The 144,179-nt window shown below is 34.0% G+C and overlaps 1 protein-coding gene across 1 annotated transcript; it reads left to right on the top strand.

Annotated features, from left to right (window-relative positions):
- Positions 1 to 71,566: 71,566 nt before the first annotated feature.
- On the top strand, positions 71,567 to 114,106 carry LOC137925583 (KH domain-containing, RNA-binding, signal transduction-associated protein 2-like). Its single transcript, XM_068769045.1, has 11 exons — positions 71,567 to 71,730; positions 88,838 to 88,864; positions 97,899 to 97,996; positions 98,802 to 98,918; positions 100,426 to 100,572; positions 102,367 to 102,516; positions 104,757 to 104,894; positions 108,035 to 108,128; positions 108,893 to 108,997; positions 110,897 to 111,050; positions 113,696 to 114,106. Exons 1-11 carry the CDS (start codon positions 71,619 to 71,621, stop codon positions 113,766 to 113,768), a joined length of 1,215 nt encoding a protein of 404 aa, XP_068625146.1. The 5' UTR covers positions 71,567 to 71,618; the 3' UTR covers positions 113,769 to 114,106.
- Positions 114,107 to 144,179: the final 30,073 nt, after the last annotated feature.

Below are 144,179 nucleotides of genomic sequence, written 5' to 3'. Positions count from 1 at the left end.
ACAACTTTGTACGTAGTATTAACATCTTTATTCCCCATTACATGTCCAAAGTAATATGGTATTTCTTCTACATATAGAAGAAGCAATGTGACTAGTAATATATACATCTATGTATATATATACACACACACATATATATATATACGTACATATATATATATGTATATATATATATATATATATATATATATATATATATATATATATATGTGTATCTGTGGGTGTGTGTGTATGGAAGTAGGCTGAATAATATGTTAACTTTGCTTTTTTTTTAATTTAAAGGTTCCTTTATGACAGATGGAAAAGATTCTCAAAAAAATATAAATATAAAAACTCAAATTCTTTGAATAACAATTAATAAACTAATGATTACTTACCCATAACATACTTATATATATAGATATACATATATATAAATATATATTTATATATATATTTATATAAATACCAGGGTGAATCAAAAAGTTCTTAGAATTGCATATATATGAAACCTTTTTGGATCAAGTTCGATATTCAAATTAAAGAGTGTCTATCACACTATATTTATGCAGACTGTCACTTGTTTTTGTCAGTTCGTTCGCATGTAATAAATTTTTTTGTGCAACGAGTTGCTAAAAAGTCAAAATTATGGATAAAAGTGAGTTACGTGCGGTGATAAAATATCTCAGTTTGAAAAAAATGTCTATGAAGGAAATTTTTTTGGACATTCAGCAGACATTAGGGGGTGATGCTGTACCTTATTCTACGGTTGCGTACTGGGTGGCTGAATTTAAAAGATGTAGATCAAGCTGTAAAGATGACTCGCGATCTGGGCAGCCTTCAACCTCCGTTACAGAAGAAAATGTCAAAAAGGTTGAGAATCTGGTTTTGGAAGACAGAAGAATGACTATAAAACATATAGCTGAGATCCTAAAGATATCTTTTGGTAGCGTTCAATCCATTTTAATTGATTCACTGGGGTTCAAAAAAGTGTCTGCAAGATGGGTGCCACGAATGTTAACCGACGAAAACAAAAAGCGACGTTTGGAAATTTTCAAGCGTAATCTCGAAATGTTCCAGCGTGATTCGGATAATTTTTGCCGTCGTCTTGTCACCATGGATTAAACGTGGGTCCACCATTTTGATCCTGAAACTAAAAGACAAAGCATGTCTTGGAAACGACCATCCTCTCCATCCATTAAGAAATTCCGAGTTGCTCCTACCGCTGGCAAAGTTATGGCCTCTGTGTTCTGGGATAGTGAAGGAATCCTTTTTATTGATTACATGCCAAAAGGCCAGCCGATTACTGGACTCTATTATACAAATTTAATCCCGAAAGTGCGTGAAGCGATTAAAGAAAAACGTCGTGGAAAACTGTTGTTGGGCGTGTTGTTCCTTCAAGATAACGCTCCTGCTCATCGATCGGAAGTTGCGCTCAACGCAATCCGCTGTGCTGGCTTCAATCTCCTTGACCACCCACCATATTCTCCGGACTTAGCCCCAACTGATTTTCACTTAATTCCAAAATTAAAAGAGGAAATTCGTGGAACAAAATTTCACGATAATGACGCGGTTATAGCTGCCGTAGAGGACTATTAGAAAATAATTTTTTTTTCACAAGGAATAAGGAAGTTAGAAACGCGTTATTCTAAATGCATTGCATTGGAGGGAGATTATGTAGAAAAATAAAATATTATTATTTAAATCTTTGCATTTTTTAATATTGATTCCAAGAATTTTTTGATTCACCCTCGTATATATGTATATATGTGTGTTTAAAGATAATAATTGTGTTGTCTGAATATTAATTATCTTTAATGTATATTGTTTAATTATCTGTGGTGGTCAAACGTAAAAAATGTAAGAGAGCTGTCAGAAATGTAATAAACAAAATTGAATGTTGTTTCTTTACAGATAAAGAAACTCAATTGCGTTTTTTATACCATAAATAAATAAGTTTATAAATAAATATATATACATGTAACATTCAAGTATATATATATATATACATATATATATGTACACATGTATCGTCAAAATATCTTTTTGTTCCTACATAATACTATATATTTTCATACTAGTTATATTATGTCCAGATATGGCTGATCTACTGATTAAATGACAATGACAGATGATTTTACTTCACATATATGTAAACATAAATAAACGTATATGTTTTACTGTATAATCATAACCAATATATAGCAACGAGATGTTTTCGAGTTGTAAAAGATATACTTGAACTCCTATTTCGCACAATCGCAATTGATAATGTATCGGTGTCAGTGGTATAGGTTAGTTGCAAGGAACTTAATGGAAACCAATTGAATTTCGCATCGGCCAACGGTCAGAGAGCTAATATAGCGGCCCGGTGTCGACTTTCTACTTAAATGAACTTTGAACAAAGTACCGATGAGTTTTCTACTTTTTATCTTTTTTAAAAGCTCTGTGAAGAACACGATTACATTTTTATAATCATACCAGGTCTTTTAGACTTTGTACTATCAGTCAAGTCGAGTATCATAACAATTTCAAACGTATACTGCTGAATATAGGCGTCTTCCACAGCTTTCTACTTTTTATAAGCTCTTTATTACAGGAACACAATTACATTTTTATAATAATACCAGGTCTTTGAGACTTTGTATTGTCAGTCGAAATACAATCAGAATCATAACCATTTCAAACGTATACTGGTGAATATAGACGTCTCCCACAGCATTCTACTTTTTATAAGCTCTTTATAACAGGAACCCGATTACATTTTTATTATCATACTAGGTCTTTTAGACTTTGTACTGTCAGTCAAAATACAATCAATGTCATAATAATTTCAGACGTGACACGTATACTGTGGAATAAAAACCTCTCTCATAGCTCTCTACTTTTTATCCTTTTTATAAGCTATATCAAGACCACGATTACATGTTCAGTAAGAAAAGGACCAATATTTAGCCACTTCCGCACATGCAATGGTAGTCGTGCAACAAAGTGCACTGCCCGCCAGCCTGTTGATAAATACGGCAAATAATGCGAATTACGCAACTGCCACTGTTAAAGCACTCAACACGTGTTTCACCCCTCCACGGGGCATCTTCAGGAGTTATGTTACACCGATTATTGCCAAACATAGAGATATTCATAATCATACGAGACCATATAGACTTTGTGCTGCCAGTTTCATTACAATCAAGATCATAACCATTTCAGACGTAATACGTATACTGCTATATAAAGGCCTTTATCATAGCTTTCTGCTTTTTATCTTTTTTATAAGCTATAGCAAGAACATACATGTTTGTCGTGTTTGGCACTAATCGGTGTAACATAACTCCTGAAGTTGCCCCGTGGAGGGGTGAAACACGTGTTGAGTAATTTGGCGGTGGCGGTTGTGTGATTCGCATTGTTTGCCGCATACGCATTTATCAGCGGGCTGGCGGGCGGTGCACTTTGTTGCACGACTACCACTGCATGTGCGGAAGTGGGATATTGGTCCTTTTCTTACTTAAGATGGACTTACGCAAGGTAACGCTTGATTCCATTAAATAATCAATAACAGTTCTTTTAAAAGTTTCAATGTTGAATAAACTAATTTTATCTTTTTTTGAATTGATTAAATACCGTCTGACTATGTTGGAAGGTCTACACTGCGCATGCTGGTTCATGGTGTCCTCTCCATTAGGCTCAGGTGCCATAATGATGTGGTATTTTAAAAATATTAATTCAAAATCAAACAACGCAAGGTATAGACCTTCTTTACAGATCGCTTCAATTACTTTGAGTGCCCACAAATAACGATTTCCCGTGACTTTCTCTATGTCGTTGGTCCACCAAGAAAAAGAGATATCAATACCGCGGCTACCGACAATCGCCATTCAAAAATCATTCCGTCGACCATCGCTTGCACTGACGATGTGCCTATCTAACTGCCACTTTAGAAGAGCAATTCTTCAAGCTACGAGCGATCTCGGTTCTTCTGCCTTCAAGCATAGCTCTCCATTGCACTCCTGATGAACTTGACTCTATTAATTAGGCTTATCGTAAACGATCGAGTCTCATATATATATAATTCATCACCATCAGCAAACACTGATCAAAGATTATCGTGTTCGATGTAAATCCATCATAAGTATGGTCAGATATTTCATCAGAAAACCAAGTTTTATTTATTTTTATTTTATTTAATATTCTTTATTGTACACAATAAGATACATTTAATAAGTTTTACAATTATATACAGAAAAGTACAATGGGCGGTCTTATCACACAAGGCAATCTCTTACAGACAACCATAGTAAGGAAAAGATAATACGAGTAGTACTTATAAAGGGTAGTTCACGTGTACAAAAAAATACATATTCACAAACAAATGAACATAAACATACATAGACATACATACTTAAACATACACACATACGTATATAACATAAATACTTATAATAAAAAGTTTTAATACATATTATAAATATAATAAATTTAAATAAAATAATAAATAAAAACATCTAACTGATTACAGACTACAGGTTTTAGTGATGTATTTTTAAAAAAAATTATCACATGATATAGTAGACACGCTGTTGTAATTTTGTTATAAATAAACTAAGTTTACATTCGCGATTGTAATAAACATTATCTATGGCTATCTGGAATCTGCAGCTATAAGAAAAACGCTGTATGTTATTGTAACGCTAATAAATCAGATCGCTTTATGTTAGGCATCTGGCAAAGTGCGAGAGATCATTTGATGAAATTTTTAAAATATAATACAATGCTTATGCAACTTTGAACGGATCTTGAGTATATTTATAGATTAATATCCTGTTGTACGCGTGGTGTTATTTAGTCTATCACACGTGTGTAATAGACAACTATTGTTTATGTCGAAGTGTGTTATAAAAGGAACCTGTCTGCATTTGATTGCAAATCCACTTGGTGTCTTATATTATTATTAAGATATATATTCCACAGAAATTTTTTGTTCACGTTTTGACATGTTACATTACCTAAAATATTCTATGTTCTTCTTAAACTAAAGCTTATGTTTTTTAAGTAAGAAAAGGACGAATATTTAGCCACTTAAACACAGAGTGAGGTGACTCTGTGTTTGGCACTAATCGGTGTAACATAACTCCTGAAGATGCCCCGTGGAGGGATGAAACACGAGTTGAGTGAATTAACGGTGGTAGTTGTGTAATTCGCATTGTTTGCCGCACACGCATTTATTAGCGGGCTGGCGGGCGATGCACTTTGTTGCATGACTACCACTGCATGTGCGGAAGTGGCTAAATATTGGTCCTTTTCTTACATAAGATGGACTTCCGCAAGGTAACGCCTGATTCCATTAAATGTTTAATATTTTTTGTTTATAGAATGCCCTAAAAATGTGAAGGTTTTAATATTACGTTTCGTGCGATCACTTCCTTGTTCCTACTCCATATTGGCATCCTCAGGTTGTGCGCCAGTATCTGTGCGGCGCTTACCGTATTAACATTGATGAATCTCGCGATCGCATCTTGAGTCCCGTCCGTGTGATACACGCACGTGTGTGACGTGATATTGCTACCGCCGCACGGACACTGTTATACAGACCAGTGTCTGTTGTTTGACGAACAATGATGACCGCCTCGCTCTTTAGCCGCTGATCCTCGTGGGTGATGAACACCCTTGAACCTCCCTCTGTACCGTAGCTTTGACTAATGAGATGTTGTTTATAGTCCTGGGTATGTATCAGGTACAGGGTGTTTCTCTGTTTCGGGATATTCTCCCTAGAGTAAGGGCGCCTGACTTAGTGCATCATTTCCATGAACATACACCTCTCTTATAGCGAACATTACCATATTTTAACTATCACGCAACAAAGTACAGTTTATGTCACTATTTGTTATTTATCTCATCGTATATATATATATATATATATATATATATATATCGAATGGCGACCGCAAATCAATAGACACAGCATGAATAGGCTTCCTAATAGGTGGGACATAATTGCTATATCCTAGAAGAGCAAGACCGGTCTTTGTAGAGATGTTAATGGTTGGCCTTTGCCATGCAGCGAGCATCTATCAGCACAAAAGAAGAAAAAGCCAACAATAAAGAATATAATTACTTATTTATTTCTAATAGATCTGTACGTATCACCTAAAATATAGATGCAATATATTTATTTATTTAATATTCTTTATTGTACACGTTAAGATACATTTAATAAGTTTTACAATAATCACACAAGGCAATCTCTTACAGACAACCATAGTATGGAAAAGGTAAAAGTACTAATAAAGGGTAATTTACGTGTACAAAAAATACATATTTACAAACAAATGAACATAAATATACATAAACATACATAGACATACATACTTAAACATACACACATACGTATATAACATATATACTTATGATAAATAAGGTTTAATACATATAAGAAACAAGAACAAAAAGAAATGAATTAAGAGATAGCTAATTATAGGTCTAGTAAAAGGTTCTTAACCATTTTCTTGAAAATAGGTAGTACTTATTTTACGTACTAATATACCTTATAGTTAAACTCTACCGGTATAAAATTGTGCATCCAAGCCATCTGTTCCACAATAGCTGGAATACTTATATTTGCGAGACTAAACGTGAGATATTTTCGTGCACAATGGTACTACAGATAAGTGTTCACGTGAAAACCACTTAAGATTTTACCTCAATATTCCGCTGGCTTTATAAATATATTTTGAATATTGATTTCTATATTACCAGAAAATCTTCAATTCACAGCACAGAATATTCTTTTATTCCACTTTTAGTAATTTTATAGGCCAACTAGCATAATTTAAACCTTCAAAATTTTCTGGCGTAAAAATCAGGGAGGAGTCAAAAGCCTCCCTGATAAGCAGAATAGATAAAAACTCATTCATAGCCCTCTGCAAAACAATTGCAAAATGTGCCATTGAAAGGAACAAAACGCAAACACAATAAATAAATAGAAAATAGATAAAAAAAGGATAAAATAGAACCAAAGTGATACATAAAACTGTGATAGAGAATAATTATAGGATAAGTAATAATAATGTAAAATAAAAATGTACAATAAAAAAATGAAAAATGTAATAACAAAAGAGGAAAGAATGAAAGATTGAACAGAGCAAAAGAGAAAGATAGAAGAACTGTAGCATGAAAGATAGATAATAGACCGAAGAGACAATAAAGTACGAAAGAAGAGAAAGAAAATAAAAAACTATGTGAAAAAATAAATTGCAAATAAAGTCCCTGTCCCACCATAAATAGGGGTACGAGAGGCCCCCAATAGCGGGGGTCATAAAAAAAACCTAAAAAAATTTAAAACTACCTAATTATTACAATATCTTAGTTTTTTATTTTATATTTCACATACAGTGATAATATTTTCTAATATTTATATATATAAATCTCTCTTTTAATAAGTTGACTAGTATTATTTAAGTGTCTTGTCTGATTTTATTTTCCTGGTTTTTCAATAATTTTCTTCATTTCAATTATATAATGTATATCTTTTATCAATCAAGTTGGTATGCTCTCCTGGTTTTATTCCTGAAGGCCATTGTTTCTGCTCTTCCAATATATATGTTTCTCATTTTTTTATTCTTTCAAATCAAATAAAATATTGTAACTGATAAAATATTTTAATATAAGTGATTATTTATTCATATCCCGTTAGTGTACATATAGTCTTTAGGTTATATTAATTTAATTGTTTTGTGTATGGTTGGAAATAAATGTTTATATTAGTATATCTAAGAGTGGAGAAATTGTAACCCAGGATAAACTTGTCTGTCTGTACATATAGATTCGCGAGGCAGCATGACAGATGATGTGCCATTTGTACAAACTTTTCCACTTGAAGTTACGACGAAAATTACCGCAATTTATCACGTAGATTCTTTTTTTAAAGATTTTTCTAGAACGAATTGAAGTCGTTAGATAGTTTTATAATGTATTTACATATTGTTGTCATGTCTTTTTATATGTTACATACAAATTTAGGTTTTATATACAAAATTGTGACATATATATGATAAAAACGCCGAATATCTTAGACCTTCCGTTTCTTAGTTTTATTTCTAAATTAAAAGTATGTTATACAATAAATCGTATGTGATTAAACATCATCTCTTGTGGGAGTCATATTGGGTTACAGGTTGCGTGCCGTTTACCTCGTCCCATAAAAGCCTTCGTGGGCCCCACTGTCGAAAAAATGTTAAGCTGTACTCTCCTATGTGTGATAGTGCAGTTCTTACAACAGAAAATTTAAACTATTGCCTTCCATTGATATCTTTCGCCACACTTATAGAGCCTTTAGAAACCATCTTAATAATTCACTGTATTTAGTAAATTTTTAATATTAATTGAGTATTTTTCAAATTAAATTCGTCAACCAGATTTCTCTTTCCTTCCTACAATATTAAATAGAGTAATTTTTAAATGTATCATATAAAGTAAAACATAACTGAACCATTATATTAGTGATTACCAAAGTGATCTATATCGACCCGTGGGGGTCTATGACAACCTGCAAGGGGTCTACGTCAGCGAAAAAAAATTTGGAGGTCTATGAAATGAAAATGGGGGTCCACGATAGTGCATCTCAACAAATACACTGATAGTACTTATTTACTTACATCATACTATCTTATAATATCAAAACTTTTACATTATTTATAAAAGTACCTATGAATTAATTTTTTTATTTTGAGTAATTTTAATTTAAATTCAATTATTAAATATATAAATTAACATGTCTTTTACTTTAAGTTTTTAACACTAAACTTCACTACAGTTAGAAATTTACAGGAAATCAATATCAGGTAAGTAGGGGGTCTACCCAACACAGAAAAACATAGCAAGGGGTCTACGACACAAAAAAAGTTTGGGGAACTCTGCATTATATATACGGTAACTTTTAATGTAATTTTAATTTATATGTACTACAAATTGTAATGTAAAACAAATTTCACATAATTTCGTACTTTCGAAGCAGAAAATATTATTTGTTCTTCATTGTGCTGTATACGTAGTTGTTATAAATAAAATTAGTTCAAACTTTTCCACCCCCTGTAGCTAACTTTATAACAAACCGTTTGTAAATATTAACTAAGTTTGTAATGAAGTAATAAAATTTAATAAGAAATCGCAGAAGGCGCTTTCAGCAGATGTTGTTATCGACTTTAGAAGTTTATAATAATTGGTGTTAATCCGAACAGGGGAGTAGAGAGTCGAAGGTTGTATTTCGAATTACCTTACCGATTTCATATAAATAATATGTATATGTATATGTGTATATACATATATATATATATATATACATATATATATGTAGACGGACGACACCAAAAGTTCGCGAGAAGTCAATAAATAAATATATCCAACCTTTGCTTACTTTTGGATTTAGTTTGATAAAGGCAGTATTGTATTTATTTCCGATAGGCTCTCCAACTTAAATATAATATATGTGTATATTACTTTCATATAACTGAAATTAAATATGTTTGCTTATTGTAGACGTACTGGCCATAATTATACTATGTATCTAGACTAAAACCTGAAAACTTTATTAAACGGTTATATATATTTATATATATACACATACATATACATATATGGTATACATATAAAATAAAAAGTCGCTGAGATTGTCATACCTTTTTAAACATAGCAAAATAACGTTGCGATACACCTATTTACGATAGCGTTCCGAATCTGAAAATTCTTATAAATAGTTAATTTTTATTTTTCAGCCAAAAACTAAATAGTCCAGGGAAAACATTCCACCGAAAACGTTACTCAGTCGTTCGAAATTTAAATTTTCCGTCGTGTTAAACGAACGCGAAAAATCATTTTTTTTTCCCCTCGCACGAAAATTCTATTTTTCTTGTCACGTCAGCGATAAAATACGTAAAAAATCTCCGGGCGCCGCTTTTGCGTTATCAATATACGGCATTACATCACGTCCGTCACTCTGTCGGATATGGAAAGTGAAGATATACGCGTTCGTCGACAAACCAAAAAATTTACTGCATATTGAAAAGATATTCGTACTTTGGCAGCGAAGGTAATTGATTAGACGAAGTTATCCGTAAGGTGCGTTCTAAGTCTACAAACAGTATACAAAATATATCTGATATTCCTGCTAGTTACTCATAATACAATCGATAAAGATATTCATTTGAAAGAAATAGTTTTTTAAAACAAATCACCATACCGTTTTAACATTTTATAAATTTATAAAACTTCATATAGTAAAGATTTGTAAAGGTTAGTATATATTTATATATGTATATATATATATATATGTAAACTGGCAGAAGAGGCGTAGGTCCGGAGAAGAACGTAAGTGATATATCCCTGTTAATTGACAAGTAAAGATATGCATATATATATATATATATATATATATATATATATATATATATATATATATATATATATATATATATATATATATATATATATATATATATATATATATATATATATATATATATATATATATATATATGCATATTAAATATATAAGACACTATATTTAAATATATTATTGTATATTTTTGTTTTTTAAACGTTCACTTTGTTCAATTTTCTTTTTTAAAAAATAGTATTTTCGTAACCCTGGAACCTATCTTCGATCTTTACATGGTTTACTATAGAAAATCTTAATTCACTTTGCGGCGTTTCAATTTGCGTTGTGTTTTTTTGGAACGTTACCACGACGCAAAGTGAGATATTGGCGTGTGTGTGTATGTATATGTGTGTGTGTGTATGTATATATAGCCAGAAGAACTCTCTTGGCGAGCATGTGGGCTGTATAAACGGAATAAATAAATAAAAATGATGTTGGTAATTTATATATAATTTTACAAAACTAGATAACAGTAAAATAATGCGTAACAATAAACTGACAGAACAGACGAACAAGCAAAAACTGCATCGCAACACAAACTGTCAATATAAAAAGTATAAACAAATAAAAATGTAAAGAGGTTTTATATGACCAAGTCAGTTAGCACACCTTATTTGATACAAACTAAAATCAATTTTATGTTTCCAATAAGTTAAGATAAGTTTAAGTTACAATCTTTCTAATCTACTATTTACAAGGCTTTCTTTATGACTGAATTATAGAATGAAGAACAGAATTATAGAGATTGTGTATAATGGAAGAAGAGTATGAAAATAATATAAAGGTATTAAAAAATTTAGTAAAGAAAGTTAATCCTTCTTCCCAACAAAATAGGGTCGAGTTGAGGAACGACAGGTCCCCAATAGTGGGGGCCACATAAAAGAGGCTTTCTTCAACTTATGAATACGATTAGTAAATAAAATCGTTAAAAAAACTTTTAAGTTAAACGGTTTTTTAAACGGTTTAATTTGATACTCATATTGTGGTGGTTGTGGAAAAATATGTACCTAGTCCGCCATATTGGAACGGCGTCCATCTTGAATTTTAAATTTTGACATAACCATCCTGTTTTACTAGTGTAGCCCTTTCATTTGATACCCATATTGAGGGGGTTAAGGAAAAATATGTTATCCGCCATTTTGTATCGGCGGCCATCTTAGATTTATAATGTTATTGATTTTATTATATTGTATTGTCATCTAAATTAAATGTGTGTACCAAATTTCAGATCAATCTGACAACGGGAAGGTGCTTAAATTTCAATTTCTAATTTTGACCCAAACAAATAAATTCCGTACGGGTCGAACTAAATACAACCGTTTAAAAACACGCCCACATTTGAGAAGAGACCACAAAAATGTCAGAGGTTTATATAGTAGAGCGACTTATTACCTAGTGTTTTAACAAATAAAGATTTTCTTTTAGTAAAATTCCTAAATTTATTACAAGACAAATAAAAAAGCATTACTCTAATGTGATTTGGTAAGCATTTATACACTTATTGCCTAAAACGGTTTCTAAAAGGTTATTAGAGGAAGCGGAAATCGTTTCTGTCGACGTAATTTACAGAAAAATTGATTGATCTCTACCACTCTGGCATTGATTTGTATACTAGATGGCAAAAGGTTGTTGATAACGAAGGTTATATTGTTGATAAGAAATAAAAACTTATTAAAAATGTAGTCGTGTGAATTTAATTTAAGAAAGCGACATTACTTTCCGATACCCCTAATATGTTTCTGAATGTGGGTAGTCCGAGATCTTTGGTAGAGGCATATCCAGAGGGCATCTGTAAAAATTTATAATATTTAAATTTAAACTTAAATAACTACATCTATTAAAAAGGTTTAAAATATTGTTTAAGATGTTACTTGACAAGGTGTGTCAACTCTCTCCGGGTCATTTAAGATACGAAATTAAACGCCAACTCTAGCTTATTACTCCAGAAGTTTGTTTAATATAGAAATAAAGTTTAACTTTATAAGAATTCGGGAAAGTCCAAGCGCCGTCAAGTGTTCAATTAAAACTTTAACGAAAGCGCGTGAATTGTTTATATTAAACTTCATCTAATTTAGAAATAAATTGAAAAGTAAGGACGTTATTGCTTATATTTAGCCCTGGCAGAGTAATAGAGTACTACCTTGATATGTTCACCATGCACTATATCCTGAAAAGTGTCCTATCCATCACCTACTAAGTGACAGACCATAGTTTTTATTTACAGCCTATTTGCAAACCTAACGAACCGTGTTTTTTACATATTGAACAATCAAAATGAAAAAAAAAATGTACATTAAATACATGTTTAATTTTCATAAAGGCCCGAAAGTAATGTCAAATATATAATTACATTTTGCATAACAAATATTTTAAACAGATTTATTTTTAATATATAAGGAACATTAATTTATGAAGCTAGATTTATAACGCTTACTAAGTATGTATGTAACATTTTTTTAAGGACTGAACTATATTTTATATTTCTTGTAATATTTATGAACAAATATAATCTATGTATGTATATATATGGCTGGCTGGTATGGTATGTATATACATAGTATGTATGTATGGCTGGCGGGCGGTGCACTTTGTTGCACGACTACCACTGCATGTACGGAAGTGGCTAAATATTGGTCCTTTTCTTACTTAAGGTGGACTTCCGCAAAACAACGCCTGATGAAACACTTTCTAGAAGTTGGACTTACCAATCTGGATGGTTTATACCAGGATAACTTTCTACTTATTCATGTTTATTTTAAGACCTACTTAGCCGGATGCTTTACTTATATCATCGAGCATTGCACCCAGTTTCTTCAAGGGAATGTCTAATATATAAAATTCTCGTGTCACGGTGTTCGAACTTGAACTCCTCCGAAACGGCTTGACCGATTTTTACCAAATTTTACATGCGTATTCATTATGTCTGAGAATCGGCTACTATCTATTTTCCATAACCCTAAGTGATAAGGGTGGTCCACCCCTAAATTTTATTTTTAATTTTTTAGAAAATTTTTTGGTTTTTATTTTATTATAATACAGCATACAAAAATACATACAACCATAAATTTTCACCACTCTACGATCAACCCTTATTTTTTATTTGTAAATTAAAATATCAATTTTTTTTGCAAAACAACGTTTGCGGGATCAGCTAGTATACTATATTTATATTGAAGGTAACGTACTATATAAAATAGTATATCTCTACCTGTCGACATTTTTATATATCTATTGTTCCAAAATTTTCAATATAATAAATGAATCTCTTAAACAATGACCCTTATCCACGACACCAATTATAGATGAGTGTTCTTGAAGTGGAGTAGGCAATTTCAAATATCGATTTATATTACACTGGTGACACCGAAAGTTTTTATAACTGGCCAGCATTAAAATTATTAGAAATTAAAAAATAATTTTGAAATTAGAACTCTATTGAATATTAAATATGTTTTTTAATTGTGTCTCCAATCTAATTTAATAAAGGCGTTTTTACTTTAATATTTAGTAGACTGTGATAACACGTACAGACGATACAGCAAAGAAAATTCAACGTGTAATTACGCCACGTTAGATAATACCGTATTTAAGAGAAAGAGTGCAACTTGATTAGTAACACAACATTCTCTAAAACAGGGATGAGCAAACCGCGGCCCGCGTGCAGCTCTCGAGGCATGTCAAAATTTAATTTATTTTTAAAAAAAAAATGCCTAGAAACAAGTCTTAAAGGATAATAAAGTGTCTAATTAGTATTATTATTTTAAATACAAACATATACCACGTTTATAACATGTTTATAAACCTTGTATATATACTTTATTTTCTTCATGGCCCCTTGTTTTTAAACTGCGACCCTCCGAGAAAAAAGGTTGTTCACCCCTGCTATAAAAGGCTTCGTATAAAACATTTCCAGATTCGTTACTCGCCAGCGGTATTCAAGACCAATAATTTTCTTAGAAACTAATCAATTATCATCTAGAAATAAAACACGCCGTTATTAAATGCAGAACGGCGTGTTTTATTTCGAGAGGAAACTCGAGTTCAAACTGTCGCAGTTACTGTATTAACAAAGCATACTGTTTATTATTTTTCAGACAATGTTTTTAACCAATGTTTGTTATATTATTAGAAATATTTTGATAGATGAACAGAAGGTATAATGTCAATTCAAATTGAAGTGACGATACCTTAGTGGGAGGAATATACATATATATACAATATACATATGTATGTCTATGTATGTTTATGTATTTTTATGTTCATTTGTTTGTGAATATGTATTTTTTTGTACACGTGAACTACCCTTTATAAGTACTATTATCTTTTCCTTACTATGGTTGTCTGTAAGAGATTGCCTTGTGATAAGACCGCCCATTGTACTTTTCTATATATTATTGTATCTGTATATTATGTATCTTATCGTGTACAATAAAGAATATTAAATAAATAAATAATATTTATATTGTAATATGTATTTCTTAAATAATGTGTTGAAAAATAAAGGTATGTTGTTTATTTTTACTGAAAAATATGTCTGTTACACGAGATATTTTAGAATAAAATGCAGGGCATCCGATCCGTTCCGTCGGCGTCCGCGTCTTGGCATTTGACATGTGACATTTGTTTTAAATCATTAACGAAAGTCACTCCGAAGTCAGTTGGCACGGATCAAATTTATGAATGAAATTCTAGAACAGGCTAGACGAACGGCCTTTGGACTTGCACTATATTCAATTTTGGATTGCGCTAAATAGGAACATATATTAATAGATATATAGGTTGATTAATTATAGATATAAATACTTTAAATATACAAATCTGTGGTTCACAGACACTGTGTTCGGCACTAATCTTTATATTGTATATGATATGAAACTAGTTTAACATAACTCCTGAAGATGCCCCGTGGAGGGGTGAAACACGTGTTGAGTAATTTGGCGGTGGCGGTTGTGTGATTCGCAATGTTTGCCGCATGCTGGCGGGCGGTGCACTTTGTTGCACGACTACCACTGCATGTGCGGAAGCGGCTAAATATTGTTCCTTTTCTTACTTAGGATGGACTTCCGCAAGGTAACGCCTGATTCCATTAAATAAATCTGTGGTTCAAGTGGTTACTATATAATGAGCAGGGATCACCCAGCGGGAGAAGAATGAGACTTGCGATCATAGGTAGCGACTTCAATTACCGCAATAGAATCTGTACATATAACTAAAATTGAACTGTCTGTTTGTGATATTACAATAACCTATTGTATATATTCATGTAATTCAGTTTTTGTATTAATTATATGAGATTGCTGCAGCTCAAAAAAAAATTCCAGAATGGCAACAGCATCCCCTGCGTACCATTATACCATACTGCGATCCCCAAGCCGCCTTTTAAGTGTGGTGAACATAGTATATACCATCATAGATACCTTCGGAAGAAGCCTATACCTTGAAGTGGGTGAAACTAAAACTAAACTAAAAAATCATTCTGTACTTTTTGTCGTCTCTAAAAAAGAAGCTTTTGAGTTTCGTATTTTGCAATTAATTTAATTATTACAAAAAGAATATATATTAGAATATACATCCAATTGTCTTTCTGACATGATCTTTTTACACGATTTTTAAATAAGAGTTTTCACTGACTAGAGTAAATATAGTTTACTGCATGAATTCTATACGAATTTTTAAAATTCTAATTTTATTTGTATCTTACAGCAACATATCTGTACAGCAACAAAATACATGAGTAAACAAACCGTCGATCAGTTTATGTCCCATAGATGTGTTAGTGTCTTTGACATTTTTATAAAAAAAAAAACAGAGTCCGTTAAAGAACGAAATTCTTAATTTGAATCAAACGCGACAGTCGCGCCGCACACGTCTGACGTGTCTGCTGATGATTGCATTTTTAGTTCAATCCGCAATTGCGCAGCTTGTTATAGAGCAGCGATGAATTGTTGCAAAATTAATTCTATTCCTAATTTAAATTTGAATTTATATATCTTTTATATTCATAGACCTAATTTTAATGTTACACTAATTATTTTAATAAATATAGGAATTGTTTTAGTTTTATAAACACATGTAAAATATATTTGATTATCACTTCTCTCGTACGATTTTTTTTAGGAAAACATTATTCATTTATATTTATATTTTTTTAAATCTTACAACATTTTTTAAAGTTGAACACGTTCACAAATTTATCACATTAAGCATATATTTACATGATTTTGGAACGTATCTATCGTGTAAAAAAAGAGTTTGATTCATATCAAAACTTTTACAACAAAATAATTTTTAATACAAAATAACTACAGGTAAGTTTAAATAAAATGAAGCTTAAGTTGTAATATGTATACAACTTTTGTAAAGGTTTCTACGCTATTTGGTCAGGCCACACAATATACACCAGCAAAGAATAGAGCGACGAAAACTCAAGCCTCTTTTGAAGTTATTCCGCTTATGTTACATTAAAATTTTACAGTTGAAACCTATTGTATTAACTTGGATAGTGGTCTAGTGTTTAGTTTATGTTATGGCTTCTTAATTTTGTTAAATTATACAATTTTAGTTATTTTACTAATAAACTAAAGATGAGAGAATTAAATATATATATAGTTTATCATATCTTTATTTAGGCTTTATAAATCGCTCAAGAAATCACTGTCCAAATAACTTACCAAATAGTCACTTTGTATCACTGATTGTAGATCTTAATCTTATAACTCGAAGAACAACACTGAACTGTCGACATGGGGAGTACACCTATTTATACTACGGAGAAGGTTCTAGTAAGTTCGAGATAGTAGTCGTTGAGAATTTGCGAGAACCGTACACAAAAATCTATAAATAATTTCAAGGTCACGCGTGTTTACGACACTTCTTGATCCTAGGGTTCCGTGTTTATTGTTCAGAGGGTTCTGTAACTCGTCCTATGTAATGTGTCTGAGTTATTTTGTAATAAATTCAGGAAGTTTATCAAATTTTTTTTATGGCCCCCGCTATCGGGGGCCTTTCGCCCCCTTACTTTTTGGGATCAGAGACTTTATTGTTCAATAATTTTTTCAGTCTTTTCTTTATTTATCACTCTCTTCCACGCGTCACAATATCTTTCATTCTTTACTTTTGTCCTTCACAATATCTTTTGTTTTGCTTTTTTATACCTTCTTTCTTTCCTCGCCTTTCTTCTATCATCTTCTTACTCTAAGGTGGCTAGGTGCATTTTATTTATTTTTGTTTATTTTAATTCTTTAATTTTATCTTACATTTATTTTATCTTTATTTACACATTTATTATACTTTCTTAATTCTTTATTACACATTTCTTTTTCTATTTCTTATTAGAAACTTTTACAAAAGTCATATTACAGTGTGAAGGATTTTTAATCTTTATTAAAACAATAGAATGAATACTCTCTGCAACAGTTTTAAGGATATTGTGATAGTTTTCATATAAAAAATTCTTTCTGTATTTATTGTGTAGTCCACACGTCGTTTTCAGATCAGGATGCTTTTGGAAAGCCCATAAATTTAGGTTGATATGCCAATCTGACTCTATTTTTCTCTTATTCTTCCTATAATGTACATAGGTGATCACTATAAATGATTAAATTTGAATAACAATATGAATCAATAGATACTTACGGCTACAATGTCTAAAACAGTGATTCTCAAAGTGGTCTATATCGACCCCTAGGGGTCTATGACAACCTGCAAGGGGTCTACGTCAGCGAAAAAAATTTTGGGGGTCCATGAAATGAATATGGGGGTCCACGATAGTGGATCCCAACACATACACTGATAGTACCTATTTACTTACATCATACTATCTTATAATATCAAAACAGATTAAATTAACGCCAAATATTGATAATTTATTATTAGAGCATCAGGTTCAACATTCTTACTAAAAATATTGACTTATTACTTATGTTATTTTGTTTATAGTTTATTTTATGTTTATTTAATTTTACATAACAGATACAAAATTTAATTTTGAGTAGTTTTAATTTAAATTCAATTAATAAATGTATAAATTAACATGTGTTTTTACTTTAAGTTTTTAACACTAAACTTCACTACAGTTAGAAATTTACAGGAAATCAATATCAGGTAAGTAGTGTTGAGTAGACCCCCTGGTCTACTCAACACGGAAAAACATGGCAAGGGGTCTACGACACAAAAAAAGATTGGGGAACTCTGCTCTAAACATAGCTTTCTCTGGGTAACCTTATGCCATTTGAAAGTGCTTCAATATAGTATTTTAGTACAACTACATATAGTTTTTAATTTAAAATTATTGTCAATATACATTGCAATTGCAAAGTTTGGGGAATTCTGGTCTAAAAGGACTAATTTTCTATTCTTTTAAAAGTCCTTGATCAACAAACTCTTAGTTAGATACGTATACGCATACGCATACGAGAAAGTGCATTCTATATTTGATAGAATTATTGTCTGTAAGAATCCTGGCAAGTAAAGATTCTTTCAATATACGCTGGCAACGTTGTCGTTGGAAATTTATTTTCAGATTGTTACGCCAGTAAGGAAAGATAACGTTAAGACAACGTCACTCCACCGGTAAATCCCCGCCAGATACAGAAGGATTTGCATTAGTTTTCTATACTGTACGGTAGTAACGTAAAAATAGATTCTCTTTTTAAATGTAATTTAAGTTTTATTTTATCAATACTGCTCGATTTAATATGTAATATATTTGAAATTACACTGGCAGACAATTTTGCTTTTTGCAGCTTCATCGAAAAATCGACCCAAGTTATTTATTCTTTCATTCAATTTCATACGTCAAAAAAATTCTTGACTGTAACATATATATATGCCTATAATAATAATAATAAAGCTTTATTTCATTCCATAGAAATGGCTTTAAATTAGTAATTTTAAATATTAGTTCTGATAATTTTGTACTAAATTTGTATGGATCCCTCTCAAGGTAAAATTTCCATTTTACTCTATCTTTGTCAACTGATATGATATATATATGTATATATATATATATATATATATATATATATATATATATTATGATGTAGGATGCTAGTAACATAATACAAACCACTCAGAGAAGAATGAAGAGAAGCTCCTTGGATATCAAATTAAAATACAAAATAAGAAACACAGCCATCCGCAAAAAAACGTGTATACCAGATGCACTTACCTATTCCTTCCAAAGAAATAGTTGGGCAGGTCACGTGGCTAGGTTCGCTGATAACAGGTGGACACAAAGGGTTATAAAATGAACAGGACCACGAGGTACCAGAGCGAGAGGCAGTTCTACTGCCAGATGGGCTGACGAGGTCATGGCTACGGCAGGTCACGGGTGGCTCCAAGTTGACAAAGATAGAGAAAAATGGAGAACTTTGGAGGAGGATTTTACCCTGAGGGGGTCCATACAAACTTAGTACACAATTATCAGAACTGTTATTTAAAATTACTAATTTTAAGTCATTTATATGAAATAAAATAAAGCTTCATTACTATTATATTATTTGTTTACTTATCAATGTCTTATTCTTTCTTCACATTTTAAGTCATTTGTATGGAATGAATATAATTCTCTATTATTATTATAGGCAGATATGCAATTATTACTGCACTCGGAAGGCGGGTTGGAGATCGCAGAGTGGTATTATGGTACAAGGAGGTCGCTGCTGTTCAACTCTCAAGCTCTGAAAGCTTGTTTGTGACAGTTTAAATCACCTATAATTAATGCACAAAGTGTTATATAAGACTATAAGCAGGGAATTGAACCCGCGACCTATGACTCAAGTCTCAGTTTTCAACCATTATATAAGTCGAGTCAACGCTCTCTGCATGTACAACGAAATATGTAATTATATTGAAATGAGATAATGCAGTGACCTCCTTGAAGAAATTGTTAACCTCTTTGGTGTTTTAAAACTATTTTGAATTCAGAATGTCGTTGTCTATAAAACAGCATGACTTTGAAATTATGAATGCATCAAAACATTACATCTCTTAAACTATAGTTATTTTTATAACATCGGCAACAAGTAAACAAATAATTTATATATACAAATATATATATGTACATATATATTTGTATGATGTTTAATAATAAATGGTATCTAATATGTCAACAACTACATTGGAACGTCTGTTTCAGATGCGTTTTTCATCTCAAACAAACTACATTACAGAGCGGAAGTGGAAAAGGAATTGTTCTATTTATTTTTCTTTTCTATTTTTATTTTGTGAGAACGGTTACGTTGCCTCATTCGTCTTCACCTATGACAGGTGCTACCCGTGTAATAGAAGAAATTACATATCGCATTGTTTTGTCAAATGATTTTAATACGAAAAAACTTACAAGCGTTTTCATCTTGTAGAAGCAACATTACTTCACCGTCGGCGGTGCATCGAAAAGGGGAATTTCACAGAAATAAAATTATTCATTTACATCGGTATTATAGGAGCAACATTACGTCATCGTCAGAAGCGCATCGAAAAGGGGAATTTTACAGAAATAAAAATTTTTCATTTATATCGGCATTGTAGGAGCATCATTACGTCATTCTCAGAAGTACATCGAAAAGGGGAATTTTACAGAAATAAAAATTTTTCATTTACATCGGCATTATACGAGCAACATTACGTCATTGTCAGAAGTACATCGAAAATGGGGAATTCCACAGAAATATATGCTCTAATAAACACACTTCTACTTCGGACTTCGTGTAGTTACTACCTCAATAAATACCTACCAGTCCTAGGAAGAATCCTACAATCTATTTTGAATTAAGAATATATCCTGAACTATATGATGATATACAGGTTGATTAGTTTTTATTGTAACAACTTAAAAGGTCAATGTGCTCTTTTGACAGTAAAAAACTTTAGATATTTTACACCTATTTCCGAATCAACCTGTAATACAATAACTCAGAAATATTTTACATTAAATAATTTAGATCACCATGTATAACGAATGTAATAAATTAAAATAAAGGAAGTGATCTCAAGAAAAAACATTTTAAAACGTCGTGATCATTTTTATATCAGTGTTTATTAGGAACACACATAGATCTATTTTTAATTTAAAAACGCTATCGAGGAGCTCAATTTGATTCTAGTTTCAATCAATATGGGATCTCCTTACATTCTTCTCCATACGAATACTTCTTCTTTTCAGGCGATGGAGATCGTCGCCGACGTAATTGACGGCGTTTCGGGTTTTTTATGTCATCATTGATAACATATATTAGTCAAAGTACTTTCTCTTTAAACATTGCGGTATTTTGGACGAAAAGAGGTTTCATGCATCCTGAAAGTTGATCATCCGAGATGGAGTTGGACAAGAGTTCATGAATGATAATTAGAAAAAATATGTTACAATTGTTTCGGAATATTGAACTGCTAAGAACTGGCCAATAACTCAACTGTTATAAATAAATAAGTAGTTTTTTTATCTGAACTTAAATATATCTTGAACGAAGGAAGAGATCTATAGCCTAAAATAAAATATATAAATAATATAAGTCCTTATTGCTGTAGCATACACCGTAAGAGAGGGTCTGTAACTGTAAATGTAATTTTAAAAGATTTGAATATAAATCGCTTTATTCACACATTTAAATATCTATGCGTATAAATAACTGAATTAAAATAGCAAATATCTCATCGAATAATTGAAAATATCAAAACCATCACCTAAACCATATGCTTTAGCTATGAACATATAATATTTCACATAAACCTTTAACTTAAACATACAAAGTCATTTGCTTGAGTGCTTTCTGCACAAGCAAAAAGTTATTCGCGACGAAGGTTTTAACTGTTTTAAAACGATTCACAACAGTCGCGTATTTACGTGTATTTTTAAATTAAGATGTAGTATACGTTTGTATTTATATATTTATTTTATTGAAAGTTTACACAGAAATTTTGGTATGCGGATTTAATGTCAAATGGCATTTTCTCCTGGTCAACATTAGGAAAACTATATTACTATATATATTATATAATACTATATATATATATTACAATAACTAAACAAATAGATACAGTACACACACATATTTATACATACATATATATATATATATATATATATATATATATATATATATATATATATATATATATATATATATATATATATATATATATATATGTGCATGCACACATTGCGTTAACAAAAAAAAACTCTCACCATTTTTTTTACATTTACAATTTTATTAATATTTTAAATTGTTTTCTACTTTTTTTAACATTATTTTGAGGAATAGGCTTTTGTCTTCCATCTCACTCATGGAAACTGTAGATGAAGACGAAGGTGGTACACGCCCATCCAAAAGAAACCTGTTCACTTTACTCTTAAAGGCTCTAAAATTCTATTTATCAGGAAAAATCGCCTCAGGCAGATTGTTCGAAAACTTGGCGTCTCTCACCAAAAACTGTCAAAACTGTTTGAGCTGTCAAACCGTTTAGTTCGACTTTAGGGTATGTCAACAACTTCTGATTACATTTTACTTTCATTCTATTTTGCTTACTTATTTCTATTTATTTTAAAGACCAAAAAAAGAGGCCTATATCTTGCAAGAGGCCTCTATCGGCTCAAATGATGATAATAGGTCACAAAGCCCTTTTTATTTTCAGCCGTAAAGAAGAATGGGGAATTGTATTTCCTAATAACAAAACAGCACTCTGCTATTTTAAACCGAAAATTTAAAAGAATTGTACAATTTTCATTTGTTAGCGTAACAAAGCGTTTCGATCAATATTTCGATTTAATTTTCTGTAAATTGCAAATTGGCTTTCCAATGACGGAGGTTGAATGAATTAGTAGTTTATTCTCGTCAATTGTGTACAAATTCGTTTCGTCATTTTGCGTAATTACATTTAAATTTAATTGAAAATAAATATATTGTTTGTATAGCTGGCCAATTGTAAAACTTTGTACACGAGAGATCCGTTAAAAAATCATGAATACTTTTTTTTTAAATTTATGAGTTGTAATTATTAATTTATGTCCTTTGTTACAATTGGACTTGAAAAAGAACAACTAAACCATTTTGCAAAATTGCACCTATTAGATTATTAGATATACGCATGGATAATATATATAAGAAACACAGAGCCAAACACAGAGTCACTAATCGGTGTAACGTAACTCCTGAAGATGCCCCGTGGAGGGGTGAAACACGTGTTGAGTAATATGGCAGTGACGGTTGTGTGATTCGCATGGTTTGCCGCATACGCATTTATCAACGGTCTGGCGGGCGGTGCACTTTGTTGCACGACTACCACTGCATGTGCGGAAGTGGCTAAATATTGGTCCTTTTCTTACTTAGGACGGACTTCCGCAAGGTAGCGCCTGATTCCATTAAATGGATAATATATAACATAAAAATTAAAATCGAAAAAGATACTGATAAGATCTAGAATCATTTTTTAAAGTAAGAAAGTAAAAAAAAACGGTAAACCGTATACGCGTCTACAGACTGTAGAAAACCTTTGCGACGGCTTTCCTCAAATCGCATATCGAACAAGGAAGCTATCTTCACCAAAAGCTATATAGGTTATGTGCACGCAAATCTCAACTATACAATGTATAGAGCTATGTTCGGAGTTTCATTACGAGATAAAATCAGCAATGAAATCCGCAGAAGAACCAAAATCACCGACGTAGCTCGAAGAATTTCTTGTCTGAATTAGCAGTTGGTGAAACATATCACTCGTAAAACGGTTTTCAATTTGCAATCACAAGCTGGTAGACGTGGCGTGGTCAGATCCCTCACCAGGTAGACCAGAGACATTGTTATGGTAGCAGGAAGTTGCTGAACGAAGACCGATCATCGTGGTGACCACAAGATTTAGTCTATGGCTTGTAGTAGAGTCCTAAAGAAGAAAAGGAAGAAATAAAGAACCTTCTCTTTTTAAAGTAGCTGAAGGCTTTCTATGCTACGATTGTTTATGGGCCGCAAATCAGCTTTGCACTATTGTCTATTGTCTCTGAGACGTTTTTGCTGTTAGCCTTGCGGCTTTTACAGCTTCATTGAAAACGAGTTCACGGAACGGAGGGGTCCGTGAAGTATATAAAAGATTCGGATTTCTGAATCTGCATTACGCACCAAGTTGGAGGACGAAGAAGTAACAGTGTGGCTTTGCACTCAAGTTTGAAGCCTTTATTTCTATCACCTTTCACTCTGTGGCGACCTCTGGGAGAGATCTATATCTAGTAGTGGGAGTCCATCGGCTGAAGAAAATAAAAGAAGATTAGCTGAACTATGAATATTCAGACTAAAACGAAATAGGTTGATAGCACACCGAGAGTAAAGTTATTTCGAAGCCAAAAGCAATCCTAGCACAGTTACCTTGTAAATTATTCCACGTAGGAAATGGCACATTTCTGTATCAGCTTAATTTGCGGCCGCATGCAAATTGCCTATCCGACGTTTGCTGGCAAACAAATGAAAATGATTAAAACGAAGTAAACACTGTGTCGATCATAGAGGTTTTTTGTTCAACTATACGCTTCGCCTATTTGTCATAAGGAAATATGTTTGTTTATTAAACATTATATATGAAAAACACACAGACAGACATGTGAAATTGGACCATTTATACCAGTGATTCCCAAAGTGGTCTATATCGACCCCTGGGGGTCTATGACAACCTGCAAGGGGTCTACGTCAGGGAATAAAAGTTTGAGGGTCCATGAAATGAAAATGGGGGTCCACGATAGTTGATCTCAACACATACACTGATAGTACCTATTTACTTACATCATACCATCTTACATCAATCAATACATTTACATTATTTATAGAAGTACCTATGAAGAAAAAAAGAAACAGACTGGACATCGTTAGCCGAGGAGATTTAAGATTACTCCTTACAAAAGTGACGCAAAATGTTGATAGTTTATTATTAAAGCATCAGTTTCATCCTTCTCACTAAAAATATTGACTTATTGCTTCAGTTAATTTATTTATAGTTTATTTTATGTTTATTTAATGTTACGTATATTTTACATAACGGATACAAGATGTTATTTTGAGTAGTTTTAATTTAAATTCAATTAATAAATGTATAAACTAACATATGTTTTTACTTTAAGTTTTTAACACTAAACTTCATTATAGTTATAAATTTACAGGAAATCAATATCAGGTAAGTAAGGAGTCTACCCAAGACGGAAAATGATGGTAAGGAGTCTACGACACAAAAAAGTTTGAGGAACTCTGGTTTAAACAAAGGAAGTTTGAGATTATATGAAAGAAGTTTTTAATCTAGCTGTTATATATATACAAATGTTTTTTTGTCCTCAAAAGACATTTAAAATTATTTATAAAACAGTGATAGAACTAATGTTAATATTAGGAATAAAAATATGATATATACTCCAGGTTTTCGTCTTCAAAAATAAATAAATCATTTACGGCACAAGTGCAATAACATTCTACAAACAATTTATTCTTTATAAAGAATATTATATCGATGTTAATGCGTGGAATTAAATGTTGTCGATATCTCACTAAATAAATAATAAATCTTTTGCAATCTATTTCAAATTTGCCACTAGAATGACTTAAAATCAATATTATTGAAAAAAGAATATTATTTTATAGAAGAATACTATACTGATGTTAATGCGTGGATTTAAATATTGTCGATGTTAATTATTGTCGCTCATTCTTTATAAAACTATATTTGTAAAGAGCAACTGTTGAGTTTCTCGTCGGCTCTCAGCAGAACTGCCTTCCGAGCTGGTGGTAGCTTCCTGTAGGAACAACATAGACGATATTTTATTATGATTGAATATTCAAAACTGCTTGTAATAGCCTATTCAAATTTTGATTTTAATTTTGATTGGTGATAAAAGAATAACTATCAAATTTCTTGCCATGTCAATATATAGATATATATTTAAATGTTTTATATTAATATCTTGACTTCTAGAAGCTTCTAACAAAAGATTTTTTTAAAGAATAAATATATGTTTTCATTGTTGCCACGGATGAAGAGTAGCGTAACACGTTACATACACGCGGTGATGAAAATAATAGGCAAGGTGTCGCATTGTAGTTTATCATCATTACATCACCCGGTAGATACCACTGCCACTTGTCGGTGATCTTTCTTTCTTCATTATAATAAAATTTAAAATGTCAAAATCGAATTACATAAATATTAAGGGGACCGGAATGTAATGTCATTTCTTTTGACATATTTTACAGAAAAACCGATCCATCTGTTACCGCTCCGGCATTGATTTTGTATACTAGATGGCAAAAGGTTGTTGATATTGAAGGTAAATATACACCTATCCCCCGATTTACACGGTACTTGTTTTACACGTTTTCGCTTTTACATGTTTTTCCAAATTTTTTTTGTTTTAATAATCGATTTTATTACCATCTCTTATAATGTAAATATTTCTGCTTTAAACATCGTATCGGCACAAATAACTTGGAGTGATGAAAGTGAATTCGAACTTTCGATTCCGAAAAAAAGAATGAGAGTAATATCTGACAGTAATAAAGGATAATAAAACTTTTGGTTTTATTTTTTGTTCTTCCGTTTAATGTATTGTAATTAAATAAAAAGACAGTGTTTCCGTAATATATTAAATATTTTAACTTGTCAATTCATTTTATTTTTATTTCTGTGTACACCTAAAAATATTGAAAAAAATCACAACTGTTAAATAGCAAAATTGTGCATTTTCTGCAAGTTTTTCGATTTACACGGTTTTGACTTGAAAATTTTTAATTTTCGATTTTACACGTTTTTCTAAGGAACATATCTACCGTAAAAATCGGTGGATAAGTGTATTGTTAATTAGAACTAAAATACTTGATACAGATGTAGTCATGTGAATTTAACTTAAAGCGACATTACTTTCCGGTCACCTTAATATATTGATAATATTAATAAACAAACATAAGTTTTTGATAAATTGTCTTACATAGAAAAACGTTGACCTTCTATTAAAATATAATAAATACATTTAAAAAAAACTTTTAAGTTAAACGGTTTTTTAAACGGTTTTATTTGATACCCATATTGTGGTGGTTGTAGAAAAAATATGTACCTAGTCCGCCATATTGGAACGGCGTCCATCTTGAATTTTAAATTTTGACATAATCATCGTGTTTCACTAGTGTAGTCCTTACATTTGGTACCCATATTGAGGGGGTTAAGGAAAAATATGTAATCCGCCATTTTGTATCGGCGGCCATCTTAGATTTATAATGTTATTGATTTTATAATATTGTATTGTCATCTAAATTAAATGTGTGTACCAAATTTCAGATCAATCTGACAACGGGAAGGTGCTTAAATTTCAATTTCTAATTTTGTACGGGTCGAACTAAATAAAACCGTTTAATAAAACCGTTTAAAAACAGCCTATTTCATAGTTATTTGGTATGAAAATACTTAACATCATAAAAGGATCACACATAAATACGTGTAAGTCGGCACATGAATCTTTCGTCTGGCACGAATAGCGATGTTATTACACGAGAATACGAGATAACAGTCTATTAATCATTATATCTGGTTAGCTTGGCAAAAACAAATATCATTGCGTTTATTTTTCCTTATTCGTGAAAACTCTTAGAGCCTTTCTCTCTATTTATTTACCCTTCCATACACATCATCTACATCTATGTCACACCTTATAGCCTCAACAGCACATCGCTTAATGTACCCCACGAACTGCCACTTTAGACGTATAACCCTTCGAGCTACATCGGTGATCTTGGTTCTTCTATCTCCTTCCATTTCCCCCTTTCTAATTTGAACTCTCCGTTGCTATCTGGGTTACCTGGAGCCTTAATCTGAGTCCCGACGTTAATGACACATACACATCACCAATATCATCATGTCGGCAGATAGACGCCCATGATTGATCTACCAGCGTCAAGTGACTTCCCGTGAACTTGACTATATCGTCCACCTAGTGGACATCCAGCCACGCCGCGTCACTTGAGAATGTTTCAGCCCCAACGGTCTTCGGTCGCATGAACGATACGTCCCGCTTGTTGTCATTTAAGACGAGAAATTCGGTGATCTTGATTCTCCTGCGGATCTAATCAATTCTAATTTGATCTATCCATTGCTGTCTGGGTGACCTGGAGCCTTCTTTTGAGTCCCGACGTTAATGACACATACACATCACCAATATCATCATGTCGACAGATAGATGCCCATGATTGGTCCACCAGCAACAAGTGTCTACCCGTGATCTTGACCATATCGTCCACTTAGTGGACATCCAGCCACGCCGCGTCACTCGAGAATGTTTCAGCCCCAACGGCCATCGCTCGCACGAACGATATGTCCCGCTTGCTGCCACTTAAAACGGGGAATTCAGTGATCTTGATTCTCCTGCGGATCTAATCAATTCTAATTTGAACTCTCCTTTGCTGTCTAGATGATCTGGGCCTTTCTTCTGAGTGACGCTCTCTTCAGATAAATCCAGAGGATCTTCCAAACACATAACAAATTTATTGATATTAATATAATATATGTAAATATGTGAGCAGTTATTGGATTTGGGCATCGTAAGATTGGTTTGTGTTAATTTTCCTGGAGGCCTTGCAGTGTGCTATCAGCTGGTATGATAATGGTGATGACTGTGTTATACTTCTCTTTTCTTTTTCCCTAGTAACTTCATCTTAACTTTCTAAGTTTTTGCTAAAATTGAACTGAATATTTTGATACTGTGGATGGCTATAGGAACGGAAGATATAAGGAAAAGTTTCTTATATTATATTAATATCTGATGAGAGGATATCTATGTTTTCTTAACGTGTGGAAGGGCTTTTATATTTATTTAATATCATCTACTTTGTGGATCTATTTCTTTATGCCGACATCATATAAACTGATGTAATTTTTCTTTGACAGCTTTTAATATAAACAATTTATTTGCACTATACTTGAGTCGTGAATATGTTTATATGTTTTTTTTTTTAAATATTCATGTGCCTTTCGTAATGAAATTATAAAATGAGTTGTATTTATTTGAAGCACATCTTATATATTATTATAATAACATTTTTAATCTGTGGATATGAGAATACAGTCTTAATACAATTTGAAGGTTGTTATTGAAATGTATACATACATTATAATTTACGTCGACGGCCACTGCAAGGAATAGGTTTACTGCTTGCTTGCTTATCTAGCAACTTCACGCTACCTTAGCTATGTCGGTCTACCTAGTGGGGGCCAACCCATGCCGCGTCTACCAGCTCGTGGTCGCCTCTCGAGAACGATTCGGTCCCAACGGCCATCGGTACAACCGACGTCCTTTGTGGGCAGTGGACGAATGGCAGTGGACGAATGGCAGTGGGCGAGTGGCAGTGGACGAGTGGTAGTGGACGAGTGGCAGTGGGCGATGGCAGTGGACGAGTGGCAGTGGATGAGTGGTAGTGGACGAGTGGCAGTGGGAGAGTGACAGTAGACGAGTGGCAGTGGACGAGTGGCAGTAGACGAGTGGCAATAGGCGAATGGCAGAGGTCGAGTAACAGTGGACGAATAGCAGTGGGCGAGTGGCAGTAGACGAGTGACAGTGGGCGAGTGGCAGTGGGCGAATGGCAGTGGGCGAATGGCAGTGGGCGAGTGGCAGTGGGCGAATGGCAGTGGTCGAGTAGCAGCTGGTGAGTGGCAGTGGGCGAATGGCAGTGGGCGAGTGACAGTGGACGAGTGGCAGTGGACGAGTGGCAGTGGACGAGTGGCAGTGGACGAGTGGCAGTGGACGAGTGGCAGTGGATGTGTGGCAGTGGACGAGTGGCAGTGGATGAGTGGCAGTGGATGAGTGGCAGTGAACGAGTGGCAGTGGATGAGTGGCAGTGGATGAGTGGCAGTGAACGAGTGGCAGTGGATGAGTGGCAGTGAACGAGTGGCAGTGGGCGAGTGGCAGTGGACGAGTGGCAGTGGGCGAATGGCAGTGGTCGAGTAGCAGCGGGTGAGTGGCAGTGGGCGAATGGCAGTGGGCGAGTGACAGTGGACGAGTGGCAGTGGACGAGTGGCAGTGTATGAGTGGCAGTGGACGAGTGGCAGTGGATGAGTGGCAGTGGACGAGTGCCAGTGGGCGAGTGGCAGTGGATGAGTGGTAGTGGACGAGTGCCAGTGGGCGAGTGCCAGTGGACGAATAACAGTGGTGGAGTAGCAGTGGACGAGTGGCAGTGGGCGAGTGGCAGTGGACGAGTGGCAGTGGTTGAGTAACAGTGGTGGAGTAGCAGTGGACGAGTGGCAGTGGGCGAGTGGCAGTGGACGAGTGGCAGTGGTTGAGTAACAGTGGCGCGTTGGCGATGGTGAACCTGTGATCTGCGATCGCAAGTCCTAGTTCTTACTGCTATGCTACCACAGCTCGTTGTATATATAGTTATTGAAAGTTAAACCCATGAAGTTATTAAAAAGAATGGTCAACATAATCGACGCCCGTTCAAAGACATACGCCTCCACCAAAGATATATAAGGAAAGATATATAATAATCGCCATGCTTCACTTACGGGCTAGCAATCGCAGTGTCATAGCCTCCCTGATAGGCGGAAAAGATACTAGGGGAGAATTCCTCTCATACTGCAAGGAAATAATTAAAAAAGTGATACAAAAAAATAAAAATTAAAGAAAATAAGAATAATTTTAAATAGACAATAAGAAAAAATGTGATAAAATGTAACTCAAAATGTGATATAAAATGTGATAAAAATGTAAACGAAAAGAAATACAGATAAAATGTAACATGTAATGAGGGAGGAATGAAAGATCACAGAGTAAAAGGGAAAGATAGCAGAAATGTGGCATAAAAGAATAGATTGAATGAATATGTGAAGAACGAAAGGAGAGAATGGAAATAATAAATAACTATGTGAAAAAATAAATTGCCCGTAAAGTCCCTGTCCCACCAAAGATAGGGGTACGAGAGGCCCCCAATAGCGGGGGCCATTAAAAAAAAAGGATGCTGTTGCCTATCATCTTCAAACTTGATTGTGAACGGTGGCAATCCTATATAATAAAAGCAGAGTGCAAATCATATATAAGACCTCCTGAGAATTGAACCCGCGACCCACTATTGCAAGTCACAGCCATTACCGCTTTACTACCAAAGAGTCACCAAAAAACAGGCATGTAGTCTTATCTCGGTTGAATTTAATAAATATACAAACATATAACTATGTCATAAATATATCAAACTATACTGTAATATGTGGAAGTTAAAATTTTATGCTCTGTGCGCGAGGTCTAATCGACCTGGTAATCCAGTGAAGTCTGGTATCGGATCGTTCGTCGTCCCGGCAACACATTTGTTCCATAATAAACTAAAACGTCTGTCAAATTTAAAAATATGATTAAATTAAATGCAAATAAAATCCTTTTTAATCCTTCATATGTGTATTTTATTAGTAGATAGTACAATCTACCGGATTTACAGTAGAGTTAGCAGATATTGGTGATATATCTCTACATTTCGAGAGTAACACGAAATGCCTTTGTTGGGTTGTCGATGTGGAAATTTATATACAGCTTTGAAATCTCTTTGTACTACACAATGGACATGTTTTATAACCGCACGTAATTCTCTATCGACATTTTTCTTTTACAGCAATAGATAAATATAAATCTATTTATTTTGATAGTAAATTTGATATTTAACTTTGTGAAATGTTTAATGAACTAGCCATAGATAGTTAATGGAATCGGACGTTATTTTGAAGTCTGTCCTAGGTAAGTAAAGGACAAATATTTAGCCACTTCTGCGCATGCAGTGGTAGTCGTGCAACAAAGTGCACCGCTCGCCAGCCCGCTGATAAATGCGCATGCGGCAAACAACGCGAATTACACAACCGCCACCGTTAAATCACTCAACGCGTGTTTCACTCCTCCACGGGGCATCGTCAGGAGTTATGTTACACCGATTAGTGCCAAACACATGGCACAACAACACACTCTGTGGTGGAAGTGGCTAAATATTGGTCCTTTTTTTACTTAGCCATAGATAGGTTTACATTCAGGATTTTTCTACAAGATGAAATTCAGAAATAGGAAGAATCCGTTGAAAGAAGATAACCAATACTGTACCGCATATTTCTTTAATTAGGGCCTCTCATTTTGGGACTATTATATGGGGTAGAGACGTCACAACTCAGCTAAAGGATTTTTTTTTAATTTTATTCTTTTATTTTACTTTCTCTTTTCATAATTAAAAATCTTGTACTAAAATTTCTCTCCGTCTTAATCTCTATCTTTATTCACCTTCAAATCGTCTCCGGACATCACATTCCTTCTCTCATCTTTACTCCTAGACCACAGTTTGCTACATTATCACAGTTTTGACTCAATTTTTCTCCCTTTTTAACTTACTTCTGAGTATTGTTATTTCTTATTGTATATTGTACTTTGCAACTTACTATTAAGGTATGCAGAAGACAGTGCTGCTCTCACATGTAAATTTCCAATATTCTACACTAGATGGCGCATGTTGTATTTTACATCGCGCTATCATTTACACGCTAGTTTAATAAATCAAATATTGATTTGTAGTATTTCTCTATAGATACAATTTGTTGTACTATGGGTTTTGTTTTTATTGACTTGTTCTTTGTACACTTATATAGAAATTATTACTTTCAAGATCGGCCTTAAAATTTTGAAAAAGATCACGCAAAGATATCTTTTAATTATTTGTACTTTTTGTTATGCTAATCGATAACCGCCCACTGCAAGGCATGAATCTCTCGTAAATATCACGACTATAATCTGTATAAGACAACGATAAAAAAATGAATACATACTTTAGTGATAAGTGTGTCAACACCTTTATGTAAGTTACTAGTAGATGCTACGAAATATTATTTATTTTTCTTTCCGCTCATGAACGCCCACTGCAAGGTCAAGTCCACCTAGGAGACCCAATCACCCCGCATCTACCGGCTGGTGATGGTCACTCAAAAACCTCCGCTCCAACGGCCATTGCCACTCTTATAATTAAACGGTTTTATTTAGTTCGACCCGTACGGAATTTATTTGTTTATTTATTTGGGTCAAAATTAAAAATTGAAATTTAACCTTTCACCTTCCCGTTGTCAGATTGATCTGAAATTTGGTACACACATTTAATTTAGATGACAATACAATATAATAAAATCAATAACATTATAAATCTAAGATGGCCGCCGATACAAAATGGCGGATTACATATTTTTACTTAACCCCCTCAATATGGGTATCAAATGAAAGGGCTACACTAGTAAAACACGATGATTATGTCAAAATTTAAAATTCAAGATGGACGCCGTTCCAAAATGGCTGACTAGGTACATATTTTCCACAACCACCACAATATGGGAATCAAAAAACCGTTTAACTTAAAAGTTTTTTTTAAATATATTTATTCAATACAATTAGTATAAATCACAACTAAATAGAAACATATCAATCATTCTACTAGTATTCCTGACCTTTTATAACACGTTTACCGGTCATAGAGTATTTCGTTAACAGTTTAATTTAAAAGTAGTTGGACAGTTACACAATGTATATATTAGTTAAAATAAATGAACTGTGACGGTAGGCGTGTAAGCGCTGATACTGATTGACAAAGACTAATTGTACAAAGCGCGTATGAAACTAATTTAAGAGTGTCTTGAATAACTTTCTCAATGCTATTATTTATTTATATCAAGAATAATTAGTATATACATGATACGTTTACAACCAAATTATGACCAAAATGACGTGAATCAAGCTTTTTTACAGATTAAAAAGTAATAACAATATTTTATATATAATATCTATTATAAGTCATAAAATATAAATGATTTATAATGGATACTTTACCAATTATTGACGGAAATGTAGAGTGATCTTGGAATCGCTTATAGAAGAGGGCGTTAGTGTCGCAGTGAAAATGTTTGACAGGTTTTATGAGGCACTCTCTGCTAGTTAAATTCTAATAATACAGTTGTATATATAATTTAATGTTGTTACTAAAATATAGTGTCTATAATTAGTTCCTTACATAATACAATTACATTTGGTCACATTTTATAGCTAATTCGACAGCCTTCTACTATCTTTTCTACTTCTATATATGTATATGCATGTTTATGTGAGTATATGTTTATGTGCTATGTAACGTCTCACGCACCGACACCCATTCTTTGTATTGGTTGCGTTCACAAGGCTTTATGACGCCCCACGTTGGGCGCCAGAGTACCAGTTCCTACTGTGTGTGGTACCGTAAAAATAAAACAGCGAACTCAGCAGCTGAAGGAAAATGTATTTCTATTAAAGAAATGTAGAATGCCTGGTCTGCTTTTCACCGCAGATCACTACTTTTCTAATGGTGGTGAAAAGCAGCTGCACGTTTTCCCAGAACTAGTCAAATGACAGCAGGTCAGAGCACGGAGCGCCTGTAGTTGACAGGATGTATTTGTACTGATGCGAGGTATGAATAGTTTCCACCTCAAGGATAAAATCTTAATCTTATTTTTTCCTTTTTCCCTCCGAAACGTGGATAGGTTTAAGTGCCAATAGTATACATATGAAATAGTCTATTCAGAACGCATCTACCGTTTAATAAAATTGGTTCCTCATTGTCGCAATGGGTCAAAAGGTGAAATAAATTCCGTAAATGTACTGAACCTTTTCAAATTGGATAAAGGTCCGACATTATTGTATTACGTGGGTTATATGAGAGAATTTTATCTGCTCTGAAATTTCTAAAGCATGATAATTGGAGGAATAGTTTTGGTACAGTCAAGGCTTGCTCGGTAAGGCTTTCACGTGACATTCACGTTCACGCATGATTTTCACGTAATACTAAATAGAGTAGAAAGGTTTCCAAAATTATTTAATTATTTATATTTGGTTTTAAGACATCATCTGTCTCCCATATTGCGAAAATGTATTAATTGAAATAGATCCAGGGGTGAGCAACCTTTTTTAATCAACGTGCAAATATAAATTTTAATTTTATTACCAATAAGATTTTATATATTTTTAATAAAAAATAATATATTGATATACAAATTTTAATTATTTTATCTGATTTCCTTTAAAGTATCTCTCATTTATAACCATACAAACAATTTTATGTTTATTATTTTTATAATTTTTTTAATAATTAATTTATTTTATTACTATTTCTATAGCGCTATTATTATCACTCTTGCTTATTATTTTATTCTTTTTTTTACGTCTTTTTACATAGTGGACGTCTTGCTACGGTAACCGATCCTTGGACAATAAAATAAAATAGATGAATAAATGAAGGATCATTCATCTCATTATCTACAATCTCTGTAACATCAGTCAATTGTTTTTCGTTCATCATCCAGGCCATTAATCAAAACATCATCAATAAATCACCCGATAACAGACAATTGTTTTATACAATTGTCTGAAACTCTATAACATTAAGAAGGGACAATAGAGTATTGCGGATATTCTTTCTAATGTTTTCCGCAATCACGCAGACAGTGGGATATTGTAGATAATTCAGTATCTTATTAGATTACTTATAAAAGAATTACCAAGGATTTTCAACACTAATCGTTATATTTATCAAAATAAATACACTAAGTTTTTCTGTCTTCAATTACAATTCATTTGTCATTTTTTTATGGCCCCCCTATTGGGGGCCTCTCGTACCCCTATCTGGTGTGGGACAGGGACTTTTGTTATAATTTATCTAGTTTTTCACATATTATTTTATTTTCTTTCCCTTCATGTATACTTCTTAAGTTTTTTCGTTTAGTTTTCTTACATATTTCTCCTTTCATTCCCTTTCACTCTGTGACCTTTCATTCCTCCCTCGTTACACATTACATTTTATATCTTTATTTCTATTTGTTTACATTATTATCACATTTTCTATATCACATTTTGTATTTTATATTTTATCACATTTATTTCTAATTATCTATTTACATTTCTAAATTTTCTTTAACTTTTATTTTTGTCTATTACTTTTATAATGATTTTTTTGCAATATGCGAGGAAGTCTCTTTTTGTGTCTTTTCCGCTTATCAGGGAGGCTATTGACTCCTCCCTGATTTTTTACGCCAGACCGGCACTCGAAGTCGAATTCATTCCTTTGTCATTAGTTTAGTAGATATTTGTAGCAAACTATTACTGTATAGTATATCTTCGTTGTTTCATCTCAATGATGCCCACTACAGGGCTTAGGCCATCACTAGAGATGTATATAGGACGGTGGAGAAGTCGTAATCACTGTCCAGTAATAAGACACACGGAGGACACTGCTACCCATCCTTTTGGTTTACATATCCAGTCGACTTCTACTTCCACTACTATTTATTTATATTTTTTGTGTTTTGTATTTTCATAACTTAAATTACTGTGGTAATTGTATGTAATAAATATATACTACTATTATTATATCTTACTACATCTTCTATATCATCGCTTCCTCGTGACTCAGGGTCATGGCTAAGCATGAGACCACAAACATCTTTTTCCAAGAGCCGTAGAATCAAAAGGTAGGATATCGGCAGAAGAACCATGACCACCGTCGAAGCCTTAAGAACTGTTCGTCTCAAGTGGCACATTGTTGGGTAGAAAGCTTTTCGAGTCGCGACAATGAGCCAGTAAAACATAAACAAGGTTTTGACAACTACCGATATATATCAGCTAATATGACGTCTATACTCCCTTTCATTTATATCTCCTAACATAAAACTAACATAGTATATTTCAATTAAAAGGCTTGAAATGATTGAATATTTAATAAATATTAATTCTAATAAAATTTTATATATAGTTCAATTAATTAAAACTCTCAGCGCGGTATATTAAAATAATTAAAGCTCTAACTTATTCAATTATATCTCTACCGAAAGGTTTATTACGAAAACTAAAAGTGGTGTTTTATATAAACATATCTGTATACGAAAAAGATGATAGTTTTATGTAATACGGTCAATTTGAAAAGGTGTATGTGACGTAAATAACTTGACTGCTTAAGTTGCCATGTGATGAAAAGCTTGAAGCTTTATGTGACTTATCTTAAGTATCACTAGATTCTACCCGTGTAGGTGTATAATGTGTAGAGGGTGTATAGTGTGTATAGGGTGTATAGTGTATAGGATTTTTTTTTCGTAGAGGTTTAAAAATACGTTTACGTATCATAGGGCCTGATGGTGGTGCCCCGTATGTCGGACTCGATCTAGGCGTCAATACCAACTAAAAACAATCCTCTTTCTTCGGTATCCCTGGTCCCCAAGGCATGGCCGCTAGGCATTACTTCGCGGGGGTGATTTTTCCGCAGCTTTCTCTGTTAAACTGGCTGTACAGGCCAGCTTCCTCCGCTCCTGCTCTATTTTTCGCAAGTCCTTCAGCACGGTCGTACAGTACACGCTCGTAAGTTCCCAGGCCAAAGGCGAGGATAGCATTGTAGCTATCAGAGTTTCAGGATAGATATTGCATCCTACACCTTCTTCCGAAGACCTCCTGGCTTCGTTAAATCGGGGGCAGACGAAAAAGACATGCTCTGCATCTTCAATCATTCCAACACAATTAGGACAGTCAGGGGAATCTTCGTATTTGAACCTATGGAGGTACGCTCGGTAAAAGCCGTGGCCGGATATCATCTGAGTTAGGTAAAGGCGGTCATGAATTGAATAAAAATTGTTATTTTGTTTTATGATAAGTCTTTGGTTGAGCATAGACAAACGGATGTAATTGATATAGCTAAGCAGAAAGAGAATTTGACGTGACAGTGGGCAGACTACGCAGAACAGATGACTGATAGTGCCTTAAGGTTCTAGTGTGGAGGCCAAAGGCTGACAAGCGCAAGCGCAGGCTGGCAACCCAAAAGGTGTAGAGAAGTCAGCTAAAACCATGATGTAATATGGCAGAAAACAATGTATGTATGTATGTATGTATGTATGTATGTATATATAATGTATGTATGTATATATGTCTTTTTTTTTTAGTTTAAAAAAATATGATTTTTATTAACTGGCCATTACTAAAATCTTTTAGTATCTCATAAAAAACAAAATGACGTGACACTTGCACAGATTAGTAAACTTCTTTTTTATTGAAGAAAAAGAAGGTAAATCTTTTAATGTTTTTAAAATCTGGCTTAATGGCACCATAAATAAGAGAATGACGTTATTAATGAATGATGAAACATGAGCTTTTTTTTTTTTCAAAAAAAAAAGTTTTTTTTAAAGATTTATAAAACTGGCCAGTTCTAAAACTTAATCTCATCGTCAACAATATAACGATTTAATAGATAAAAATCTAATACATCGAGAAAGTTATTTTTTCAAAAAAAAATTGTTTTTCATACCAGTTCACAAAATTTTAAATGTCATTATAAACAACATAATGACAGAATACACGGACTGGTTAGTAGTTAGAGTTCTTTTGACTCGAATATTAAAAAAAAATTGAATGTCATTTTTAATCTACGTTCGTTTAATATACATGTGTCATCCGTTGACAGTTTTTATTAAAGATCAAAGAAATAAATTTTAATAGGAATAAAATTCCATTATGATCTCAATATTGAAATTTATTAAAGCGGTTCGTTTTTTTCTCATTCTAACGGAAATTTCCCGATGAAGGCAAAATTGGAGCGATACGTTCCTGCAACGAACGGGGATTGTCGTCGATTTGTATTCAGACTCCGGAAACTTAAAATAGAGTAGCTTGCGCGATTTATTAACTCCGATAAAATATTGCATGGCGTCGGATGAAGACATGGCGGCGAAATAGAATCTTTGAGCGTAACCGTCGATACATTGACACGTTCTTCTTTTGAACATCGCAAAGAAGCAGACACCAAAAACCAATACTTATCTCTTTATAATGTCCTCGTTTTTGTGGCCTCTCGTTCAACCATCGGTCAATGGGTCATGGACAAATTCTTTAATTACATTATTACAGTAATTTTTCTAATAATTATTTTCCATATACATCTTTCGTCCTATAATTTGCTTTACAACATCTTTCAATCCTTTCCTTACTTTCCTTACATACATCGCTTCACTTCTTTCGCCTTCACTACGGAGTTCTTCAACTCTATGTTTATTATTTTTATCATCATCATCAATATTTCAGCCGAAATCTCCCCATGCAAGTCCAAACCAACCTTCTATCTAGAGTTCTACATTTGTGTCATTTTCTTAATTAGCCTTTATTTTATTACTATCTATATCGCACTTAATTTACATTCTACTATCACAGCTATTTTATCACCTTTGTTTTCTATTGTTATTTTTATTTATTTAAATATTTATTCAGATGCGCGAAATACTTTCTCTGAATTTGAACCTATGCAGGTACTCGAAGAAACACCCGTGCCATGTGAACCTTTAGACCAGAACCGTGTCCAGCTCAACAGAGCTGGGGGACTTAAAATAGAAGTGAAATAATAAAGAAGAAACTCAGAGAAAGAAAATAGAACACAAGAGAATAATTCTGAAGAAGTAATAACAAGAAACCAGAGACAAAGTATAGAGAAACGTGGCAGAAGACTTTTGTCCACGGAATCAATTTCGATGAAGCTGTAAAAACACGAATCCGCTAGGAGCATAACTTCATACACATCAAATGCATGGTGGCAGAAGATAGGAATCTGAACCTAAAAACTTAAAAACTGAAACTTGTTTTTTGAAAATCGATATTGTCTAATTACAATGCTGGCAGCACAATTCGCAAACCTATCGTCTTGGCCTATTTTTCATTAAAAAGAAACCCTTTTGTCCGCACCGCTAAACTGTAAGCAGTAATTTTCTATTAACGCTTATCGACGTCTCGTCGGCCAGGCGGTAATTTTTCTGTGAAAGAAAATATAGCAGATTTTAAATCGAGAATGAATCTTTTGAATCGGCTTTGTTTACTGTTTTATTTATAACAGTTTCTTTATTTTTTAGTTCATCGACTAAATTAATTCAGAGTAGATAATCTGGACCTATCCCTGGACATTCGCAATCTTCATTACGTCAATCCGCCATCACATTTAAAGATTCCTCATGGCCTTTCTTAGTTCCATAGTCATCTTTGCTAAACACACTTGCATCAGGAATTTTGTTTTCTGATAATGTGTTTGGTCTATTTCAATTTGAATCATCCTACTCTAATGGTCGTTACATATACTGTCTGAGTCATTTGTCAATTTTTCTACTTTAGGATCACACTCGACAACTTTCTCTCGAATTTCCTTTTGAGCTATACTTAGTTTAATTTATATATTGCTTTGGGTCTATTTCGCTACTGCAATATGTCTACTATATTTTTGCAAGTATAAACACAAATTACTCCTTTACACAATTTTGTGCTAAAACAACATTGGTCAGTAAGAAAAGGACCAATATTTAGCCACTTCCGCACATGCAGTGGTAGTCGTGCAACAAAGTGCACCGCCTGCCAGCCCGCTGATAAATGCATATACGGAAATCAATGCGAATTAAACAACTATCACTGTTAATTCACTCAACACATGTTTCACCCCTCCACGGGGCATCTTCAAGAGTTATGTTACACCGATTAGTGCTAAACACAGAGTCGGTGAGTTCCATTCAAATACTGAAACTTGAGGACATGATAAACTTCATGTGAGCAGATATATACATATATATATAAACAGTAAAGTCAATTAGAATGCAAGGAATAGACCTCCAACAAAGATATGTATGTGAATATATACCAATATTTCCACGCTTGGCTTAATTGACGAACGCATTGTTTTATTACAGAGGACGCTGCCTATCCGGGAATATGTATGTGAGCAATGGATATCCTATATAATTAATGCATAGTGTAAATTATAATATTGTATGTAAACCTACCATCCTAAACACAGTATAATAGTAGATATAAAAGCTTTTCTTTTAGAAAGGCTACTACGTGTTTAAAGCTTTTATTTTTAGTAAGAAAAGGACCAATATTTAGCCACTTTCGCACATGCAGTGGTAGTCGTGCAACAAAGTGCACCGCCCGCCAGCCCGCTGATAAATGCGTATGCGGCAAACAATGCGAATTACACAACTGCCACCGCAAAACCACTCAACACGTGTTGCCAAACACAGAGTCACAGAGGCACGAATCGGTGTAACATAACTTCTGAAGATGCCTCGTGGAGGTGCTAAATATTGGTCCTTTTCTTACTAAGGATGGACTTCCGCAAGGTAATGCCTGATTTCATTAAAAAAACATTTATATTTATACGGTCTTTGTATTACTGTACATGTCTTTTAGACCTGCAATATCTTTTTACACTTCCCTAACATTCTTGATCGTTGCCGACGAGATTATAAACCTAGTAAATCGTATGGCGGGTGGAAGTGGAGGGGGGTTTAGGATTACTTTTGCTTTCGATTATTTATTGAATAATTTCATTATTCCGTACAATACACTAGTAAAATAATTTGATCCACTTTGAAATTAGATTAGAGAGAAATGTAATTAATATGTTGATTATTAATATTCAAATTAATTACATATATTTTGTACTTATTAAACAATAATTTGGTCTATCATAAAACACAACCAACTCTTTAATGAGTGCATGGCATATCTATAGGGGATATACCATAATCTCCACAATTAGCAGGCAGATTGGCGATCGCAGTGTGGTATTATGGTACGCAGAGGACTCTGCTACCACTTCTCTGAAAATTTATTTGTAAGCAGTGGTAATCCTATATAATTAATGCACAAAGTGTGTGTTTATTTAATATTTTATCCCTGTAATTGAACTGGTGACCTTTGATCGAAAGTATCAGTTCTTTACCGCTGGACTACTAAGTTATGATATTATTTCTTATGTATTCAGGTATTATTTTACGGAAGTCCATCCTAAGTAAGAAAAGGACCAATATATAGCTACTTCCGCCATGCAGCAGTAGTTGTGCAATAAAGTGCACCGCAATCACAGGGTCTGTGGTGAGACTCTGAGTTTGGCACTAATCGGTGTAACATTACTCCTGTGGATGCCCCGTGGAGGAGTGAAACACGTGTAGGGTGATGTAATGGTGGTAGTTGTGTAATTCGCATTGTTTGCCGCACGCGCATTTATCAGCGAGCTGTCAGGCGGGCTTGGCGGGCGGTGGTTTATTGCACGACTACTGCTGCATGGCGGAAGTATCTATATATTGGTCCTTTTCTTACTTAAAATCTTATTTCATAAAGAAATCTTCGTTAATTTTGCAATTAAAATTAATTATTGAAATCTCAAGGAAAGTCTTTAGTAAATGTATTTAAATACAGATTAGAAAATTGTTTTTCCTTGACAAATAATTATCATTCGTTCATTTGAGAAGACGACGTGCTTATTAGATTAGATGCGGCATTATCGGATATTCGTAGCTCCGAGATATCCGCACTGATCCGATGAAGAGAAACATTTACGTCTTTATATTTCCCCCGGGGGCGTCTAATTCAGTTTTATTTACTTCGCTAACGACTTGAGAAAGCGTCCGAAAGCGATTCAAATTAATTGGTTTCTATTCTAATACATTAGGGTGGTAAGCAATGCAATAAAAAATAACAAAACCAAATAGGAAAACTTGAACCAAAATGAATAATATGCACATGTAAAAGAACTTATTAAATAATAATAGAATGTAAGACAAGACTAATGTATTAAAAAGTCTAATCTAAACAAACCTGTGATATTAAAAGATAAGGATAGAAAATGTAAGAATAAAATAAAGATTAGAAATAAAATTGAATGCGATGAAAGCAAGAAGGAATGAAAAAACAAAAAAAAATTGCAAGATATTATGAAGGATAAAATGAAAGAATAAAAGAAATTGAGAAGAATGAAAGTGAGTGTAGAATAAAGATAAAACCCTGAAAAAATTATTTGTAAATAAAGTCTCTCTCCCAAACAAAATAGGTGTACGAGAGGCTCCTAATAGCGGAGGCCATTAAAAAAATTCTAATACATTCATTATAGTTATTGGTTTGAAATTATAAAGTAGATTCAAAAGGTCTATCATCTTGTCAGCTGGAAATAATTGAGGCCTGAAAATTATAGCTATCTATGTTAATCTAAAAACGCAAAAAAAATCCTAGCAAAAATTTTAAAGTCATCGAACAAATTAAAAAAAAACAAAAAGAACTAAAAATAGCAAATATCCGTGTGTAGCGGCCCTTACGTTTTATGTCAGATAGTAAAACCACGTCAATCAGTCGTAGACGGACGGCTAGCGCACAGATCATTTGTTTGTAACATCTCAATACTATCGTTCTACAAAGTATATTGACAATAATTTTAGATTACAAACTATATGTAGTTGTACTAAAATAGTAACAAAAAATGTCGTGTATAACAAGGTACTTAAGTGAAGAGCAACCTATGTACTAAAATACAGAAATAATAATGAATGATTAATGTAGTTATTTAATTTTTTTTTGTAATTTTTCCAAAAAAAAAAACACAATCTGCTTATTTGTTGCCATTAAGGCGGAACAAAGTTCGCCGGGTCAGCTAGTTGACAATAATTTTAGATTAAAAACTATATGTAGTTGTACTAAAATAATATATTAAAGCACTTTCAAATGGCATAAGGTTACCCAGAGAAAGCTATGTTTAGAGCAGAGTTCCCCAAACTTTTTTGTGTCGTAGACCCCTTGCCATGTTTTTCCGTGTTGGGTAGACCCCCTACTTACCTGATATTGATTTCCTGTAAATTTCTAACTGTAGTAAAGTTTAGTGTTAAAAACTTAAATTAAAAACATATGTTAATTTATTCATTTATTAATTGAATTTAAATTAAAACAACTCAAAATAAAATTTTGTATCTGTTATGTAAAATATACGTAACATTAAATAAACTATAAATAAAATAACATAAGCAATAAGTCAATATTTTTAGTGAGAAGGATGAACCTGATGTTCTAATAATAAATTATCAACATTTGGCGATAATTTTCTAAGGGTTAATCTTAAATCTCCTCGGCTAATGATGTCCAGTCTGTGGAACCCCGTTTTCATTTCATGGACCCCCAAATTTTTTTTCGCCGACGTAGACCCCTTGCAGGTTGTCATAGACCCCTAGGGGTCGATATAGACCACTTTGGGAATCACTGGTTTAGAGCTTCGGCAAGAAATTGAAGCAGAAAAACATATATATAAATACTGGCAGCTATCGCATGTGCAACTGATGGTTGTTGGAGTGAAAAAGTTTCCGAGTTACGCCCAAGAGTTGGCAGACACGGTGTGAGGTCTCCCATTAGCTACCTAGGTAGGTTGCAGGAAGTCGATAGTTCCTCCACTGGTAGAACCGACTTCATAGCCATGGAAAACGTTTTCTATGGATATTTTTATGGCCCCCGTTATTGGGGACCTCTCGTTCGAATCTTGTGTGGGACAGGGACTTTTAATTTTTTTATTAATATATTTACACACTTCTATTTATTTTCATTCTCTTCTTTCATATTTTTTATTACCTCTCTTTCTTCTTCATTCTTTCTACAGTTCTCCCAGTCATTCACTTCCATTCCGTTATCCTTACATCTATCCTCAGCCACTACATGCTAATTCTAGTTTACAATTTTATTTTATTTATTATTTATTACAATTTTGCACCATTTTATTTATTACCCGTTTTCATTTTACAAATTAATTAATTCTTTTACTATTTTGGTGCTTTCTATATAATATAATTTCTTGCAATATCTGAATCATCTATATTAGTGATTCCCAGAGTGGTCTATATCGACCCCTAGGGGTCTATGACAACCTGTAAGGGGTCTGCGTCAGCGAAAAAAAATTTGGGGGTCCATGAAATGAAAATGGGGTCCACAATAGTGTATCTCAACACATACACTGATAGTACTCGTACCTATTTACTTACATCATACTATCTTATATGAAAACATTTACATTATTTGTAAAAGTACCTCTGAAGTTAAAAATTTGTTTATTTAATGTTACGTATATTTTACATAACAGATGCAAAATTTTATTTTGAGTAGTTTTAATTTAAAATCAATCAAAAAATTTATAAATCAACATGTGTTTTTACTTTAAGTTTTTAACACTAAACTTCACTACAGTTAGAAATTTACAGGAAATCAATATCAGGTAAATAGGGGGTCTACCCAACACGGAAAAACATGGCAGGGGGTCTACGACACAAAAAAGTTTGGGGAACTCTGATCTATATCGTTATATTTTTTTGATTATTTTTTTTATGATATAGATATTAAAAGAATGGTAATCATGACGATATTTACAGGAAGCTTATACCTTGCAGTGAGCATCAGCTATTACTATAATGATGAAAAGGCTATATTCTCTTTTATTTCATTTTATTCTAACATAAAAGTTTTAGTTGTTTCTTTCTCTTTTTTCTTCACAACTAACACCTTACGAAACAAGGTGGAGTCAAAAATAAAATCGATTTAAAAAAATAATAAATTAATTTTATCTTTACAGAGTTCTATTTTTGAATTTTACAATTTACTTTTAAATTAGGACGCTTTATGGTCACCAGTGTTATATATAATATTCTTCTGTGTTATTTCACTATTGAAGACAAATAAAAATAAGATTTCACTATCTGATATTTCATATGAAATATAAAATGCGAGTCGACCTATTATTGATAAACCAAAATTACATGACAGTAGCGTTTTTTTTGTGTTCTTTGTAATAATAAATACATTTATTTTTATCCGTTTCCAATCATTTTTCCGGTGATGAAATTGATATAGACCAATCCATTAATGTCTACCCTCGTCGTCTATTTGAAATTGGATATATATCTCAAACCGGTAACGACGCGATGTCGATCGCAGCGAATAGTTTTTTTATTTGTCAATAGATCTCTTTGCGAATACAGACTTGTAGCCCATGGGGTACCTGATTGTGCAGTTATATATATATATATATATATACGTCGAATAATTTTTGTTATTACTACGCAATTAATTTTGAAAATCATACGCCATTTTGATTTGAAAGTCAATTATGAACTGTAATCGTGTTTTATATGAAATAACAAAGTTCACTGTGTGTTGTTAATAAAAGCTTTTCATCGCGTCATCTGATTGACGCCCCCCTGAAAGGCATCATTCTGCCCCCAAAGATCGCCTCTATTCAGACATCCCACATTCTATATCTCAAACATTAGTATTATATCTTACTATGTATGCGTAAATAGAAAAAGTCAGATTTGGGATAAAGATGGTTGTCATTGTGATCAATTTGACTGGTGATATCTATCTATATATATGTCTGTATATATATATATATATGAGTGTGTTTATATACATATATATATGTATGTATATATATAACTCTATGATATCCGGTTGAAGACCTGTCAATATGATAGATTAGAAGCAAATATAATGTAATTTTTTTATAAAAAAAAACACACATTCGTGTTAGTTATACATATATATATATATATATATATATATAATATATATGTTGAGGTAAACATATATATATATATATATATAATATATATATGTTGAGGTAAACATACAGCTCATTTGTCAGCAGAAAGCTTTAAAGTTTTTTCACCTATTTCCAAATGATTTATTATATAGAGAGATCAATTTGAAATATGTAACATTATTTATTATCTGTATTTGTATAACACAGATAGTAAACAATGATTAATTTTAATATATAGTAATTATAATTTAATAAAACGCTTTTTCTTGCTATTTTATAATTATTTAATATTTCTCAAACCTTTTTACATAGTGTGCTATATTAATGACAGTAAATGAGTCAAAACAGCCTCTTTTTTACACGGTATATACGTTACTTAGAAAAGAGCCTGAAAAAATCGTGTAAGATGTATAAATAAAAAAAAAAAACTATTCGTTCTTTATTTAAAAACTAGATATTAGTGTACAATGAAAATTCAGTCCATAAATAAAAACATATAAAGATCAAATTTAAATAAGGAACAAATATGGACCATTCATCGCTGCTCTATAACAAGCTGCACAATTGCGGACTGAACTAAAAATGCAATCATCAGCAGACACGTCAGACGTGTGCGGCGCGACTGTCGCGTTTGATTCAAATTAAGAATTTCGTTCGTTAACGGACTGTTTTTTTTTTTATAAAAGTGGCAAAGACACTAACACTTCTATGGGACATAAGCTGATCGATGGTTTGTTTACTCATGTATTTTATTGCTGTATAGATATGTATGACACTATCAAAATCGTCTAAACAAATACCTTGTAAGATATGTATATATTCCCCCTGTAGTTTTCACACTGATAACTAATCACCTGTATAATCTGTTAAAAACCTTTACAAGCATAAATAACGCATTAACTATCCCACGCGTCTGGTAATCTATTTCCCGCCATTTTCAAATCCCGGGATTTTGATGTACCTAAAGAAAAAGCATTTTCATTTTAAGCTTTCGTAAGACTTTCCTTCTATCAAAACTAAATCATGGCCTCTTGTAACTCAGTAAACAGATATTAGATTTAATGCCATTAAATAATAATGTTTTACAATGATATATTTTTTAAAAAGATATACAACGATTTAAACGCGTGAAATTATGGCTTGTTTTACGCTAAATAATTTATGGAACACCCTTTCTAATAACTAATGAATTTAAAAATAATAAACTATCCCACGCGTCTGGTAATCTATTTCCCGCCATTTTCAAATCCCGGGATTTTGATGTAACAAAAAAAAAAACGTTTTCCTTTCAAGCTTTCGTAAGATTTTGCTTCTATCAAAACTACATCATGGCCTCTTGTAACCCTGTAAACAGATATTAGATTTAATGCCACTAAATAATATATATATATATATATATATATATATATATATATATGTATGTATATATGTGTGTGTGTGTATATATACATATATATATGTGTGTGTGTGTGTGTTTTTTTTTTTTTTATAGAGGTTTAAAAATACCTTTACGTATCATAGGGCCTGATGTTGGTGCCCCGTATGTCGGACTCGATCTAGATCAATACCGACTAAAAACAATCCTCTCTCTTCGGTATCCCTGGTCCCCACGGCATGGCCGTTAGGCATTACTTCGCGGGGGGGATTTAGCCGCAGCTTTCTCTGATAGAGTGGCTGTTCAGGCCAACTTCCTCCGCTCTTGCTCTATTTTACGCAACTCCTTTAGCACCGTCGTACAGTACGCGCTCGTAAGTTCCCAGGCCGAAGGCGAGGATAGCATTGTAGCTATCAGAGTTTCAGGATAGATTTTGCATCCTACACCTTCTTCCCAAGACCTCCTGGCTTCGTTAAATCGGGGGCAGACGAAAAAGACATGCTCTGCATCTTCAATCATTCCGACACAATTAGGACAGTCAGGGGAATCTTCGTATTTGAACCTATGGAGATACGCTCGATAACAGCCGTGGCCGGATATCATCTGAGTCAGGTAGTAGTTCAACTCTCCATGATCTCGGTTCACCCATGACTCTAGGTTTGGTATAAGCTTACGCGTCCATTTTCCTTTCGTCGACTTATCCCAGGACGATTGCCACTGTTGCAAGCTTTTCAGTCTTCCCCGAATTCTAAGTTCAGCTGAAGTTGGGTCTGATTTGCTTTTTTTGCTACGGTACAGATCAGTTCTTTCGTCTGCAAGAAGCGCAACAGGAACCATACCTGCTATCACGCATGCTGCATCCTCCGATACTGTACGAAAGGCGCTAGCTACCCGTAGAGTGCTGACTCTATAAACAGAGGCGATTTTCCGTCGGGACTCCTGTTTGCTCAGTGCGTCGGACCATATGGGTACTCCGTACATAAGCACTGACGTAGTCACCGACGCTAATAACTTCCTTCTGTTTTGCTTGGGACCTCCGACATTAGGCATGAGTCGGCAGAGTTTAGCTGTCACCAGAGACGCTTTCGCTGCTGCTCTCTCAGCCTGATTTTTGAAGTTTAGCCTATGGTCGATCATTACTCCAAGGTACCGTATAGCTGGTTGAGTTGCGATTTCACAGCTGCCGACATTGAGTGTGATGGTCTCCGCAACTCTCCTGCCAGTAATGAGCACTGCTTCCGTCTTCTGCTCAGCCAGTTCTAGTCCGACTGACCTCATCCACAAGGTGATTACTTGGAAGGATCTTTCAAATGCCCACTTCACTTCCTCCACGTGTTTCGCTACTATAACGACTGCTAGATCATCAGCGAATGCGACGAGTTTAGTTTCGCTGGGTAGATGTTTCTTTAGGAGTCCATCGTACATAGCGTTCCACAAAAGTGGCCCTAGTACTGACCCCCGTGGGACGCCTCCGGTGACTTTGTACTCCTCCGTCCCGATTTCCGTAGTGTATATGAGGACCCTATCAGAGAAGTAACTAGCGACTATTTTACGTAGGTATAGAGGTACATTCAGTGAGCTAAGTGCCCCCATGATGACCTCCCATTTTGCTGAGTTAAAGGCGTTTTTAATGTCCAAGGTGGCAACCAGGCAGTATTTTATAGAGCCTCTCTTCCATCTTTTCCCAGACACTGCTAGTTTTGCTATATTGACTACTTGCTCTATAGCGTCCAGCGTAGACCGGCCTTTTCTGAACCCATACTGTGAGTTAGCTAGGTGGGGTTCAACTGCTGCTTCGATCCTGCTGTGGATAATACGTTCTAGTATTTTCCCCGCAGCATCCAGCATACAGAGGGGCCGGTATGACGATGGCTCGTCTGGTGGCTTCTTACCTTTAGGGAGAAGTACCAGTCTCTGTCGTTTCCACGCGGTAGGAAAGGTCCCTTCCAGTAAGCAGCTATTGTAGGCCTCCAAGAAGACTCCTGGTGTTGCTACAATAGCTTGCTTAAGAGCTACGTTGGGGATCCCATCCGGTCCCGGAGCTTTGTTGTTTCCAACCCTACCGCATGCTACCATTAGCTCCTTCTCGGTAATAGGGGGGATTTCATTCGGATCCACAATCCCTAGTTGAAAGGAGGATTTTGGTTGCGTGGGGAACAGAGCTCTGACAATTCTTCCTAGTAGAATAGGACAAGTGGGCGTTGTATTCTCATGTCTCAGTTGTTTAACTACAACCTGGTACGGCTTGCCCCATGGATTCTTTTCAACCTCTTCCAACAATATTTTCCACGCGTTTCTCTTGCTCTCTTTAATGGATTTATTTAATTTTAATCGCGCTTCCTTATATTTGTCGTAGAGCTGCTCGAATTGTGGTGTTTTCCGAGCCCGTTGGGAGGTTCTACGCGCCTTAACACATATTTTCCTAAGCTCAGCAATGTTATCATTCCACCAGTACACCGGTGGGGTTCGGTTGTTGTTGCGTCGCCTTGGCATTGTTGCATCGCAGGCCTCGGTCAGCCTCGTTATGATTTCAGCCGCCTTTTCACTGGCACTTTTGGAAAGCAGTGGTCAATCCTCGAGTGCTATCTTGAACAGGCCGGGATCATACATGCTAGTCCTCCAACCCACTGAGCCAGTTCTTGTGTGTGGTACTCTATTTGTATTTGGCTTACATGATACCTCCCAGTATATGGCACAGTGGTCGCTAGCGGTGTAAGTATCCGAGATCTCCCAACTGTTATTTCCTCTTGCCAGTGTACTGCTGACGAAAGTGAGATCCACAATTGAGCTCGCCTCGCCTCTTGTGAACGTGGGTTTATCGCCTGTATTAAGTAAGGCGACGTCCAACAGTGACATCGCTTCCAGAAGCTGGCAACCTCTAGTGTTAGTAGCTTTACTACCCCAGTCCACTGCCCAAGCGTTAAAATCTCCAGCTATAGCTACCGGGGAGTACATTCGGGCATCCTCCACTAATTTGGCCAGGAACCGGACGAACTCATCGTGTGTTAGGCTAGGTGGTGCATAGCAACTGTAGAAATGTACTCCATTAAATTTGGCTCTTACAAATCCAGAACAATTATTTTGATTACCCTGGAGAGGTTTAGTGCCACATGCCCAGATGACAGCTTTTCCTTCCTTATCGGTGATCCAGTTTAGGCCACTGATGTGCTTATAGGGTTCCGAAATTAGTACTATGTCTAATTTTAGCTCCCGTACAGTCTGCATGAGTAGGTCTTGGGCAACCTCACAATGATTAAGATTAATTTGTAGTACCTTGATCATTTTTGAGGCTGTCTTAACATCTGAAGAGCTTTTCTAAATACAGGGCAATGACCACATCCTGCAATGTGAGCACAATCTTCGGAATTCCCAATGTCAACACAGAGGACACATCGGGCTTCCTTACCGCACTCTTTGGCTTTGTGGCCTATTTCCCCACATTTGATGCAGCTCTTCGATCTGTCATGTTTGTTGCTGCATTTGTTTGCAACGTGACCATAGTGCCAGCACCTGAAGCATTTTATAGGCCTTTGAGTAGCTCTTATTCTACAATTGACCCAAGCTATCTTGATGTTTTGCCGCTCTGTTAAGGTTCTTGCCAGTTCTGCTGCTACTCTAACAGAAGCCGTAAGTGTTCCTCCGTATGCTTTGCGAAGGGACTTGACACAGTGTTCAGAAATTTGGCTTCCTCCGCCAGTTATTTTCTGTAGGGCTTCTACGATTTCAGGCACCGTCGTGGTTTCGTCTAGGTCCTTAATCTCTAATTCCTGTTCAGGTACTTTGCATACTACCGTAGCATCTTTTCCAAGAACTGTGGAAATGGTGTTTCTTATCTCCTGCGTTTTATCTTTTTGATTTTTCGCTAGGATAAGAAGCATATCGCCCGTAGCCGTCCTTCTAATTTTATCAACACATTTGCCTATATGATCCGCGGAAGCATCTTTTTTGACCCGCTTAAGGATCTCGGCGTACTGATCCTTCTGGCTTGGGCGAATGATAAGAGCACTCGGACGCGTTGCTACTTTCTTCTTGGGTTGCTTTTTCTTTTTTACCTCTTTCCACTCCGAGTGATCGTGTGGAAGTGGCGGCTTTGGCTTCAGCTCTGGCCTTACCGTAACTGCTAAGTCCGTTGCATTAGCTTTTCGCAGTTTCGGTGCCTGGCTGATCTCCAAGGGTGAAGACCGTTCCGTCCTTTTGACTTTTCGCGTTTTTCGGCTCTTCGGTGTTGCCGATTTGCTTTCTTCTTCGGTTTCTTTTACAGTCGTGTCCGAATACAATCTGTAAAGAGACGGTGACGTTTGCACTTCTCCTACAGATGTGGTGGCGTTTGATTTTCCGACGCTTCCAATTTCCCTGGTGATCTTTGCAAAAGATGTACCTAGCGCGGCCACATGTTTGCGGATCTCTCCATGAACGTTTAATTTGCCCTTTATGTACTCCGCCAGGGCAGTGATTGTATTTTCGTGGAGCTGTAATGCCTTCTTCAGCTCCATATTACTTTCATTTTCGTTTGTTTTTTTGATTAATTTATCCATGCTGTTCCCACGAGAACCTAGGGAAATATACAGTCCGCTTCGGCAGAGCCCCGGTTACCGAAGTAAGGCCACTTAAGTACGCCTGAGGTGGGACCTGGTACCCTCAGGGGAGCGCTTGCGACGACCATTCCCTGTCGCCTTCCAGTCCTGGGCACGCTAGACCACTGACATCGGGTTGTGTTTTGTCCGCGAGGGCTATTTTATTTCACCCCTACCCTGTTTCGCAAATTGCGACTCTCGGGCTTTCCCCTATCCGCAACCTTGGGGACGCGCCACGTAGCAGTACACCTCAGCCCGTGGTGTGTGTGTGTGTGTATATACATATATATGTGTGTGTGTGTGTGTGTATATATATATATATATATATATATACAATGATTTTTTTTTTAAAAAGATATACAAAGATTTAAACGCGTGAAATTATGGCTTGTTTTACGCTAAATAATTTATGGAACACCCTTTCTAATAATTAATGAATTTAAAATAATAAATAGGGTAATGATAATATGCTAAGAGAATAAGATTTCAAAATTGTAATTACAAAGTATTTATATCAATAATTGTTTACTATATATCCCTACAGGCTTTGTAACACCAGAAATTAATAGCTGCATTCAAATGCATATTTTAAAGTGATCACTATATACAGAATGATTGGATATGTAGGTGTGTATTTAACATTAAAGTTTTTTACACTTGTAACAAATCATCCTGTATAACGGATGCATTAATAGATCATGATGAACGAGTAATGATTGCCTTGTGTAGCAGGTTCAATGCTCGTGATACAATTGTATTGAATTCACAATTTGTGCATTGATTATATAGGATTGCCAGTGCTTACAAGTTTTAAGACGATGGTCAGCAAGTTCTAGTTTTCGTACCATAATACCACACTGATCGACAACCCGCCTGTAAGAAATTATGTTATATCCACCATATATCTTTGAGGGAAACCTAAACCTTGCAATGGACGTCTCTGGTCTGAAAAGATGACAATGAAGAATGGTTTATTCTGTACGTGAATGTATGATGAGTTCCGTTGATGAATGGTAATGTTCACCATATGCTAGGGTATTAGTTGAAGTGGAAGTAAATAGACCATATAATAGACCTAAAAGATTCAGGCTTTACTTTGCGGAAGTCCGTCAATGTAAAGAGTACAATACTAAATTAAAAATACATGGCCGGCGCCAACTATTTTTTGATCCTACAAATATAGAAAAAATAATATTAATATTTGTAAAACAGGTTCTTTTATCAATTTTAGAATTTATAAATTTAATTACAGAACAAGGTTATTATTAATCTTAAATAAATATGGAATGTTTGTAAGTATACTAAGAAAGGGACTAATATATATCTATTTCCGCTATGCAGCAGTAGTCGTGCAATAAAGTGAACCGCCCGACAGTACGCTGATAAATGCACGTGCGGCAAACAATGCGAAATACAACTACCACCGTTAATTCACTCAACACGTGTTTCACCCCTCCACGGGACATCCTCAGGAGTAATGTAACACCGACCAGTGCTCGGTGTTTAGCACTGGTTTCGCATTGTTTATTATTATATATTGTCGTATGTATTATATATATTGTTATTATATATTGTATATATATATATTGTCGCACGCGCATTTATCAACGTACTGGCGGGCGGTGCACTTCATTGCACGACTACTGCTGCTTAGCGGAAGTAGCTATATATCAGTCCCTTTCTTACACATAATAGACCACACTTAAAATTTCTCTAGGATCTCAAGGCTCTGAAGTTAAATGTACGATCCAGCAAGCACGCCGAAAAACGTTCATCAAATAGCTGATGATGAATATTGTTATCCAACCGAGGGTTTCTGTTGCTCAACGTACAATGATGACCGCCAGGTCTAGCCCTGAGTCTTGTGGATGGTGAGCGTCCCTGAACCTGCTACGATTACATTCTTCAGTTTACTTCCCGATCCTTGATATCTATTCTTAATCTCGCAAAATATTTAATAAAAATATATTAGATGATTTGGTAAATGTATTATGGTTTATTTAATATCTTCACGACATTTACGCGTAATGGGTTAACATTGTGATCATAGTTTGAATCGTGTGGTAATTTTAGCTGTGACGTAATAGCTTGTTGCGGAATCTGATCGTTCGACGCCCATTTAAATTATAAATACTGGCTCCGTGCCAAGCGCGAGGAATAAACAGTTGTTCCTTGATGCTTGAACATTTTAGTAGTTCTCTTTACATCGATTCTTCTACCATATAAAATTAAAATAATATCAAATCATTTAAATACAGTAGATGATTTTAAAAACGGAACATTGTAAATGCGTCGTCAATATAGATAAAGATACTTTGTTAACACTGTTACATGCGAAAATGTAAGCAAAAAGAAATTTCGTAAATATTAAACTTAAATATATAAACAAAGGAACGGATACTAATGTAAAAATAAAACAGGAAACAATATTAAACGGCTTTCTAAATACAATACTCGGCGATAAATATTGCACATCGGCTTTTGGAAAGAGACAGTCGGCTAATTTGGGCCTCGTACAGCACTATCTCTGTCCCGCACTACCTATGTAACATTTTGTCAGTCGTTGTATTTCGTGCGACAGAGATAACGCTCCACGAAGCCGAAATTGGTCGATTGTCTCTTTCTAAAAGTCGATGTGCAATATTTATCGCCGGGCACTGTATTTAGGAAGCCGTTTAATATTGTTTTCTGTTTTATTTTTCTAAAAACTTTTTTTTAGTAATGTCTACATACCACTGCCATTAGAATTTGTTCCTTTGTTTTTATATTTACGTTTAATATTTACGAAGTTTCTTTTTGCTTACATTTTTTCATGTTACGGTGTTAACAAAGTATCTTTAATGGTAAAGACATGAACATCTTCAACTTCTTTTTCGTTGAAGTTGATTGACAATACAAGGCATAGGTCTCCATTAAAGATTGCCACGATTACCAGGCTGATATCATCCAGTGACTTCCTATATCGTCTGTCCACCTATCGGAATACAAATGCCCATTATAAAATTTACATTTTCATAATTTTCAGTGTTTTTAAACGGTTTTATTTAGTTCGACCCGTAAGGAATTTGTTTATTTATTTGGGTCAAAATTAGAAATTGAAATTTAAGCACCTTCCCGTTGTCAGATTGCTCTGAAATTTGGTACACACATTTAATTTAGATGACAATACAATATAATAAAATCAATAACATTATAAATCTAAGATGGCCGCCGATACAAAATGGCGGATTACATATTTTTCCTTAACCCCCTCAATATGAGTATCAAATGAAAGAGTTACACTAGTAAAACACGATGATTATGTCAAAATTTAAAATTCAAGATGGACGCCGTTCCAATATGGCGGACTAGGTACATATTTTTCCACAACCACCACAATATGGGTATCAAAAAACCGTTAAACTTAAAAGTTTTTTAAATGTATTTATTTGTATTGTACTTATACCCTAAGGGAACTAATAACATATATCAGGGGTGGTCAAACTGCGGCTCGCGAGTAACATTCGACTCTTTGAACGATTATTTATGGCGCCGACTGATTGTCTAATATCAATATTTAATTTTATATAACCTATATCAGCTCCTGAAAAATCGTAACAAATTACCTTTGTGAAAAAGTTATTATTATTTCACCATAAAATTCGACATCTTAAGTATTATTAGGCGTGCCAACCTGTATTTTTAATTTTACCAAATACCAGGGGTAGCCAAACTCCGGCTCTTTAAACTATTATTTTTGGCTTCGATTGATTGTCGAATTATTTCAATATTTAAATTTATATAACCTATGTCAGCTGCCAGGAAATAGATATAAAGTACTGTTGTGAATAATTATTATTATTATTCCACCAAAAAATTAGCGAAATCCAAACACCGATTGTAATTAACTAACCGGCGTCTTAAGTATTATTAGGCATACTGTCATATACATGTGCATATATATTTTGTACTTTTGTCATATAATTTTCGTAAAAAAAATGTACGTTTGCGTGTTTTAAATGCGTATTAAATTGTAGATAGAAAATTTCAAATTTCGAACAATAGTTTGAACTATCAAGAAGGTTGAGCACCCCTGATATATCTCATGTTCGCTTGTACATCGGTTCGGAATTTACGTGCGTTGGGTAAGTGAATGTCTATTCGTCAATGTCTACCCTCGTCTGATATTTGAGGAGTGTCATTCCAAAGAGCGGTAACTACACTAGTTCCTCGGTTTAACATTTGACACTTGTACATTTACTGTTAAGTGAAATGTAACACGAAACAGCTGTTCTCACCTATTAACAAATGTAATGTTACATGTTCCATATGTCTAAATTAAAATGTTAACACGTTCTCGGCTTGAGGTCGATTTAGCCTCATGGTAGACTTTGCACTGGTGCGGCGCGTAAAACTCATGTTTTCTCTCTAGTGCGGCGGCTGTTTACACTCAACCGTATGAGGTATGACAAAGACAAATATAGCTTTCTTTATGTCTGCGAAGCATTGACTCAATATTGTAAAAAAATGATTGAAACATGAGGCAGAAAAGGCCTCAACCGCACTACTAGGAAGGTCAGCTTGAGGCTGATTCGACCTCAGCCGCACCAGCTGAAAGTTCTTCAAAATTGGGCCCGCAGTGAACGCGTTAATACAGTAAAAATATTTAAAACTTGGCGAGGTACATCTCAAGTGGCGTGGGATCGCATCCAAAAGACGTAACCACGTGACCTTATGTGAAAACCTTAATATAACTCCATTCAACTTACCGGACATTATCGAGAAAAAATCTACAGCAGAATCTTCTGATGAGTTGATGAATGTACAGGACATTGTCCTAAATCTCAAGGCATTTAACGGTCTGTAGCGCTTGGGCAGCGACTTAAAATAAAATAATGTGCAACTAATATACTGCGGCTGGCGGGTGGTGCACTTTGTTGCACGACTACCACTGCATGTGCAGAAGTGGCTAAATATTAGTCCTTTTCTTACTTAAAATATATTATTAAATAAAACTTATCATAGCATTCTAGAGTTTTTAGTGTATCTAAATGTGTGGAATTTGATTTGTTGACTCATTTACATGATTTTTATTATAATATACACATAAAAATATGTTAAATTTCATTTAAAATAACAACTGTTTATTTTTAACTGTTTTTTACCGGCTCTTCTCAAGGTATCTTATTACTTATAATGTTAAAATAATCGACGATACAAGCGCATGTAAATACCTACTTGAATAGAGATATTTTAAAAGTAAATTTTCGGTTGAAAATAAAAGGCATATATAGCATTACGTCCGCCATTACGCAGTGTGTTAAAAGAGTGTACAAAAAAATAAATAAAACGTCAAAATTACCGCTACGGGACAGATAAAAAATGACACGAAAAAAAAAACGTGATTTATTAATTAATTTCATATATGGAACACCAATTGCAGTTTTCCAGTAATTAAATTTCATTTCAATACACGGCGATATTTATTTTAATTTTGTAATAATAAAATTTTCAATGTTCAGCCGAGTACTGCAATTCATTTTTGCGCAGTAACGTGATAAAATAATATTTAACAACTAAACATTTCTGACGCAGTGTATTTTTAAACACTAAAATGGCAAATGGAATTGGACATTTTTAATGAACAATATTTTAATGTATTTTTACATTCCGATATAGCTTGAAGAACCCCCCGCACCTCAGTAAAGACCAAGAGACGTCCTAAAGACGTTCTCCTCACGCTCATCAGAGGGTTCCCACAGAACACTCGCCTCACCGCAAGCGCAAACCACTCAGCATCATCAGCTACCACTGCACCTGCAACAGTTTACACAGGTCGTCGCGTACTACATAACAAAACAAAACATCACCCACCACGCCACAACACCCGTTTTTAGTGAGCGGCCGCCCGCTCCCTAACCTCGAACAGCGTGGGCGAACCGTGGTTGGATCCGGATCCCTCTTCGGCTCGCCCGTGGTCCACGCTGCCGTCCTAACCCGCAAGCACACTCCAGCAACACAACCCGTCAAAGCTCTACCGCGAAGAGCCTTAACAACATGCGAGCGTCCCCGTGCAACTGGTAGGCGCCCTACCAGCTTTTAGTTTCTAGTTTAAATCTAGTTCACGGACCCTTCCGCTCCGTGAACTCAGTACCGATGAAGCTGTAAAAGCCTTATGGCTAACAGCATTGATATCTTCATAAACATTAGATTGAAGAAACACTGAACACATGTAATTCGAACTGGAGAAGAAGTAAGATCGCTGATGTATTTCGAAGAATTGCTCATTTTAAGTGACATTTGACGCGGTTTGGGGAAATCCTTTACTAGGTAGACCGACGATTTATATCGCGGGAAGTCCCAGAATTTGCGCAGAGCAAGCCCAGACATCGTAATGATTTTTAGTGGAGCTCTATGACTTGTAGTCGGCGTTACAAAGTTTTTGAATAAATAAATGAAAAATATTTTCTTTTCGTGTTATCGATGCTTAGGGTCATGACCTCTGAGGTGACCTTTTCTTTCATGTTTTCGTACCTCACTTTAGATGTAAACACACGATATAATTCCTTTAACCCATGTTTCTATTTAGAAAAAGTTATTTTCAAAGTCCCCTTTGTTCAAGTCTTTGGCAAAATCACACGAGCTTACCCCTGCGAAGGGATTTCCATTCCATCTTGTTCGCAAATCTAATTTCGTCAACAAATTTCTTTGTCGGCCTTCTTTAAGTAAGTCTTTTACGTGTTGTATAAATTGTTATATAAATTTTATTTGCTACACCGCCATAAAGCGAATGAAGTTTATTGTCCCGGAGGGTTTTCTTTGGCCACACGCTCCGAAGGGACCCTGATCACATACCGAGGCAAGCCCTTGAATATAATCCTCAAGAAAAGCGAAGACGTGGCCGCCCAAAGCAAACCTGTCGGATGATCACCGCAGAAGTGAAGGCGTTTGGAATGATGTGGAGCGAAGTAAAGCGCGAGGTTCAATACCGCTCGGGATGGCGACGTACTGTGGACGCCATCTGCCCCATCTTGGGGACATAGGAATAAATAAATGAATGATGACAGTATTCCTTGATCTGCTTTGAGATGGTTCATTTTAAACATCTTGATACTGACCTCGGTAATAAGAAAATATTCTGTTTAACGCATATAACCTTATTCTACTGGTCTATAAAGTCAGAAGATGAAAAGCAAATTGATGGAATGTTTGATATAATGTGAAAAATACTTCTTATATTTTCTACTTAGGATAATCTTCTGTGATCCGATTTGATAAAAACTAGACTCAGATCTACCTCTCTTATAGTAGTAAATTTTAACTTAAAGCTGCAAGGGTTCCATATATGCCCCGATCTGGGGAAAGCTCAGATAAAACTCGGGAACGTACAGATAAAAAATGTAATCCAGATAAAACATAAATAAAAAGAGACGGGATGTTAATTAATAACACTGTGATAAAAGAGTAAAGTAAAAATTTTATAAGATGATAATTCTACATTTATATTTCCAAATTAATTTCATCACCTACAATGCATTTCTCGTCAATGCTTTTTCCGGTCTTTGAAACATTACATACAGTCTTTTTCCGATTAATCTTTCAAGATCTTCTTCGATTCGGTTTTTATGATCTCGATCGTGTGATAACGCATTGACCTTTTTAGTTTGCTATATATCTAGAAGTCGGACGGAGACAAATCAGGCGAGTACTAGTGTTTGGTAAAAAAAGTCGCGAAGAACCAATGCAGTATGACATCGACCATTCAAGACTTACGCTTTTGAGACACAAAACAACCTTCAAAATGGTTTGGGCTGATACAAATGATATTCCAACTTTTAACAAACAGACGCTTAGGTAAGAAAAGGACCAATATTTAGCCACTATCGTACATGCAGTGGTAGTCGTGCAATAAAGTGCACCGCCCGCCAGCCCGCTGATAAATGCGTATGCGGCAAACAATGCGAATCACACAACCGCCACCGTCAAATTACTCAACATGTGTTTAACCCCTCTACGGGGCATCTTCAGGAGTTATGTTACACCGATTAGTGCCAAACACAGAAGCTTGACAAATGTTATACACAGGCCTACCAACCAAGACACAAATTTCTTGCCTTGTTAAGCCCGGGAGGTTTAAATGACAATTTCACGTTAAATTTTGATGTCAGTGTATATAAAAACCCGGAAAACATTGTTAAATTAATGGTGGAAGCTTAATTGATAAAGCAAATGTTTATAGAAGCTACGTAAGATGTGTAAGCTAGCAACTTGTTCTAACCTAAATCATTTATCACTACAAACAGATCCCTAAACTTGTAATTATTCCAAAGTGGCTTTCGTTTCACTTGTTTTTAAAGGACTGATTACTTTCGTTAAGCTTTCCTACAAGTTGTAAGTTGTTTAATCTTTAATAATAATAATGTTAGTACAAACAAATACATGAATATAGTTTCAATTTATTATTTCTAATTGCATTAGTTAGTAACAAATGTGTTCTGTGACGTCCACATTCTTAGTAGAAAGATTGTTAAAGATATAATAAAAATAAGAATTGAGAAAAATTGTAATACCAATTAAAAAATAAAATGTAAACAAAATATTAACTGTAAATCAAAATTTCGTAAAATAAAAGAAAAAATGAATAAATTGTAAAACTAAGGAATTAGCTGACGGAAGAAAGGTATCGGAAAAGAAGGAAATAGAATGAAAGGGTAAGACAGACTAAATGTGGAAAGTAAGAAAAAGAATGAAAGAACTTAAGATGAATGGATGTAGAGTGCGGAAATAAAATAAGATGTGAAAAAGAAATATTAAACAAAAAGTAATGACCCTGTCATTCTTCAAGATAGGGAAAAAAAAAGCCATAAAAAAGTCCACATACAACTAAAAACATAGTTACATATATATATATATATATATATATATATATATATATATATATATATATATATATATATATATATATATATATATATATATATATATATATATGTACGAAAAAATTCTATAAATATTATAGAATTTTTAATAAATTTGCTAATTAAAAGCAAATAAAGAATATATAGTTATAGGCCTTTCACCAAACATCTATACGATGACAGATCTTGCTCATCATGATCTCGTCAAATAATGACGCAACAAAATTTCGAATGCTAGTATCAAAATATTATCATAGATGGCGTTGTAATCGAAAAATAAAAATCTGCAACACGATGATAACATTTGAAATGCTTAAGTAGTGTATCGTTTCAGTCCATACATGCCTACTACAAGTCATATTCTTTCTCCAAGGATATATTTGGTGGAGTTACCATAATGGCTACACTTGGCAGGCAGGTTGACAACTGCAGTATATTTATGACATTGCTGCTCATCCTTTTAAAATTTGCTTATGAGCAGGCAATCCTATATAAATAATGCACATAGTGTAAATTAAATAAGAATGTAACCCGGGAGTCGAATTTGCGACCTACGATCTCAAATCCCACTCTTTTGGACTACCACTGCTGGTATGTAAAGGTAAATTAAACGTGTTGCTTAACAAAGGTTTCTCTTGCAACAATATTTACTAGTGAACCCGGTGTAAATTGAATTCAGGACCTATGCATGTAGACTAGTTGTACAGATTTATGTATGTCATATTTACAAACACAAATGTTCGACGTTCTGTTAAAACACGACAAACCTAACAAGTCTCATGGGACATATCTCGCGATATTTTCACAGTACCTTCAACGTCAACATATAAATGTATTAATATAAATATTCATTTTGCATATACAAAGATATTGTGGGCATCTGTGCTGAATAAATTCGCGATTATGTTAATCAACGAAGGTTGTAATAGAGGAGGTTGTTTATGTATATTTTTATTAAAAAAGTATGTTCGCATATAAAGTTTCTAGCGTGGAATTTTTTTTTCTATTCTTTTCTGTTGCAATCACGTGAAAGAGTCGGAAGATGTCGCTGTATGTGACCACGCTTATTATAAAGAGGGTGTACGAGGGCATATATTTATGCAAGGAGTTAGTGCGTTCCGAAACACCCTGTACCTAATTCAAATCAAAGCCTATGAAATAGTTCTTTTCGGCCAAGGTAGCCTTGGTACATAGGCAGCTTCGAGGACGCTCACCATCTAACAGGCTCAGATCATCGTTTTCTGTCGAACATCAGACACTGGTCTGTATAACAGTGTCCGTGCGGCGGTAGCAGTATCACGTCACACACGTGCGTGTATTGCACGGACGAGACTCAAGACGCGATCGCAAGATTCACCGATGTGAATACGGCAACCGCAGACACTGGCGCACAACCTGAGGATGCAATGTGGAGTGTGGATGAGGAACTGGTCGCACGTAACTTAATTTTAAAAACAACATTGTTTTAAAAAAATTACTTGACTTCAATCAAGTATTTAATAGTTTAAAATATAAATTAGTAAATAGTTTAACATACTTAGTAAACACTGTAATATCAAAAAAAACGAAAGCAATAAAAACAAAAATGTCGTGGAATATAGATCGTAATAAAAAAGTCGCTATATTCGGGAACCATAAGACCGATTATCATTTCGATCTCTGAAGAAGATTTTTTACCTTTCAGTGGGTTTCTATATAGCATATATCAGCTGATATAATTATGATGGTAGAAGACTTTTTTAAAACCTTGAGTAGATGATTTTTAATCTGTCTTCTTGTTAATAGTTCATCACATCATCATAATTACAGTTGTAAAACATATACTGCTGGTAGACCTCCGTATGATGAAATCGATTTACAAAAGAACCGGAAGCACCCTTTATCAGGTATCCAATTACGATCTTAAAAAGTTGGTCTCTACACCTTGTCTAATTTATCTTCAGGTTTTCATTTTATAGCTTCTACATCTTCAATATTTCAGTCTTACGTTGTCCACTGCTGAACATAGACTTGCCCACTGCCGCTGCTTACTATCTGTCCTTTTGTTCATCTAAAAATCTCCTCATTCCTTACTCAATCTAGTTTATAAATAAATACATATAAAAAACTTTCAACTTAAACGGTTTTTTGATACCCAAATTTTGGTGGTTGTGGAAAAATATGTACCTAGTCCGCCTTATTGGAATGGCGTCCATCTTGAATTTTAAATTTTGACATAATCATCGTGTTTTACTAGTGTAGCCCTTTCGTTTGATACCCATATTGAGGGGGTTAAGGAAAAATACGTAATCCGCCATTTTGTATCGGCGGCCATCTTAGATTTATAATGTTATTGATTTTATTATATTGTATTATCATCTAAATTAAATGTGTGTACCAAATTTCAGATCAATCTGACAACGGAAAGGTGTTTAAATTTCAATTTCTAATTTTGACCCAAATAAAGAAACAAATAAATTCCGTACGGGTCGAACTAAATAAAACCGTTTAAAAAGGTAAATGATATGCAAACTATTTGTTTTTAAAAAGTGTTCTATTAAACAAAGGAAATTACGTAACACAAGCTGATAATAAAAAAAACATAAATTGAATATATATTCCACTGCAGCATCCGTAATTATTTAGTTAGATTACCGACCGTATTAAAATTTACCAAAGCGCACCACAAACTCGGACATCACGGACGCCATTTCGTTCGTTTGAATTCGAAATTGTTCTGTATAAAATTTGTACAGTATTATCATAAACAGACGTAACGCTGTCATCGTGTTAATGATGTTGTATCCGCTCAAACCTCGTAAACCAAAAAAAGTTAATGTGAAACAGAAAATTTTTTCGATACTTTTTCCCCATTTTGCTGAATTACTCGAATCTTTATCTCTGGGAAAGGCCTGATTGCTTGTTTCGGAGGAGGAAATGTTCCGAACGTCGTAATGCCCGCCTCTGGGAAGAGGATCGGGGTATGTGGGATTCCTACCCACTAAAACCGCCCCTAGTGATCGCCCTCTGCGCTATACGGGGGACCGCGGTATCTCCCGATCAGGGATCGCCACGCGGTCTTCCCTCGCGCCGTGCTATTATAGATAGCCCGTCCCGTGGTATGCATGTGTTGTTCACACTACCACCGAAACCCTCGTGGTACTATCACGATGGCTCGAGACCACGTAGGACTATCGTTCACCTCAAAGTCGCCGAAGCTAGTGGGAGTTTAGGGCCCTCTCCCTAAATTCTACAGAAATCAACGAAGCCAACGGTTACAAACCGATAAATTTCCTATGATTTCCAAATTTTGGTACAAGTTTATTGACAACAGTCAAAATTGTTATAAACCAGGACCAGGATTACTATTGACGAACAATTGTTTCCAACGAAAGCAAAGTGTAGATTCACTCAAAAAATGCCCAATAAACCGGACAAATTTGGTATAAAATTTTGGTTAGCATCCGATGTACGTAGCAAATATATAATAAACGGCTTTCCTTATTTGGGAAAAGATGAAAGTAGAGAACCCTCAGTTCCTCTTGGAGAGTTTGTTGCTATGAAATTAGCAGAACCGTATATAGGATGCGGAAGAAATATAACAACAGACAACTTTTTTACAACCTACCTTTAGCAACAAAACTTTTAGCAAAAAAAACTACGATTGTTGGGACAATTAGAGCAAATAGAGAAGAGCTACCAAGACTGGCAAAACTGAAATATGACGACATGGCACTTTTTTCAACCAAACTCTATCGCTCAAATAATTGTATGTTGACAATTTACAAAGCCAAACCAAGAAAGAAAGTTCTAATACTCAGTTCAATGCACAACTCCGTACAAATTAAAAAAAAATGACACCCGAACACCGGAGACAATTCAATTATATAATAGCACCAAGTTTGGCGTAGATGTGATCGACCAAATGGCCAGAAATAATTCAGTAAAATTTAAATCTCGGAGAAGGCCTTTGCAAGTTTTTTTTTATATCTTGGATTTAGCCGGGATAAATGCATGAGTGTTATATAAAGAAACTACAGGAGGACAAATTACAAGACAGGAATTTCTATTTCAATTGGCAGAAGAACTTGTCATCGAATACCAACAAGAGCTCGGCAAATAAAATCAACGAATACCCATCGTAAGTACAAGTACAGGTTCTCGTGAACGGAAAACATGTCAGACAAGGCATTGTAAAGATAATAAGACGAACAAAATCTATCTAAAATGTAAAAAGTACGTATGCGGAAAATGTATAGTTAAGAAGCCCATTTGTAAAAAAATGCGACGAAAAAGCATAGAATGTAGATTATGTACTCTTGAATAAAAGAAAATATATTTTTAAACTGATAAGCTGGCTATTGATCTGCATTCAATGTTGAAAAATATGACTTGTGAAAGACCGGTCATTTGACCAGCCGCGGTAGGAATAGGTATACGTTAAGTGTCGGTAGGAATAGTGTTAAATTTCAATTTCTAATTTTGACCCAAATAAATAAACAAATAAATTCCGTACGAGTCAAACTAAATAAAACCGTTTAAAAACAGGCAGAAGATAAGCAATTTACAAAAGGAAAGATAAGGAAAGAAATTCAAGGTATTAAAAAGGATGAAAAAAGACTATTTACAATTGTAGAAGAGAATAACAGGTCTATAAAAACTAGAGTCATAAAGAAACGTGTCTGATTTTATTCTATAATATGAATGTAGATATGAAAAGTAATAATTATATCAGTAAAGTACTTACATTCATCTGACACATATTTAAATGTCACACATTTGTTTCGTGTGGATCAATTTCACATCCTACTTCATGTCGCGACTTGGCATCGGGCCACTGAAATGATTTGACAATAATATGTACATTGCTATAAACTGTTACATCGCTTGCTAACAGTGTGTTCTGTGGAATGAAGATAGGAATTGCTATTTGCTATTGTCATTTGTCAATGCTTCATTTCATTCTCTTTGAAAAGAGATCTTGTTATTGGTTAGAGTTGGGATATTTTGAATAAACAAGACACGTTGATATGGATAACTAAAGTTCTCGTGTTAATAGTTTGACTGCAAAGCAATTGTTACAAGAACGACATATTTACTTGATGCTTTCAAACAGACGTGTCGATTACAAGACAAGCCTCTTATGTACACCAAACAATATCCGGTATCGTTGGACACCTGTCCGGATCGTAAATGATAGGGTAAGTCAACCCCTGATCATGCTAGATAGAAGAGTTGGAATTTCTTCCTCCACTTCTACCAGCGCTAACTTTCAGAAGTGTTAGTAGTGATATTATCCAGGCATTAACACTGAATGACTCTGTGTTTGGCACTAATCGGTGTAACATAACTCCTGGGGATGCCCCGTGGTGGGGTGAAACACGTGTTGATTTGATGGTGGCGGTTGTGTAATTCGCATTGTTTGCCGCATACGCATTTATCAGCCGGCTGGCGGGCGGTGCACTTTGTTGCACGACTACCACTATATGTGCAGAATTGGCTAAATATTGGTCATTTTCTTACTTACGATGGACTTCCGCAAAGTAACGCCTGATTCCATTAAAGAATACTAACATGAATAGATGTCTTATAAACATTCTAGACCAGTGTTTCCCAACGCCCCCCCGCGCCCCACAGGGAGGCAATTTGATTGTTAATGGGAGCAATTCGAAAATGTACTCTACATTAGTTTAACCCTATCACTTAAGTGTTGAAATGATGTACGTTACATAGGGCGGTGTAAGAATTTTAAAAAGGCTAAGATGGAGCATGTCGTTAAAAAGGTTGAGAAACACTGCTCTAGACAAACACCAATTAAATTTAACAATTCTTTTCGTATAAAGCATGGTTGCATAGACTTATTAAAACTAGGGGCCACTGGGGCAAATCATGAACTGATGGCGGGCCGGCCGCCAGAAGTATAGGTAATTAATTTTTTTTTTGGATTTATTCTGGAATAAAATTCAATATTTTTCGAATGTACGAGAGTATTATTTTTACTGTCGTCGGGCCACCAGTATTTGACTGGCGGGCCGCGATCTGTGCATCCATGCTATAAAGTAACAATAAATATTTTTTTTTTTAAATTAAAGTCATCTTTTTATTTGATTAGTAATAATAATGCTATCATCGATAAGTAACATTATTAGTAAGAAATACACACTGAAACACACAGCGCGAAAGCGCTGCGTCGTTGTTTTGAAGATAAAATAATGCAGCACTTTTGCGCTTAGTTCTTTATTTTAGTTTGCACTGTAATTAAACGCATCGACTATTCTTAATTACAACACATTAATAAATATCATCGTCTAATTGATACGAATCGTGCATGCGAGAGTCGTGTGCGTGCCATTTTAAATTAATAATAGCTATTTTTAATTTTTAAAAATTTCATTTTGGCGCTGGCAACTTCGTTGTTCGATAACCTTTTTGCAATTTTAAATATCGAATTGTTCTTCCTGGAGTTCATAAATCTACATAAATGCAACAAAGAGTGTCTATAAAACTAGCTATACCCCCGACTAGTTCCGTCTGGAATTTAACATAAATTTTTTTTGTAAAAAATAGCCGAAGCTAAGCTAAGTTTCGTCAATCAGTCCTGTCATTTTAAAAATTAAACAGAACAAACAGACAGACAGACAAAAATTAATAAATGTAATATTGGTATATCTACTGTATACTATATAAATCTACATTCAATACATTTACCATTAAAAAGAGGTTATTTTAATGTTACAAACAGACAGCTCAATTTTATTTGTATATATAGATTTTATTCCGAGAAATGAACGCGCAATATACGATCGCAAATCCCAGTCGTCTACCGCTATGCTACCAATGCTCGTTTTATATTTACCACAATAACATTGGAGTTCTTTACATAATATTGTGGCTATTTCTCCAATGTATAAATATTTTGGAAAAAGATAAATGAAGCAAATGCCTTGTATAAAATGAGAATATTTTAATTTTAAAAGATTTCTCGAGGCAAGATGGATTGCTTGGAAATTTTAAATATTTTCGACACTTCATAGTATATTACTGCTAATAGGCCTAAGAGACTGGCATATTGGACGTTAACTTTTTTACGAGTAACATTCAAATTTCGAATAGTATTTCAATTTGTTTTTACAAATCCCTTTAATGCGTATCCACTTTTTCGTTCAATCTTCATGTTCAATATTTATCCTCATACTATCTCTATCTATATCTATATTTTATCTCTCTCACATTCTCCCATTTATTATTATTCTGTCTTTATTTCTTTTGTCTCTCTTTTTAAAATATGTATGCATGATACATGCATGATGTTAGTCAACAATCTTTGACTGCCATGGCCATCTTAACAAGCAATGTTACACCGATTAGTGTTAAGCACAGAGTTTGTCATACGCATTTATCAGAGGGCTGGCGGGCGGTGCACTTTGTTGCACGACTACCACTGCATGTGCGAAAGTGGCTAAATATTGGTCCTTTTCTTACCTTGAACTTTCTTATAATGCCTATTGTATCCAACCACATGTCAGATTCATGTCATCACCGATATAACACACTGGTCTTTGACCTTCATCTTCAGACGTTACGAAATTTTAAATACCCTTATCTAAATAATGAGCCATCAATTAGTTCAGGTTTTAGTAACTAATATAAGAAACTTTTAAAAATGGAACATCGAATTCAATTTTAAAAACAAGCATTCGAAATTTAAATATGTCTAATAGAATGTTAAAAATTTTCAAACATGGAATATTTTCTACAGAAACTGTTTTCGCAACTTCTATTCTTTGCAGCAATAATAACTCCTTGTCACTGTCAGTAAATATTCCTGGAATTATTGAAATGTAGGTTATAGCTATATTCGTAGTTTATTTTAGTACACACGCACGTTCAACACAATACGAAAATCTATTAGTTAAAAAAACCGTTTCATATTTTGTCGCCATTTTGTAATATACAAGGGAAGCTTGCCAAATTTTAACGCTAGTTCTGTTATGATAAATATACACTGTTGATTATTTAAATATACGAAACAATAATTTACGTGAAGCCTGAATATAGTTTTATATGTACAACATGAATTATATTATATATAAATATAGTATAAAAAATATAAAAACTTTTTAGTCTACGCCATTCAAAAAAAATTTTTTTAGAACATTTTTCGTCATAAACTAGAGAAATAAATAAATAAAATCGATATTGATTAACTTGATTTTATACTCATCATTATTTCAGCATATGGACTCCCACTACAAGACGTAGATCTCTCCCAGAGGTTGTCACAGAGAGATAGGTGATAGAAATAAAAGCGTCAAAGGCTTTAATGTATCGCTCATTTGCTGCCCATAACCAATCACAGCGATGTAAGGCCTCCAGCTAATTTAAAAAGGAGTAGGTTCTTTCTTTTCATCCGATAGACGCCACTAAAAGCCTCATTTAATAAATACATTTAAAAAAAACTTTTAAGTTAAACGGTTTTTTGATACCCATATTGCGGTGGTTGTGGAAAAATATGTACCTAGTCCGCCATATTGGAACGGCGTCCATCTTGAATTTAAAATTTTGACATAATCATAGTGTTTTAATAGTTTAGCCCTTTCATTTGATACCCATATTGAGAGGGTTAAGGAAAAATATGTAATCCGCCATTTTGTATCGGCGGCCATCTTAGACTTATAATGTTATTGATTTTATTATATTATATTGTCATCTAAATGAAATGTGTGTACCAAATTTCAGATCAATCTGACAACGGGAAGGTGCTTAAATTTCAATTTCTAATTTTGATCCAAAAAAAATTCCGTACGGGTCGAACTAAATAAAACCGTTTGAAAATCGCGACGATGACCAGTGTGGCGCTGCCCGCTTCCAGTCACTTCTCATGACTTTTATTATGTCGTCGAACCCAATTGTGGGCCGCGTCTACTGGCTTATGGTCGCACCCTGTCCGGCCCCAACGTACGCCACTAGCTGCAACTTCAGACGGGCAATTATTCAAGCTACGTCGGTCTGTTTATCTTCTGTGGATCTCCTCCGATTTGATTCTCTTTAAGTGACTTTAATCCTTAAATGAATGACTTTTATTTATACTTGTAAACATATATCTTAACATTAAAATAAAACTAGATATATATCTTGCAGATTACGCTACAATGCAGGGAAAATAGAAAAAAAATACAATACTTTTATTACTTAATTTTTAAAAAACTTTATGTTGCAGAGACAACACTATGTTTGCTGTACACTGTTGTATGCAAAGTGGTATGTTGTATTTTTTCATCATTCTTCTTATAAAGTCCATCGTAAATTACTAAGTTTCGAAGTCGTACATACATTTTAATGTACAACAGAATTAGCTTATAACGTGTTTAAATAAAAAGTATAATAGTATTTTAAAACACTACATTTTATTATCTTTTTTTTTAATAAAATTGTTTGAAATAATAATCTGTGCCGTACGAATAATATTTCTAATTAAAGAATCTTTTTCCCGCCTAAAAAGTGAATATGTGACAAATAGTGTTGTTTCCTTTCAACGCGTGGGATTGAAAAGGAACGGCAACGTGTTGCACGCTTGGGGGCATAACTGATTTTATCGTACGGCTGGACTTCACTCTCGGTCCGAATCCAGAGCGGAAGCTTCGTAATTTTCGGCCAGTATTAACCGTGATCGCGTTCGAAATTTAAATTTGAAAAACGAAAATCATAGATTTTTTTTTAACAATGCTCTCTACGGACTGATAGTTTAAATGCGTTCTGGCGTATGTTATATTTCCATATTTTATAGATTGTTTTGATATTTCAAATTGCTTTATAACACGAATGTTAATGTTTTCAAATATTATTTATTTTTACAGTTTAACCAAATTAAATTTAGCTGTTAAAAATGAACCAAATTATTTAATAAAAATATCTTTCTTTTCAGGTGAACTAGTGAAACAGTGAGAGTGCTATGTGTACAATAGTGTAGTGATGTTTAAGTGAAGTGTTGTGGTGAAGATGGAAACCAATCCGCTACCGCTGGAGGTAGACGACGAGGGTCGACAGCCCCAGGGTTCCTCAACTGGAAGCGGTTCTTCATCAGGAACTGGATATTATGGACACAAGAACGGTATTTATTTAACCTTTTATATCATGATATTAACTCTTGCAACACTGATGAAATGTAACATTTTAAATTATGAAGAATTTATCGAGCAATATGATCTATGGGACACATTGTTTCTGCCATGACTGTTCGGGTCGATAGGTAGAGTGATCACAAGCCAGTAGACAGGGTAGGTAGGCTGCCCACTTGTGGGACCTATGAAATAGTCAAGGTTGCGACAGGTAAGCTGGATATCGACAGTAAAAGATCAGTCATCGTGGCGATTTTCGGTGAAGGGAGACGCTAAGACTAGCAAAGGGCGTCTATTGGCTGATGATGGTGATGGTTATGATGATGTACTTGAATCTCGACTGGACGTAGTCCCAGAAAAGACTGGGCAGCGGTTCATCTTCTCCTTTACTCTTCTGTGCTGAAAATCCTACATAGAACTTCCTTTTGCTAAGGAAACTAATGTATATCCTACTCCTACAGTATCTGTTTTAACGTATCTTATTGATGACATTTTGCAAATATTTTCTTATTAACTTTATATATTTAAAGTTTGCGCAAAAACAATGAACACGTGGTATGCGGAATTAGCCTAGTTGAATTTTCCTAGTAAACCTTAGGAAATCTTTAAACTATATCTTGTTACAACAAAAAAAAATTGAGACAACACCTAACGAGCTGGAGCTCAAAAATTAAAACGCTTGGATGAAAGATAGACACAGTATATTATAAAAGTCATCCGTAACTTCAGATATAACAACGCCGTAATAAATTATTTGTCATGCGAATGAAATAATTTTCACATATAACTTTCACTACTCATTTGTACATATTAAATATTGATTCAAAATTCATATAAGATAGTTTTTAATTCAATATTCCATCAATAACTAAAGATTTAACACAAATACACAAACAACAACACATATGTCACTTGACGCCGTTCGACATTTTTAATATTTTATAATATTTTTCGGCGCGAGACGCGGTTTTGACAGCCGCCTACAAATCATACGCCGCGCTTCCTTAGTTTTTGCGCATGCGTGGACCGATGAATTGACAGATAAGCGAAAGCATTTTGACAACTGTGATTATTTCGCTACAGATATATAAATGATAAACATTCATTCATTCAAACCGCCTAAACGATGAACTTAGAAAATGCATTCAGCATTAAGTTCTCTGTTAAGCATTGTACATTTAAGAAGTATTTATTTATTTAAATATAATAAAATAAATGCATCCTTAGTATTCCATTAATTGATCACATGTGAAGACTTCGATTGGTAGACTTTCACACAGTTCATTCAACATGAAGTCACGTGAACGTAACCACAGACACTAACATCAAAATGACTAAGAAAAATGTATAGTGAAAATAAATAATTCGATTAAAAAGCATTTGTTATAAATGGTCTCCGTTTGTCTACACGTCTGGAAAAAAATAGGACTTTTTATCTAGAGAAATTTCTCCGCGTACTCTTAATTGTACAGCATTTAAAACACAGCAAGAATGGACACCCTACATATGTAGCAACAATATATTGTTACGAATCAGGGTGTGGCCCGAATTAAAATAAAATAAAAATATGCCTTAAACATGTGTATACATATATGCAAACACAAGACTGACTACAAGGACACTTTTCTTCAACACACGGTAACGCGTCGACTATGGCTTTGTTATCGCTGATGAGATCTTGGAATATTTAATGGAATCAGGCGTTACCTTGCGGAAGTCCATCCTAAGCAAGAAAAGGACCAATATTTAGCCACTTCCGCACATGCAGTGGTAGTCGTGCTATGCTAATGCGCTGTAATTACACAACGGTTGAGTGATTTGTCGGTAGCAGTTGTGTAATTCGCTTTTGTTTGCCGAATACGCATTTAACAGCGGGCTGGCGGGCGGTGCATTTTGTTGCACGATTACCACTGCATACTACCATACATACCAGTGGCTAAATATTGATCCTTTTCTTACTGAGATCTTGGAAGACGAAACTTCTGGCCTTCCAGGAGATTTCTCCTTCAATAACTTCTACTCTACTCATGCATTCTTATCAGACTGGTCATGGTTATTCCCAGCTGGCAGTGCCTGCTTTCTCTAAGCATCGCCAAGTAGCTCTGTATTTGATAGAGCAAGCTAATATTACGCTTTCATTAAATACAATTCAATATGTAATTGTTTAACATATACACTGTATATACCTGATACTTATGTCAGAATAGCTATCCCCCACTAGCCTTCTCTCTCTCCTTGACATTTATTATTCCCATTCGATGGTGAGTTAATAGGATTGCCACTGCTAACTACTCGTAGTTTCTAGAGCAGAGTTCGGCAACGTTTTAACGTAAAGAGTGAAATACTAAATTAAAAATTTTTGGCGGGCGCCAACTATTTTTTGACCCAACAAATTTAAAAAAATAATATTACGAGTATTATTTGAAAAGCAGGTTCTTTCATCAATTTTAGAATTTATAATTTTAATTACAGAACAAGGTAATATTAATCTTAAATAAATACATAAGAATGTTTGTAAGTATACTAAGAAAAGGAATAATACATAGCTACTTCCGCTATGCAGCAGTAGTCGTGCAATGAAGTACACCGCCCGCCAGCCAGCTGATAAATGCGCGTGCGGTAAACAATGCGAATTACACAACTACCGCCGTTAAATCACTCGACACGTGTTTCATCCCTCCACGTGGCATCCTCAGGAGTAATGTTACACCTGAAAAAGCAATATATTAGTTCTTTTTTTACCTAGTATGGACTTCCGCAAAGTTACGCCTGAATCTATTAGATTAATAATGTACAATGTAAATATCAATATGATCGCTATGTAAAATCTCCTTATTGTATAACAACACATATAACAAATCAATCTGTATATATATTAAATAAAAGTAAAAGTGTTAAGAAATACTCTATGTTAACCTTGCAAGAATTATATGACAAAGAGCCGGTGAACTACATAGTTGAAGTCCCTAGAAGTAGTTGGATATGGGCAGTGAAACACTGGTCATGGTGGAGGTTGTTGGGTCAGGCCTGTACCCTGCAGTGGGCATCCATCGAGTTAAAAGAAGAATATATATCTCTCATGTAAGCAAGCTATACATTTACATGTCTAATATATAAAATTCTCGTGTCACGGTGTTCGAACTTGAACTCCTCTGAAACGGCTTGACTGATTTTTACCAAATTTAATATGCGTATTCAGTAGGTCTGACAATCGGCTACTATCTATTTTCTATACCCCTAAGTGATAAAGGTTGTTCACACTTAAAATTTTTTTTTTTAATTTTTAAAAGAAATTTTTTGTTTTTATTTTTTTATGATACAGCATACAAGAATACATACAACCATAAATTTTCATCCCTCTACGATCAACCCTTATTTTTTATTTGTAATTTAAAATATCATTTTTTTTTGCAAAACAACGTTTGCGGGATCAGCTAGTTATATATAAAACTTTATTCACATATTTAAATCTATAACTGATCATCCTGTGTAGTGAATAGTAATATCTTAAGGTTAATAGGTTCATGCAGTTTGACAGCTTGATCTTCACCATACGGAACTGTCAGACGTCAAAGTTGATTTAGTTAACCTGTTTTGCTGGCCTATTGTGTTTGGCACGCGAAGCGCTCGGTGTATGTCGGTCAAGTGTGTGTATTCAGCTATAGTTGAGTGCACTTATCTAAAACTGCACCACTTTGCACAACATCGATATGCACTAAATTTAGAAGATCAAAGGCGTACGACCCGTTTTAGATATTTTCATTCAATTAAGTCAGGGCTTCTCAAACTTTTGTCATTCACGACACCATTCATGATTGCGAGTTTCTTATCGACTCCATACAAATATAAAAGAAAAAAAAATAATATTTTTTGATGATTTATTTATTAGCTAACAATATACATATACATATGAAAATATATAATTAAAGAATTGGTTTTGAAACATACAAAAATCTGAAATTAAAAATTGCACAAAAAATTATAAAATTGTATTTATATTAGTTTAAAACCTTCAACAAATGCGCGTGTCTAGACGCTGCAAGTCCACTGTATTCCGCCAACTCTAGTGATATTATAAAATGGTATATATAAATATTTGACATTAGAATCTCTCGACCCCAGAATTTTGATACGCGACCCCATTTAGGGTCGCGACCCATAGTTTAAGAAGCCCTGACTTAAGTCAATCTCATTAGCAACTTGCGAACTAAACTACTGTATCGACATTATATATAAAATTTTAGTACTCCTGCAGCTAGAATTGCTGAGACCTTATATAAGATGTATGACATCTGCAATATATTAGTGATATTGATATGTAAGAAAAGGACCGATATTTAGCCACTTCCGCCAGACACAGAGTCTCTGGACTCTGTGTTTAGCACTAATCTGTGTAAAATAACTCCTGAAGATGCCCCGTGGAGGGGTGAAACACGTGTTGAGTGATTTAACGGTGGTAGTTGTATGCATTAGTCTATATAAGATATATATGTATATATATAAATGTCTATTTATATATATATATATATATTTATATATTTTTTTGTTTCTATGGTCCCTGCTGTTGGGGACCTCTCGTTCCCCTATCTCGTGTGGGACAGGGACTTTTTAATTCTAATAATTTATTTATATATTTTTTTATCATTCTTCTCTTTCATATATCATCTTATCTGTTGTACTGTTTCTTTCATTCTACAATTTTCCCAGTCTTTCTCTTTCATTCCATTAGCCATACATCCATCCTCAACCACTACATTCTAGGTTTCCTTTCTATTTTATTTTGCAACATTACATTTATTGTTCAAATATTTAACACGTATTTTCTTTGTAATTATCATCTTATATTATACTATTTATTACACTATTTTTGGTACTACTATATTCCTTTTGTTTATATATATATATATATATATATATTACAAAACTAAAATAAAATTCCGCCCCAATCAAAAAGCCATTCAGTGAAGAATAACCAACAAGGCTTCGAAATAGCCTGTGGATACGACACAAGCAACTTGAATTTTCTTTTTCAGTTTTAAATTTTCCTTTACTCCACTTAACTGTACAAAATAAACTCAGCTATCCTTAACGGGCAATTCACTGTTTACAATAACAGACTGTGAAGAATTTCTCTGAGCATTCAATGAATGGAAAATATCAGATTTTCCTTTTGAATAAAAGATTTTATTAGTACATTAATAAATATAACATCAACACATACCACATACAACCATCACAAGGTACCAGAGAGCCAGTTCTTCTGCCAGATGGGCTGACGAGATCATGGCAACAGCAGGTCATGGGTGGCTCCAAGTTGCTAAAGATAGAGATAAATGGAGAGCTTTTAAGTAGACTTTTACCCTAAGGAAGTTAATATAAATTTGTATGGAATGAAGGAAAGCTTTATATATTATATATATATTAATTATTTATTTACAATTTTTGTACAATATAGACAATAAAAAGAGGAAAAAAAGAAACAATTCATATGGTATAAGAGATGGTCATATCGCTCGAGGTGCTTCATTTGTATTGATGCACATTTATAATTTCATTTTTAAATACATTATTTTTAATTTTCAACACGACACTACATTTCACTGGCGCTGGTTTGAAATATATAATATGTTGTTAAATATAAGTAATATATCTAATTAGATCTATCTATGAATATTATATAGTAATGGCGTAATTAGCGCAGCTCGTTAAGAGGTGCTTTAAAATTTTCGTATATTTCCGACAATTCACAAAATTCAATAGGTAATTATCGGAACCAGATGTTCGGAATTGCGTGTTATTAGTCGCTTTGTTCCGCGCGGCGTTTGTGCTATCACGCCTGTACTTTCCGACATCAATAGACACTATTAACAATGCATTTCATTACTTAAATTCATCAACATTTAATCAACCTTCAATTATTATTATTTCTTTTATATTTATACTAGCATTGTATAACTGGAGTTTAATATTTGCACTCAAAGTTTCCGCGCAGATCAACCAGAAGCTCTAGACCAGAGTTCCTCAAACTTTTTTGTGTCGTAGACCCCTTGCCATGTTTTTCCGTGTTGGGTAGACCCCCTACTTCTTTTCTATATTTTTACAATTAAGTACACTCTTATTCTATTTTCTTAAACTAGAACTATAGTGCTATATAATAATATTGACTTATACAATTTCTTACATTATCTTGTATTAGTGTTAGGCTGGATATTATTACTACTAATTGTTGATGTTTGTTGTTGTTTATGACAGAGTTCCCTAAACTTTTTTGTGTCGTAGACCCCTTGCCATGTTTTTCCGTGTTGGGTAGACCCCCTACTTACCTGATATTGATTTCCTGTAAATTTCTAACTGTAGTGAAGTTTAGTGTTAAAAACTTAAAGTAAAAACACATTTTTTAATTGAATTTAAATTAAAACTACTCAAAATAAAATTTTGTATCTGTTATATTAAAAATATAAACGTAACATTAAACAAACATAAATAAAACATAAATAAAATAAAATAAGCAATAAGTCAATATTTTTAGTCAGAACCATGAACCTAATGCTTTAATAACAAATTATCAACATTTGGCGTCAATTTTGTAAGGGTTAATCTTAAATCTTCTCGGCTAATGATGTCCAGTCTGTGGACCCCCATTTTCATTTCATGGACCCCCAAATTTTTTTTCGCTGACGTAAACCCCTTGCAAGTTGTTATAGACCCCTAGGGGTCGTCTTTGGGAATCACTGCTCTAGACGTTTCGGAATATTTTTGATGATAAGTAAATTCATCACCTCACATAAAAAAATATTTATATTTTTATATATTGATATCTTTACGAATATAATTTAACTTTGTATGATATTTTATGAAATAATTACTGAAATGCATCCCTTGGTTTTCGGTACAAATGTTACAATAATATGTTATTTGATGTCTTTGTATATATATATATATATATATATATATATATATATATATATATATATACTAGCTGATCCCGCAAACGTTGTTTTGCAAAAAAAAAATAGATTTTTTAATTTACAAATAAAATCGTAGAGGGGTGAAAATTTATGGTTGTACGTATTCTTGTATGCTGTATCATAAAAAAATAAAAACAAAAAAAAATTTTGTCTAAAAAATGAAAAATTTTGTGTGAACGTGTGAACGTGAAGTGAAAGTGTGAACAACCTTTATCACTTAGGGGTATAGAAAATAGATAGTAGCCGATTCTCAGACCTACTGAATACGTATATTAAATTTGGTAAAAATCAGTCAAGCCGTTTCAGAGGAGTTCAAGTTCGAACACCGTGACACGAGAATTTTATATATTAGATATATATAAGAGTATATATATATATAAGAGTATTTTAACATAAGAATGACATTTAAATATTTTCGTGAGCGTGCATACGTGGAACTCTCTCCTCGCGCGAGAGAGTTTCGCCGAAATGACCAGATGGTGATTTCTCTGATGAGCACAGGCTCGATATAAATAGAGTCCGTATAGGCATGTCCCCCCGCGTATCAACGACACACGCCTCACATCGAGCCCCAGCTGTCTCGATGCACATGTCATGCACTACTCACCTACACATGACACGGCGGCCGCGCCCGCCTAACCTGCCTTCAAGCTAGGGCGGTCCGGAGAGGCCCGTGTCTCTCCCGACCGTCGAGTAGTCCTCGCTTCGTGCTGTAGCAACATGTTTTTTGTGTGAGGTGATGAATTTACTTATCATCAAAAATATTCCGAAACGTCTAGAGCAGTGATTCCCAAAGTGGTCTATATCGACCCCTAGGGGTCTATGACAACCTGCACGGGGTTTATGTCAGCGAAAAAAAATTTGGGGGTCCATGAAATGAAAATGGGCGTCCACAGACTGGACATCATTAGCCGAGGAGATTTAAGATTAACCCTTACAAAATTGACGCCAAATGTTGATAATATATTATTACAGCATCAGGTTCATCCTTCTCACTAAAAATATTGGCTTATTGCTTATGTTAATTTATTTATAGTTTATTTTATGTTTGTTTAATGTTACTCAACACCCCACTAACTACACTATACACCTACACGGGTATATTTCTCCGTGTAGACGTCTTCGTCGTAACTGAGGTACGATCAAAATAAAATTTTTAGTCCGTGGACCTCTGTTTATACGGGCTCAATTTCGAAGCTGTACAAAACCTTGACCGGCTAGCAGCTCAACATCTAATACATCAAATGTCAACGTCACGTGTCCCCCTGGACCAGTTTTAAAACGGCCTTCCAAGTGTCCTTGCGCGATTTTGCCTCACTGCGCGGCTCCAACCGAATCTATTCCAACTAAGACATGGATTCAGCTAAAATATCCTCGAAATCTATTTGTCAATATAATACGCTAGGGCACTTATTCAATTTAGATTTAAACCAATATTTATAACCGGTATTTATAAATAGGAAAAGGACCAATATTTAGCCACTTCCGCACATGCAGTTGTAGTCATGCAATAAAATGCACCGCCCGCCAGCCCGCTGATAAATGCGAATGCGGCAAACAATGCGAATCACACAACCGCCACCACCAAATTACTCAACACGTGTTTCACCCCTCCACGGGGCATCTTCAGGAGTTATGTTACACCGATTAGTGCCCAACACAGAGTTTAATCGGGCTGGCGGGCTGGCGTTTGTTGCACGACTACGACTGCATGTGCGGAAGTGGCTAAATATATTGGTCCTTTTCTTACTTAGGATGGACTTCCGCGAGGTAACGCCTGATTCTATGAAAGTATTTATAAAGTTCTGAGTTTCTATGCATAATGCCTTTTTTAATCTGTTTTTTTTTTTATTTACTTTATTAGAGATAAACAGTAACAAAATGCAGTAAGATAGTACAAAGTTAGAAATATAAAATTAGTTACAATTGTTACCTTATAACTATCTCACTGAGAACATTTAATGAATCAAAGTCAAACAGTAACAAAACAAAGAAAAACATTACCAAACAGGGATCAAAGATCCAGCGCATTCTGCAGAACACACAGTATTAATCACGAGTGACAGCGAGCCGTCAAGTACCAATGAGGTTTTAATTGTATTGTGTTTAAGATTTTTAAGATAAACTCACCTGTATTTAAACGGTTTTATTTAGTTCGACCCGTACGGAATTTATTTGGATCAAAATTAGAAATTGAAATTTAAGCACCTTCCCGTTGTAAGATTGATCTGAAATTTGTTACACACATTTAATTTAGATGACAATACAATGTAATAAAATCAATAACATTATAAATCTAAGATGGTCGCCGATACAAAATGGCGGATTACATATTTTTCCTTAACCCCCTCAATATGGGTATCAAATGAAAGGGCTACACTTGTAAAACACGATGATTATGTCAAAATTTAAAATTCAAGATGGACGCCGTTCCAATATGGCGGACTAGGTACATATTTTTCTACAACCACCACAATATGGGTATCAAAAAATCGTTTAACTTAAAAGTTTTTTAAATGTATTTATTTCAAATACAGTTCAGTTTATCTTTTAACTAAACATACGCTAGTATACATCTCTATAACATTGTAAACAAATAAAACTAGCAACTCATTGGATCATTACCAATACACTGGTGATTTATAGATGGTGTTATCTATTATAGGACGACTGAAATACAATTGTGCTAAATACAGTACCTATAAATAAGTTGCACTTCGGTCAATTGCACTATCATTATGTGGTATAGTAAATTTATTTAAAATTATATGTTATATGAAGCGAGATGTGGTGGTACAGCGGTAGAGGATTAAGACTTGCGATCGTAGGTCGCCGATTCGATTCTTTAGAACCGCAATTCTGGAATACAAATTTATGCAGTAGCGTCATAATATGATAGTGCGATCTTCAAATAAAAAGTTTTATCGAAAATTTTTATTACTAACTAGGGAATAGGGATTTTTTTTAAATTAATTTATCCACATTCGTTATTTTATTTTCGCGCTCGTCTTCCATGCGTCTTAAGATATTTCATTCTTTTCCTTACTTCCTCCATTTCATCTATCATCTCCCTATCATTTCATTTTCCATCTTTTTCGATGCTTTTCATCAATCGCTTCATTACTCAGTTTTTACAATATCTATTTTTATTTTACTTTACGGAATTTAATTTATGTACTATTGCTGTTATTAACCATTATTTTTATTTTTTTATATGTTTTAATTCTTATTTCTTTTATTATTTGTGTTAAAAATTTTTTGCATACCCTAAGAAATTACGGTAGACACCCACTACAAGGTATAGGCCCCCACCAAAAATATCTAGTGATATACCATAATCGCCACACTTAGCGGGTGGGTTTATTACTGCAGTGTTGTATTATGGTACAGAGGATGCTGCTGTCCATCTAGAAATTTTTCTCTGAGCGTTGCAATCTGATACAATTAACTAAGAAAGGGACTTATATATAGCTACTTCCGCTATGCAGCAGTAGTCGTGCAATGAATTGCACCGCCCGCCAGCCCGCTGATAAATGCGCATGCGGCAAACAATGCGAGTGTGACTCGGTGTTTGGCACTGGTCGGTCTAAAATCTCCTGAGGATGCCCCGTGGAGGAGTGAAACACGTGTAGAGTAGATTAATGGTGGTAGTTGTGTTTAGCATGGAAGTAGCTATATATTAGTCCCTTTCTTAGTTAGGATGGACTTCAGCGAGGTAACGCCTAAATCTATTAGATATGATACAATTAATGCACAAAGTGTATATGTAAGATTACATTCCAGTTATCGAATTCGCGACATACGATCGCAAGTTTCAGTCCTCGACCGCTGATATACTACTGCACTGTATTATATATATTAATAATGATAATATAGTAATAAAAAGTGTTTTCAAAATTACAATTACTAGATTTAAAATTTAATTATTATTTACTCTCTGTCCCTGCGGACTTTGTACTGTTAAAAAGTACCGGCAAGTAGCATTTTATAAAAAATAAAATAATATATATTTCAGAGCGATCATTTTTTACAGGTGATTAGAAATATGTATTTTCCCCTTGAAACTTATATACCTAATACCAATCATACTATATGTTATACTACGATAAAAATATTTTGGTAATTCATTTATGTAAAATGTTCTCTTATATGCTCATATGTTATATTTTGGACTGTGGCAGCAATAATATGTTAAATCATAGATTATGTCTCTGACAGATCGGTCTTAATTAAATGGAACGAGGCGTGCGTCTCAATTCAACTTAATTACTTGGATAGCTTAACAATGACTTAAGATGCTGAATTGGCATGCGTATATAATTGGTAGAGTAACTAAAATGATTAATTATGCTTATGTCATTTCGGTTCAAATTGTCTTTTATAACTTTACAACATAATCAACAGATGTAGAGAAGATTACAAAAAAAATCTATTAACGAAAATTTAATTTTAAAAATGGAACGTAATGTTCATATCGCGTGCAGCACTCGAGCGGTTAAGACGTGTCCGTGGCGAGTTCCGTGACGCTATCCGCGTGAAAAATACCAAAAGTAGAATAAAAGTCTTTGGATTTTTACGTTCGATATTTTGAAAAAAAAGTGCATTTTCGCGTTGAAGATAATAATATAAAGAAAAATGAAATGTAACAATAATTGAATTTTTCCTGAAAAAAAAAGATGGATGGTGTACAATGCACAAATATAGTAGTTCGCATTTACTCGAATCATCTATAAGTCTTGTATATTTTCTTTATATAGTCGTAATGGAATAGGCGTTTGTCTTCCATCTCACCTGATGGAAAGTGTAGATGAAGACGAAAGTGTTACACGCCCAAAAGTAACCTGTTCACTCTACTCTTAAAGGCTCCAGAGTTTAACTCATCAGAAAAATAGAAACAGACAGGTCGTTCCAAATCTTGGCGACTCTCACCAAAAACGAGCTGTCAAACCGTTTAGTTCGACTTTTGGGTATGTCAACAACGTATGGATGAAACTTTTGCCTGCGCATAGTAGTTCGATAAAGGAATGGAGATGGCTCAATCAGTTAGTTATATCAACATATGCTATACATAGTTACCTATAAACATACTTAAATAGGGCTATATATATACATGAATTACACTATCATATATATATATAACTGACGTAGCTTGAAGAATTGCTGATCTGAAATGGCAGTAGAAGGGGCTCATCGCAAGTGCAACCGTTCGGGAGGAAAGGCTGAATCTATGGAATGGAGGTGATGAATCTATGGATGAAACTTTTGCCTTCGCCTAATAGACCGATAAAGAAATTGAGATGGCTCAATCAGTTCGAAAAGAGACAAAAACTTGAGTATTATCACATTTACTGATCTGTTTAACAATTCTGTACACAGGATGATTTATTAAAGGTATAAATGCTTTAAATGTTTGAATATATGTCTTGTTTTAACAAAAACTTTTGAAGCATTAACACTATTACCAATCAATCAATGTGTTTAAAATATTTTATTTATTTATAATAAGTACATATGACATATGCATGAGTATTTATATGTATGTATGTTTGTCTATATGTACACGTTAACTACCCTTTATTTATACTTCTACTGTTTTCATACTATGGTTGTCTGAAATTTGTCGCGTGTGATAAGACCGCCCATTGTACTTTTTTTTAACTATCATGCAATTAATGTATATATTTTCTACAGTTTACAGTAAAAAGTTTTTATAACATTCCTACAGAAAATTAATATAACATATTTCAGACTGATCACTTTATTTAATGATTAAATGTTTAATAAATATATTTATTTTATGATTTATAAAAATTTGCATATGCAGATATAAAATTGAAATATAAATTTAAAGAAGGTTACCTGTCAAACGTGATTGTTCCGAGTTCAGACCGATTTTTTGAACGCGCGAAGTTCACGTCGAACTTCTGCATGATCTTCAATTATTTCTTTAAACCTTCTAGAAAGTATTAGAAAATTTAAATGAAATCAATGGTTTTTCATAAGTTATATAACGTGAATAAAGGAAAATAAAATCATTTTTTATATATTTTAAAACGCACGAAGTTAATTTTTTATTTTTATTCCTCGGTGATGGTATCCCTGATGGTTTCACTACTCGCTACATAGCTCCGTGTTTGGCGGAGTAAGAGTAATTTCATCATTGTAATTCACAGACTTATCAGTGACAGTTTTGATGATGTTTGTCCATCTTCTTGGAGAGCGTCGACGAGATCGCTTGCCTTACATTTTGAACGTACCTTTGAGTCCTCATTACGGGTGATATGTCCAAAAAACTTGAGGATTCATCACACTATTTAATGGAATCAGACGTTATTTTGCGGAAGTCCATCCTAAGTAAGAAAAGGACCAATATTTAGCCACTTCCGCACATGCAGTGGTATTCATTGGTAGTGGATTCATCACACAGTTCACGACAACCTCTCTTTTATGTCTAGTTCTTCGATAAATCTAATGTTGGTACGTTGCGCCGTCAAAGTAAATAAGGTAATAAAAACTATGAACATTGTCATAAAGTATAAAAAGTACTCCAAAACCACAAACAACTGTACAAGAAATCTAGTAAAATCTCAGCACGTACGTAAAGATATTAAAAATGTTTTATATGAGCTACAGACGGAACGGCTGGACGGAATGTGTTTTGAAATGCGTCACCTGGCGTTTGATGGATTCCTTTTGTTTCGCTTAATGTTACGTCATTGTACTAAAATGTCTTCATTTCTAGTTTATTTTCTCTTCACGTTTGTTTTAATGTAACACGCTAATTACTTTAATTGCAGAACATAGGCCACACCCATAAATCGACACGCAACCCCCATCTTATTTATTTCATCTATAATTAACCCTTAATAGCCTGATTTACGAAAGTGATTTTTTTTTTTAAATATTACTGTGTTTGTTTGAGAGTCTAGATGAAAGGAAAAATAGACTTTTTTTTTTAATTTCGTTGGAAAGAATATTATACAACAGTAAAATACGTACAGCCAACCTATAAAAAAAAACTAATAGTAATGTGAACATTCGATTCAAAAGATTGGTATCAAAATTGAAACTCTAGGCTATGGGTAAAATATTTAAAATCATTAAATTATTTGACGCCATTCGAAATTTAAATTATTATCTTAGACATTTATTTTAACATATAACAACATATATAAAATAATAATAAATAAAATCATCATCAGGCTATACCTTGCGGAAGTCCATCCTAAGTAAGTAAAGGACTAATATTTAGCCACTTCCGCACATGCAGTGGTAGTCGTGCAACAAAGTGCACCTTCCGCCAGCCCGCTGATAAATGCGTATGCGGCAAACAATGCGAATTACACAACTACCACCGTTAATTCACTCAACACGTGCTTCAACCCTCCACGGGGAATCTTCAGGACTTATGTTACGAGTACACCAAGTGCCAAACACAGATTCTGTTATACCAAAATATAAAGTACTATAATTGGTTACTTATTTCGTTTGTAAATTATTACTTATTACAAATTAGATAAGCGAAATATATTTTTAAAAGTAAAGAATGAAGATGGAAGCTAATATCTGTGAAATATCTTTATGTTGACTTAATTGCAGGATTAATACTGTAAAGTGTATATCAAAAATTGTTAAATTTCAATTAAAAAGAGCGTCTGTTAAATTTCTGATCTGTTTTTACAGCAAATCAACATTCTAATTCGGTGATAGCTTATTGTTTACTTTTAAAAAATGACGACTAAAAAGTAATATGAGAAAAGGCATATTGTACTGAAATTACATGAACGCTATATGTGAAAAGAGAGTAGGTGTTCTGGACTTTCTCTATCCTAACATACTTCACACAAAATATCCTCTTACAGTCATTTATATTATATGAATTAAACAAGTCTCGTTTTAAATAAACTATAGCCTTTGTTCTACTTAAAACAAGTTTAACATTGAGAGAACATCTGATATTAATTTTAACGTAACTGCGTTCGCTAGAACCCGTAAGCACAACATCTGGTTGAGATTTATTCACCACTTAATAAGCAGGCTGTGATATTTTCAAGCACCTGAATTCGCGGCGCCCGTGTCGACTTCGAATTTATAGCTCTGGAATAATTTACTTCGCAATTGTTGCACGAATGTTTCGTAACGAGATATATATATACGATATTTCAATAATTGAAAATGTTCAGGATGAAGCCTTGAAATATATTTTTTTAGTTATAGCAGAATATTTAGAATAGTTTTGAATTTAGAAGCATTATAATGTTGAACCAGTGCAGCACCAGACAACGCCTTCTTTGTAGACGACGAACAGAGTCGACCAACACTTCCAAAATATTCCAGTGCTATTATAAAAGATGAGATAAGAATAAATAAAAATTAAAATACGTATGGGTAATAAAAATCTGACTTAATAAAAATACAGATTAAAAATAAAAATAGTGAACCTATCAAAATAAAAGAGGTATAATAAAAATAAACAAATAAAAAATACAGCGATAAATAAAAATAAATGTAGTTAGGAGGACCAAAAAATAATGTCGTATTTTAGCATTCCGGCATTGATTTTGTATACTAGACGGCAAAAGGTTGTTGATAACGAAGGTGAATATATTGTTAATTAGAAATAAAGACTTTAAAAATGTAGTCGTGTGAATTTAACTTAAGAAAGCGACATTACTTTCTGGTCCCCTGATAAAATATACAGTGAATTTTAGGGGACATCTCCTATATTCCTCTGTCTTATGTAAGCAGGTAAATATGTACTAAATATTTTTTTTATTTTCATTCTCATCCTTTACATTATCTACACGCCTTTCTCTTATTCGTCGCATTCTCTTTTATTCTTTTCTTACTTAGTCTTCATCTCCAGTTCATTAAAATATTTTACATTCCAATTTTGAAATTTAAACCTTTCGTCTTGCTTTGTTAAATTCTACTAGACAGTGATATTTTAGATGTGTGAAAAGAGCAGAAGAATACCAAAGAAATGGAATATATGAAGCATGTAAGGTAAGAAAAAGTATGAAAGATCTTGTGAAAAAAGAAATAAGAAAAATGTAAATAAAAAATATAAGTAAAAAAAGTTGTTACCTGAGATTGTGATGTCCCTTTACTTACACTAGATTTGAATGACATAGAACCTCCAATCAAATGCTGGACAAATGATCTTGATAAAGTTGGTCGAAGATGATGGATTTAGGTACCTTCCAGATTAATACCATATCTTTGTCTCGTGGTGGACATCATACATCTGAAAATATGATGATAATGTTGAAATGTTGTTATGACTTGTAAACATTATTTCCCCAATAAAAACTTTAATTTGAAATATATCTAAATAAATAGCAATCACACACCTGAGTGATTTAACCGTGGCAGTTTTATAATTCGCATTGTTTGCCGCATACGCATTTATCAGCGGGCTGACGGGCGGTGCACTTTGTTGCACGACTACCACTGCATGTGCGGAAGTGGCTAAATATTGGTCCTTTTCTTACTTAAGTAGCAACAGGTCCCATTGGTGCGTAAAGACATGTGATGTAATAGTTAAAATAATAAAAGCAATAAAAATAATAAATAAATAAAAGAACGAGATTAATTAAAATAATAAACAAGAGTGATAAAATAGCTGTGATATTATAAATGTTAATTAAGTGCGATATAAATAGTAATAATATAATTAGTATAGCTAAAAAATAAATAAAAATAACAAATATAAAATTGTAGAACCATGGAAGGCGAAGGAAGTGAGACGATGTACGGAAAGAAATGATATGTAATGAAAGATATTGTAAAGGAAATTATAATAGATAATGAAAGACGTTGAGCAGGGCGAAACATGAGTATGAAATTAATTAAAATAAAATTAGTAATATAAAAGAAAAAAAGGAAAGAAAAATTTAGGTTACATAGGAACCTGTGTACAGCGTCGTAAGGAATTTAACTATCTATATTAAATATGTCAGTTTTGTCGTCGTGTTATCTTAAGTCGTTTGATTGATGAGGGTTTTTATATGACTATCGCTTCATCTGTGATGACACATAAATGAATTAGCTCTTTTATCATTAGTATATCAAAATTTAAAGTGTTGTTGTAGTTAAATATAACATTTATTGCATTATTTAATGGAATCAGGCGTTACCTTGCGGAAGTCCATCCTAAGTAAGAAAAAGACCAATATTTAGCCACTTCCGCACATGCAGTGGTAGTCGTGCAACAAAGTGCACCGCCCGCCAGCCCGCTGATAAATGCGTATGCGGCAAACAATACGAATCACAACTGCCACCGTTAAAACACTCAACACGTGCTTCACCCCTCCACGGGGCATCCCCAGGAGTTGTGTTACACCGATTAGTGCCAAACACAGACTCTGTGTTCACGACTACCACTGCATGTGCGGAAGTGGCTAAATATTGGTATTTTTATTACTTATTTATTGCATTAAAATGACTGACACTTGAGAAGCTGCGTGTTCGATTCCTGAGAGACAATCTTATATAATTTACAAATTTCCAGGGGATTGGCAGTAGTGTTCTACTGCAATTGTCAACAGCCATTATGGTGTATCTCCACATAGATATCTTTTAAGGAGACCTTTTATTTTAGTATCGAGGAGGAAATTTTCTAGAGGAACAAAATACACGCCCTGTGGTGGAAGAACAGGACTATGAGGGATTCACATTCACTTAAATTCCAGCAGGGTTGTCTTAGATACTTTAGGAGGACCAGCCGAATTTTCTATGGAACTCGCAGCTATCTTTTAGTACCGTGCCAAGACACGTTCCGGAAGAAAGCATGGAGGAGGCTTTTGTCTTTCACTGGGAGTCTATAGCCTGGAACGATGATAGCACTAAAAAGTATATAAGAAGTATTTTTTAATTACTTTTTGAAATACTTGGTATAAATTTTCATAGAGTTTTTTAGATTATTCTAGAATAAAAACAGAAGTATTGGTGGAGAATTCTTTAAGCTTTGTTAATATCGTATGTATACGGATATAGGCTCCTATTGGCAATGAATATAGATGATGAATATCTTGGAGTGGATATGCTATAGAAATGATGATAAATTAAGACAGTATGTTTCATATGCTATCGTCAGATTTTATGTTTAAAAGGTAAGATAAAATATAATTCATTTATTCTATATTAGAACTTAATAACTATCAACAGAACTCTTATTAATTGTTTTATTGTTGTTTGTTATAGTTGTGTAGAAAAATCAGGAAGAAACTTCGCAACAACACATCTTTTAATAAAGTTTAACACAAATTAATACATATACAATTTACCAGCCTAAGGTTCTTAAGAACCAACGCTTCTGTTTTTCTTCTAGAATAATCTAGAAATCTCTATGGAAATTTATACAAAGTATTTCAAAAAGTTATTAAAAAACAATGCTCTTATACTTTTTAGTGCTATCATCGTTCCAGGCTATAGACTCTCGGTGAAAGACAAAAGCCTCCTCTATGCTACGTATCTTGGCACAGTACTAAAAGACAGCTGCGAGTCATTTAGATATTCGTTTATTGAATAATATGCTTTTTACGTCAATATATTTTAATGTGCTTTTTGAATTTTGTTAATGGTAGTCCAACTATATTTTGCAACACTTAATCTAAAAAAATCTGATGCCGTATATTAGAAATGAATTAGAAAATTTTTGCAGTCGAAATTTTGGTGCAGACAGTTTATCACGGCACCTTGTAAATACACTATGGAGGTCTATTTCTTTTAATTTATTATAATTATTGTAAACGTACAAAATACTACTACTACTACTCCGCTAGCTCAGTGACCCAAAGTGGGTCTTGGCCTCCGAAGCGAGAGACTTCCACTTTCCTCTATCTTGCGCCATCGTCTGCCATTGGCTGACATTCAATTCGCGCAATTCTTTCCAACGCGATCGATCCAGCGATACCTGGGTCTACCCACTGGTCTTCGACCCCTCGGTTTTTCCAGGTACGCTACCTTCACGCTCCGATCGAATCCCATTCGCTCCAAGTGACCAAGCCAGCGGATTCGTTGAGCTTTATATTCGCCAATGATATTTGGCTGTGCTACTATAGTCTGAATTTCAGCATTCTTTCGGAGCCTCCAAGATCCGTCCTGATTTCTCGCTGGTCCCAAGATCTTCCGCATGATTTTGCGTTCCGTCACTAGCAGTTTTTGTTCTTCTTTCAAAGTTAGCGTCCAAGCTTCACAGCCATACATCAACATTGGTCGTATTACGGTTTTGTAGATACGGACTTTTGTACTTCTGCTTAGGAGCTTAGACACTAGAACCTTGTGAAGTGCTGCACTGCATCTCAGCGAGTTCTGGATACGGATATCGATCTCCTCTTCTCTGGTGTTGTCATCCGTTATGGTGCAGCCTAGATACCATAAAAAACGTAATAACGTAAAAAATGTAAACGTAAACGTACAAAATATTATCATAAATATATAGTGAGGCCACTGTAGGAATATTGACCTGTTTAAACCGATTTCTCAAGGAGATTCGCGACCCAAAGCCGTTATTAGTTCGGGCACTCAAATTGCAAAACAAATATATTTTCAATATCCGCACATCTACCCCAAAGCATCAATCTATAGGACGTAATGGTGTCGAAATAACTAAAATACATTATCCTAGCTGTTTCAATATCAGAGAAAGGTTTTATCTTCCTAACGGCTTAATCTGCAGCACTAAACCTGATTGCAAGAGCCTCGATGTAAGGCTTTCATTGAAGTTCAACGCTGATAGCGTATAATACAGATTTAATATCATTAAATTTTATTGCCTTTTGTATCAATTGTTTTAAATACATATAGAGAATATGTTCCAAATATGAAATATATCTCCTGGTATTTTTTTTATTTTTCACACAGAGTATGTAAATTTGAACTTTATTGTTTTTTTTTTAATAAAAAAGAGTTCATATATGCGATATTATAACAACATTGTCGATGTCTTTATACAGGATGATTAGAAAAAGTATCAAAGCTTCAATGATTTTAGACCTATTTCAAATCGCCTTGTGTAAGGTTGTTGCTAATGTATAAATGTTCTGTACACTTATATATTCACGATTGTTTGGTTTATAATTTAAAAAAAAAACAGATTAAAAAACGACATTGTCTCTGCTTTTATTTGAAATAAGTGTCAAAACTTTAAAGGGATAAATGTGTGGCATGCTCTATCTAAAAATCAATGGTTTGAAAAATAATAATATTAAATAAATTACTTAAAATAATTATTTTTTATTATCTATACATGTAGACTTTACTGCCAGATGTTATTGGCCTGTTGTATTTAAATTTAAAAAATAACGTAACATGTTTCAGAGATATCAATTTGGAAATCCTTTGGTTGAAAAGCAACCATAAGACAACATCACACCATGGTGGAATTACAAAATAAGATACCCATCCTCAACTTCTCTGTGGTTCAGAAGGTTGTTAAAGAATTAACGGCAAGAACTAAGGCTTTAAATGTTGGGTTAAACAATGTAAGAACAAATAAATTAAAAAAAGTGTTAACAAAATATAAATATAGGAACCGAAGAAAATTTTCAGAAAGCATATAAAATGTAATACTAGTTTAAACCTAGATTGAAAGGTGATGAAAAGAAAATAAATACAATGTAATAGCATACACCAATACCTCACTTTACGTCGTGGTTAAGTTCCAAAAAAACACGACGCAAATTGAAACGCCGCAAAGTGAATTAAGATTATCTATAGCAAACCATGTAAAGATCGATGATAGGTTCCAGGGTCACGAAAATACTACTTTTTAAAAAGAAAATTGAATAAAGTAAACATTTAAAAAACAAAATTAATATAACTCTGCCAATAAATAAATTGAAATAATATTTACCTTTTTGTAATCAGAAACAACACGTCACATTTTTATATACATTTATTATTCTCTTTTAAATAAAAGCACAATACACTACATTACAACACACTACGTAATTGAAACTGAGCTCTTTAAAATAGCAAAACAAAGTGAAAATAAAACTGTATTCAAATTGCGTTGATTATTAGTTAGAAAGGGAATCCCCGAATTTTGATGGCATGGCGCAATTAGAAACAAAAGTGTTGCCATATATTAGAAAATTTTTTTTTTCAAAAAAATAAATTAAAGACTCAAACCCAAAAACAACGCAACCTCGAAAATCTAACGACGCACAGTGAAAATTAGTACTAATTAAAAAGCGACGCAATTTCGAAAAAAACGCAAGACGAAACGACGCAAAGCGGGTGTTGGTGTATACGTAAAAGAATGAATAAAAACATTTAAAAAACTTTTAGTTAAACGGTTTTTTGATACCCATATTGTGGGGGTTGTAGAAAAACATGTACCTAGTCCGCCATATTGGAACGGCGTCCATCTTGAATTTTAAATTTTGACATAATCATCGTGTTTTACTAGTACCCATATTGAGGGGGTTAAGAAAAAATACGTAACCCGCCATTTTGTATCGGCAGCCATCTTAAATTTATAATGTTATTGATTTTATTATATTGTATTGTCAACTAAATTAAATGTGTGTACCAAATTTCAGATCAATCTGACAACGGGAAGGTGCTTAAATTTCAATTTCTAATTTTGACCCAAATAAATAAACAAATAAATTCCGTACGGGTCGAACTAAATAAAACCGTTTAAAAATAATAAAAAAGAATTCTGTAATTATTATTGCTTTCACAAATCCCTGTTCCCAAATAAAAATCGGAGGCTACTAAAAAAAATAACCAAGTCCACTGCTAAAGTATAAAACATAAGTATTTCCTTATCAAAACAATATATTAATCTAATTTTCAAATCACGAAATTTACATTAAAGAAATATAACAACGAACAGATTCGGGAATAACTTCACGTATATTAGCGGTGGTCGTAAAATCGCGCCACGTTCGGTTGCACGCTAAAAAGGCGTTTCGAACGCCATCTAGCGAGGCGGCCGGGCGGAAGCTGTTCCGTGACGTCACTCCTGCTACGCCTCAGCTAATGCGACGCACAGTTGCTCTTTATTGCTGTAATTTTACTTCGAATAAAGTTTACGCGTTCGGCTGTTTCGCGTTACGGTAATAAGTCGAGGCGTTTCTATGTATCGCATTGGTTAAATGACTAGCATGAGGTTCAATGTAATGCGCGCTAACGTTTAAAGGCGATGCGATGTTATTGTTATTGGAAAATAATCAAAACAAAAGGAAAGTAAACACAAATACATACATACATCCATATAAATGTTTATATATGTATAAAAATATACACTTATATATGTATATATTTGTGAGTATAAATAGAAGATGAATGCAAGAGAAATCAGTTAGCAGTTTTAGAGTCGCTTGTTCCATTATTCAGTTAACTTTAACTGGATTTGTTAACTACTAACTGACTAATATTTTGTTTATTATGACAGCATCTGAAGATTTATATATACATAAATATATACACATACTTATAAAACAATTTCTCTCGACTAATATAATATTAATTTTAAGCATGCACCTATATAGGTGTATGCTTTAAAAAACAATAATGCGTTGTTCTGAAAACAGAGAGACGACAATTTAAATGTCGTTTCACTTTGACATTACAAAAATACCAACTGCTTTATCGACCGGCGATCGCAATGGACTGTTAAGATGGCGTCCATTGCGATATATGTTTAACAAAAACAATAAAGCGATGTTCTAAAACCAGAGAAACGATATTTAAAGTTATATTATAATTGTGGATTCCTTTTTAAATGTTTATTCTGCAATATTATAAATTATCACTTTGACATCTTAAATACCAACTGCTTTACCGACCGGCGATCGCAATAGACGCCATCATAACACCATTACTAACAGCGCCATCTATGAAGTGTTTCTATAAAGTGTAAAGGTTAAACAGACACTGCTTTACCAACATTACATAAGCGCGGCGTAATATTAAATGGAATTATTAAACAAACTAGTTCCTTTACATTGTATATATACACATGAAAAAAGATTATATATGTATTTTTATGCTAAATATAAGAAAACTCACTTTTTTAATAATCTTCTATCTCAATTTTAGTTAGATAGTTACGTGAATCTTTGTGATTTTTTTTAGATATATATTTTTGGAAAGTCACTTTTTATTACATAAATATGCAAAAAGGTGTTAGTTACCAAAACTTGCAATTTTTAATGCGCCACATAATTTATTTATTAATTTATGCAGGTTTTTATAAATCTTTTGTAAATAAACAATAGTATACATTCGATTTATGAATAAATTCGCTAATGTCTGCCGTCAGTTCCAGATGTAAGCAATAAATTCAAACTTTCAATGGCCGAAACGATTTGCGTGAAATCGTACGGGATTTCTTATTCCTTTTATGTCATTTGGTTTAGATCTTCACGACCAGACACCCATACTTTTTTAATGTACGAGTATTGCATTTGGCAATTTATATACCTATTGACTAATTTTTATATATTTCTTTTCTTCTTCTTGAAGTGCCTCTCCAACTAGTGGAGGTTGGCTATCAGCTTCCTGCTCTCTTCCTTATTTTTGGTTCTGCGTAATAGCTCAGCAGCGCTGGCGATTCCGGTCCACTCTCTAATGTTACGAAGCCACGACTTCTTTCTCCTACCAACCTTCCTTTTACCAGCGACCTTTCCCATCATGATAAGTTGAAGGAGATTGTATCGTTGGTGTCGAAGAACGTGTCCCAAGTAAGTGATTTTCCTTTGTTTTACTGTGAGCATTAGTGCGCGTATATGGCCGATTCGTTTCAGAACTTCGACGTTGGTCACCTTCTGAGTCCAGCTTATGGACAGAATGCGTCTATATGTCCACATTTCGAAAGCCTCTATACGCTTACGAAGGTCTTCCTTATATTTCTTTACTCTGGATTAATTATAGTAAACTTAATTCTATTTTTCATATTTCAATTAGAGCTAGCTTACACTTAAAAAGTGTAGCATTGTCATATATGTGTATATATATATATATACACACACACACATATATAAATCACTATCTCTTCACACTACTATGTGACGTTTTGTCGGTCGTTGTATTTCGTGCGACAGAGATAACGCTCTACGAAGCCGAAATAAGCCGATTGTACCTTTCAAAAAGTCGATGTGCAATATTTATCGCCGAGTACTGTATATTTGTACAGCTATAGGTATGTATATAAAATAATTTATGCCAAAATCAACTCTAAACATATGAATAAGTATTAAATTACGGAAAATATACCGTGACCAGGGCTAATGTACGGAACGGTTTTCGACGCCCGTATAATTTGATGGTGGGCCTTGAATAATTCAAACATCTGGAAGGGAGTGCTCCGGCGAGACATTTCAAATGCTAATGCTCACCTCTTATATATTTTCATGGCGGAGTGCATTCAGAGTGTTACGTCAAATATGTATGACGTCATCACTTGATAAAGTGACTTTGACTTTTGAACACATCGCTCGGTTTTATCACAGAACATATCCTTCTTTTTCTGCGTACTTTCTTACCCTTTTCCATTCATGTTCCGATGTCAACATTCAGCCATATTAATGTAATGCGGGTGGAGATTATTTTCGCGGTATAAGTGTACTGTAAGAAAAAGACCAATATTTAGCCACTTCCGACACAGAGACTCTGTGTTTGGCACTAATCGGTGTAACATAACTCCTGAAGTGAACTGAAGATGCTCCGTGGAGGGGTGAAACAGGTGTTGAGTGATTTAACAGTGGCAGTTGTGTAATTCGCATTATTTGCCGCATACGCATTTATCAGCGGGCTGGCGGGCGGTGCACTTTGTTGCGCGACTACCACTGCATGTGCGGAAGTGGCTAAACATTGGTTCTTTTCTTACTTAGGATAGACTTCCACAAGGTAACGCCTTATTCCATTAAATATTTAAATGTACCATATTAGCGGGGCGGTTGTATAAATTACACGGTATGAAATACTATGTACCGTCAGTTTATTACAACAGGAAAAGAGAATAAAAAGAGTCAATAGAAATTAAGAGCCAAAAAATATCCGTATCGATATCAGCATAAATTCTTAGAGTCCTGAGAGCGGCGCGGATCTTGATTCTCGTTGTAGCATTATCCGACACACTTTCGACGCACAGTTTATATCTATTCTTTATCGTCGATTGTCTGAATCACAGTAAAACACACGCGGCATGGATGCGGTTAGTACCAAGGTTTGCGAACAATGGTAGACAAAAAAAGTTTGTTATTTAATGGAATCAGGCGTTACCTTGCGGAGTCTATCCTGAGTAAAAAAAGGACCAATATTTAGCCACTTCCGCACATGCAGTCATAGTCGTGCAACAAAGTGCATCGCCCGTCAGCCCGCTGATAAATACGTATGCGGTAAACAATGCCAATTACACAACCGCCACCACCAAATCACTCAACACGTGTTTCACCCCTCCACGGGGCATCTTCAGGAGTCATGTTACACCGACTAGTGCCTGTCACCTATAAAGGAACACATTATAGAAGCATTGTATATACGGTAACTTTTAATGTATTACTCATGTGTACTTCTGGTGTAGCTAAATTATATTTCCAATCATCATATATGAAGACACCCTGAAATATGAAACATTAGTTTTTATTGAAATGCAACAGACTTTTAAATTTCTACGAAGTATGTAGGGATAGATATTACACAATAATTAATATGGAAAGTATTACAATCCAAATTTTGTTAACTTTTTCCTACTGTAATGTCGTTATGTTATTTTACTTTATTTATTTACATTTCTTTTGTTATTTTACTATTAGACACTAAATATTAGGTGCCTAGAAATATACACATATTTAAAAATGTATACATAAACACATGTATGTATGTGTGTGTGTGTTACAGTGAAAAAAGCATATTAATATATTCGAATATATTTAAAAAAGAAGGATGGTTAGGGGTCAGTGTTTCCTGAGTACGCAATGTTATTACATCATCATTATTGTTAATTTTATAATTTCAGCTGTGAAGATAAATCCCGATTATTGTTGTGAAGTTTAGAGACCACGTTTTTATGCCCCTGTGTTACGAAAAAGTTTTTAATAATATAATTTACATAAATATTTAAAAAAAAGGAGGGAAAAGGGTGAATGATTGTCCAAGCGCTCCATTGCTAGCATTTACTGATATTAATATTTAGACATTGATGAAAATAACATTCTATTTTAAATTTCGAACAGGTGAATGGCGTGGCGAGCGAAGAATGTTGGACATCACGCGCGACAAGCCCGTGAAAGTGTGCGTCCGTGTTGTGGTGCCAGTGCGTGACCACCCTAAAGTGAGTAGCCACCCCACCTCAATCGAATTTCAACTCTATCTCTATACAGTAAAGTCGTTATTTAACTCGATGTACATATTTAAGGCGTGTCAAGTACATTTTCGGTGCTCGTGTACTAGGACTATACATGTGTGCGTATCAGTTATAAGTGCATGTGTACTTTATCTGAAACATTAAATTCACGTTTTTTACAGAAAATTTATAAGATATTTTTAATAACAAAATATTACACCACTGCTCCTAATATTCTAGAGAAATATTTGTATTATGAAAATATATCAAGTATAAGAGTTCTTCTGTAATATTATAATAATATATTATATTATATAATTTATACATAGAATATTATACATATACATCAATGATCAGACGACTTTGTTGAGGTTGTTAGAATAGAAAACGATAGAGTAAACAATAAGGAAGGTATATGTTCCACGTTCCATATGATGATGTCAATAAGACTAAACATATTCCTTTTACGCCTATATTTAACTGTGGTAGTTGTGTAATTCGCATTGTTTACCGCACGCGCATTTATCAGCGGTCTGGCGGGCGATGCACTTTATTGCACGACTACGACTGCATGTTCGGAAGTAGCTATATATTGGTCCTTTTCTTACTTTCATAGCATCCGTCTCCAGCACCACATTTCCAGAATCAGAATATTTATAATAACTTACAATGTATCATTTTTAGATTTTGTTCCTGCAATTATACCCATATAGATGTATCTAATATGGAACGGTAAATTTAATCCTTACATTCAATATATATATATATATATATATATATTAATATTCAACAGTTTAACTTCGTCGGAAAACTCCTGGGTCCAAAAGGAAACTCTCTGAAGAGGCTTCAAGAAGACACGATGTGCAAAATGGCGGTTCTAGGTCGTGGATCAATGAAAGACCGACAAAAGGTATTTTTTTTAATATTCTAGTTTAATAATTATTTTAGTTACAATAAAAATAAGTGTTAAATAAAAAAAAGTGTTTTTTTGGGTTACAAGTTCGAACCATTTTGTTACAATTTCTCTTCTCTGAATATTTCTGTTGAGTCAACTAAAGCATGGATGGAATTCAAAATTAGAATTTTTTAATTCATTTTTTTTTGTTTTGTTTCCATGTGTTAGGTTTTTTTTTTGCAACAGCTAATAAACTCTGTTCTCTCACGATCTTGCCAACAAACATGCCTCTGGGGCATTAGTTCTACTCTTTGAGATATTTGTTTAATGAATTTTTCTTTAAACACAAATTTACAAAGCTCTTTAAGTTGTGTATATATAAAAACATCGTAACATTAGAGAGTGGACCGGAATCGCCAGCGCCGCTGAGCTATTACGCAGAACCAAAAATAAGGAAGAGAGCAGGAAGCTGATAGCCAACCTCCACTAGTTGGAGAGGCACTTCAAGAAGAAGCAGAATATATAAAAAAAAACAATAATGCGTTGTTCTAAAAACAGAAAAACGATATTTAAAGTTATTATTATAATTGGAGATTCCTTTTTATAACTTTATTCTTTTATATTTTAAATTATCACTTGACATCTCAAATACCAACTGCTTTACCGACCGGCGACCGAAATGGACGCCATCGTAACGCCAATCTTAACAGCGCCATCTATGAAGTGTCAAGGTTAAACAGCCGCTGCTTTACCGACATTAAATAAGCGCGGTACAATACAAAATAAAATTATTAAAGAAACTAGTTTCTTTACATTTATAAATGAATGTTTGTCTATCCTTTATAAAGCTGCATTTGAAAACGTGATGATCTTTAGAAAAGTTATTGTGCATAACACCACAAAGGTTTCTAAGTTGGTATGATTTAATTTTGACAGATGGCGCCACTGTCATTCAAATGAATTTCATATAACGTGGTAACAATTAATGCAAACTTTTTATTTAGTATTCGCATCGCGCAGAGGACAGCTAGTAATAAGATTAATATGTTTAATAAAATATATATAAGTGTGTAAAATTTATAAGATTAGTAATAATAATCAATTATTTTGACAAAAAAACATATCTTGAAATCGCTACCGCTTATCGATTGGACGGTATTCAAAACGCTTGGATATTAGTGTATGAAAACGCCTAGTCAATACTCGCAACCAGAAAGCAATTTGTTTTATTATTATATATCACCACTGACATCATTTTCAATAATAATTTTACACATATTTTGTATCATAATAAATAATTTGTAATAATTTATTATTTCTCTATTGAAGAATTTTATAACGGTTCAAGACAATGGTTTTATAACTTTGAACTTACCTATATTTTTTTTGTTATTAAAAACAATATTCCACAGACATTAGCGTCCATGCCTTTGTTTTAATTTCACATTTAAGTCTCCCAATCTGTTAGAAAGACGCCCTAACGATGTTCAGTTTTTAAGATAACTCGTGATTTGTTGTCCAGGAGGAGGAGCTTCGTGTTTCGGGTGATCCAAAGTTCGCGCACCTGTCAGACGAGTTGCATGTAGAAATTAGTGCCTTCGCCACACCTGCTGAGGCGCATGCGCGTATCGCGTACGCCTTGGCTGAGTTAAGAAGGTTTTTAGTGCCCGTAAGTTATTTTTATATTTGTCAATTTATTTATAGTATTGTAGGTACTACTTGATGGCAGCTGGGGCCACGGACGCGGAGTGGGTTTTTTTCCTTTCCTGTGTTTTTTGACCTTTGTAATCCGTATAACAAAGCCGAGTTAAAGATAGCCTGCCTGGATTTCTGTCTAGATATTTCAGTTTCACTAAAATAGATTCAACCATCCCTGAAAAAACTTTATGTTATGGAGTAATTATATACTTTATTAGGTGAGAAATGTCTATACAATTATTTAATGGAATCAGGCTTTACCTTGCGGAAGTCCATCCTAAGTAAGAAAAGGACCAATATTTAGCCACTTCCGCACATGCAGTGGTAGTCGTGCAATGAAATGCACCGCCCGCCTGCCCGCTGATAAATGCGTATGCGGCAAACGATGCGAATCACACAACCGCCACCACCAAATTACTCAACACGTGTTGCATCCCTCCACGGGGCATCTTCAGGGGTTATGTTACACCGATTAGTGCCAAACATAGAGGTCAAACGACTGCATGTGCGGAAGTGGCTAAATATTGGTCCTTTTCTTACTTAGGATGGACTTCCGAGAGATAACGCCTGATTCCATAAAATTAGGGTTTTTTTAATTTGGCCCCGCATTTTTTCTCTCTCATTCCACCCCATATTTTGTTGTCAACAGGGTTTTGTTAGGGTAACAATTTTCTCAGTTCTCTTTTCATTTTACAGTGTCTTGTCTCTTCTTTCGCTCATTTTTCATTTATCTCTATTCCTTCTATTCGTCACCTTCCATCCTATACTCAGTTACTACTGTCTAGGTCTATTTTATTGTTACATTGTATTACATTTTTACTTAGAATTTTTATATTTACATTTCTATAGTATAGTATATCTTCAGTTTTTTTCATTTAGTATTTTATTTACTAATACAATTATAATATTTATTATTATTATGTACTATTAGCCGACCGTTTTAAACTAAGTTATATTTCTTTCTATGGTATTTTCTACGACCTTCCTGCAGAAACTGAAGAAGGTTGTTCTGCTTTCTTCATCTGCTATTATGGAGGCAAATCTCGCCTCCTCAATCTTTATACCTACTCGGTATTTGGTCTCGATTTGGGCTCTCCCGAATGCGGGGTTGTCAGCAATCAGGTGGATTACGGTCTAGTTCACACCCAGTTCACAGAAGCACGAGAGGTGCTCCCTGAGTTTGAGCCGGTGAAGGTACTCAGAGAACCTCGCATTCCCCGTGAAGAGCTCGACCAAGACGCGTCCGCCCCGATGCTGCGGATCACGCGAAAGGCTGCGATGGCGTCCGGGAAGAGTTTCCGCGTTGATGATGCCGTCGCACCTTCCACATACCTTCGATGCCATTTGTCAAGCATTTCCAGCCTAAGCTGTCGCTTGACGAATGATATGGTGCATTCCACATAAGCTGGTCTTCTTTTGCACTTCAGGGCCGAGTCCTTGACCAGTTGATAAGCTCTCTCATTCCTCTCCGTCCCCGCGTGCGCTTTTATCCAATAAAGCCTTACATAATTCCCATTTTCTATCTTTAATGATGTTCTCTTTTACTCTTAACGCTAAGGGATCGAAGGTGCGCGAGTTGCTTAATATAGTTCAAGTCGTTGTCTCCCACTAGTTGAACTGATATAGTAAAAGTTGATGTTTGGGGGAGGCCTATACCTTTTATAGGCTATCATCGGCTAAAAAAGAAAGAAATATGACAATTAAATCAATATTTGATTTATTATCAAATTTAAGTGTATTCGAAATTATTTTTTTTTTTCAATAGGATTACAATGATGATATTAGACAAGAACAGATGCTGGAAATGCAGATTCTGTCGTCGCAGAACGAGCAGAGAAGATTAACGCCTCCAGACTCTTCGAGGAGTGGCAGTGAGGAGACACTGCCTCTGAGGGACGCTGTCACGAAGCAGAGGGTATGTTATTTAAAAGAAAACTGAATTAAATTCCTCTTGGGAGTGTAAACTCAAGTCAAACCGTCTGTGTTTTGTAAGCTGACAAATACATATTTAAGTTCAACTTTCAATATTATATATTCAAACTAGCTGATCCCGCAAACGTTGTTTTGCAAAAAAAATTAAGTTTTTAATTAACAAATGTAAGATAAGTGTTGATCGTAGAGGGGTGAAAATTTAGGTTTGTATGTATTTTTGTATGCTGTATCATAATAAAATAAAAACCAAAAAAATTGTCTAAAAAATTATAAATAAAATTTAGGGGTGGACCACCCTTATCACTTAGGGGTATGGAAAATAGATAGTAGCCGATATACTGAATACGCATGTAAAATTTGGTAAAAACCGGTCAAGCCGTTTCGGAGGAGTTCAAGTTCGAACACCGTGACACGAGAATTTTATATATTAGATACACTTTCTTCAGTCAACTAAAACCAATCACGAACAATAATTATAATGCATAATATTAATTAAATATGATATATATAAGATCATTAGTCGCAATATGTGTTGCCGGTGATGACAAACGGTTCGAAACGTGGTTACTTCGGATCTCATAAAAAGGCTCACGATCACCCAGAGAGCACTCCACCTCCGTGGCTATGTTCGGAATTTCGGTGCACAATCGAATCAAGAATAAGAAGATCCGTAGCTTGAATAATTGCTCGTATGAAGTGGCAGTGAGTGGGGGACATCGCTCTTACCACTGATGGTCGTTGGAGACGAAAGGTTTTCGAGTGACGACCACGAGCTGACAGGCCCACGATAGGTGGACCGAAAACGTAGTTAAAGTCGACTGTGGGCAGCGTAGGATCGGTCATCGTGGCGTTCTTTGAGTGAGGTCTATGCCTTCCAGTGGGCGTCCATCGGTTGTTAAGAAAAAGAGCCCAGGTTCGATTCCCAATACTGTTAGATATATATATATATATATATATATATATATACTTGTTTAAATTCGCATATATTAATGATATGGGTTTGTCACTGCTCACTAACAAGACCCCAGCGATGTGATTATGACATATCTTCGGGGAAGGCCTTTGTCTTGCAGAGGTCGTTGTACGGGCTGGCAACTGAATACATAAATATGTATATATATATATATATATATATATATATAAATATGTATACATATATATATATATATATATATATAAATATATATATATATTCTGGGAACAACATTCCGCTGATATATTTACTATATATTTTATCTATATAGTTGTATAAATAAAAATGGGTGGTCTGTGTTTCGTACAAGCCTGCAATTTCGACATATTTTACTTGTACTTTATTCCTGTCAAAATGAGCGCTTGGAAAAGTCGCAGTTATAGACTGAATTATGCTATTGATATAAGCTGTATCTACGGTTGATATCACAGTAGCTGAAATAATACATCTATTATGTATAACTAACCGTTATGTCAATAAAACACAGTATTATAATATGTTATTGGCTCCGAATATAACATGCTAAATAGCATATTGATTTACTTATTCTCGGTGTATACTGGCCTGAGAAAGTCTCCAACGTAGATCTCTGGAAACGCTGCGGTGAGATGCCGATCGAGCAGCTGATCAAACGCCGCAAGTGAAACTGGATAGGCCACACGCTCCGAACGGACCCTGATCACATACCGAGGCAAGCCCTAGAATGGGATCTCCAATCAAGTCGCCGCCCAAAGCAAACCTGTCGGATGATCACTGCAGAAGTGAAGGCAGTTGGAATGACGTGGAGCGAAGTAAAGCGCGAGGCTCAAGACCGCTCGGGATGGCGACGTACTGTGAACGCCCTCTGGCTCATCTTGGAGACATAGGAATAAATGATGATGTTATGATATGAAACTTAATTTTTATTTACTATCTGTCCCTGAAAACTTTATACTGCTAGAAGTTATTGGCTTGTCGAATTAGAATATAAAAAAAAATATTTATGAGGAACTAAATTCAGAATAATCACTATATACAGGATGATTAGAAATTTTCAAACACCTTGTATATGTGAATTTGGAAGCATGCGGGGCGGCTAACATAATATTCAAGCTATGTGAGCCAAGATGCATCAATTGGTTGAACCAATTCCGCGTATTTCTAGATAATTTAAGATTGGAACAGGCTTTGTAGTACAAGGAAGATGAATTTGACTCCATGTATGTGATCACGATCTTCGAGGATCATTAAAAAAAAATATTTTTCAGCAGATGCCAAATGTTCAGCCGGTACCAGCGCCTACTACTTTGCCTGGTGGTATTGCTCTAAGTCACCCGGTCAACGTCAGGGATTTTTCTCCACCAGCCCCAACTCCTGCACCAGAACACATACCCGTTTCTCATCATCAAGTAAGTATATCCTCATTTTAATTAATTCATTTCTGATTAAATTTTTTGGACTTTCTGGAGTGATTTCCTTCGCTTCCCCCGGCGCTCTCGGAAGTGGTGGTAATGGTTGACCAGGCCGAGGTTCAACCTCTCGAGTCACAGGAGGCAGACAAAAAACTAACTAGGGAAAAATAAAGAATAATCCAGAAAACTGTAATAAGCATATTAAATAAGAATATAAAATAACATAAAATAAACATAAACTAAAGTTAAAAAATGTGATATTAACCCAGATCTGTAATATTTGACGGACAAGACGAATGAAGTAAGCGAAATGAAGGAAATCAGTATGAAACGTAATGACAGAAGATTGTAGATTAAAAAAGAAGAAAGATAGGTGTATCAATATAGTAAATAATATTCTAATAAAGATCCTAATAAAAAAGGCTACAGCAGGGTATAGGCCTACCCCAAATATCATCACATTGACTGGTCTCCTTGACTGTACTTATCTAATGGATTCAGGTGTTACTTTGCGGAAGTCCATACTAAGTAAGAAAAGGACTAATATTTAGCTACTTCCGCTATGTAGCAGTAGTCGCGCAATAAAGTGCACCGCCCGCCAGCCCGCTGACAAACACCGAGTGGAAAAAAGTTTTGACTCGTTGTTTGGCACTAATCGGTGTAACATTACTCCTGAGGATGCCCCGTGGAGGAGTGAAACGCGTGTTGAGTGATTTAACGGTGGTAGTTGTGTAATTCGCATTGTTTGTCGCATGCGCATTTATAAGCGGGGTGGCGGGCGGTGCACTTTGTTGCACGACTACTGCTACATAGCGGAAGTAGCTATATTTTAGTCCTTTTCTTACTTTTGACTATACTTGTTAGTCCATCAAGTATCCCACGCCGCGTCTACTGGTTTTTGATCCACACTCGAGAACCTTACGTGACCGTGAACCGTTACTTCCAGGTTATCATAGATCTCTCTTACATCTCTTAGACGGAGGTTCTATAAAGTTGTAGGCTTTAACTGCCATTTATCAATATCGATCAGTGATAGAATATATACGATACACGATGAATGATAGAAGAGTACAGAAATAAAATAATCATTAAAGTATGTCAAACATTGTTTTACAACGAGAAAGGGTCTACGAGAGGTAAAAAAAACCTCTGGGGCGCGTTCTTGCCGGAATTCGGAACGCATGTTATTGATATTTATTATTGCATGTTATTAAAATTATTTTCGTGCGTTTGTTTTTACAATTACTGTAAAGATTTCCAAAGTTTTTTTTTTTGCTCATGTGTTTCATGTTATTATGTTTAAGTATCTTTAGCAACATGCATATATGTAATGTAGTTGAATGCTGTATATTTAATTTACGCATTATAGAAAATATGAAGAATGAAAGAGAGAGAGAGGGAGGGAAATTGTGAAGGGTTAGAGAGGGAAGGTAAAAATGGTGGGTGTATATCCATCTCCCGAAAACAAGAAAATGGTAAGAATATTTTTAAATTAAAAAAAAATTACATGTAGATAACATAAATCGCAAAAAGGGCAATTTCAAAGAAATATAATTATTTATTTGCATCGGTATTATGGCAGTAACATTAAGTTATCATTAGCGGCGCAAAAAGGGGAATTTTACATAAATAAAATTGTTCAATTTAATCGGTATAAATACGGTTGAAACTTAAATATACACACTTCTACTTCGGAATCTCATAAAAGTATCGAAGCCCATCGTTCTTGTAATGGACAGCAGGTCTGGAAGTTCTAGAATAATGAACATGATTAGATGGACCGAAGTGATATCACAAATTAGATAAGTTTTTATTTTACCCACGCATTTCAGCCAGGAACAGAACTTCTATCCAATTAATTTTAAATTTAGAATAAATTTTTAAACTCACTTTCACCGTTCTTTCCGCGAAGTAACGAAATTTATAAACAAAGAAGGTAATTTCGTTCGATAAACAATTATGTTTTTCGTACCGCTTCATAATGAGATTTTCTTTGAATCATAAATAAAAATTCCAACGTAATATCTTATTTTTTTCACTTGAATAATAATTATATTTGAACAATATGAAAAATATTCTTTTTTAACTTTCGAACTTGAAGACGGGATAAGGTTTAACTTTTAAGCTTTTCTATGGACAAAGAATTAAAATTAAATCTATGGGAAATATTCCTATACAAGCATATGGAGTAGATCATATTTTAAATGAATTTAAAATATATGTTTATTAAACATTAAAATAGCCCAGAGGAGAACATTTCAAAGCAACATATCAGAGCTTTAGAAACTGTCTAAACTTTACCAGGAGTAAAAGTGTATACAATGACCATAACCTTAGAAAATTTGTTTTGTTTCTGCTATTAACAATGTATTTTACAGTGATCAAAAAGTAATGTGAATTTGTTTATAAAATGTGAATTCATCAATGAATGAATCAATGAATCATTTGTTATTTTTTTTAAGATGAAATTTAGAAGAATTTCGACACAAAATTGTTTACAATAATAGTACAAAGTTTATTTTTTTATATACATATTGAAAATTATCTGGGATTATTCTGCAAATCAAGTCTTAGTATACAAAATTTGTTTTTGCTTGGAACAATCAATTTCAATAGAACATATGACACAAATGATTCAAAATAATAAATAATAAACTATTGTAAGTAAAAGTATATTCTGATAGATATTCTATTCGTAATTTAATTTAAAATTGTGAAAGAAATGTTGCCATTTGAACACTGCAGTATATGCATCTATCAATGTCAGGGGGGATATATGCATTATTTTCATTTCCGGAACATGTCATATTTCTTTTAATAAATGTAAAATATATAAAATTTATGTCCGGACCTAGGGAAGTGCATTTAAATTTATTTTACTCTAAAATTACTGGGTGTAGTAGACATTTTACGAAGAAGACCTTTAGGTAGACAGTATAATCCCTTTTTTTCTATAAAACAGGTTGCAAATTTGCGTTCAGAAATGAAAAACGTTCTTTATTGACGTATAATTATGTATTTTATTGTTAATTTTTCGTGTTTTAGTCACAAAAATTAGTCATAATTTTCCACCTTGATTTCAGTCACAGTTGATCGAAGGAACCTTGAATATATTAATATTGTTATATTACTTATAGATGGCAGGTCATGCGGGTCATGGAGTGCTCGTGGGAGGTGGTGTACTCCAGCAACCACCCACCCACCATTTGCTGACGCAGAACTCAATTTTAGGTAACACCGCTACTAAAACTAGTTAAACTTTCTACTGCAAATACTAATAAACTTTTAATAATCTTTCTTGAATAATAATCTTCTATATTTAAGTCCTGTATGTTTATTTATACCGCATTATATTTTAGCGTACAAAATTGTTTATATTTGACAATAGATGGCGTTCGGAGCACATCAGTTCTAGATCAGCCCGATAGATGGCGTTGGTAGTCCGATATATAACTTAATGATATATTGTTTTAAAACGTTCTCTTTTTAAAGCAAAATCTGATATTTAAAATATTATTACAGGCAACATTTCACCGCGTAATATTCAGTCTTATTTTAAAACTAACTGTAATAAATCAAATGTCAAATCTGCCAAAATATAACTTATTGGTTCTTGACGTCAAAGCTTTGAATGAGTGAATGTATAGATCATTTACTGTAAAATAATGTTTGGTAGACATTAAACAAAATATTTAGTCTCAAAAATAATATATAACGTAATGAAAATATAAAAAGAAAAAGGCGTTTTTGAATTTCTAACTTATTGATATTAAATAATGTTTACTACCTGGCAACGTAGACATTGTACTGCCTGAAGGTATTGACCCTTAAGGCTTGTTATATTAAAATAGAAAATAAATTATACAGGGTGATTGTATACCTTTTATATCTATAATCATTAGTTTGAAAACGTCCATTGACATTTGTAAATATTCTCTAAACGTTGTGTGTGTGAACTAACTCACTAACTGCATGCAACTGTATACGTATAACAGGTGGCGGTGATATACTGGGATTGAGTAGCCCAGTGCTGGGCGGAGTTCTCCACGCACACCCCGCCCTGCGTGGGGTCAAACCGACCACCGTGCTAGCGACGCAAGGTCGGTACGTCAAAATTTTATTTAGCAATCAATTTCTATTGTAAATAGATGAGATTATATTGACTTGTTTTATATCTACGTTATGTACATATATATGATGTGTAAACCGAAAAATCTAGAATTTTTTTATTTATAAACCTATCAGATAACTCTTCACTTAAAGAGATAGGTTAAAAAAAAGAATAATGTTTTTAAATTGTAAAATTAAAAATTTCACAAAGACACGTTTATATTAGAGAGTGACTCACTCTGTGTTTGGCACTAATCGGTGTAACATAACTCCTGAGGATGCCCCGTGGAGGGGTGAAACAGGTGTTGAGTAATTTGGCGGTGGCGGTTGTGTGATTCGCATTGTTTGCCGCATGCGCATTTATCAGCGGGCTGGCGGGCGGTGCACGACTACCACTGCATATGCGGAAGTGACTAAATATTGGTCCTTTTCTAACTTATTATATATTACTTATTATATATTAAAAATTTGTATACTAGATTGTAAAAGGTTGTTGATAACGAATATGAATATATTGTTGATTAGAAATAAAAACCTTATAGTGGTACAAAAATAGTTCTCCTGAGAATGCCCCAAGGAGGGGTGAAACACGTGTAGAGTAGATTAACGGTGTTAGTTGTTTCACATTGTTTACCGCACGCATTTATCAGCGGGCGGGCGGTGCACTTTATTGCACGACTACTGCTGCATAGCGGAAGTAGCTGTATATTAGTCCCTTTGTTACTTAAAAAAACAAGCGTTACTAAAAATTCGTATCGTCATCTGAAAAAGCGTAATCGAATTTTTTTTTTATATGGGAACAGGGATTTTATTTTTCTTTATTAAGTTTTTCACTTTGCTCTTTTCTTTCCTGTATCACATGATCTGTCTTACTATTATTTTATTCTAAAAATTTTTTATCTTTCTCTTCTATTCCATTCATTCATCCACAAATGTAGTTAGGTTTTTTTTTACTATATATCACAAATTTTATTTTAATTTGTTTTCGAATATATTGGCGACAAGAGATTACATTTTTCTTAATTAAGTTTTTCACTTTTTTTTTATTCACATTCTCTTCTTTCGTGTATCACATGATCTGTCTTTCTATTATATCGTTCTAAAATATTTTTCTCTTTCTCTTCTATTCCATTCATCCATCCTCCTTCAAATGTTGGTAGGTCTTTTTTTACTATTTATGACAATTTTTTTTAATTTGATTTCGAATATATTGGCGACAAGGGATTATATTTTTCTTAATTAAGTTTTTCACTTTGCACTTTTTATTCCCATTCTCTTCTTTTGTGTATCACATGATCTGTCTTTCTATTATATCGTTCTAAAATTTTTCTATCTTTCTCTTCTATTATATTCATCCATCCTCAAATGTAGTTAGGTTTTTTTTTACTATATATCACAAATTTTATTTTAATTTGTTTTCGAATATATTGGCGACAACGGATTATATTTTTCTTAATTAAGTTTTTCACTTTGCTCTTTGTATTCCCATTCTCTTCTTTCATATATCACATGATCTGTGTTGCTATTATTTCATTCTAAAATATTTTTCTCTTTCTCTTCTATTTCATTCGTCCATCCTCAAATGTAGTTAGGTTTTTTTTACTATATATCACAAATTTTATTTTAATTTGTTTTCGAATATATTGGCGACAGAGATTATATTTTTCTTTATTAAGTTTTTCACTTTGCTCTTTTTATTTCAATTCTCTTCTTTCATATATCACATGATCTGTCTTTCTATTATATCGTTCTAAAATTTTTCTATCTTTCTCTTCTATTTTATTTCATCCATCTTCAAATGTTTGTAGGTTTTTTTTCTATTGATCACAAATTTTTTTTTTTTTTGGAATTTATTGGCGACAAGTTTGTCTAGATTTTGAGGTGTGCAGGTGCGGGTGGGGCGGCTGCGAGCGCGGCCCGCAAGCGGCCACTGCTGGGTGGCACGCGCGCCGCCATGTCGCCGACTAAGCGGGCCGTACTGTCGCTACTGGCGCGCGCGCGGGCCGCCACACACAAGCGCGCGCCATGGCCGGCGCCGCACGAGTGAGTGCCGCGGCAGACGGCTGCCTTTATATGTAATTTTTAATCGTTCTTTTTTTTTTTACACATCTCATACGGCCAGTTGCAATTTTTTTTTACTAAATTAATAAAATACTCAATAATGACATTGTGGTGAAGTTGAGTGCCGCGGCAGACGGCTGTCTTTTTATGTAATTTTTAATCGTTCTTTTTTTTTACACATCTCATACGGCCAGTTGCAATTTTTTTTTACTAAATTAATAAAATACTCAATAATGACATTGTGGTGAAGTTGAGTGCCGCGGCAGACGGCTGCCTTTTTATGTAATTTTTAATCGTTCTTTTTTTTTACACATCTCATACGGCCAGTTGCAATTTTTTTTTACTAAATTAATAAAATACTCAATAATGACATTGTGGTGAAGTTGAGTGTCGCGGCAGACGGCTGTCTTTATTATGTAATTTTTAATCGTTCTTTTTTTTTACACATCTCATACGGCCAGTTGCAATTTTTTTTACTATAATAATAAAATACTCAATAATGACATTGTGGTGAAGTTGAGTGCCGCGGCAGACGGCTGCCTTTTTATGTAATTTTTAATCGTTATGTTTTTTTTTTACACATCTCATACAGCCAGTTGCAATTTTTTTTTAAACTAAATTAATAAAATACTCAATAATGACATTGTGGTGAAGTTGAGTGCCGCGACAGACGGCTGCCTTTTTATGTAATTTTTAATCGTTCTTTTTTTTTTACACATCTCATACGGCCAGTTGCAATTTTTTTTTAACTAAATTAATAAAATACTCAATAATGACATTGTGGTGAAGTTGAGTGCCGCGGCAGACGGCTGGCTTTTTATGTAATTTTTAATAGTTTTTTTTTAATTTTTTTACACATCTCATACGGCCAGTTGCAATATTTTTTAACAATAATAATAAAATACTCAATAATGACATTGTGGTGTAGTTTAACAGGTTAGGTAGGCAATGTTAGAGACAACACCTAGCGAGCTGGAGCACAAAAATTAAAACACTTGGATGAAAGATAGACACAGTTTATTTTAAGGATCATCCGCCTACAACTTCAGATACAACAACGCCGTAATAAATTATTTGTCATGCGAATAAAATGATTTTTACATATAAAACTTTCAACACTTATTTGTAAATATTAAACATTGATTCAAAATTGATATAATATAATCTTTAATTACATATTCCATCACAGCACTAAATATTTAATACTAATTCACAAATAACAACACATATGTCACTTGACGCCGTTCGCCATTATTATATTTCATAATATTTTTCGGCGTGAGATGCGGTTTTAACAACCGCCTACAAATCCAACGCCGGGCGTCGTTAGTTTTTGCGCATGCGTAGACCGATGGATTGACAGATAAGTGAAAGCATTTTGACAGCTGTCATTATTTCGCTTCAACAATATAAACTCTATACATAAACGACATTGTAATACTTTAATAAGGTAATGTTTGCAATATGCTAGGCTGTTTTTGTTAACGTACTTAACATTACAGACATCTATTCCCTAAATAAAATAGTCTCATATTTGTAATATAAAAATATACCACACGTCTAGAAAATTCTCTAAAGATTTTATCATAATGTCAGCCGATATACGCCCACTTCCAGGCACAGGCCTTTCCCTCGGAGGAGGTACAGCTTCCTTCTGGAATGTGTCTTGCTATAACACTGACAGCTGCGATTTCCGTAAAAGATCCTCCAAATGTAAGCGATGACGTATATATCTCTTATATATCCTGTAGGATGAAAGGAAGGCACTAAATAATTTGTTATTAATAAAAGGATAATGAATATGTAACCTCCCTGCCTTACAAGTAGCAGGGAGAACGAAAGGTATCCAAGAAGAGGTCATATAAGAAAAAAAACACCGCACAACGATCGTCAATCCCCCTGCCACGCATGGCGATTATAGTATATCCTAATAGATATCTTTGAGGGAAGCATATTCCTTTCAGTGGACGTGTGTGACCTGAAACGAGAATGGATAAACATGATATACACCGGATCTTTTTTAAGTAAATCGTGTGAAATTCATTTTTATTATTATTTATTTTAGCGTTAATATAAGAAGTTAGTTTATTGTTTATTGATCTTTGCCATTGCCTTGCAGTGGGTGTCTATCAGCTAAGATATTTAACATGTACAGTAATACCCCGCTTTACGCGACCCCGTTATACGCGGTTTCACTATAACGCGAATTGCAAATTTCGCGTTCAAATGCCTCGAATTACGCGAAAGAGTGCATATAAGTATAATGTAGTCATCAACTTCTCTATGGTGTCTTGACCATCTGTCAAACAATTAAAAACAGTGTTGGGTGTTATGAACGTATTTTACAAGAACGTAAACAAAACGTTACCCAAAAGACAATAGATGTATTTTTCCGTAAAAAAATAAGAGTATGTATTGCATAAAGTGTTCCTAGAGTTAAAGTGATTGATTAAAATGATTTGTATTTTTTTTGTATTAATTTTTGACTATGTTTAATCATTAACCTCGTTATTTCAGTTAACGCGATTTTTTGGAACGTATCCCTCGCGTAAAGCGGGGTATTACTGTAATCATTTCTGTTATGTTTTTAAATATTTCAATAACTAATATGTTATTTTCTTTTACAGACATACAGCCTTATTGCCGCTTATTCGTGACGAATTCGTCACAGGTGTTGGCGTGAATATAAACCTAGCTTGAATTTTTTTAAATACAACAAATGTAATATTAAAATCTTATTTAGTTAAATCTGATATTATTCTAAGGAACATACTACATGTACTGGTATTTTCAATTCTACCATATACCAGGGGTGGTCAAACTCCGGCTCTGAACTATTATTTTTGGTTTCGATGGATTGTCGAATTATTTCAATATTTAAATTTATATAACCTATGTCAGATCCCGGGAAATAGATATAAATTACTGGTATGAATAATAATTATTATTATTCCACCATAAAATTAGCGAAATCCGAACACCGATCGTAATTAACTAACCGGCGTTTTAAGTATTATTAGGAGTGCTGTCATATACGTGTGCATATATCTAAATTCAATACACATATTTTTTTTTCTTGTATAAATAATTCCAATAAAATATTTTGTTAAAAAAAAATCTTTTGCGTGTTTTAAAAAATTTGAATTTCGAAAAATGACTCAAACCATAGAGCTTGGCCACCCCGGCTTTGTACTGTCATTAAAGATATTTCATAATTATATTTGTTCTTCGAGAAACATTGAACACGTGTAGATATAATAAGGTTTTTTGCAACACATAGTCATTACAAACCAGCGTTATTGCTTGCAAAGGCTTTGTTTTTGGTATAAAATGTCAAATGTGACCCTACAGCCGAACCTACGAAGCCTACAGTACTGCTTACAAAGTCTCATAATACAATGTTATCGCTTGCAAATACTGTAGCAAAAATTGGATACAGGCCTGTACTATTGCTTACAAAGTCTCTTCCTTTTGAAATGTACAAAATCTTGGTACAATGTTATGTGCGGCAAAGAATCGTTATGAGCGTCCATTATCGCTTGCAAAGAATCTTCTGCTTGTGGCATAACAATCTAGATGTCATAATACAATGTTATGTCCGGCGCTGAGTCGTTATAAGCGAGCGGTATCGCTTGCAAAGAATCTTCTGTTCCTGGTTTAACACTATAGTTATCATAATATAATACAATGTGTAACACAGATTTATTATAAGCAGTCATTATCGCTTGCAATGAATATTCCGCTCGTGTCACAACAATCTAGGTATCACAATACAGTATTATGTGCGGCACAGAATTGTTACGAGCGAGCATTATCACTTGCAAAGAATATTCTGCTCGTGTCACAACAATCTAGATATCATAATACAATATTATGTGCGGTACAGAATTGTTATGAGCGAGCATTATCACTTGCAAAAAATCTTCTGTTCCTGGTATAACAATCTAGGTATCATAATATAATACAATGTGTAACACAGATTTATTATAAGTAGTCATTATCGCTTGCAAAAAATCTTCGGTTCATGGCATAACAATCTAGATATCATAATACAATATTATGTGCAACACAGAATTGTTACGAGCGAGCATTATCACTTGCAAGAATCTTCTGTTCCTGGTATAACAATCTAGGTATCATAATATAATACAATGCGTAACACAGATTTATTATAAGCAGTCATTATCACTTGCAAAGAATATTCTGCTCGTGTCACAACAATCTAGATATCAAAATACAACAATGTGTAACACATACTTGTCGTGAGCAGGAATTATCGCTTGCAAAGAATATTCTGTTCCTGGTATAACAATTTAAGTATCATAATATAATAAAATGTGTAACACAGATTTATTATAAGCAGTCATTATCACTTGCAAAGAATATTCTACTTGTGACACAACAATCTAGGTATCATAATACAGTATTATGTGCGGCACAGAATTGTTATGAGCGAGCGTTGTGACTTACAAAGAATCTTCTGTTCCTGGTATAACAATATAGGTATTATTATATAATACATTGTGTAACACAGATTTATTATAAGAAGTCATTATCGCTTGCAAAAAATCTTCTGTTCGTGGCATAACAATCTGGATATCATAATACAATATTATGTGCAGCACATAATTGTTATAAGCGAGCGTTATCACTTGCAAAGACTTAGTTAAATTATCACTTATAATAAACCAATGTATCGTAATATTAAATACTGCACATAATCGTTATGGGCGGTTATTATCGTCTGCAATAATCAACTATGAATGTAAATAAGTCGTTTTATAATATCGCTCATTTGACCATTAGTAGTATTAGGTAAATTTATTTCGTAGTCAATTTCGATGAACCCCACTTTATTTAAGGCTTTTAAATAATTAAACATTAAGTGAAAGGACCATGGCGTATTTAAATTTTTATTGTAGGCCTTCTAGAGTTGTATATATATGATTTATTATTATAATAATAAGTACAGACGATATATATGAAACAAAACGAATATGCGAATATTAAAATAATAATAAAGCTGCAATATTTATTTTAGAATATAATGCTAATGATATTTAAATGACGTTCAGTAAAAAAAATAATATTTCAAATTATTGCTATTTCTGATAACATTAATGATATTATAAAAGATATTGCTCAAGCAGCACTTTTGACATCATGTATTTATTTTAAAACTAAATTTAATATTATAGAAAAAATATTACAGATCTATTTATTACACTAGCACTGAATATTACTCATATAATTCTAATGATAATATTTTTCACAACAAAATCTTTTATCAAATATAGATGATAATACCAAAAATAAATACAGTTAATAATATAAATAATTATTTAAAATAGACTAACACACCAATGTATCAATAAAAAAATCTGTGAAGATGTAATGCTTTATTGAATTTTATAAATAATCTGTTTTCCTAATAAAAACTATATGGTAATTTGTGCAAAAAATAAACAAAGTATAATATGTAGAAATAATAATATATGTTAAGTGAATTATAGAAATAATATTAAAGATAAGAAATAATTCTCATAATTTTATTCAAGAAATAACAATAATATTAATATTACGTAATAGCATAAAACCTTCGTCTGTGTTTTGTGATATAATTAAAGATAAAGTGAGCAGTGTATTGTAAAATTTTTCTCTCAAAGAAATAGTACATGAAGTCATTAAGATTTACTACTGCTTGTGGGGAAATAAATCATTTATAAAAGTCATAAACGGTTGAGCCAAGAGAGTACTGTAACAATCGGCTTTACCAGGGAATTTATTTTTGGATTTTCTTAGAACTCTCAGAATAAAGTCAAGCTCACTGGTTGGTACTTCTTTAATGGATTACCTCATCTATTCATTATTACACATTGTTTATTACCTAATAAAAGATAAACGTGTATGTTCCTCAGTTGTTTTAAATTACGCACGAAATGGATTTTAGTTTTAGTTTTACCAAAACTACAATGAAATCATTTTAGTTTTCGTAATGGATATTTTGATGGATATCTAGGCATTACACATGATATATATGAACAGAGCTGGCCTAAATATCAAAAGCTATAAACATATCTAGTTTGAATATTTTATTTATACCAAAAGGATTGAGTTTCATGACTCGTGAAATGTAAAATTTATGAACAAATTAAATTATTAATTGTATTTTAAATATTACGAAACATTTATTTTAGTAAAGAAATTACAAATTCATTAAATTTAATAATAAATTCAGTTAATTATTTGTAAAAAAAATAATTTTAGTGTATATTCAAATGTATTTATATTATTTATTTAACTCGTTGTTTTGTTATTGCAAAGTTGAATCTAAATGATTATAATAATATCTTAAATTAAAATTATAATACACTAGTTATTTTTTTATTTTATTTTACACGGGAAACGAATATTTATTATGTTTAATTATAAATTTGTTAAATTATAATTAGAATATTAATTTTATGTCAATATTATTTTATTTATTTGTGCAAATTATACGTTATGTGTTTGTATATGTATAGATTATAAATAAATATTTGCAAATAGTATTTAGACATAAAATATAACGTGTTTTACTTGTTATTTGTCACAAATAATGGTTATTAACTGTGAATTAATAATAATTTAATATTTATTTTTCTTCTTCTTTTGTATACGATGCAAATATTGCTCGTATTAAAAATGAAAGTTACAAATCGTGAAATAGACATCCGGTAAACTCTAATGATAGCTTTTTTTTATTTGACAACATTTATTGTCATCTATTTGTAATTTTTATGTTAAAATGTGATAAAGTAATGTATAAAAATATATATTGCGTGTCCAAATATAATACTGTGATCAAAAAGTAAGGTGTATTTGTTTTTAAATATAAATTATATATTTTATATTCTTCCAAATTAATTTCATCCACTTCAAAGTAATCAGCGTCTAATAAAAAGCACTTTTGTCAACGTTTTTTTCAGTCTTCAAGACGGTGGGAATAGTGTTTTTCCGGTATAGCCTTTAAGACATTCTTCAATTCTATTTTTATCTTTTCAATCGAGTCAAAACGGTGTTTATTGGCTTTTTGAGTCGAGTAGTATAGAGAAAGAGAAATAGAAGTAAGAAAAGAACCAATATTTAGCCACTTCCGCACATGCAGTGGTATTCGTGCAATGAAATGCACCGCCCGCCAGCCCGCTGATAAATGCGTATGCGGCAAACAATGCGAATCACACAACCGCCACCGCCAAATTACTCAACACGTGTTTCACCCCTTCACGGGGCATCTTCAGGAGTTAAGTTACACCGATTAGTGCCAAACACAGAGTCTGTTTACTACCACTGCATGTGCGGAAGTGGCTAAATATTGGTCCTTTTCTTACTTAAGATGGACTTCCACGAGGTAACGCCTGATTCCATTAAAAAAAGAAATAGAAAAGTCAAAACAAGCGATGGTTCCGGAAAGATATGAGTCAAGATTTTGGCAAGTCGCCAAGAACCAATATAGTATGACATCAAACAATCGAAGCTTGACGCGTTTGTGACACAAAATATCTTTCAAAATGGTTTGAACCGAGTCTAATGATATTTTAGTTCTTTTATAGACGGTTGGCAAATGTTCTAGACAGTCCTACCAACCTAGGAAAAATTATTACCTTCCTTCCTAATTCCCGGGAGTTTTAAAAGAAAATTTCATCTTACATTTTGATCACAGTAGAATATATCTGCCCATAGTAACTATATAATATTCAATGATGTTATAAATATAAAATCTCTTTCAATAAATCGATATGAAAATATATCTTAAGTTCATATATAAAGTAGAAATTTTTTAAAATGATAAAAAGAAACTTTTTGCTGAAATAGAAATGTAAAAAGATCACAAGGTATATATATAAAAAAGTCTTTATTTTATAATCTTTAATGTAATTATTTAATTTAATTACAATTTAATATTTACATTAAACATCACAGCTAAAATAATTCTAACAGAAATATTACGAATATTATATCATAGCATAATACGTTATAAACTTCAATGTACCTTATTAAATGAATCGATATTTTCATGTAAAATAATAAATAAATCTTTAAATATTATGACGAGAATATTAATAGAAAAACATATGCAAAAAAGGCATTATGCAATTTTTAATATAAAAATCATAATAAAACTGCTTCATCTTTCGATTACAGAGTATATTTGACGCATCTGCACTGATATTGTAATTAGAAATAAATCTATAATCTTAAATTATGTGACTTTTATTTGTTTACCCAACACTCAATTAACATTTTAAAATACATATTTCTTATGAAAATTAAATAAATAAAAAGTAGATAGGTATATACAGAAATAGACAGCAGCAAGCAAGAAAAAATTATGGTATGTAGACGGTATACGGCTAGGGGCCGGTCTCGCGCCGGCGCGAGATGCGTCCCGACCAAGTTTTACAGGCCAGTACAGCGCCGGCATCACGCAATGTAACATGCTAAGGTAACTAAATTACCTTATATATGCAAATAGTACTTAATTAATAACATTTGAATCATTTTTAAGCAAATAACAAAGGACAAAGTTGGCTCTGACCGAAACCCATGTTCAAAACACTGGCTGTGTAGCTGTAGGAAAAATGTGAAAAATAATTACATTAAACAAATTGATAGTAGATTAAGTAATATATGATACTGGTCGTATATAGAATAAAATTATTTAAATAAATATAAAGATAAAAATTGTAAAAAGCTTCACTTTATCTCTGCCAATAGGAGGCATAGGATTGTGGGGTTATTTTCTGTTGATTTTCCGGTGATAAAAGTCTTCTAGTTGCCAATTTTCTATGTGCGAGAAATATAAATTCTTCTTTTCAGCTGAAGGAAATAAACTGAAAAGGATTTTGCAATAGCAATGTACCACGCCTACTGCCACTTCAGACTAGAAATTCTTCGAAACTCAAATTTTTCATTACCTCTACTACCTACTGCCACTTCAGACGGGAAATTCTTCGAAACTCAAATTTTTCATTACCTCTACTACCTACTGCCACTTCAGACGGGAAATTCTTCGAAACTCAAATTTTTCATTACCTCTACTACCTACTGCCACTTCAGACGGGAAATTCTTCGATACTCAAATTTTTCATTACCTCTACTACCTACTGCCACTTCAGACTAGAAATTCTTCGAAACTCAAATTTTTCATTACCTCTACTACCTACTGCCACTTCAGACGAGATATTCTTCGAAAGTCAAATTTTCCATTACTTCTATTACCTATTGCCACTTCAGACGAGAAATTCTTCGAAACTCAAATTTTTCATTACCTCTACTACCCACTGCCACTTCAGACGAGATATTCTTCAAAACTCAAGTTTTTCATTACTTCTACTACCCACTGCCACTTCAGACGACAAATTCTTCGAAACTCAAATTTTTCATTACTTTTTTTACCTACTGCCACTACAGACGAGATATTCTTCAAAACTCAAGTTTTTCATTACTTCTACTACCCACTGCCACTTCAGACGAGAAATTCTTCGATACTCAAATTTTTCATTACTTCTTCTACCTACTGCCACTTCAGACGAGATATTCTTCGGGACTCAAATTTTTCATTACTTCTTCTACCTACTGCCACTTCAGACGAGATATTCTTCGAAAGTCAAATTTTCCATTACTTCTATTACCTATTGCCACTTCAGACGAGAAATTCTACGAAACTCAAATTTTTCATTACTTCTTCTACCTACTGCCACTTCAGACGAGATATTCTTAGGAACTCAAATTTTTCATTACTTCTTCTACTACCTACTGTCACTTTAGACGAGAAATTCTTCGAAACTCAAATTTTTCATTACCTTTTCTATTATTTACCTATTTTGATCAAATTAAAAAAAAAAAACTTTTTTTATATCACTGGAACCAAATTATAGAATTGTATAACACGTTAATAATTATTAATCAAATATTACGAAATAATATTAAGTTCACAGTTTTAGTGGTCAAATTTGATATGATATTTCTTCTCATTTAGATCTACCGCCACTCTTTTATACCGGTGTATATTTTATTTAATACTTTGTATATGAAGAACATGAACTTAAATAAATAAATAAATAAGGTTTTTAGCTATATTGGCGGCAATAAAAGATCTTTTCACATAAAATCCAGTAAATTTTTCATATATTGTCAATTGTTTGAATATAGGTGACAGTTGATTTTTGGATACTGACAGTTGGCATTATATCAGATGTCGGTAACTGCGCCCATTAATAAATTTTAGTTCACCCTAAAACTATTGTTAATATGGACATGAAATTCAAAATGTCGTATATGATTTATTACAAAAAAATGCAGATGATATGGCAACCCAGACATCTCATTATAATAATTTTATATAAAAAATATGTTATTGCTCTTGCTATCATCTTTTATATACTTACAAACATTATTCTGCATTTATTTAAGATTAATAATAACATTATTCTGTGATTGAATTATTAAATTAATAAATAAACATGTTTTATAAATATTAATATTATTTTTATTTGTTAAATTAAAAAAAGTTTTTAATTTATTATTTTATTCTTTACATTGAAAATGTTGCCGACCTCTGCATATGATAACACTAGTCCTCAAAACGTTTTCTTTGAGGAGGCGTCAAGAACAGCTCTGTTTTCTTATCATTTGCATCTCAAGCACAGAATCCCAGCATCCGCTTCAACATATTTGAATAATTCAAAGGCTCCAGTCAATTTACTGCAAACATTATATACTATATCTTTTCTATATATAAATATGTAATAACTTTACATTTATATATATATAAATGTAAAGTTATTACATATTTATATATATATATATATATGTATATATATATATATATTTATATAAATATAATCTCAGAGGTCGGCACCTGCGCCCATTAATAAATTTTAGTTCACCCTAAAACTATTGTTACTTTAGACTATATATATATAAATATATATACACATATATATGTATATATATATATACATATATATGTGTAATTACAATTATAATTGATATCTTCTACAATTAAGAAGAATTATTGACAATTATACACCGGTGTAACTTATATATCCTTATAAATATTATACATAGTTACTCATATAGGTGTATATTTAAAATATTGAATGTATTGTTTTTTTGTCAGTGCAATGTTATAAAGCTTTCATCTATATACAATCAACCTGATCACGTATAATGATCACTCTGAAATATGTTACATTAATTCTTCTTCTTCTTCTTCCTTCCCTTTTCCCTTTATTTGGGGTCGGGTCTCCTTACCAATTTGCGCCATGCCACTCTATCTTGGGTTGTCTCTGCATCAAGTTAAAGGGTTTCCAGTTCCTTTCTGATATTAGACCACCACTTAGCTTTTGGACGCCCTCTCCCTCTTGGGAATTCTGGGAGGCTTAAGGCAGTTTTTACCACGTGGTAACCCTTAATTAATTTATTGATTTTTTTATTTTAATGGGACGGGCCAGCACAGTTTGCACGAAAGGGTAAAAGCCTATAATTGATTTTGAAAACACTTATATTATATATCTCAGAAATGAGGAAATCCAGCAGAAGTTACAGAAATCTCTAGAAGAATTGCGGGTCTGAAGTGACCTGGTGGGGCATATCGCTGGTGCAACAGACATACGTTGGGGCGAAAGATTGATGAGATTAGGTGGACTAGGTGATAGTGCAAGACTGGTCTTCGCGGTGATCTTTGAGAGAAGGGGAGGCCCTGACCTGCAGTGGGCGTCGATCTAATGATAATTAAAAACTGTGATGTGGAAAAACGTTTATTGAATAATTAAAACAATTTGTGCCCGGAAAATGAATAATGCGCCTACGAGCGGTTGCGCATCGTTCCCTAGTTCAAATCCGACTCCCCGAGAACTGCAACGGCCGCGCGCGCACGCGCTGCGCCTTGGCTACCTGCCAAGAGCAAGCAAGAGCGCGTATAGTGCACGCCGTGCGAGTGAGCGAGACGAGTGGGCGAGACGAGCAAACGGTTGAGCGTTGTGACGACTTCCGCGGGAACTTTCACATATGGCGGCTTTTTATGTAGCAATATTATAACAAAAATCATATACATCTATTCATTTAAATGTATTTACATTTAATAGTACACCATAGATAATAAATAAAAAAAGAAACAATTCATATACAAGTACAAGAGGGCGTTCTTATCGCTCGTGGCGTTCTCTACCAGACAACAACACACTCAGTATATTGTAATAGTTTAATAATATCCCGATAGAAGTAGTTTTGTTTCATCTATGAATAAACAATTAAAACCTTAATATACATAAAAGTAATTTATAAAAAATAATGTTTATTTCAGCGGGTAAATTTTATAGATAATGACAACACAAAGTCCAAAGTAGAAGTGTGTATATTGATCAAACTTAGCCCATATTTATAACAGTTATTAAAATTATAAAAATAATATTGAACCAATAAAAACCGTCAGCTAATAACAAGGCGAGAATTCTGGAGCGCTCTGGCGCGGGATTCTTCTGTTCGATGCGCCATTTACGATGACGTGTAGAGTACCTGGCGATAAATATTGCACATCGACCTTTGGAAAGAGACGATCGGTTAATTTCGGCTTCGTAGAGCATTATCTCTGTCCCACACTACATATGTGACGTTTTGACAGTCGTGCGACAGAGATAACGCTTTACAAAGCCGAAATTAGCCGATTGTCCCTTTCCAAAGGTCGAAGTGCAACATTTATTGCCGGGTGTTGTAGTTCCTACATCATGTCCGCAGAAAGATGTCCACTGAAACAGATTAAATAACATTTCAGATCAAAGACCGTTGGTTGCAGGAGTGACGTGATTCACCCACTGCTAATTCAGACGAATAATTCCTCGAGTTACGTCTACTTTGCTTCTGATATTTTATCGAAGCATAAAAATAAATTAAATAGATGTAGTGAAAACATTTGATTTAGACCAAGAACTTTAATAAAACAAAAACACACGTGCATTCGTCATACATGTCAAATCTGACAGTCCGCGTGACATCACCTGTCAATGTCAACCTTTACATCCTTCTATCCTAATGTTGCTTGATAACTATTTTTCTCCCACATCTATATTTGTATTTATAAAACCGATAAATTTTTAATAATAATTAAGGTTAAATATTATTTTTAAGTATCGACGTGGCGTCGTAAAAGTGAAAAATAGTCTGTAGGTATATGGAGGTAAATATTCGTGGCTGCTATCTTTAATCTGTTGTTTAAACCCTCATTGTGAGGGCGCGTGTAACGAGGCGTTCTGGTTGCTTGTGTCACACGCTACTTATTACACTAATAACCTGCCAGTTATTACAATATTCGAAAAAGGTTTTATATTAAATCATACTTCAGCTAGATTTTGTGTGGAATGCGATTTACGTGAAATCGTGCAGGATTTATTATTCCTTTTTATGTCATTTGGTTTATATATTCACGATCACCCACACTTGTTTTAGTATATTGATTTGGCTCTTTATATATCTATTGACTCGTTTTTATGTATTTCTTTACTTTGAATTAATTATAGTAAATTTAATTCCGTTTTACATATTTGAAGTAGAGATAGCTTACACTTAAGAAGTATAACATTATGATATCGCTCCGAATATAGCATGCTAAATAGCGTTTATTGACAATTTGCCATCCGTCATATGACTTGGCGTGTGTGTGTGCGTGTGCGTCTGTGTCTGTTTGTATGTGTGTGTCTGGGTGTCTCTCTCTCTCTCTCTGTGTGTGTGTTTATGTGTGTGCGTTTGTACGTGTAAAAATGAAAATAATAAAAAGCTAAAAATGTGTATTTCTTTATAAAACAAAGTCTTTATTTATTAGTCCATTTCAATTTCATACTCGCACTTTTGCCAATGCTTTTTCTAGACCACGAACTAGCTGGAATAGTTTTTTTCTGGTATAGCCTTTTACACGTTTGATACGGTATTTATCTCCTCGGTCGTGTCAAATTGGCTTTTTGAGTTTGCTAAATAGCTAAAAGTCACACAGAGCTAAATCATGTGAATACGGTGGTTGTGGAACGATGTCAGTTGAGTTCTTTTCAAATGCAGTATGACATTGCCCAATAGAGACGACGCGCTTTAGATACAAAACATCTGTTAAAATGGTTTGGGCTGAAATATTTAAACATAAACGAAGAATGCGCCGGAATTTTAAATTTCAGACATTTATAAATTTTTGTATAAAAGTTTTAACATCGATACAATCTTCTCGGATGCTAGCTATAACTTATTCATGCAGCTTTACTCTATTTTACTCCTATTCGTCCCCCCATAATTAGAGGACGTCAATCATAAAACTTCCGTCCCAAATCACTCAACACGCAAGCGCTCGGACGAATTTCTGAATTAATTATCCTTTACTACAGAGTTTTATATTGATAAAGTACATTGATAACTTAAAAATAACAAAGGTAACTTAAATGTCAACATTTTTATCAACCTCACATTACTTGATATTCAACTTGTAACGTATCATATCATCATTACGTTTCTTATAAAGGCTGGTAAACAATTCTACAATATAATTTTATGACATTTATTTACTTTATTGGAGATAAACAGTAACAAAAAGTAGTAAAAAAGTACAAACTAGAAGCATAGATATATAAAATTAGTTACAATTGCTACTTTATAACTATCTCACTGAAAACATTTAATGATTTTTGGTCAAACAATGATAGAACAAGTAAAAACATTAATAAACAGGGGCCAGAGATTATAGTTTATAAACTTATGTTTTTTTATATATCTATATCATATAGTTATTTATATTATGGTTTAAATTGTATTTTGTGTAGCCAATAATTTCGAACGAAATTGTCTTTTAAAAGATACGAGAGAGCACGAGAATATATCAATATCACTAATATATGAATTGTGGAGGTCACACATTCTGTATAAGGGTGCACGTTTACCGATATTTGTCTTAGCCGTTGATAAAAAAGAGAGATCTAGAACGCGGTATTGCTGCAGGAATTCGAAAGTTTACCTCGGACAACAGTTCTAAACAGTTAACGTTGCCACCACAAATATTTTTAAGTGTAGTGGCGTCCATTAGAGAACGTCGATCCTTCAGTGATAACATTTGGTATCTGCTTAAAAACATTTTATAAGAATCCCGGGGGCAATGCATCCGGTAGTTCAGAATACGAACATCAAGGTCACTCAGGGAGAAATGGAGAGGATTTTCCAAGTTTCAAGAACCAAAATCACTGAAGTAACTCGAAGAATTGCTCATCTGAAATGACAGAGAGTTGAGCATATCGCTAATAAAACCAATATGTGTAGTGGCTATTGACGCATATTGTTGATATATATTATGAAATCTTTATACATTATGTTTCAAACTCAAAACATAATGAGGTTTTTTTTAATGTACCCCGCTATTGGTAGCCTCTCGTACCCCTATTTTGTTTGGGACAGGGACTTTATTTACCAATAATTTTTTCAGGGTTTTATCTTTATTCTACACTCACTTTCATTCTTCTCAATTTCTTTTACTCTTTCCTTTTATCCTTCATAATATCTTGCAATATTTTTTTGTTCTTTCATTCCTTCTTGCTTTAATCGCCTTCCTTTCCTTATAATGTTCAACATAATTACGTTGGTGATTATACGCTGGTGTTAGATTTTTTTATCGCTTTCACTTGATTACGTTTTAAAAATAGTTTATTGCGTTTAATCATGATATATTTTAAAAAAAGAATGCACAACTAAATAAAGTTTTTTCTTATTTCCTCTCAGCTTAAAGAATCCTGGTCTTGTCTCGTCTTCCTTGATTAGCGAGGATATAGTATCCTCGCTGATCTTCGTGTCTAACTGGCATAAAAAAGACATACTTAGGATTGATGTAAGTCTTTGGATTCGGGTCGGACAAGTCCAGTCATAGTGTCCATTTGGAGGGGGGGGGGGCTAGGTTTTGTGCGCTGATATCATATTTATTAATATGAACCTGATTTAGAATTAGATTCACCTATCGCAAAGGTACCATCTGTATCTAGAAGTATCTCCTTATACGAGTCGGCGAGCTTTCTTTCTTTCGAAATAATTTCTAATTTTAAAAATGTACCAAATGTTATTTACCCAGACGTTTCTAAAAATTTAATTTCTTTTCCATGTTCCATATTTGCGGAACGATTATTGAAATTGTGCACGTAAAAGTTATGTTATTTTTATGATATCTTTGTACATTATGGTGCAAATTTAAAACATAATGACGTTGGTGATTTTATGCTGGTGTTAGATTTTTTTAGCGCTTTCACTTGATTACGTTTTAAAAATAGTTTATTGCCTTTACTCATGGTATATTTAAAAAAAAGAATGCACAATTAAATATAGTTTTTTTTTTGTTCTTACAAGAATTATCAAGTAAACATTGCAAATAGGGTAATATATATTGCAAATTGTGGTAAAAACGACTGTATAAATATGAACGATTTTTGTCGGAGTTTTTACTACTACTTATTACTTGGTTTTGGTTGAAGTTGATGCTGTTAGCCCTAAGGCTTTTACAGCTTCATCGGAACTGAGTTCACGGAGCGGAAGGGTCTGTGAACTTAAAAATAAAACAGAAGCTGTACAGACGCATTCCAGTTGTACGATGTCGTTCGCACGTAGTAAACCGCTCTACCCGAGTAGAGCTGTGTAGTGTTGATGTTGTGTATGCGGCTTGGGACGGCAGCGTGGACCACAGGCGAGCCAAGGATGGATCCGGATCCAACTTCTCTTCGCCCACGCTGTTCATGGTCAGGGGCCTTTAGAATGGGTGTTATGGTGATGGAGTTCTTGTGTGTTCTTAACATGTACCGTTTCTGACCTTAGAAGAGAAAGTGTGGAAGCCGTTCAATCTAAGTCTTGCGTAGTTTCGGGTCAGGTTGGCATGACAGATCACAGAGAATATTACAAGATCTCTTTATGTGCAAAAGGTGAATTGTTATTTATCTAATATATAAAATTCTCGTGTCACGGTGTTCGAACTTGAACTCCTCCGAAACGGCTTGACCAATTTTTACCAAATTTTACATGCGTATTCAGTATGTCTGAGAATCAGCTACTATCTATTTTCCATACCCCTAAGTGATAAGGGTGGTCCACCCCTAAATTTTATTTTTAATTTTTTAGACAATTTTTTTGGTTTTTATTTTATTATGATACAACATACAAAAATACATACAAACCTAAATTTTCACCGCTCTACGATCAACCCTTATCTTACATTTGTTAATTAAAAACTTTATTTTTTTTTGCAAAACAACGATTGCGGGATCAGCTAGTTATATTAGGTGCTTTGTTGCACGACTACCACTACATGTGCGGAAGTGGCTAATTTTTGGTTCTTTTTTTACTTAGGATGGACTTCCGCAAGGTAACGCCTGATTCCATTAAATATTTAAGATCAGCATGCCTAGCTGAACAGGCGCGTTTTTACATCAAATTAACCAAATTGTTATTTAGACTCTGTGATCAAAAATACGGTTATTTTTATTTAAAATTCGCGATTATGAAGAAGGTTTTTTTTATTATGGGTTAGTAGCACTGGACTATATAAAACATTATCCAAGCGTCTGTTTGGCAATAGATTTAATTATCTCCAAGTTACAGGTGTTTTTGTCAAACATTTCATTTTTATCAAACTTGTTAAGTATCGATTGGTGTCAAAATCGTTCAATTTTTTTGAAAAAAAAAAAGTATAAAAAAACTTTATTGATATCGTTCTGCAACCACTGTGTGATTTCTGGCTATTTACCAACCTAAAAAGGCTAATGCAGCGATACCGTTTTGATATAATTAAGGAGTTAAAATCTTGAAGGCTATAGCGGAAAATACTATTCTGACAGTTTCAAGGATTTAAAAAAGCATTAGCAACCTAGGAAAAAAAATTACCTGCCTTCCTAATCCTTCGGGAGTATGAGGAGTGCCCTATCTTATACGTCAAGCGACAGCTTAGGCTGGGATCGCTTGACGAATGGAATCATGTGAAAAAAAATAGTTAAGAAATAAAAAACCCTGTTCCCAACAAAATAGGGGTGGAAGGAGAGGTCCCAATAGCTGAGGCCCGTATGGATTATACGGGAGATGAAAACTTCAGCTTACTTTTTGATCACAGGTATGTTTTATACTTATGTATTGAATTTAGTCTCAGCACCATCTTTTTTAGTAATAAAAATGTATTATTTTCATTTAAAATTTTTATTTAATAAGCATTTCATTATTAATTTTTAAGCATGGTTAATTAAAAAAATATATCATTTTTTTTTTCAAGTTACAAGATTTTTTAGTTATGGAATACATTCCCAAATTTACCGTATTATTTTTTACACGCTTTTTAACGTATTTACCATGTGTAAAAGTATTTGGGTGTAATAATTTGTAAGGTTTAAGTAAGTTGTACAACATTACATTACTTTTGAAATAAAACACATCGAAACCATTTTTACGCTTCGCATGTCGTGTTTAAAGTGTTTCTTTATAAAAATTCTTATCAACTGCCATCGAACACCGGAAACACGAACTGCTTGAATTACACGCACGAAAGTATTCGGACAAAATACATTACCATGACACCTGTTTGGACGTAAATAATAGTTTTAAAACTGATTTAAATAAGATTTGTGAACAGAAGGAAGGGTGATTATTAATAATTATATTTAAGGGGATGGATACGGACAACGCATGACCAGGTACCTTGAAGATCGTTGGGAGGGGGGGAATGATTATACAGGCAGTGTATGACCAGTCATTAAAGTCATCATTTGAGGTAGACCTTTGCAGTGGGCATCAGTTGTCATGATGATGAAGTGAAGGTCTAAGACCATTATCCTCTTTTTGATGCTCGAGAATCCTCTACCAGATTGAATTAGATGAGGATTTCCACTTATAGAAGACTTACGATCATGAAGCACGAAGAATTGCTCGGCTGTGTGTCAGTAGAGACACATAAAGTGACAGTAGAGACACATCGCTCGTTCAACCTTGCAGAGGTTCACAGTGGGCATCTATTGGATGTGGGAGCTATATTACGTCATCGCAGCGAACAGGGGAATCCCACGAGAGAGCGCTCTGTATTTATGTCTGCCGAGAGATGGCGCTGTACTGTACTTCTCGCCTTGATTGGTTGACGGATTTTATTAGTAAAATATTGTTTTTATAATTTTAAAAATCGATATTAATATGAGTTAAGTTTGAATAATATATAGCCTCTCAGGCATAGACAACAAAAAAAAACTAACAAGACAAGTTAAAAAAAATAAAATAATATAAAACTGTGATATAGAATAGATAAAAATGTGATACAATAAAAATAGAAATTAAGAAAATGTAAAATGAAAAGAGGATGAAAGAAAGGTAAACAGAGCAAAAAGGAAAGAAAGCAGAATTGTGGTATAAAAGAATAGAATGAAAGATTATGTGAAGTATGAAAGTAGAGAATGAAAATAAAAAATAATTATGTGAATAAATAAAATTGCCCATAAAGTCCCTGTCCCACCATAGATAGGGGTACGAGAGGCCCCCAATAGCGGGGGCCATTAAAAAATTATATAGCCTCACATCGAGCCTCTATCGGGCACGATGCACCAAACATTCATCACACTTATACTCATGACCCGCGCCCGCCTAGCTCGCGTTCAAGCTAGGGCGGTCTGAAAAGGCCTGTGTTGCTCCCGACAGCCACGTAGTACTTGCTCTACACAACCTACACTACACCTAATTAACAACACTATACACCTACACGGGTATAGTCTCTCTTCATGCGTGCGTCTTGGTTTTTATGGCCCCCATTATTGGGGACTTCTCCTTCCACTTCTATTTAAGTGGGAACAGAGATTTGTTTCACATTCTCATTTTTATTTTCGTACTCTTCTTTCATACGTCATATTATCTACGTTTCCGTTCTTTCATTCTGCATTTCCATCTATCTTTCTCTTTCATTCAATTCCGTTCATCCACCCTCAATCACTGCAGTTTGGTTTATTTTACAAGTCATCACAGATTTTTTATTAAAACTTTCTTATTGGTATTTTATCACAGTTTGTTTTATCACAGTTAAATTTGTTACATTTACTTACGTATATAGCTTTTTGTTCCGTTTCATTTTAATTTACATTTATTGCCTGTTCACTGGTTGTAACTGGAGTATGATCAGCGTGAATTTTTAGTGCGCATACTTCCTTTGTCCTCGGACTCAATTTCGATGCGGTACGAAGTTTAAATCAGCATGCAGCATAATTTCAAACACTAAATGCAATCAATATACACTCTTTTACTTCGGACTTCGTGTCATTTCATATAGGCCCTAGGAAGAATCTCACAACGATACTGATACATTTATTCTTATCACAATTGACATAGAAGCGTATACATTTATCACTTGTATAAGGTTTCATTTCGTTATAGTTTTAAATATTAACCCTTTCCACTCCAATGTCGAGTGTCACTCGACACTGATTTTGTTCCACAAGCTCCACTGTCGAGTGACACTCGACATGGTGTAGTACTTCTTTTTGCGGAAAATTTTAAAACAGGAAAGATTTTTGTTACTAAAATGTTTGAATCACGAATGAATGAAACATATTCTAGAATCGCAAGATACTATAATTCAATTAAATTCTATCGATGCTACATAACAGCATTGGAGTGGAAAGGGTTAAATTTAATTATAATTTCAAAGACGTTTTAATTGTGTTGGAAAGACCGTCATTTGTTTTAAAAAAGGCATCAACTTGTCTCTGCGATTTCATTTTGACAACTGTGACATTTACAGATATTAATGAAGTCTACTATAAGATATAGGCCTCCAACAAAGATATCGCAACGATAGTATGTTTTGCGACTGATTTTTATGTAAAACATACTTGATTACGGTCATTCCAAGCAGCTGGACCTACGGGTACAAATGAGGGTGTGCAGACAATAACCGGAGATGATTTAAGGAATATTTCAAATTCAGAACACACTACTTGATATAAATATAGAACCGTTCTTGCTTACAAACTTAAAAGTAAACGTTTAGGCTTTATTTAAAATTGTCGTATTTTACTGCAAGGTAATGGCTTCCCCCAAAAATACCTCACGCTAGCTGTTGATATAGGCTTCATAACTAAGTCATAGATCTACCTAGTACGTTTCCTCTAACCACTTCGCCTACTGACTCGTTTTCACTATAATAAATATAATAACATAAAATTGAAAGGCATTTAACGGTCTGTAGCGCTTAGGCAGCGACTTGAAATAAAATAATGAAGCAACTGATATATTATTGAGTAATCCAAATTGTATGGTTAATATGTATAAATATTAGCTATATTTACCCATAAGAGAAAAATTATAAAACGCTGTCGTGCCTCGCAGCTGGGAGAAGAAAGATCCGTATCAAATAGCGGCAACCCTCTCCCAACTGTCTGCGTTTAGTTTAAGCGAAAAATAATTCTAGTAAAAAAAACACTAGCGATACAAATTAGAATTAATAAAAAAAAATTGAAAATTGTACTCGGGTACATTTAAAGGGAGCCAAATTATTCGTTATTAAATCAGCATGGTCCTCGTGAGCCGCAGGTTGTCAACCCCTGACTAACAACCTTCATTTATAAAAAGTCTTCATTTCAGGTGATAGAGACATACTGCTCATTGCGCTGCTCGTACCCAGCTGGTTCTTTACTAAATCATAGGTCCAGCTGGTAAATATCCTGGATCCAACCACGCCACATGTATCGGCTCTTGATCACTACGAAAGATAGTAATACAGAATTGAAAAGGGAAAACGGGTAAATATATCGAGAACCAAAAATAATCGTTTATAAAGCCTCATGAGCGAGCCGCAAGTTGGTCACCCCTGAACTACAACATTCATTTATAATATCACATTATATCAGCCAACAGATGCGCAATTCAAAGCGTAGGTCTGTCCTAAAGATCATGATAGCTGGTTGCGCTGCTTGTATCCAGCTGGTGCTATACTAAATCGTGGTTCCAGCTGGTACGTATCCTGGATCCAATCACGGCGCTTGCTGACTCGACTTCACTATAAAAAATATGATAACACAAAATTGAAAAGGGAACTAGAGTAAAAGAATCGTGAATAAAAAATAATCGTTCATAAAGCCACATGAGCGAGTCGAAAGTTGGTCACCCCTGAACTGCAACCTTCATTTATCACACATCATGTCAGACGAACGACTGCTCTATTTAAAGAGGGTCTGCCCAAGTCGCGTCTGCCGGGACGTCTTAGTCAATAAAATGTAACCTAAGAAGAGATATCTCAATATAGTTGCAACACTAAACATGTGCTTTCTTCAAACGTATACTGGACCGATTTAAACATAAATTTATCTGCGGCCTCTGCCAAACGCCGCTCTCAAAGTGAAATAACGTGATAGCTGTTTTCCGATAAATTATCCCAAAAAGTACAAGGCATATATTGTTGGCCAATTTAGTTTATAAGATACAAGCTGAAAGTAAATATAATAAAAAGGAAGATAAGAATCAAAAAATGAGAAGTAATAAAGAAACCTAATATAAACAAGTACAATTGTATACATATAAACAAACTTATATATAATATATATATTTATATATAATATATACATAAGTTGTTTTAGATTAAGGTCTGTATTAGAACACGCACATGTTCAATAGAAAAACTTGGGAATTTTTTTCCAAGAATTATATATATATATATATAAATATATATATATATATATATATATATAATTCTTGAATTATATATATATTTATATATATAATTCAATTCTTTTATTATCGGAACTATAAGGTGTGTGTGTGTATATTATTTTTTTATTATTAAATATATAATTATATTTAATAATAAAAAAAATAAAAATAAAATGAAAATCCAAGAAGACGATTCCTCGAGGAGCGAAGTGTTTTTTTTTTTGTATATTGGCTACGACCTGAAATTCTTCCTATTCCTTGCAGTGGGAGTCCATCGGTTGAAAAACAAAAGAAGAATGGTGCTCATTGTGTAATAATTAAATTCTACTAATGTATTAATAATATTTATAAAGAAACAACCAAATAATTTTAATTTGACGTTTTTGATATAGATTCACGTATTGGATTAAAAATACATGAAAGATTTCTTTGGTATACAGATTAAAATTTATGTTTTACTTACATTTTCTATTAACCTTTGTCTCCTTGAGTAACTTTATTAGTTTCAATGTGGTTCCACAATTACTTTTTTCGGTCGATACATACAAAATGACAATAACTTTTCTAAAAATTAAGGATATAATTTTATTTATTTGTAAGCAAATTTTGAAAAACGTAATCTATTAGTTTTTCTTTTTATTTAATTATAAAGATTTTATCTTTGACCAACAGATCAAATATATAATATAAACACAACATTACAGTTTTGGCTTACAATTTCATTCAATAAAAGATTAAACAGCGTCTAACTACACTGTCGAAGTTCCTTCAGAACAAAGCCTTCGCAATGACCTTTGTAATCCGTATAACAAAGGGGAATTAAAGATAGCCTGCCTGGATTTCTGTCTAGATATTTCAGTTTCACTAGAATAGATTCAACCGTCCCTGAAGAAACTTCTTGTAATGGAGTAATTATATACTTTTTTAGGTTAGAAATGTCTATATAATTGACTGACTTGAAATGACTTTATGTTTGGTTCTAATCGGTGTAACATAACTCCTGAAGATGCCCCGTGGAAGCGTGAAACACGTGTTGAGTAATTTGGCGGTGGCGGTTGTGTGATTCGCATTGTTTGCCGCATACGCATTTATCAGCGGGCTGGCGGGCGGTGCACTTTGTTGCACGACTACCACTGCATCTGTGGAAGTGGCTAAATATTGGTCCTTTTCTTACTTAGGATGGACTTCCGCAAGGTAACGCCTGATTCCATTAATTGTCTATATAATTATTACATATATATATATATATATATATATATATATATATATATATATATATATATATATATAATGTAATTTACAAATAAGGTATAAGACATCTATAGGTGGATATATCGCCACGCTTGGCAGATGGGTTGGCGATCACAGTGTGTTATTGTGGTACGAGGATGCTGCTCAGTAGCGCCCTCAACTGGAAACTTGTTTGTCAGCAGAGGCAATACTGTAAAATAAATACACAGCTTGTGAATTATATAAGATTGAATCTTAGTAATCGAACCCGCCAACTAGGATCACAAGTTTCAGTCTCCCACCACTGGACTACCACTGCTCTTCAATAGACTAAACATTTAATGGTTGTGTAAAAGGTTGTGCGACAATTGCGAATGAAGACTTCTAGACCTTTGAAGGAACAATGAAACGGATATATATTCTTTTATATGCTTTGTAAAATACAAGACATTAATACAATATGCATTTAAATGTACACACACACACACACACGCGCGCGCGCGCATACACACATAAACACACACAAACACATATATATATATATATGTGTATTAACTACCGTTTACATATTAAACTGCCTAAGTACATAATGGCGGCATATTTTGAAACGTAACCTGGACGTGCCAAATCAACTGCCGGGTGTATAAACCACGAAATGATTACAGAGTTTCGTATTAATGTGAGAAATAAAAGAAGAACGTATGAGAGACACTAAAGAGGACGTAAGAATATAATAAATAATTAAACGAAACTGTCTCTGTGAAATTAAGACAGAGGTTATAAGAGAGATTCCCAATAGTGGGGTAATAAAAATGCAATCAGTGTTAACTGCTGTCTACATACTAGGCTGCCTAAGCACATAATGGTAACATTCTTCGAGAAGAAACTTCTATCTGCCAAATCAACTGCCGGGTGTATAAACCATAAAATAATACAGTTTCGTATTAAAGTGACAGATATAAGAAGAATGAGTAAAAGCCACTAAAAAGGACGTAAGAATGTATAACATATAAATAAATAAATATAAATAACGAAACTTCTATGTGCCAAATCAACTGCCGGGTATATAAACAATGAAATTAATAAGCACTTTCGTATGTTAAATTCCCAACGGATTGAAATTTAAAACTACTGCGTTGAATTCCAAACGATTATAAAATTTGAACGAATTGTAAAATATAACTCCCAGGAGTATATTTTAACAAGTTCGCATGGCGGGATCTAGTAGCGATCCCGGACTTCCTTCCGCAATTCCACCGACAATTACACGGCAATAGCCTGCCTTTATACGCCGACAGCGAACCGGAAGATAAATGTACCGCCTTCTCATACGGCATCCGCATCACAAATGAAATAACCAACTTCTGCGTTCAATTCTTATGCCAAAAACATATTAATATTACGAAAAAGATCATATATACATACACTTTATATATTAAAATTACTTAAATACAATTTACTAAATTTGTTTTTAACAAGAAATGTACCATAATCTAATTTAATTTTATGGCCTTTATTAGGTGTCTCTGATTCTCCTATCTTATTTATGGGACAAAGACGTTTTTTATTTTAATATTTTCTTTATCTCTCATTTTTTCCATACTCTCTTATCATTCTTTACACGATCTATCTTTCTTCTACTTATATTCTGTAATATCTATCTTTCTCTCTCTTACTTACCGTTCATTCATCGCCTCACTACCTTTGCCTGGTTCCGTAATATCACAGGTTTTGTTTATCATATTATTTTTACTTTATCTTATATTCTATTTTACATTTTATAATTTGGTTATCTTATTTCTTTACAATTTATTCTCGTTGTTTTAGCTACTACATGTGATATTTTTGTTTATACTGAAAAGGACCAATATTTAACCACTTCCGTACATGCAGTGGTAGTCGAGGTAGCGTCGCATATTCGGAGGACTTCGGTACGATTCCGTAAGCAGACTAATTAAAAATACAAGTGAGGACACCATTGCCTCACTAATGGTAGAAAAATCCTACAGGCCAGTGTTTCTTGATTATTGCAAAAAAACCATATTTAATGGAATCAGGCGTTACCTTGCGGAAGTCCATCATAAGTAAGAAAAGGACCAATATTTAGCCACTTCCGCACATGCAGTGGTAGTCGTACAACAAAGTGCACCGCCCGCCAGCCCGCTGATAAATGCGTATGCGGCAAACAATGCGAATTACACAACTGCGAACTAAACCACTCTACGCGTTTTTCACCCCTCTACGGGGCATCTTCAGGAGTTATTTTACACCGATTAGTGCCAAATACAGACTCTGTGTTTGGCACTAATCGGTGGCTAAATATTGGTCCTTTTTTACTTATATATGGAACTTATACAAAAAATCATAAGCATCGATATCTAAAAGATCGTCAATACTCCAGTAAGGTTTATTTATTGTATTATATTTAAGCTTAAATTATTTGTATCATAATTCTGGAATCATTTCGATCCTATTTACGATCTCAAAAACGAAATTATTTATAACATTAAGAATAGAGTGGTACATATATCTGATTTGAGTGCTCCGACGTAGAGAGAAGTTTTGTTAAAAACAAAATAAATTTCACGTATATCCAGTAGTGATATATAAGCGGTAAATATTAATTCATATGTTGCGAAATGAGAATTTTAATAAAATGTTTCGCCGCACTTTCGTTGCGGCTGCCGTCTCCCGAAATTTTGCTGTTAATATTTAAACACGGAGCATTACTCTTTCATATTTGCATTCGGTAAATAGTTTTCCAAAACTTCCTTACCGACATTTACTTATATTTACATATATCGTATATTTTAAAAGTTTGTGTTTAGTTTAAAATCTCTGATGATGGTAATATTGCACTTTTAGTATACACTCGCAGCTATTAGCGTTTCCAAATCTTCAACCCACGCCCCACAAGGGGGCAATTTGACCTATAAAGAAGCCAGTGCTTTATTTCAGTAGCGAATTTAATGGTAAAAGCAATTATGAATGTTACATACAGGAGGAGTGGTGTGGAGCAAGGCGCAAATAAATTTGGGAGACCAGGTATAGACAGTTTCCAACGGAGTTTAAATAGATATTTCTTTCGTCACACATATATCTTAGAAATAGCTATTAAGTTAGTTTAATTTTTGTCCAAATGAGCATTTTAGCTGGTGTTATAATGTGGTATTATGGTATGTGTGTGTGTGTGTGTTCGTCTGCGTGTGTGCGTGTGTGTATACATAGATGAATAAATAGTACACTTAAGTAAATAGTAATGATTTATTTTATTTTTATATATATTATTTTTATTCATTCACAACAAACTTCGATCGTTAAACAAAGATATATATATAAGAATAATAATAAATATTATAACATATTTCATATGGTCTTTTTTAAAAATTCTACCCCTTATAAACTTCATGTAAATCTAAAAGTATATATTAATAAAAAGTTAATTATAATACATATGTTTTATTTAATAAATCGAATGTTGACTTTAAAACGTCTCATCCAAGATGGCGCCCAACTTCCGTCAATAAACTGTTCAGTTTCAAAGGTAATATTTCACAGGGCTGATCCCGTATCTGTACCCTATCTATTCAAATAAAGAGACAAGGGTAAGACTTGGGGATCCGGAGGATTTGAGAGGGTTAGAGGGTAAAGCACTCGTAAAACATAATACACCTGTTTATCCTCCGAGAAATCTCCAAGGGGCAGTCCCGACGTTTAGGACTCTAGACTAACGTATTGTATGTTTTATTTTTAGCTACACACTTCGAATGTGTTCGAAAGTCGTTTAATAACATTTTGTGGTATTCTTATCAGAAAGGAGATTAATTATGTTAACAAAATATTAAAATGAAATAAATAAAATGTAAATGGTAGTATCAAAGGCACCTAGGGAGCAATGAAAAGGGCGTTGCTCGAAGTTTTGCTGCGAGATTATATCATAAATGAGATGTTCCGCAGAAAAATTCGTTCGTTCGAAGTTCGAAGGGTTGCTTGTCTTAAATAACAGCGGAAGGACATGCACATTGCTAGAGTAATCTACAGCTGTTGACAACAAGTGTTTGCTCAAAGACGCGGCGTACGTGATCTACCTAGACTAGAGAGTTCCTCAAACTTTTTTGTGTCGTAGACCCCTTGCCATGTTTTTCCGTGTTGGGTAGACCCCCTACTTTCCTGATATTGATTTCCTGTAAATTTCTAACTGTAGTGAAGTTTAGTGTTAAAAACTTAAAGTAAAAACACATGTTAATTTATACATTTATTAATTGAATTTAAATTAAAACTACTCAAAATAAAATTTTGTATCTGTTATAAAATAAACGTAACATTAAATAAACTATAAATAAAATAACATAAGCAATAAGTCAATATTTTTAGTGAGAAGGATGAGCCTGATGCTTTAATAATAAATTATCAACATTTGCAAAGCTCTGAGACTGCGACCCTCAGGTTTTTATAAGTTCAAAATGTATCGCGACCACAAAGCGAATACCAACATCCTTCAACTTACACAATTTTATAAACATACTCGTATATAATAATTTTTTAATTTCATAGATATTTTTATAAATAATGTAAATGTTTTGATATTAAAAGATAGTATGATGTAAGTAAATAGGTACTATCAGTGTATGTGTTGAGATCCACTATCGTGGACCCCCATTTTCATTTCATGGACCCCCAAATTTTTTTCCGCTGACGTAGACCCCTTGCAGGTTGTCATAGACCCCTAGGGGTCGATATAGACCACTTTGGGAATCACTGGTCTAGACTGACTCTACTTACCTCTAGATAGACAAGGTCGCTAAAAGACACTGTATGGGGGTAGCGATCATTATAAGGAGGGGGAGCGGGGGTATTAACCATAGCGCTGTCATCAGCTGACATGAATGAATGAAAGTAAAACATTGTATTTATTTATGTACAATTTTTTGTACACCATAGATAATAACTCAAAAAAAAACAATTCATACAGAGGTACAAGAGGCGCTCTTATCGCTCGAGGCGATATCTACTAGACAGCATTTGGATTTGGGTGATATAGTGAAAATACATGATATTTATATAACAATGATATGTGCAAATAATACAACAATAAAACATTCCTAATTGTTCCGAACGGAAATGTATATGTGTTTATTTTTGTGTGTGTATACGTGTTAGGTTGTTTCTTGGACACGGACAAGCATATATATATATACATATATATATATATATGTGTATATATTTATATATGTATATATTTATATATATATATATATATATATATATATATATATATATATATATATATATGTGTGTGTGTGTGTGTGTGTGTGTACGTGTGTGTTGAAAACAGACCGCCAACCACTCATTATGCTCCAAATTTGTAAGCTATGGGTGTTAGATTGGTCACCTGGCATTTTCTTTTTTATGACACCATATTGTGCTGTTTTCTGCGCTTTTAATAATATTTGTTTAAGCCTTGATCAAAATAGAGTTATTCTTTTTTGTAATTTATTCTTAAGAAATATTATCCTATCCAAAAATTCGAGGTGGCACTGTTATTTAAAAGTACATTAAACTGTACTCTTATGATTACTTGAAAGATAGCTGGAACGAGATCTTAAAATGCACTTTAAACTTTACAAAAGGCTCGCGATTGTAGATCACCTACGCAAAAAGGAAGAAATGCCTATGCCTTCATAAAGGCAGAACAAAGCTGTTGGTATAAATTGTAATAAAAACTACACATAAGTTTTTATACAATAATATATTAAATCGAATACACGCCAGTATATACAAACGTGCATAGAGACGAATACATAACGATAGGTTGGTAAAAACTAGACTTCAAAGCTTGGAACATCAGCGATAATTTGTTAGTATACCAGTGTTCCACAGACTGAATTTACTGTGCATCAGAAGTACAACAATTTCTCCATCTCCTTTCTTCCATCGAACAACAAGACGCATGGATTCACGACATCCGTATGCTAGTTGAAACTCCTCCCATGCACTAAGCGTTTTGCTTAATAATTGGAGAAGTGGAACAACATAACAGCATAATTGTTTTCAGACAATTATAACTTAGGAGTCATCAAGTTAAGAGTGAATATGTAAGAAAAGGACCAATATTTAGCCATTTCCGCACATGCAGTGGTAGTCGTGCAACAAAGTGCACCGCCCGCCAGCCCGCTGATAAATGCGTATGCGGCAAACAATGCGAATCACACAAGCGCCATCGCTAAATTACTCAACACATGTTTCACCCCTCCACGGGGCATCTTCAGAAGTTATGTTACACCGATTAGTGCCAAACACAGAGTCGTTGGAGTGACACTTTATTGCACGACTACCACTGCATGTGCGGAAGTGGCTAAATATTGGTCCTTTTCTTACTAAGGATGGACTTCCGCGAGGTAACGCCTGATTCCATTAAATAAGAAAAGAGTGAATATGTTTCTTCTAGGCTAGCATGTAGTATTTTTTCACCTATAAAGGATAAAAAAAATGTTTTCATGAAGAATTTCTGCGTAAAATTTCATTTTATTAAAATAAACTCGTAGTAAATAATCGTTATAAATTCAGACTAAACGCGGCTACAGCTCGAAGCCAAACGAATCCCAGAGCGTTTCTCTCGAGTTAGTGAAGTTAATGTCAAGTTACTGTCAGATTAGCACGCCGGGATAGCGCACCGGATTTCCCCAAGTCTGCAGACTGGAGATGTTTTTGAATACTCTGTATCTCGCGGGGATTCCCGGAATTCTGATGTCGAATTATCGAAATATCAAGCTGTATTGTCTTGTTTACAATACATAATGCAAGTTATTCAAGTTAAAATAAATATCAAATTAAGTTAAACTGTTAATTTGCTCGTGACTCTCTCTCTCTCTCTCCTAAGCATTATTAAGCCCATCTGATCATGGGGTCTGCTTTCCTTATTTTCTTTCTCCACCTCGCTATAGTATCTGCCCATCTTGCCTTTCATCTTCCTCTTCTTCTGTAAAATAAAACTCCGGTTGTGAGATTCGAACAGAACTAACTTTTATTATTTACGTTCAGAAACATACCTACATTTCACTTTATAACAATGACGGTAGGAACACTATACAATCTATGTTCCAATAGATGGCGGTATATGTATATTAATTAATGATTATTTGTATATAATTTCAACATTCTGGACCCAGAAATGTTTAAATCCATAGCGACATTCCCGATGTATTCAGTAGATATCCTTTTACTTGTATATACCATCAAAGCCGACTCTCTCACACTATATATAAATAATTCATCTGGATAATTATATAAATAAATGATAACATGAATTGTAAGTTGTTCACATATAACATGTTATATCAATATATGTTTTTTTTTAATTCGTTACATTTAAAGCTCCAATAAAACAATAAACAAAGTATGGATGAAATTAAACAGTAAAACATCGGAAATCATTTTATACGTTACAGCGAATATGGCGCGGAGGTGCGAAATGGTTGTCGTAAAATTTGACGAGGTCTGGCTTTGTGGGAACCCCTATCTAGACATCTCTTCTGCGTTTATTTTTAAAGCCGTTTTTATATAAAAATGCCTTGTGAATTCTTATATTAATCATGTAGATATTTAAGAAAAGGACCAATATTTAGCCACTTCCGCACATGCAGTGGTAGTCATGCAAGTGTCTCTGTGTTTGGCACTAATCGGTGTAACATAACTCCTGAAGATGCCCCGAGGTGAAACACGTGTTGAGTGATTTAGCGGTGGCGGTTGTGTGATTCGCATTGTTTGCCGCATACGCATTTATCAGCGGGCTGGCGGGCGGTGCACTTTATTGCACGACTACCACTGCATGTGCGGAAGTGGCTAAATATTGGTCCTTTTCTTACTTAGGATGGACTTCCTCGAGGTAACGCCTGATTCTATTAAATACGTAGATATTTATATGAATCTAGAGATGTGGTGCAGGATGCTCGGACCTCGTGGGCGGTGCACCAACGTTTTGGTGTTTAAAGAACTCTCGCTATCGCTGTACGCATCAAGCGACCATTCGCGAGTTTGACTATATTGTCGGTCTACCTAGTAGTACCGAACCGCGTCAACCAGTTCGTGGTCGCCACTTCAGAACCTGTCCCCCTTCTGTGCCACTTTAGACAGGCACCTTAACACGTTCACTGCGGCTTGAGGTCGATTCAGCTTCATGGTAGACTTTGCACTGGTGCGGCGCGTAAAACTCGTGTTTTCTCTCTAGTGCGGCGGCTGTTTACACTCAACCGTATGAGGTATGACAAAAACAAATATAGCTTTCTTTATGTCTGCGGAGCATTGACTCAATATTGTAAAAAAATATTGATAAACATGAGGCAGAAAAGGCCTCAACCGCACTACTAGGAAGTTCAGCTTGAGGCTGATTCGACCTCAGCCGCACCAGCTGAAAGTTCTTCAAAATTGGGCCCGCAGTGAACGTGTTAACTATGTCCAGCTATTGTAAACTATTAAAAACTTGCCTAAAAATACCTTCACTTCAAACACAAAGCTACAATAAAAACAATTACAGTAACCTTATTTGATATTAACGTTAAAAACAAATTTCACGTTAATTGTGAACTGCTCATGAGTAGAAGTAATTTGTTATTACATGCCATATTCGAATTACGTTCTAATAATACACAGGCGAAGGTTGAAATTTACTTGAATTATTTCCTGTGACACGATTTACACGAAGTTTCTAGAAAATGATTATGACTTTCTTATAGCACAAAATATTATTCCCCGTCTTTTCTATTTTTATACATTTGAAATGGCAGAGTAAAAACCTTTAACGAATTTTCTACTAGTCAACCCAAATGAAATTCAGAAATATCTAGCAAGCAGTACATATATATAAGTTGAATAAGTATTAGCTTAGTCAAGTTAGCGTCGTGTAACTTATCGTGTTACATGAGTATTGCTAATTTTATACATATAATTCATATATATATATATATATGTGCCTCCAGACGTATTCTACAGAGGCGCTTTCGTTTTAATAATCAGTGGACATCTGAAGTTAGAGCTCTAAAGAAATTTGCAGGATATATATACACACATACAAATATATAGACATTTACATATGTCTACATGTATATATGTATATATACTGCTACAACAAGTCATTGGTCTACCTAGGGGGGCATACCTACGCTCATCAATCTG

Source organism: Battus philenor, unplaced genomic scaffold (genome assembly GCF_028537555.1).
Source record: "Battus philenor isolate CCGP_79_NKW_IND1 unplaced genomic scaffold, ilBatPhil1.0.hap1 SCAF_27, whole genome shotgun sequence".
NCBI lineage: Eukaryota > Metazoa > Arthropoda > Insecta > Lepidoptera > Papilionidae > Battus > Battus philenor.
The sequence above is the reverse complement of the archived record's forward strand: the minus strand, read 5'-3'. Positions and strand labels throughout refer to the sequence as shown.

Bases quoted from the DNA above. Each gene is read 5' to 3' on its own strand.
- LOC137925583 (XM_068769045.1), top strand. From the start codon at position 71,619: ATGGAAACCAATCCGCTACCGCTGGAGGTAGACGACGAGGGTCGACAG. The intron at 97,997-98,801 runs GTGAGTAGCCAC...AATATTCAACAG, and splicing joins CAGTGCGTGACCACCCTAAA to TTTAACTTCGTCGGAAAACT. The intron at 102,517-104,756 runs GTATGTTATTTA...ATTTTTCAGCAG, and splicing joins ACGCTGTCACGAAGCAGAGG to ATGCCAAATGTTCAGCCGGT.